Source organism: Ceratotherium simum, chromosome 33, assembly GCF_057802395.1.
Source record: "Ceratotherium simum simum isolate JZ-2026a chromosome 33, ASM5780239v1, whole genome shotgun sequence".
NCBI classification, from domain to species: Eukaryota; Metazoa; Chordata; class Mammalia; order Perissodactyla; family Rhinocerotidae; genus Ceratotherium; species Ceratotherium simum.
This window is the reverse complement of record NC_141932.1, coordinates 7,543,649-7,687,827: the sequence shown is the minus strand read 5'-3', so window position 1 is coordinate 7,687,827 and position 144,179 is coordinate 7,543,649. Positions and strand designations below refer to the sequence as shown.

The window sequence follows — 144,179 nt, the reverse complement described above, 5'->3', positions numbered from 1 at the left end:
AGATACTAGGAAGATTTGGGAAAGCTATTTAAAAAGCTCACCTAACAAATTTTTATCCTATTTACATCCATTCAATTTACTTGTTCTTAACAATTATGTTTACACTATGCACAGAAGCTTCATGAGACGTCAGACAAAGTCAGCCATTGTCCCAATCTATTTTTCTTGCTGACAAATTTTGTAAGAGATAACATAAACTTATTTGACCTTTAGAAAGCTTAGGTAGAATAAAAGTATTATATTTAATGCTGTTAATTCTAGAGATATGCTTGTTTTAATTAAAATAACAATCTTTAGCTAGCTTTAATGCTGAATATTTTCCCAGATCATGTGAACCTGAAATTCATTTGGGTTAGTTTCTATTATATTTCTTAGAATTCAATTCATGTAAATGCTTGATTTTATCTATACCAATTAAATAGAACTCTTTTAAAAATTAAATTTGGCAATCCCATCTGGAGGTAGAAAAATACCATATCTATAATGAACCTACATAGACGTATATAGACATCCAGACAGACACACGCAGAGATCTCACAGCTTTCATTCCAAAACCTTAGCCATGAGTCAGTTATATTACAAAATTAATGAGATTATAAATAATTGTGCCTCTGGCAGACAGAACAAGTACAGTTCCTTGCTTAAAAGCTTTTTTACTAAATATTTGTGGAGAAGAATTTTAAGATTTTTAAGTCTCTCCGACAAGTTTATGGAGACTGTGGTCTAGAGTTGGGCAAGAGAGCCCTTTTAGTGGTTTGTATTTTAGAAAGACCTCTTTCCCCTCTTGTTTTTTCTTCAGTCTCAGGCAATTGTGGGCTGTGTTTACATTTCAAGGATATGATAAGATTGACTACTTCAAGAGTCAGAGAAAGAATGAAAGTTTTTTTCTTGGAGTTTTGGCATATATTTGTCTATTATCATAAGTCTAGGGTAATTTTCTTCTTCTTCTGAATAACAGGACAATTTTGTTTCTAATGTCCTGATCTTTTATAACATCTACAAGCATTTTGAGAGGAATCAGTGAGGGTTTGGAATTAGCAAAAAGGAGTAAGTGAACTTTGAATTGCCCCTTGAGCTGTATTTCTAGTTTTGCAAAGATTTGTAAGATGATGACAGTTGCTCTCAATTTCTCAAAGAATTGGGTTGCAGCCTAAATGACATCATAGGATGATACATCCATATAATTACATTATCATTTATAGTAGACACTTTTACATAGGCTGTAGAAGGTTTGTCTTTCCTTCTGGGTACATAGTATTATGTTAGCTTGGGGATAAGGCCCCCCCAGAAATTCATATCAGGCTCTGTACATCATCTTCCAGTTTGGCCAACTCTTGACTAATGAGCTACTAAAAAAAAACCTTTTAATTGTCATGTCTGTTTTCACTTGGGACAAACAGTAAATATTTCTGGTGGTATTGAATGACCCCTTGGACACAAAAGGCATCCCAAAATAGGGTGCAAAAGATATTTTGTTTTTTCTTTCTCCACCAGGAACTGTAGAGTAGACAGAGATCTTGGAAAACTGACTCTGGTAAGAATTCTGAGACTGCTGGCTTTTGCCAGTTTCTTCAGGCTCTCATCTGCAGGTTCTGAGTGAGGTTAAAAGAGAAGATTGTAACTCCAATATTTTCCAGAATTTGGCAAGATTTATTATTAATTTTAATTTTCCATTGGCTGTTTAAGGAAATAATGTAGCAGTTTACTAGAAAATCCATCAAAATCTCATCAACTTTTGAAGTGGCCCCCACAGGGACCCTCATTATGGGTAGATAGGAGAGCATCTGTACTGCCAGTATCTTGTTGGACTTTGTTTATTGTCTTTCTTCAAACTCTTTTCAAAGTGCTTGGCTAAAATCAAAAGTTCAACCATATTGATGACTTCCCATGCTATTTTCTGCTTTTTTATCAATCCACTAATCTCAGGAAGTAATTCGTTTAGAAAACCTTTTGAGGACCCTCCCTGTGTTTAGGACATTCTTTAACTATGGTCCTTAGATTGGACTTTGGCCTAGCAGTAAAAGATATATGAAGAGAAACATCTGTAGCTTTAGGTAGTCTTATTTTAAGAGACAACTTTTAATAGACTCTTCAGAGTGAAAAGGCAATTCAGAGAGAGGATTACTAGAATGTGTACTAAAATATAGGAGGATAGAAGTGAGTAATAACAGGTACATCAGTCTTATAGTCTTTTGTTTTAGGTACCTCATAAATCTTTAATTTTTGTTCTAATCTAATTTCTATTCTTTTATTTAAGGGATTCCATAAGCTAGTCATTATATTTCTTTATATTCGCTTTTTAATTTTGTCTTTCCATAAACAATAAGACAATTGTTTAGGAGGAGACCTATCTCCAAAGAAAGAATTCTAATATAGAAGTTTCTACAATTCAAAGGACCCATTGCCTGGCCATGATATTATATTAACCTCAAGAGTGACTCAAACCAATAAGACTTTTTGACTAACCATGGTCAAGCAAGTAAGTCTCTTCAGTGTTATAAGCAGTAAGAATAGTGTAGTGAAAAAAGACTCAGTTTCCCACAAAAATATGAGACACCTCTCGTCATAGACCTGCTAATCTGTGACAACAGGCAGACACTACTGGAATAGGACTTTTCCAGCACTAACAAACAATGAAGGTTAAGATGACAAAAGTCTCTTGTGGACTGACTGGGACTCCTTAGGACAAATTTCTCTGAAAGCTGTTAATGTCAGACGAAGAGAGTACTGCTTGTGACTTCCTTTCTTGGAACTCCAGTCTATTTGACTGGCCATCAAGATGCACACTGATATGTTCACCAACTGGCTGGTGGAGATTCAAGAAAATATTCTCACTGTCACAAAGCCAAGCTTTCAAGATATAGAAAGAGACAAAAAGAAAACCTCATCTGATTTTTCTTATATGCACATTAACAGCATTAGCTAAGACTGGAGTCTCTCGGATCCAAACCAATACTGAAAAGGGATGTGCAACTGGGTTGGGAATTGTGTGGTGTTTCACAGAGTACATCGTTGCATGGAAATTTTCTGAAGGTTGGCAGATGACCTAGTGTCAATGTAACTTTTTTCATAAGCAACTTATCCTAACATGGGAGTCCCTGAGTTAGGTGGCAAGTGCTCTAATAACTTGTAAATATTCAACCCACGCCCACCAATTTTGCAACTTTGTCTTCCAAGAATGTCCCTTAATAATAGCCTTTACCTCGTGTGAACACTGACCCGCAGCAAAGTTTGTCCAAATAGATGTTGGTCTGGTGATATCTGTGAACTCACCAGGCTGTGAGGCCAGCTCAAACAGCAGGCTTATAGTATCAATGCCTGCATTTCACTCTATGGTTTTCCTCCTTATGACAAATAACACAACAGACAGAGATAAAAAAACAAAAAACACTGAGCATCTCTGGGTGGAAATGGATCAATAAGAACCAAAAATACTCAGAACAAATCTTTACCAGAGTTGCTATGCCAAAGAAATAAGTGCCATGAATATTTTCTCCTGCTAATGTAAGTTTAGAAAAGGGAACAAAAAGGGCTCTCGCCACTCTCAGTTCCACTGGACCCTGTAAAAAGAGATCCAGAAGACTGACATGGTAAGAATTCTTACCATCTGATGGTTTTTATCATGGTTTCCAGGATTGCTAAACTGCAGTATCCTCGGATTGACCAGTATCTAGCCAGTGAAGTTTCTCCTAGTTGGCTTGGAATATATTGGGGATATAAATTTTTCCTGACTCATCTAGATTCTTTCTGTCTGGTCTATTATTTAAATTGATATAATACAGATTAATGGGAGAAAAAAATCACGTGCTTATGAGAGCCTCACATAGACAGGAGAGGGTCAAAGACAGTTAGGAAATTGAGGATTATATGCCATCCTGAGCTAAGGAGAAGAGGGGAGGAATCTGGGGCTTTAAAAGGAAGGAAGACAATTCGCAGGAAGTTGGGAGGAGCAAATGTTTGGTAAACAACTGTTTGTCATGCCCTGCAGAGACAATGGGACACAGAGAGGACTTTGAACAAACAGGTCCTGCTGAGCTCCCCCAACTCACCACACCTATCCATGCTCTTTGTAGTTATCTCTGGTGACAGATCCTTTTTTGCAGCAGGCTTTCTATCTAAATTCTTTTAGATGGTTAAAGGGGAGGTAAAAAGCCCTTCCTGAGTCTTTGGACATTGATTATCTTCAGCACAAAATAATCCACATGCCAGAGAGACACATTTTGTGAGGTTCATTCTGAACCCCTTCAGTAGTGTAAATGTATAAGTCTCTCCACAGACCCTATTGCAAAGCAGCCCCTCACAAATGCCCCCATATTTCCTCGTGCTTCCGGCACAAGACAGTGGTCAGCCCAGAACTCATATTCCCTTGAATCTTCTGCCATACTTGGTCTGTCTGCCTGTCTGTGGTTTGCAGAACCTAACAGAAGGAAGAAGGGTCTTACATTTTATATTATCTGGTAGCAAAATAAATATTGTATCTAGGCCTGCAACAAAAGATTGAATTTTTCATGTCACAACTGGCAGGAAGAACTTTACACTTGAATTTATTTCCCTTGCACTTCTTAAATACAGTGGGGGGTTGCAAACAGGCCCAAGGTGGTTTTGTACACACTACAGATCTGCATCACAGCTCAGGATCAAAAAACTTCAGAAACACCAATATTTTAAAGTGAGTCATAAGACAACCTGCTCAACTTTTGCTTCAGATAAAAGGATTATCTTTATTATATTGGTCAAGTAATTAATCAGCCCTTAACCCTTGGTAAAGAAACAGCCATCTGCATTGAAGGCTATTTGTTACACAAAATGTTATCTCATCTTTGATAAGATAGTTTGGAACAGAAGCTGATAAAAAGATTTAAAATCAAGAGTTATGCATGGGGAAACTATGTTACAATAGACTCGACTTCTTCCTTTAAGTGTGAGAAAAATTGCTCCTCTGAAAAAAAAGCCCATGAAATATTCTGGATACCAGGACTTTGGTTTGTGATATCAAGGAATTGCTAAAGTGTCTAGGAGGCAGAATGAGATGGGCAGAATGGCCACAAGAATTCATTGAACAGTCTGTTCCAAGGATGATGTGATGTCATCTGTGAGGCTATAATTGAGGACAGAAAAGGAAAAAAAAAATCAGAAGACAACATTTTCTAAATCAATTGAAATTTATTAGCCTTATTGAACAACAATATCATTTGCTACTCACATCTCAAAAAAGTGATTATGATTATATTTCAAAGTAAAATATAATAAACAATGTAATTTATAAAAGAAAACAAAGGAGATAATCTTTGAATTCTTAGTATAGGAAAATATTTCTGACAGTGAACAAAAAACATTAAATATAATGGGGAAAATGACAAATTAGATCATAGTACAATTAAGATCTGATGTTCATCAAAAGATCAAGAGTTGGATAGCACACCATGAAAAGATGTTTATACAGCACATATAAAAACTTCTATAAGTCAACTAGAAAAAGAGACACAATAGAAAAATGGTGTAAATATACCAAGAAACACTTCAAAATAAAATGTTTCCCAAAGTCTATTTAATATGTGAAAGAACATTCAACTTACTTATTTGTCAGAAAAAGCAAATAAAACCCCTATCTGGAAAGATTATGCCAACAAAAATACTAAAATGAAAATGACAGAAAAGACAAGTGTTGACACAATGTGGATAAATCGGGAATCTCATGTTCTGCTGGTGGGTGTGGAAACCACTTTAAATAATTACCTTTTGGAAAATATTTCACAGTATGTATAAAAGCTGGATAGATGTAAGTCTACTGTCTTAAAATCCCACTACCATGTATACTCCTAAAACATCTACATTTCTCACAAAGAAAAAAGAATTTGCATATGAAAAGTAGTCCCAATTTTTCCACACTGAAAAGTGCTCACCTAAAGATCAGCAGAGGAATGAATAAATTAATTCTTTGATATTCAATGTTGACAAATTCATGAACACTGTATGGAATAAAACAACAACAATAACAAATAAGTGAATGCTGTGTTATTTCATTTGTGTAAAATTAAAAACAGCCTGAAAGAGTTTTTTACTCTTAGATGTCAGACTATCAGTTACTTAGTGGATATAGTGTGCTGTAGAGGACAAGATGTGGTTTCTGCAGAAGGTTGCCAAATCTTCTGTGGTTTTTGTTTGTTTGTTTGTTTTCATTTAGGTATTGAGTACAGAGGTATATTCAGTTTGTGAAATTTCACGGAGCTGTGCATTTATGACCTGTGCATATGACATTGACATTTTTTAAAAGTACAGATCGACAACCAAACATGTTGAGAGAGTTTAATGGATTATTGTTGGATTGCCATCAGACCATCTAGGTGGAGGTTAAATATATTAAATAATTACACTCTAATTAGGTTTTGAGAGTACACCATAATTTCTAATTTAAAAATTAAAATATACTGAATTTACAACCACCAATTTGAAAGGGGTAAAATGTATAATTATTTCTGAAAATTAATAAAAAAGGAAGTTATGAGAGAAAAACTAGAAATATATAACTGATGTAGTGAGGAACACACTATAAATTGGTTTCAATCCCAAATGTAACCATTACTGTATTAAATAAAACTATATAATTACTCTTGATGAGGTTAAAAATATTTTACTGTCTTCAGTTGATGTTTTCAAAGAGATATACCTAAAATATAAGAATTCATATGGAAAAATGAAAGTCATATTCTGTATAAATTTATACCATTAATCAACTAGCATACGGATATATATATCAGATAAAATAGAATTTAATGTTAAAGAAGTTTGCTGTTATTGTTATTGGCATTCTTTTTTATTTCTTAATGTACAATTTTCCAAGGTTATGGATAAAAAATAAGTATAATTTGATGATTTTAAAATTATACTCATGCGCATATGTAAACATGAGAATCACACACATGTATGTATATACATTCCAATACAAACACACAAATGTGTATATATATGTATACACTCACACATGTTTAGCGTATAATATGTTGTGAATATTTCTAAGTGTATCATGAGCCTAAAATATGTTTCTCTATTTTTTTGACAGAACGTTCAATGTAAATCCATCAGACAAAAAAAATGCTTTGTCTCTAATATTTGAAATTTTAATTCTTTGTATCAACTTTATAATGTTAATATAGAGAGACTAATATTAAAATCATTTGTAAAATTAAAGAAATATCCATTTTATTTCTTTGAATATCCAGAGGACAACAGCATCACGTAAACAAAGCCGATTCATGTCTTACCCTTCCAAATGAACATCCCCCACTGCTTCAGGGTTCATGGAAGGCTCCACCATAACTTAATTTTTTCATCTTTGAGACATTGAAATGAAAATTGGAACCTGTTTCTGCCAACATGTCCAATTGGCATCATCACATTATAGAAAAAAGTCTATCTTCTACAAACCCCAAAATCGTGTAATTTTATTGTAGATGAAATGTATTTTTAATAGGCAACACTTTACACAATACCTTTTAAAAATCTCTTAAAACGCCATACTTTTATGGTCTCATTTATCTGACTCTAATTTTAATGGTCATTTCTACATGAAAATGTTTTACATATACTATATCCCATCATAAAATCTTATTTCCAATGTCTGTGGTCTCTCTAAGTATGTCATGTACAAGATTCATAGCTTTCCCTCAATGACGTTACTCTCTGAAACTAAATTTAACCTCCAGTTTCACTTAATGGTCTTCATTCCTTGTGGGAAAATTTTCCCTCCTTCAGTTTCTCAATGATAGTCTCAAATGGTGATCCTGTTTTATGGAACCTTCGCTACAATCCCATAAGTAGTTAATGTCTGGAAAATGTATTATGGCAGATTGAATGCTGCATTCTTAATGAATTCTCTATAATCTCCAGGTTCCAGAATCACTGTTTTAACCACTACATAGAATCTCAAACCCTCGACTGCAAATATTAATACACTTCAATTACATAAATATTAACACAATAATATCTTATTTCATTTAGTTAGCATTCATGATACTGTTTATTTAGAAGCAGAAGCTCAGTCATTCTCTTTTGCCACTCTCTTGTCATGTGGCTATTATGTACATGTGCTTATAAATGAAGGTGATTAATGAATACACAAATAACCGTTGAAATAAACAAACATACTACATATTTATGATAAGTTTAAGTGATTGTATTCCTTTCCATGGAAAGCAGAGCCTAGATACTCTGGGGTCATGGCTCATGAGAATGTAGGGGCTTAGAGTAGGGAAACATGCATCAATTGGTGTAGAAGTATTCACCAGTAACAAACTGGGACTGTTAATAACCACCAAACAAATGTGGATGATAGAGGAGGGAGTCCACAAAGACAGAAAGGTACACACCAAGACAGGGATGCTTTGCATAGCTGTAGTCTCAAGGGAGGATCTGGGGGAGAGATTGCTCTTGTGAATATATTGGACCTACTGCCTGTGCCTGTGCAGGATGAAAACCATGGAGCCACTGGACCAGATCATGAGCCCCAAGCAGAAACCATCACAGAATAATACCAACACTACATAGATTGACTGTGTGATATTATACTGAGTTACAGAATAACAGGAGCCATAATCTTTTTTCCCTGTGATGTTTGTGTTGCTTCTTTACCAGTCACATACAAAAGGACCGTAATATTCAGCAAGATGTTCAGGATCCAGCAGAGGACATTGAAAGTTTCCCTGTACTTGGGAAAAGTACAGGGAAAACTTAAGATCTGCCTTCATGGAGTTTCTGGGGCTGATGGTGATGGCCTGGAAGACACTCAAGAGGCAGGTGGTGCCAGTGGACACATCGCTGTTCACTTTGTGAACATAGAAAACAAGATTGCATCCAAAATCATTAAGGAATGTTTCCACCCCAAATCTGCTAACATTTGGGGGACTCTTTTAGAAAAAATAACTAAGGAGAGAAGTCAAGAAGTCAAGAAGTCAAGAAGGCAGCGTAGGCAGACTCTGAACTCACCTCCTCCCACGGACACAGCCAATTTACAACTACTCGTGGAAAAATTACCCCTGAGAGAGAAATGAAAACTGGATAAGATGAACTCCTGCAACAAACGACAATCCTAATTGAGGTGGAAGAGGCAGAAACTCCCTTCTGGAGAGAAAAAACGCCGCCTTCACAAGCCGCCAGCTTCACGACCCCCCCGGAGCAGCCCAACAGTACGCAGCCCTCCCTGGAGGAGTGGGGCCCTGAGCCAGGGAGCGCCCCACTGTAGGCATTTTGTGGACCCAGTACAGTTGAGACAAGTGGCATAACATCTGACTTTGCCTGCTACTAAAACATTGGGGAGTACCCCCAGAAGTGCTGGCTCACAGAGAAATTAAAACCGGCTCTTAAGGGGCCCATGTGCAAACTCACCCATTTCAGAAAGCAACCTAAAATCACCAGAAAAAAAAGTGCATGGCCCTTCGGGGAAAAGCAACTCACCTGATAGGCTCTGAATGCATCGCAGTGAGAGGTGAGACCTCTCCAGGGACTGGACATTGGCGGTGGCCATTGTTGTGTCCTGCTGTGAGTGTGCTGACACAGACACCATTGGAGTTCTCACTGGGGCCTGCTAGCCCAGGGTCTGCCCCAACCACTAGAGGACCGATATAATCCAGCTCAGCCAAGGTGGGGAGCCCACCCTAGGGACTGGCTCCACCCAACAACAAGCCCTCAGGCAACTTGTGGGCCTGCATATATTGGTGACTGTATTCTCTGCAGCCTGGTAACTGGATCCACCTCTCTGTGGGGCAGGGAGTGCGCAAGGAGCGGGTGGAGAGTGTGGGGCGGTGGTGGAGTGTGTGGAGCTCCCGCCGTGGAGAGACTGGGTCCACATCAGGAGGTCGGGGAGTGCACACGGGGCCGGACTGTGTTGACTGTGTTTGTAGACTTGTGGGCGGCTGGGCTTGTCAGCTGCAGAAGACTTGTGCTTCTCAAAGACCCACATAGGGGGTTTGCCCCACCTTCCAAAGCCTGAAACAGTTAGGTGCTCCCGTGCCTGAGGCCAGCCCCACCCAGCTGCAATCCTCAGAGAGCTGACAAGAGACCTAAAGGCTGGAGGCTTATAGCAATTGTAAGCCCCTGAGCCTAACAACTTGCCACACTTGGGGCCTACTCACTTAAAAGAAATACTGCAACACAAATGTGGTATTAGAACTTGCAGCCAACTGTGCTGAGGCTTCCCACACCCGATAAAGAGACTGAAGGGCCCAGAACAACTGCAAACAGCTGAGCATTACAACAGCTGGCCAGGAGCATAACTCAGCCTCCTTGGGCGCCTACAGGGAGAGCCAACACGCCACAACAGAAGGACAAACGTAGCCCACATAGGAGTCAATCATAGAACATTGAGAACTGAGGGAAGCACACTGCAGGGCTCCAGAGGCATTAGTTATATAAGGTAACCTATCCAAGAGCAGGAGACGTAGCTGACCTACCTAATACACAGACACAAGCACAGGGAAAGAGGCAAAATGAGAAGGCAACGGAATACATTCGAAGTAAGGGAACAGGACAAAACCCCAGATAATGAACTAAGTGAAACAGAAATGAGCAACCTACCTGACAGAGAGTTCAAACAAAGAGTGTTAAGGATGCTCACTTATCTGGGGAGAAGAATAGGTGAACTTAGTGAGAATGTCAACAAAGAAATGTAAGATATAAAAAAGAACCAATCAGAAATGAATAATACAATTCTAGAAATGAAAAATTCACTAGAGGGACTCAAAAGCAGAGTAGAGGATACAGAAGAACGGATCTGTGAGCTAGACAGAAGACTAGAAGAACTTACCCAAGCTGAACAGGTAAAAGAGAAAAGAATTAAAAAGAGTGAGGACAGTCTAAGGGACCTCTGGGACAACATCAGTTGCACTAACTTCTGTGTTATAGGTGTCTCAGAAGGAGAAGAGCAAGACAAATGGGCAGAGAATCTATTTGATGAAATAATAGATGAAAACTTCCCTAACCTAAGGAAGGAAACAGACATCCAGGTACAGGAATCACAGAGAGCCCCAAACAAGACAATCCCAAAGAGGCCCACACCAAGACACATCATAATCAAAATGTCCAGAATTAAAGATAAAGAGAGAATCCTACAAGCCGCAAAAGAAAGACAAGTTACATACAAAGGAAACTCCATAAGTCTATCAGCTGACTTCTCAGCAGAAACCTTACAGGCTAGAAGAGAGTGGCACGATATATTTAAAGTCCTTAAAGGAAAAAACTTACAGCCAAGAATACTCTACCTGGCAAGGTTATCATTCAAAAGGAAGGAGAGATAAAAAGTTTCCCAGACAAGCAAAAATTAAAGGAGTTTGTCACCAAGAGAGCAGTGCTACAAGAAATGTTAAAGGGACTGATTTAAGGGGAAAAGAGAAGACCACAAATACAAAAAATTATCTATTTCCATGACAAGAGGATAATGGATACAATTGCACAAAAAAGAGGTTAGATATGATATCAAAAACATAAAATGAGGGAGGAAGGGAGTTAAAGAGTAGAGCTTTCAGACAGAAGTCAAACTAAAGAGACCATCAATTCTGTATAGAGGACTACTAAAACACTGAGAAAAAAAGTTAAAAAATGGCAGTAAGTATATACTTATCAATAGCTACTTTAAACGTCAATGGACTAAATCCTCCAATTAAAAGACATAGGGTGGCTGATTGGATAAAAAAACAAGACCCATAAATATGCTGCATACAAGAGACATGCTTCAGACCTAAAGACACTCACAAACTGAAAGTGAAGGGATGGAAAAAGATACTCCATGCAAATGGCAATGAAAAGAAAGCTGGGGTAGCAATACACATATCAGACAAAATAGACTTTAAAAGAAAAACTGTAAAAATAGACAAACAAGGGCACTACATAATCATCAAGGGAAGAATGCAACAAGAGGATATAACACTTGTAAATATCTACACACCTGCTAGAAGGATGTGCAACTATGACATACAACTATCTACTGGGGCTTTTGGGAAAATAAAAAAAGGAGGAAGATTGGCAATAGATATTAGATCAGAGCCGGTCTTCCTCAGCAAAAAGAGGAGGATTAGCATGGATGTTAGCTCAGGGCTGATCTTCCTCACACACACACACAAAAAAATATGTACACACCCAACATAGGAGCACCTAAATATATAAAGCAATTATTAACAGACATAAAAATAGAAATAGACAGTAACACAATAATAGTAGGGGACTTTAACACTCCACTTAAAACAATGGATAGATCATCCAAACAGAAGATAAATAAGGAAACATTGGCCTTAAATGACACACTAGAACAGATGGACCTAGTAGATATATACAGAGCATTCCATCCAAAAACCGAAGAATACACGTTCTTTTCAAATGCACATGGAACATTCTCAAGGATTGATCACGTATTAGGCCACAAAACAAGTCTACATAAATTTAAGAAGATTGAAATAATACCAAGTATCTTTTCTGACCACATTGATATAAAACTAGAAATCAACTATAGGAAGAAAATCAGAAAAGACACAAATATGTGGAAATTCCACAAAATGCTACTGAACAACGATTGGGTCAATGAAGAAATCAAAGGAGAAATCAAAAAATACCTGGAGACAAATGAAAATGAAAATACGACATTCCAGAATTTGTGGGATACAGCAAAAGCAGTTCAAAGAGGGAATTTTATAGCAATATAGGCCTAGCTCAACAAACAAGAAAAATCGCAAATAAACAATCTAACAGTGCACCTAAAGGAACTGGAAAAAGAAGAACAAAGAAAGCCCAAAATCAGTAGAAGAAGGGAAATAATAGAAATCAGAGCAGAAATAAATGAAATAGAGACTAAAAAAACAATTGAAAAAATTAATAAAACCAAGAGGTGGTTCTTTGAAAAGATCAACAAAATTGACAAACCTTTCGGTAGACTCACCAGAAAAAAAGAGAGAAGGCTCAAATAAGTAAAATCATAAATGAAAGAGGAGAAATTACAACAGACACCTCAGAAATACAAAAGATTATAAGAGAATAATATGAAAAGCCATATGCCAACAAATTCGACAGTCTGGAAAAAATGGATAAATTCTTAGAATCATACAACCTTCCAAAACTGGATCAAGAAGAAATAGAGACTTTGAATAGACAAATCACCAATAAGGAAATCGTAATGGTAATCAAAAACCTCCCCAAAAATAAAAGTCCAGGACCAGACGGCTTCCCTGCTGAATTCTACCAAACATTCAAAGAAAACTTAATACCTATCCTTCTCAAACTCTTGCAAAAAATTGAGGAGGGGGGGAAGCTCCCTAACTCATTCTATGAAGCCAACATTGCCCTGATACCAAAACCAGGCAAGGACAACACAAAAAAAGAAAATTACAGGCCAATATCACTGATGAACATCGATGCAAAAATCTTCAACAAAATACTAGCAAATCGCATACAACAATACATTGAAAAGATTATACACCATGATCAGGTGGGATTTATTCCAGCAACGCAGGGATGGTTCAACATTCGCAAATCAATCAACATAATACACCACATTAATGAAATGAAGAATAAAAATCACATGATCATCTCAATAGATGCAGAGAAAACATTTGACAAGGTACAGCATCTATTTGTGATAAAAACTCTGAACAAAATGGGTATAGAAGGAAAGTACATCAACATAATAAAGGCCATATATGACAAACCAACAGCTAATATCATCCTCAATGGTGAAAAACTGAAAGCTATCCCTCTAAGAACAGGAACCAGACAAGGATGCCAGCTCTCACCACTCCTACTTAACATAGTACTGGAAGTCCTAGCCAGAGCAATCAGGCAAGAAAAAGAAATAAAAGGGATCCAAACTGGAAAGGAATTAGTGAAACTCGCTCTATTTGCAGATGACATGATTTTATACAGAGAAAACCCTAAAGAATCCACCAAAAATCTTTTAGAAGTAATAAATGAATATGGTAAAGTTGCAGGATACAAAATCAACATACAAAAATCAGTTGCATTTCTATACACTAACAACGAAGTAGCAGAAAGAGAAATTAAGAATACAATCGCATTTACAATTGCAACAAAAAGAATAAAATACCTGGGAATAAACTTAACCAACGAGGTGAAAGATCTGTGCACTGAAAAGTATAAAACATTGCTGAAAGAAATTGAAGAAGACACACAGAAATGGAAAGATATTCCATGTTCTTGGATTGGAAGAATTAACATAGTTAAGATGTCCATACTTCCTAAAGCAATCTGTAGATTCAATGCAATTCCTATCATAGTTCCAACTACATTTTTCACAGAAATAGAACAAAGAATTCTAAAATTTATATGGAACAACAAAAGCCCCCGGATAGCTAAAGAAATCCTGAGAAAAAAGAACAAAGCTGGAGGTATCACACTCCCTGATTTCAAAATATACTACAAAGCTATAGTAACCAAAACAGCATGGTACTGGCACAAAAACCGACACACAGATCAATGGAATAGAATCGAAATCCCAGAAATAAACCCACACATCTACGGACAGCTAATCTTCAATAAAGGAGCCAAGAACATACAATGGAGAAAAGAAAGTCTCTTCAACAAATGGTGTTGGGAAAACTGGACAGCCACATGCAAAAAAATGAAAGTAGAGCCTTACTTTACACCATACACAAAATTAACTCAAAATGGATTAAAAACTTGAATGTAAGTCCTGAAACTATGAAACTTCTAGAAGAAAAAATAGGCAGTATGCTCTTCAACTTCAGTCTTAGCCACATATTTTCAAGCACCATGTCTGACTGGGCAAGAGAAACAATAGAAAAAATAAACAAATGGGACTACATCAAACTAAAAATCTTCTGCACAACAAGGGAAACCATTGACAAAATGAAAAGATAACCTAACTATTGGGAGAAGATATTTGCGAACCATACATCTGATAAGGGGTTAATCTCTAAAATATATAAAGAACTGATGCATCTCAACAACAAAAAAACTAACAACTCAATTAAAAATGGGCAAAAGACCTGAACAGACATTTCTCCAAAGAAGATATACAGATGGCCAACAGACACATGAAAAGATGTTCAATATCGTTAACTATCAGGGAAATGCAAATCAAAACTACAATGAGATATCACGTCACGCCTGTCAGAATGGCTATAATTAACCAGACAGGAAACAACAGGTGTGGGGGAGGATGTGGAGTGACGGGAACTCTCATACACTGCTGGTGGGAGTGCAAACTTGTGCAGCCACTATGGAAAACAGTATGGAGATTCCTCAAAAAATTAAGGATAAAACTACCATATGATCCAGCTATTCCACTGCTGGGTATTTATCCAAAGAACTTGAAAACTCCAATGCGTAAAGATACATGCACCCCTGTGTTCATTGCAGCATTATTTACAATAGCCAAGACTTGGAAGCAACCTAAGTGCCCATCAAGGGACAAATGGATAAGGAAGATGTGGTATATATACACAATGGAATACTACTCAGCCATAAGAAATGATGAAATCCAGCCATTTGTAACAACGTGGATGGACATTGAGGGTATTATGCAAAGTGAAATAAGTCAGAGGGAGAAGGTCAAATAAAGTATGATCTCACTCATTAAGTAGTAGATAATAACAACAACAAACAAACCCATAGAGACAGAGATTGGATTGGTGGTTACCAGAGGGGACGAGGGGAGGGAGGAGAGCGAAAGGAATAATTTGGCACATGTGTGTGGTGATGGGTTGTAATTAGTTTTTGGGTGGTGAGCATGATGTAATCTCTACAGAAATAGAAGTATAATGATGTACACCTGAAATTTATACAATGTTATAAACCAATGTTACTGCAATAAACAAAAAATTTAAAAAAAGAAAAGAAAAAATAACTAAATAGTTGGGTGCAGTCAGATGCTTGAGAATCAAATCTGTGGACCTAAATGTGTATCCTCTTAAGTAAAGGAAGAGATAGTGGTAAAGAACAGAAAAATTCCCCAGAATTCTGACTATAAACTGTAATAAAAGGATCATTCCTATGCCAAATCCCTGGAGGCCATTCTGTCAAATCCCAAGGAGTGATAGTCATCTTCTGAGTCAGAGATGCCTGCGTGGGAAGTCAGTCAACTGTCAACTGAAATTCAATATTCTACTTTTACCTCTGTTCCCACTTAGAAATATTTATAATTTTTACTTTCTAAAGGGTTTTCAAATATTGACTGCTTAATGTTTAAAGTGCTTTTTACGGAATATGATTCACTACTATACAGGCTGTATATGTACATCTTATATTCTTCATAACTTCCTGAGAGGGTCAGTCATAGTATTTTCACTGAAAAAAGAAGGAGCACTGAGCTAGAGAAAGATTAGCGATTTGTCAGATTCCAACCATTTTTATGGGAATAGTAGAGGTTTGAACTGGCTGGGCTCATATAATTTCAGTGAATTTAAACACAATGTCAATCTACAAAGCTAGTTAGATGCACCCTTCAAAGTGCAGGTGTATATTTAGATGTTTTCATACTTTGTTACATTATTTTACATTGGTGGTATTTTATTTTATATTTTTCCATTATGTGTAAATTTTTATTTTATAAGCCAACACCAATTATGAATAAAGTTTTAAATATCTTAGTAAAATCTAGATGCAGTGATTGTGGTATAACTCTATAGGGACCTGCTCCATAACAAGCTGTATTGACAGAATGCACTACTGGCTTTATACTGGATTGGCCACAGAAACACGAATTTGCTTTTATGGCAGGAATGAAATGCTACCTATCTCAAGAATCACTTAATGCTCTTCTGTACCCTGAACTATGGGAATTGAAATACCAATACATGACAGATTAGTGTCACGTAGAAACTCAATATTACTAATTTGAAATGATAAACTAATCTGTTTATTATCATCATTTAATAAAAAGTGTTAGTAATAGGGCCGGCCCCATGGCTTAGCGGTTAAGTGCACACGCTCTGCTGCTGGCGGCCTGGGTTCGGATCCCGGGCGTGCGCTGACTCACCGCTTCTCCGGCCATGCTGAGGCCGCGTCCCACATACAGAAACTAGAAGGATGTGCAGCTATGACATACAACTACCTACTGGGGCTTTGGGGGGAAAAATAAACAAATAAAATCTTTAAAAAAAAGAAAAAAAACTATAGTTTAAAAAAAAGTATTAGTAATAAATAGTAATTAGTAATGCAACGCCCATTACATTGACAGATATGTTCAGTCTATGAAATTTCATTAAGCTGTGCATTTATGATGTTGCATATGACATTAACATTTTTAGTACAAATACACAATTGAAAAAACAAGTAGGGAAGAGATTAATGGATTATTGTTGGATTGCCATCACGTTGTCCAGGTGGACGTTAAATGTATTAAATCAACGTTCTGATTAGTTTTAAACAATATCCTACAATTTCTAGGTTAAAACTAAGCATAATGAATATACCACCTCCAAGTAAAAGTGGTAAAATACAAGTTTATTTAAAAAGTAATACAGATGTATGGTTTGCAAATATTTCATGCAGAAATAAAAGTATAATGAGGTACACCTGAAATTTATACAATGTTATAAACCAATGTTACCACAATAAAAAAAAAGTAATACAGAAGAAGTTAAGATAGAAAAGCCAAGAACATAATACAAGTATAATGAAGAACACACGATATATTGGTAAATCTGGTCTGAAATATAATCATAATTGTATTGAATGTAAATAAACTTGCACCTGTTAATGTCAAACATATTTTAGTATATTCAGTTGGATATTTTTTCAAGATATATAACTAAAATATATCCATTAAATTAGAAAAAAATGCATTCCATGTAATTTTAACCAATTAACTAGTAGCATGGTGATACACATATCAGATAAATACACTTGGTAGTAGTCTGCTAGAGCCGCCATAACAAAACACAACAGGCTAGTGACTTAAACAATACGTATTTACTTTTTCACTGTTCTGGAGACTGGAAGTCCAAGATCAAGTGCTGACAGGGTTGATATCTCGGAGGCCTCTCTCATTGCCTAGCAGATGGCTATCTCCTTGCTGTGCCTGAAATGGCCACGTCTGTTCACGTGCACTTCTTCCTATATAGACACCAGCCCTACTGCAGTAGGGCTCCACCCTTATGGCCTGATTTACTCATAATTACCTCTTCCAAAGCCCTGTCATCAAATACAGTTATTTTAGGGATTAGGGATTCAACATACAAATTTTGAGGGTATGCAATTCAGTCCATCACACACTTTAACCTTAAAGCAGGTTGTTAGTATTTTAGTAAGTATTTTTATTTCATAATTTACTTTTCCCAAAATATTGGTTGATGGAAAACAGGCAAAATTTGACTGATTTTATACATATTCTCATATTCATATGTGTATATAGACATACACAACTAGAGAGAGAAAATATATACAAACACATACAAACACAAACACATACACATTTCTTGCTTTCTTTGTCGTGTAATACATGGTTAATACTTCTAACATTCTTCTGTGAACTAAAAAAAGTATGTGTTTCCCTATTTTGTGGCACAAGTTTCAGTATACATCCATTAGTTCTAACTAATTGTTTTGTTTTTCCATTTTGAATCTTTAATACATTGCATCAGCTTTATAGCATAAGTACAGAGAGAGCTATATTAAAGCTATATTAAATTTATTAAAATTAAAGAAATTTCCATTTTACTTATTTGAAAATGTGCCAAAAATGCCATGTAAAGAAAAGAATTCATGACTTATCCCTCCAAATGCTTATTCCTTCATTGCTTCAAGATTAATGGAAGGCTCCACTATAAATTTGTTACCTCACCTGAGCAATATTACAGTGAACCATGGAACCCATTTTTTCCTAACATACCCAATTTGCCTCTTCACATAATAGAAAAAACAAACTTCTACACTTCCCCAAATCCATGTCAATTATGCCAAAGGGCGTGCATTTTTAACGGACAACACTCACTTGAGGTTAACAGTCAGCAAACATATATTTTGTGCTCTCCTTTGTATAGTGTTGGTCAATCTGGTCCTTTCTACATTTTTGAATCTCCCTTCATAATATCATATTTTAAATGACTACCATCTCTCCAAAGATGTAACACACAAAACTCATGCTTGGCTCTCAATCCCTTTCTACCCTGAAACTGAATTTGCTCTCCAACTAAGCTCCATGCTAGTCAATATAGTGTGGAAGAATCCCTCATTTTTCAGTTTCTTAATGAAAATAACATACAGTTTTTCTATTTCACAAAATATAACCTACAATCACATAAATAGTTAAAGTCAGGGAAAATTAAAAATATCAGATCAAAATTTACACTCTGTAAGACTTCTGCATAATCTCCAGATTGTTTCAAGAACCACTGATTTAACATTGCATAGACTCTGAACCCTTCCACTGCAATCATTAAGAGAATTTCAATTATATAAGCATTAATATGATAATTACATAATATTTAATGTACAATTACTATTCATTTTATTGTTTATTTTGGAGCAGAAGAATGATATGTCTTATTACATTCTCTAAATGTGAATGTTTCATAAGTGTGCTTAATTCTCAGGAGAACTAATGAATAAAAAGGGAGCCATTGTAAATATACATGAAATTTACAAATTTATGACAAGTTCAAGTGAGCTTACATTCATTTCCCCAGCAACTCAGAGCCCTGATATTCTGGAGTCATGCCTCATGAGAATGTAGGGGCTTACAGATGGAAAACATGCAGCTAATAGTGTAGAAGTGTTCACTAGCCACAAACTGGGATTGTTAAATACTACCAAACAAATGTGGAAGACTGAGGAGAGAGTCCATGAACATACAAAGGTGCACACCAGGACAAGAATGCTTTGGGTGGCTCTGATCTCAGGGGAGGATCTTGGGGAAAGATTCTTCCTATGCATGTGTTGGACTCGCTGGTTGTGCCTATACAGGATAAAAACCATGGAGCCACTGGAGCAGATCATGAGCCCCAAGCAGAAACCATCATAGAATAAAAACAATACTATATACAGTGACTCCGTATTGTCACCATCAGTTATGGAAGAACAGTAGCCATAATCTCTTTTCCTTGTGATATTTATGTTGCTCTCTTTCTCAGTCATATAAAAAAGAACCAGAATATTTAGCATCACATTCAGAACCCAGCAGAAAATGTTAGAGGTGCCCATGTACTTGGGAGCTTCTGCTTTAAGCTCTGCCCACATGGAGTTCAAGGGGCTGATGGTCATGGCCTGGAAAACACTCAAGAGGCAGGTGATGCCAATGGACACATTCCTGCTCGTTCTGTGAACATAGAAGACAAGTTTACACCCAATGTCATTGAGGAAATCTTTTAACCCCAAAGCTAACATTGTTTGGAAGACCCCTTTAGAGAGAATGACTGAGAGGTTGGCTACAGTCAAGTGTTTGAGAATCAAATCTGTGGCCCTCAACCTGGATCCTGTCAAGTAAAAGAATAGATAATGGTAAAGAAGACAGAAATTCCCCAGAATTCCAACTATAGTCTGTATGAAAAAGATTATTCCTATCACCAGATCCCTGGTGGCCATTCTTTCAGTTGTCCATGACTGATATTCCTCCTCTGAGCCAGAGATTCCTGCATGGGAACATAAGGCATGAGTTACATGAATCATATTAACTGAAATCCAATATTCTCAGCTTATATTATTTCCCAATTAGGTAAATGATTTAAACTTTTTCTTTTATTAACAGGTTTCCAATAGTTTGAATGTAGAACTTTTAAATGGTGCTTACAAAATATGATTCACTGCTATGAAGGCCGTGTGTGTAATAAATATTGTGTTGTTAATAAGTCCAAGAGACTAGCAGTGCTATTATATTCATTGGGAAGATAAGGAACACTCAGTCTGATAAAGGTTAACAATTTGTCTAAATTCACTTCTTTTATAAGAGCAAGGTAGGGATTTGAATGTGGCTGGGCTGGTAAAAAGACAGTGTATTTAAACACTATGTTTGTCTAACATGACTGGTTAGCTGTGTTCTTTATATAAAACAGATGTATTTGTTATTTGTTGTTATTTTATTGTAGTTTGTGGTATTTCATTTTTTAGTTTTGTTGGTAACAAGTTTCCCTATATGTGTAAAGGTTAGTTGTATAGGACAATACCAATTATAAGTAATCATTTAGATATTTTATAAAATGTAGTTGCACTGATTATAGTCTAATTCTATATGAATCTGCACAAAGACAAATTTTATATAATGAGTTCACAATTGGCTCTATATTGGGGCAGCGATAGAAACATTTATTTGCTTTAATGCTGGCAACACCATTGCACCTATCATGAAAACTGTAAACACTAGGTTACGCTCCAAAGTACGGGCCCTGAAAAAATAGCATATGATAAAATAGTGTAGGGTAGAAATTAAATATTACTAATTTCAAATCATAAACTATGTTTATTAATATCAGACAGAGACACTAGGATTAAGGGAAGATTTGTGAAATATATTAAAATATAAGACACATGTACAATATAGAATATCTAGGATGAGAATTATGATCATTCATGAGAATGATTTGAGAATATTTTGAAACCAGATAATATAACACAAGATCCATTTGTACCTGACCTCTAGTACATGAAACATTCTTTTACATTACTGTTTCCTCAAATGCTGCTTCCCTAACTTAAAGATGGAAAACAATCCCGCCAAAATCAAGAAACCATAGATGTTTTCAGAAGGAGACAATTACTGTCTCTATTAAGCAATTCCTATGCCCAGAATTAGAGAAAATATTTCAGTTGCAGCACCTGCCACTCAGAGACACAGTTTTTGCACAGGATTAAATGATTAACGTAGTTTCATCCTACTCTCTATTATAAGCATGGGGGTGGTAGTTATATCTATAGTAATCCTGAAAATGTAGGCTATGGCTCCTGGAAGGTAGGTTGAACAGCAGTTTGATTTTGGAAGCGCAGGCCTTAAACATTTAAAAAGTAGGGGTTTTTTTTACCACGTGGTTTAGATACCAACAGTCACTATCAGTGAGGATTAATCTCAATTACATTAGGAGCCATCCAGGAGCCACAGCGCACTGGTGTAAGATATGGAATCCTCATCTCTCTTTTCTAACTCAGCTGAAACCTCAGAAATTATTCCTTCTTCCTGTGTGTCTTTGGCACTGGAATCAGATTTCCAATATGATCACTTACCCAGTCTCCTGATACCCCTCCTTCCTTGCAGACTCTACCTCTCATTCTGAAATGAATAATATTCAGCTGAGTCCCTCTGGCTGCTAGGATGAGGGTAGAGTGACACTCAGGCAGCCAGTACCGTGTTGTAGGGAGGCAGCCTGACCACTCCGTATGGGCTTGTGATTCTGTGACCTCCTCCCCCCAGAGAACTGCAATTGTCTTTTCACCTGTAGCTTCAGTGAGAAAATGTTCTTGAGGAACTGAGAATATGTGTGAAAAACTTTCCTCCCCGTTCCTAATTACCAAATAACAAAGACAAGTTTGTAGTTATCATATCCAAAGATACACTTGCAGTGTTTCGGGAAAAAAACCTCTGTTCCCTGACTATTGGAGGCAGAAAGGGCTCATATGGAGGTAGCAGGAAATACTGAGGTCTGACACATGACAATCAACAGTGGAATAAGGAAATTAATTGTTTGATATTCACATAATGGAATGTTATACAGCAATGTTAATGAATAATCCAAAGTAACGTGCAATAATGCTGAAAATTCACAAACATACAGAATGAAAAAGAACGAAAATAATTAAGTGCGTGCTCTACTATTTCATTGATATAAAATTTTAAAAAACAGCTAAAAGATATCGGTGCTCTAACTTGTCATAATATTGCTTACTGTTGGAGGTACTGACTGGAAGGAGGCAAAAAAGATGGCTTCCGAGGGTGCTGACAAAATCCTGTTTATTGATCTAGGTGTTGTGTACAAAATGTGTTCAGTTTGTGACATTTCATTGAGCTCTGTATGACCTGTGCATGTGACATTAATTTTTTTCTTTATATACAGATCAACAATAAAAAAAGTTGGGATAACATCTACTAATGTTGTATGTTGTGATATTGTGCAGGTGGAGTTAAATGTATTAAACTACTACACCATTATTAGCTTTTAAAAATATGCTGTAATTTAACAACTATGAAATATGGTGTATACAACTTCCAAGGTAAAAGAAGTCCAATGTGGAATATTTAAAAGTTAGTACAGAAGAATTTAAAATAGAAAATCTAAGAACACACAACAGATTTAATGAAGAACACAGTATAAATCAGTAATTCTAACCCAAAATATATTCATTATTATATTAAACATGAAAAGACTATTATTTTAAAGTGAAACATATTTTGCTGAATGCAACTGGATACTTTTTCTAGAAATATATCTAAACAATAGGAATTTAACTAGAAAAAAGAAAAATATATTCTACATAATTTTTCCAATAATTATGTAGCCTCTAAAGTAAAGGGGCAAAATATAGAGTTACTTAAAAATATTGAAACAGAAGAGTTTAAGGCAGAATGGATGAAAAAATAGAAAAGGTGTAATGAAGAGCATATAAGAAGTTGATGGATCCAATGTCAAATATATCCACTTTCATATTAACCATAAAAGCCTAATTACAACTAATATAGTCAAACCTTTTAAATTACACTCTGTTGACTTTATTTTCCAGACATATAGGTAAAATATAAGGGTTGAAATAGAAAAATAAAAACTACATTCCAAGTGAGATTAACCAATTACACAAGAAGCATGGTTAAATTAGATAAAATAGAATTTTAAACCTAAAGCATACTTTTACTTTTGTAATGAGTATTATAATTTTGTTTCTTAATTTATAGATTTCCAATATTGATGGATGGAAACAAACATAATTTGACTTATTTTATATAAATATATATGTGCATATATACAAACATATACAGCGACATGCATACATATATATACAAATGTATACATATATAAGTGTACATTTATATGTACACATCTTGCTTGACAGTCTAATATGTAGCAAATATGTCTATAAGTCTCGTGAGCTAAAAATATGTTTCACTATTTTTGCAGCTTATGGTTCGTTATATATCCATCAAAATAATTCTTTTGTCTTTCAAATTTTAAATCGAAATACTTTATTTTAGCTTTACAATGTAAACACAGAGAAAGCAATATTAAAATATTTCCTAAAATTAAGGAAATATCCATTTTCCTTCTTTAAACCTTACTCCCAAAACTCCAAATAAACAATGTGGATTCACAACTTACCCTTTCAAACGGCTACTCCCTCACTGCTCAAGTTTAATGGAAGCCTCCACCCTAAACTGATTTCCTCACCTGAGAGACATGAGAGCCTCTTTCTAATCATTATGCCCAATTGGCATCTTCACATAAATCTTCCTTCTACAGATCTCCAAATCCATGCATTTTTATCTAATACAGTTTGTATTTTTTCATAGACAATACTCACTTGATATTTTTTAAAAATCAACAAAAACTACTTTTATGCTCTCCTTTGTCCCATGTGAAGTCAATCTGGCCCTTTCTACGTAAAAACATTTTGAATAAATCTCCCTTCAAAACATCCAATTTCAAATGAGTAGTGTCTCTCTAAAGACGCAACTTATAAAACTCACACTTGGCCTTTGTTGCCTCTACTCTCTGAACATGAAGTTGCTCTCCAGCTTAACTCCAGGCTATTCATTATTCTGCGGGAGCTGGTGTTGTCTTCAGTATTTTGAATGACCGCCTCAAATGCGTTCCTGTTTTATAGAACTTTTCCTGCAATCCCATAAGTAGTTAATGTCTGGGAAAATTCATTATGTCAGATTGACGGTTGCTTGCTCACTGTCTTCTCCTTAATATCTAGATGTTTCACGATCTGCTGTTTTAAGTTACATAGACTCTGAACTCCTTCACTACAAATGTTATTAAATTCCTTTACATAAGTATTAATATGACAATTATATAATATTTCAATTATAACTGCACTCAATTTATTGTTTATTTTTCAGCAGCTCAGTGTGTCTTCTTTACCACTCTCTTATAATATGGCTGTTTCAGAAATGTGCTTACACTTTGAGGGGATTAAAGAATAATCAACTAACTATTGTGAATATACGTAACATTTATATTTATGATTTTAATTTAAATTTTAAATATTAAAGAATTTTTGTATTCCTTATTCAAGCAAAGCAACGCCTGAAAACTCTGGAGTCATGACTCATGAGAACATAGGGGCTTATAGTTGCAAAATGTGCAGCAATTAATATACAGAGCTTCACCAGCCACAAAGGGTGATTAAGTAAAACAGCCAAACAAATGTGAAAGACAAAGGAGAGAGTGCATAAAGATAGAAAGGTGCTCACCAGGACAAGGATGCTTTGGGTGGCTCTGGTCTCAGGCAACGATCTATGGGAGAGATTGCTTGAAGTATATATTTTACCTGCTCCTTAAGCCTGTGCAGGGTGAAAACCATGGAGCTACTGACCAGATCATGAACCCCAAATAGAAAACATCATGGAATAATAACAATGCTACATACAGTGACTGTGTGACGTGGTACTGAGCTATGGAATAACAGTAGACGTAATATTTTTTTCCCTGTGAAGTTTGTGTTGCTTTTTTTGCCAGTCGCATACAAAAGAGCAAGAATAGATTTAGCATCATTTTCAGGACCCAGAAGAGGATGTTAGCAGTGCCCAGGTACTTGGGGGCTTTCACTTTAAGCTCTGCCCACCTGGAGTTCCTGGAACTAATTGTGATCACCTGGAAGACACTCACGAGGTAGGTGGTGTCAGTGGGTACATCCCTGCTCAATCTATGAATATAGAAAACCAATTTACATCCAATATCATTGAGGAAATCTTTTAACCCCAGAGCTGCCATTGTCTGGGGGACTCAGAGAGAATGACTGAGGAATTAGCTACACTCAGGCGGGTGAGAATCAAATCTGTGGACTCCAACCTGTATCCTGTGTAATAAAGTAAGAGATAATGGTGAAGAAGACAGAAATTCCCCAGAATTCCAACTATCTTCTGTAATCTGTAATAAAATGATCATTCCTATTGCCAAATCCCCAGAGGCCATTCTGTCCATTCCCAGAGATGATCTTCTTCTGAGCCAGAGGTTCCTGCATGGGTACATGAGGCTAGGTTGCATGTATCAAGTCAACTGAAATCCAGTATTGTCCACCTACATAAGTTCCCACTTTTAAATAATTATTTATTATTTCTCTTTTATCTATATGTTTTCAAGATTTGAATGTATCACTTCTGAAGACCTCTCACAAATTATAAATCATTGCTATGGAGGCCACACACGTAATAAATTCTGGATTCCTCGTAACTTCATAAGACAGGCAGGACTAATATTTTCATTCCAAAAATAAGGAGCACTTAGGCAGGTAACTTTTAATGATTTGTCTAAATTCAAATTTGTTTTATGGGCAAAATGTGGACTTGACCCGGATTAACTCACGAAAATGCAGTGCACTTATACACTATGCATTCTAACATGACTAGCCATGTTCCTCAAATAATATCAATGTGTATTTATTATTTATGATTATTTTACCTTGTCATTGTATTTTAGATTGGTGATATTTTATTTTATAATTTTGTTTATAAAAAGTTTCCATTTATAATGTATTATGCAGGCCAATAAAATTATGCATACAGATTTAGATTTTTAGTAAAACATAGATGCACCGATTGTAGTATAATTCTATAGGGACTTGCATTATGACACATTATATTTCAATAATGTACAATTGGCTCTGTATTGAGATGGAAACAGAAACACAGATTTTCTTTTATGCCAAGAACCAAATGACACCTTTCACAGGAATCACTGAGCACTGTCCTGCTCTAAACTATGGGTCATGAAACACCAATACGTGATAAAGGATCATAGGGGAGAAACTCACTGTTATTAATTTCAGAGGATAAACTAATTTGTTCGTTAATATGTGATGAGTAAAATTGTTAGCAATAAGATAAGCTTTGTGAAAGATATTAAAATATACACACATATACAAAATGGAATGTCTAGGGTATGGTATATGTATGTTTTATTAATGGAAATTGTTGAGCTTGGATTCATATCATATTAATATTAAATCATAGAATACATCAAAAGATACATTTTTTGCCTGAAGCTGCATTCTTAAACCAAGTATTATTATGTTACCTTTCCTTTTACTGCTGCTTCCCAAAATTGAAGATGAAACAATCTCACCAAAATCAACAGACCATGGATGTTTTCAGCAGGAAGCATTTATTATCTCCCTGAAGCACTTCATTCACCCAGAGTTAGAGAAAATATTTCCATTCTAGCAATTGCTATTCACATACACCATTTCTGCACAGAATTATAAAATTCATGAAGATGTATCCCAGTCTTTATTGTAATCATGGAAGTAATATAGTAATCCTGAAAATATAGTATGTGATTCCCGTAAGGTAGGCCGAACAGTTCGTATATTTCAAAACTACTGTCCTTACGCACGTTAAAAATCAGGTTTCATTATCGTTTAGATAAAACACAAACATCACTTTCAATGAGGATTACCTAAATCACATTAGGAGCCCTCAGAGATAGGTCTAGGGCATTATGCCTCTTTACTAGCACAACTCATACCTCAGGTATTATTCTTTCTTCTTGTGTGGCATTGACATTGCACCAGTTTCAAACACAGAAGAATCTCTTTTACCAATATAATCACTTACTTACTTAGACTCAGATACCCCTCTTTGCTTGCAGACTTTGCCTCTCTGATTGAAATAGAAAATACTCATCTGACTTCTTCTGGCTTCCAGGATGGTGGGCTCAGTGTGGTGGTCGGGACAGTATTGTGTGAGAGGGAGGGAGGAAGCCAGATCACTAGATATGAGTTTGTGATTCTGTGACCTCATCTCCTCTCAGAATTGCAGTTGTCATTTCACCTGTAACTGCAATGAGATCACAGGCTTGGGTAATTGAGAATGTTTGTGAGAAGTCTGTCCCCAGTTGTTAGTTACTGAAAAACAATTAAAAGTTTGTAGTTAACATCTCCAAAGAGACTATTGCAGTTTGGGGGGGAAGGCTTTTTATTTTCTTTGATCCATAGAGGTAGATAGGAATTCATACAGAGGCAGCAGGAAATACTGAAGTCTGACACATGAGGGATGGCAGCAAAGCTCATGGGTTTCACTGGTTTCCTTGCTCACCATCAAATGGGCATTGCTAGGTTCCTCCCTGTCTACCACACCTAGTTCATATTATACTATAGTTATCTATGTTATTAACTCCTTCCTAAAACAGGCTTTCTCTCTTAAATTCTTTTATAGTGAGGAGAAGGTCAAAGTTTCTTCCTGAGTCTTTTGTTCTTAAAAATAATTAAGACAAAGAGACATATTTTGGGGTAGTAAATTCTGCTCCCCTACATCCCCACCCACGAGACTTCTTTACGAAGTTTCACAGCCCAGAAGTTGAGTTTGTAGATTGTTTCATCTCACTGAACCAGTCTCTTGGTCCTGACAATAAGTCAGTTCAGTTAAATTTATTTCAGGAGGTGTTGATGCAGGTGGGCTCCCAAAGTTATGCCTGTATTGTGTAAGTATGCAATCAGGTATTTAGCAAAAGGCATGGAAACAAAAAGAAAAACAAAGGTTAATGGTTGGAGCAAATCTTAAACCAGTTTCTCAGGCCAAGGGCAAACCAGTAAAGATTTCTAGATGTCATAGTCAAAGCATCTTTTGTAGTTTGAAATTTCTTTGATGATATCATCGAGTGTTCAGGTATCTCTCTGAGTGGGTTACACAGAAACAGGCACAAAGATTGTCTCAACATGGGCTATTGTGGTGATTTCTCTTAAGTTTATATATAGTTGTTTAGGTTAAATTTACAGGGCTTCAGGAAAAAGGGCATTCCCAGTCAAAAGTGGGGGGAAATTAGAAGCATTAGTTTGGAGAGTTGTATTCAGATATTTGAGGGAACTAGAAGATTTTAGCATCTAGTCCAGTTCATAGGTAGAAAACAAAACCTCAAAGTCAGTTAACCGAACTAGAATCTAATATCCACAAATGTGTACTATAGTTTCTAGTGAAACATAGTTTTTCTTTCTAAAAACCTCCTAATTTTTTTTACCAAAGATAGCCAAATTGAGACTAATTGTCTTAAAAAATAAGCCTAGTTTCAATAGACTTGTCCCAATTATTTACTTAAATACAGCAAGAATAGCAATTGATCACATAGGCTCCTTTAATTCTTATTTGCTGAAACTTTTCATAAGGAATCTCAGATTGAACTTTTACAGGCCTCTCAAAGCCAAGAAACCAAGGAACGACTTTTCCTCAGACTCCACCTGCAACACGTGAATTCCTCTCTTTATGAGGTCCCCAAAATATCTTGAGGTTTTTGTACCTGCCAAGAAATGACCTCCCTCACTCACCTCGTAAGTTTGCTGGGAACCCTGTAAGCAAGGTACCAGGCTGATATTTCCAAAGGGTTTTATTTGTTTCATGAAGTCAACCTTTGTCGACTTTGTCCTTAAAGCTGTCTGGTCATAGCTGAGTCTATTCATGTGTCTCTTAAATATGACATTCCAGTCAAGGACTTGGGGATATAATCAATGTTTCTAATTATTTCCTGTTATGAAGAGAACAGATTCTCACCGACCTTATGGAAACAACCATATTGCTATGAAATTAAGAATACTCACTTATCAAGAGTTTCCAAATCATTAGTCAAATTTAAATTAGAAAGAAAAAGAACACGCAAGAGTTATAATGAAGAGCATACAAGGAGTTGGTAAATCCATTCCCAAATATATCCATTTTTATATTAACAGTAAAGACTACTCCTAAAATATCAAACATTTTTTAGTATATTGAGTTGTACATTTTTCAAGTGATATACCTTATATATGTGTTCAACTATAAAAACAAAAAATATATATATTCCATGTAAATTTAATGAATTAAACAACCAGCATAATGATACATGTATCAGATAAAATAGACAAAGATTAAAGCAGTGTGTTATTATTTTAATTAGTATTATTTTTAGAATTCTTAATTTACAATATTTCAACACATTGATGAAAAAGAAGCATAATTTGACTGCATTTATCTTTATTTATATGTGTACATATAAACACGCAGATGAACAAACACACATATATATGTATACATACATGCAAATACACACATACAAAAAATATATATACACATGTACATATATGTTATATATACTATATATATAAAAAACAAGCATACTCCTTTGGTGTAAAATATGCCTTCAATATCAAAGTGTATGATGTAAGCTTAAAATATGTGTTTATTTTTTTGGCAAAAGTTTCAGTAACTATCTACTAGGTGAAACCAATTTGTTGTTTTAATATTTGAAAACTTAATTGTTTGTATCAGCTTTATAATGTAAATATAGAGAAAGCTATGTTAAAGTCATTTATAAAATTTAGGAAATTTCCATTTTATTCCTTTGAATACCCACAGGCTAAAAGGGACACAGAAACAATGGATTCATGACTTACTCTTCCAAATACCAATTACCGCACTGCTTCAAGATTCACGCAAGGCTCAACCATAATCTTATTTCCTCACTTTTAAGGCATGGAGGTGCACCTGGAGCCTGTTTCTGCCAATATGCTGTATTGGAATCTTCACATTACAGAAAATATATACCTTCTACAGATCCCTAAATCCATATAATTTTATCCCAGAGAGAATTCATTTTTCATAGACAACACTTACTTTACATCTTTCAATATGTGCAAAAATATAGTTTATGTCCATTTGTCTGACTCCACTTCAATCTATCCATTTCCACAAGAAATTGTGTTAAGTGTAATAATCTCCCTTCATAACACCTTATTTGAGATGAATATGGTCCTCTAAGAATAAAATGTACAAAATCCATAATTAGCCCTCAATGCCTTGACGCTCTGAAATTTAATTCACTCTCCAGGTTAACTCCATGGTCTTCATCTATCTGTGGGAGAATTTTCCTTCCTACAGTTTCTAGAAAGCTGACCTCAGTAAGTGTTCCCGTTTTATGGAACTTTTCCTGCAATCCTACAAGTACTTAATGTCTGGAAAATTTATTATAATATTAATTATATTATTAATTATAATATTATAATATTTCACTTATAGTTGATATAGATTTTATTGCTTATTTAGGAGCAGAAGCTGAGTCTGTCTTGTTGAGCATGCCCTTGTAATGTGAGTGTTTCAAAACTGTGCTTGTATGCTGAAGGAGCCTAATGAAAAACAATTCACCTTTGTGAATATGCATAAAATGGAAACATTTATGAAAAGTTTAGGGGATTTTGTATTCCACTCCAAGTAAAGCAGACCCAAGATATTCTGGGGTCATGGCTCATGAGAATGTAGGGGCTGACAGTAGGGAAACATGTAGCACATAGCATAGAAGTGTTTCTCACCAGAAACTGAGATGGTTAAAAATTGCCAAACAAATGAGGAAGATAGAGAGAATCCACAAAGATAAAAAAGGTGCACACCAAGACAAGGATACTTTGTGTAGCTGTGTATTCAGGGGAGGATGTGGGGGACAGAGTGTTTGTATGTATGTATCAGACCTGCTGCTTGTGCCTGTGCAGGATGGAAAACATAAAACCAGTGGCCCAGACCATCAACACCAAAAAGAAACCATCACGACATAATAACAATGCTACATGCAGTTTCTGTGTGATGTTTCAATGAAGTATTACATAACAGTAGCCGTAATCTCTTTTCTGTATGAAGTTTCCTTTTTTCCTTTTATCAGTCATATGCAGAGGGAATATAATATTTAGCATCCTGTTCAAGATCCAGCAGAAGATCTTGGAGGTTCCTATGTACTTGGGGGCTTTCACTTTAAGCTCTGCCCACTTGGAGTTCAACGGGCTGATAGCGATGGCCTGGAAGACACTCAAGAGGCAGGTGGTGCCAATGGACACATCCCTGCTCACTCTGTGAACAGAGAAAACAAGTTTGCATCCAAAATCATTGATGAAATCTTTAAACCCAAAACTTGCCATCGTTTGGGGGATTCATTTAGAAAAAATAACTAAGAGGTTGCCTACAATCAGACTCTTGAGAATCAAATCCTTGGACCCAAACTTGCATTCTGTCAATGAAAGGATGAGATAAAATAACAGAGATATTCCCCAAAATTCCAACCATAGTTTGTAAAGAAAAGATCATTCCTATCACCAAATCTGTGGTGGCCATTCTGTGAAATCCCAGGAAGTGATAGCCATCTTCTCAGCCAGGAATTCCTGGATGGAAATATGAGGCATGAACTAAATGCATCATGTCAACTGTAATTCAATATTATCCACTTAAATTTGTTCCCATGTAGAAATAGTTGTTTATACTTTTTAAAATCGTGTTTCCAAGAGTTGAATGTATAATATTTAAAGAGTTTTCACAACATGTGTCCTATACGTTGTTGGCTATACTGCTGCATTGGTTAAAGTATGTAGCTATGTAGCCTGGTCAAATATTTATTTAGTATTAACCTTTACATCCTCTGACTTTTCTGTTCTGTGAGGAAGGGCTTCAACCCATCCAGCAAAGGTGTCTACAAAAACTAAGGCATACCTAAACCTACCTGGTGCAGTTTGCATAACCGCAGAGTACACCTGCCAATCCTCCCCTGGCAGGGTTCATCTAGACTGCATGGCTTTTGCCAGGAGTAGATTGGTGGTCTGGTTTTTACATTATTTTGTCAGCAATGTACAAATTGCTCTGTTAACTTGTCTATTGTTTCCTTTAAACCTGGGGTTCTCACTATGCCCCCAAGCCAGTTGTACAAGATTTCTTTTCCATAGTGAGTGGAATTGTGAGCAAACTTGATCATTGTCCAGGATGTATTTTTAGGCAACCAGACCTTTCCTTTGCAGTCCATCATCCACCCCCCTGAGATAGGAGATGTGTGGAAACGGCTTTCTTAGCTAACTCTATTTCTTCTGGGCTGTATGTGGGGGTGAATTCATAGAGGAGCAGAGAGGGAATGACGGCCAGTTGGAGAACCTCTTCTGTTAAGGTTGCTTGTTTGACTGTTGCATCAGCCAACTGATTTCCCTTGATCCTTCTGATTCCTCCTGCTGATGTCCTTTGCAGTGTACAACTGCAACCTCTTTTGGTTCATTGACTGCTGAAAGCAGCCTGAGTAGTTCCCTTCTGTACTTAATTTCATTACTGTCGGCTGACGAAGGACCCCTTTCTTTTAAAATGGTCCCGTGAGCATGAATAACAGAGAAGGCATATTTGGAATCAGCATAGATAGTAAAAATTTTTCCTTTTCCTAATTCTGATGCTCTTCTTGGGGAAATGAGTTCTGCCTTTTGTGCCGGTGTTCCTGAGGAGAGCGCCTTTGCTTCTGTGGTGGTGTGGAGGCTACACTGTGGTCTAACAACAGAACTGCTTCCATCCACAAACCATGCTTACACGGCTTTCTGTAGAGGGTCCCTTTGGAGGTCTTTCCTGATTGAACATACCTGATCCACTAGCTCAGAAACGTCATGTATCAAAGGCTTCTGTGATTCAGGAAGCAAGGTGTCTGCATTTAGGACCCGGCAAGGTTGTAAGAGTAGCTGAGGAGTATCCAGCAGTGTTGCTCGATACTGCAACATTCTGCCATTTGTGAAACAGTGGTGTCCTTTTGTTTCCAAGATACTTGAAACCTGATGTGGGGTCCACACATTTAGGAGCTGTCCCACAGTGAGTTTTTATGCTTCTTTAATTAACAGGCAGATGGCTGCCATGGCCCACAGGCAAGGTGGCCAGCTTCGGACATGCTATCCAAATGTTTTGAAAAATAGGGAACCATTCTACCAAGAGGTCCAAGCATTTGAGTTAATACTCCTATGGCTACTCCTTGTTTTTTATTTACATAGAGATCAAAGGGTTTGGTTAAGTCAGGAAAACCCAAAGCAGGAACATTTATCAGGAGTTCTTTTAGCTTTTTGAAATCCTGTTCACATCATTTGCCCCAATTGAAGGGATCAGTTTATTGCCCCTGTAGCTTGTCATATACAGGTTTTGCTATTAGTCCAAACTTTGGGATCCAAATGCAGCAGAAACTTGCCATTCCCAGGAACACTCGTAATTGTTTCCTGGTAGTTGGAGAGGCCAATTGATAAATGGCTAAGTTTCTTTCTTGGGGAAGGCTGCTTTGTCCTTGTGAAATTATGAACCCCAAATATTTAACAGTTTCCTTAGATATTTGTGCCTTTTCTATAGAGACTTTATAACCCCTTTCAGCTAAGAAATTTAGAACCATAACTTTATTCCTGTCAGAGTCCTCCTTTACACAGCTTGCAATAATGTTGTCATCCACATATTGCAATAAAGTCCCAGAGTTTAACTTCAGGCCTCTCAAGTTTCTACTCGAGATTTCTCTAAAAGTGGTTGGGGAATTTTTAAATTCTTGTGCAACACAGTCCAGCAATATTGTTGTTTTTGATGAGTCTCAGGGTCCTCCCATTTAAAAGCAAATAATTTCCTGATACTCAGGGTTTTTTCCCAAAGGGATGCAGAAGAAAGCATCTTTTAGGTCTGGAATAGTGTAATATTTACTATCTCCAGGAAAGTTTGCTAAGAGGGGGTATGGGTTTGGGACCACTGGGTGAAAGTCCCTCACATCCTCATTTAGAGCTCTGAGATCTTGTATAATCTGATATTCTCCTGTCCCGGGTTCTTCACAGGTAGGGTGGGAGTGTTGAGGGAGATCTGCAAGGTTTTTTAACCCTTGCCTCAAAAGCCTGTTCAACACGGGCCAGATCCCAGCTAAAGCCTCAGGTTTTAGAGGGTATTGTTTTACCTGAGGTGAATGGTCACTCTACTTCAAGTTTACCTTAAGGTGCTGGTCATTAATAGCCAATACCACCTGTCCTTGTGCCCAAATGGTGCAATCAACTTGATTTAAAGTATTTTCTGTAATGAACTCAGCCAATTTGGTTGGCTCATAAAGGAATGCCACAAATTCTGCTCCTCAGTTCCAAGGAACATTAACTTCTATTTTATCCTGCTGAAGACTTATGATGGCCCCCTAACTTTGCCTACAGATCTTTCCCTAGCAAAGGAATGGGACACTGTGGAACATACAAAAAGAGTGTTTTAAAACTTTGGAACCTATTTCACACGACAGAGGCTCTAGGAAATGCTTGGTTTCTCCTTTTCCTGATACCCCTTTTATATTATACTCCCTTTAAGACAGAGTGCCCTTTTTAGTAGTCAAAACGGAGTATATGGCTCATATGAAGCAGGAACTTGATTTCCTCTCCAGCAATATCTAAAGTAATCCAGGGCTCATCAGAGGAGATTTTGACAGCCACATGGGGAACTCTTGTCACCATCATTCTTCCTCTCTGGTCAGGGGTAGCTGGAAGGAATTAAGCTTGTCCAGCCCCTTCCCTCTCTGAGGGTGGTGTGGATTCCCTCTTCCAGTGTTCTTCCTACCTACAATAAGCACATTGATTAGGACCGAGTTTTACAGGCACCTTTTTGGTTCCAAATTGGAGGCTGGGAGCACTCACATGTGGTGATTTTTTCCTTCCTCCCAGGTTACCTGGGACAGACTGCAGTGCTACTGCGAACAAGGTTGCTTATTTTTTAATTTTCTTTTCCTTTTCTTCTTCTGCCACATCTCACTTGTAGAAAACCTTAAAGGCAATCTGCACCAACTAGAGGCAGTTGGTCTCAGGACCAATAGCCAACTTTTAGAGTTTCCTCCAGGTATCAGGGGCACTCTGAGATGTGAAATAGGGTCCTAACAGTATTTGACTGCCTTCACAATCACCGTTCCAGGGGGTGTATTTTTGAAGGCATTCCATCAATCTTTGCATAAATGTTAATGGATTCTCCTCTGCTCTTTGTTAAGTTTCCCTTAATTTGTTTCAATTAACAGGGTGGTTTCCTGTGGCCTGCGTCTCTTTCAAGAGCACGGTTCTATAGTGCTCTAAGGCTGCCTTGTCCCCTGTTCTATTGGGATGCCAGCCCAGATGTGTGGTGGGTACTGACTCTTCAGTTGGTTGCTGAATAGGGTGATCAGGCTTATTGGTATTCTGTTTATCTCCCTCTTTCTGGACTTCAGTTAGAACTGCTGCCTTTTATTCTCTGGTCAGGAAAGTTGACAGGAAAGTCTGTATATCAGCCCAACTGGGGTTGTGAGTGGAAAATACACACCTCATCAAATTAAGGTCGGAGGTGGTGAAAGGCACATGCACATTTATAAGGTTTCCATCCCCATCAGGGAATTGATGTAAGGGAAAAATTGCACCTTTTCCTGGATTGTAGCAAGTCCTGTGTCCAGTAGTGTTGTCAAGTAAGGGAGAGTGGATAGGTTTAGGAGCAGCAGTGGATGGAAGCAGCTCTTTGGGGACAGAGGACAGATTGGGAGGATAAGGGGGGGACTGCTCTATGTATCTCATGGGAGAGGGGCAATGCGAGCAGACAGCGTGGGTTCCCCATCCCATCTCCTAGCAGAATAGAGCAGGTCCTCATCGTCTGGAGAGCTTTTGAGCACTGGGAAGGTATTCCTTTTTGGAGTTTGGTCTTTAATTTGGTCAATTTGTATTTTTGCTAAATTCCCTCATTCAGATATAAAGCCATAAAACATTGTACATAGGGAATTTCTTCCTATTTTCTTCTCTTTTACAAAAGAGGTCCAATTGTAGCATGGTATTATATTTCAGTGACCCATTTTATGGCCACCTTTCTTGATTTCCTAAGCTATATTGGGGCCAAGCTGTGCTACCGAAGAATATCATTCTCTCCTTAGTCATGGGAGTATAGCCAAATAATTGCCAATGACAGAGAGGCACTCTAATAGGCTCTCCTTTGGTATGGACATTGTATTGCCCTTACTGGAGGGTTTTTGTTACAGATTTGTTTCTAGCTCCCAAGGGATTGTTAGTAATGGTTAATAGACACACAAATTCCAGAATTTTAACCCGTATGTAATTAAAATACTTTCCCCACCGCCACTGGAGTTCTCTCTGGTGATGTCTTAGAATCACACACTCAGGGGTCTCAGGGATGTCATACAGCCAAGCCTCTCTTCCAAGATCTTGGAGCTACCTATGGAGATCTCGCTCCTAAGACACAGAGGCTTTCCTTGGTCAGACATCCCTGACCAGGCTTCCATTCAACCAGGACAGAAATGTCTCACAATCATCCAAACCTTAGCTGTTTTCAGACAGAAGATAAACTGTACCTGGGAACCGGAAATCTGTGCAGTTTACAACCAGAACCATTCTTCACCCAATCTGAAAGACCATTATAGCCGACTTGTGGGTGGGAACTATTCATTGCTCCAGGAGAACTTCTAAACAACGTGGTCCAATGCAGCCACTATGTTCCTCTGAGGTGGCAGTGGTGCAGGGCTGGCAAGTCAGGTGCCAAGAGGATCCTCTCCCTTCACCCTTCACCAAGTCACCAGCAGTGTAGGGGAGTTAGCCTGGGTGAGCTGCCACTTCCCACTGTTTCCCTTGCAGGTAGCTGAGTGACAAGATCTCAAGGATCATAAGAGCAGTCCTTTATGGATCACCAAATTTGTAACTGAAATAAATGAGTTCTTGGTGAGTACAGAGCTGAAAAGCACAGCCAAGGCAGAAGTAGGTGAAGAAGAGGTTTATTGCTTCCACAAGCAATGGAGAAGACTGGGGATAGCTCCCAATGCAGTGTCTGCCTGAAATCAGTGCTGGTAGAGACTTTCTACACAGGAGAGATGAGGATAACACATTCATTTCTAACAACTGTGTTCATTTGGGCCCACGTGTAACAGGCAAACATGCTATTACATACATTGCATGATCTGAAAGTGGCTGCTTGGACCCTCCTAGAGGAGGATAATTTAAGATGCTAATGAGTTTATGGTAACTTTAGGAGGATTGGTGCTGGAACATTTTACAGGGGTCTTGCTGCAAATGTGTGAGTTTCTCTGCAAGATAGAAACATCTGCAAAATGGGAAAATCAATTTCTGCAAAACAGAACACATATTTTCTTCTTGTCTGAGAAACATTTGACAGACCATTTTAGTTGTTGATCAGATTCTCAGTAACACTTTCCTTGTTCCCTGGTCACACTTACAGCTCAAACAAATCAAGTTAGAATGTTTTCTATTCACCCGAACTCTATATCAATTTAGAGAACGCTTGACTCTTTCTCATTCTGCCAGGAAGAGAATGAATAATAAGCCAAACTCTTTCAGGTTGCTTGTTTCAATCTAAATTCTCACATATCAGCCTCATTAACATGTGGGAGAGTGGAGGTCCCTTCCTCCCACCTTGACCAACACTTGGTGAGAAAATTTACTACATGTCCCAAGGAGTCTTCTCTCATCCCCTAACAAGGGACAGGAGAAATCTTTATCATTTTCCCTTCCAGAAAGTCCTGTCTTTCTCAGCATTCCATTATTAAGGAAACTGTCAAGAAATGAGAAGGGTCTTACATTTTACACTATTTGGTAACTAACTAGGTTATCACTTCATGGATGGTGGAAAAACACATGAGACTCCTGGCTCTGCAACAAAAGACTTAATTTCTTATGGTACTACTGACAACAAGCACTTCATATTTGCATTTGTGTCCCTTCCTCTTTCCAAATACAGTGGGGGTGATGCAAACAGGCCCAGGAGGATGTTGTACACACTATAAATTTGTATGACACCTAAGGATCCAAACTCAAGAAATTCAATAACTTAAAGTGTGTCGTGAGCAAACTTGCCCAACTTTGGCTTAGCAAAAGACATTATCTTTATTATATCAGTCAAGTAATTAATCAATCCTTTACCCCCAGTAAAGGAACTACCTCCATTTTGGAAGGCTATTTGTTATATACATTGTTACCTTTTCATTGATAAAATAGTTTGGAACTGAAGCTGATAAAAGACATAAAAAACTTAAGAGATGCATGCAGAAAATATGTCACAATGGGGTTGACTTATGCCTTTAAATATGAGAACAATTCATCCTCTGAACAAATGGGCCCATTAAAGATTATAGAAATCAAGACTTTTACTAGTGATACCATGGGATTTCTAAGGTCTTAAAGACTTAAGATGTTATGGGGAGAATGGCTACAAGAATTCACAGAAAAGTCAGCTCCAAGGATGATGTGCTGTTACTTGGTAAGGCAATAATATGAGAGAAAAGAAAATATATTGTAATATATTTTCTAAATCAATTGAAATTTATTAACCTCATTGGAAAACAATATCATTTTCTACAAACATCACAACAAATACAGTTCTAAATACAGTCTGAATACAGTTCTAACCCAATTTTAAGGAAAGATCATGGTATTTATAGAAGAAAACAAAGGAGATTATATCTGTGCTCCTAGAATAGGAACACATATCTGACACTGAGCAAAAACTTTAAATATAATGGGGGAAACAAAAATTAAATTATATTAAAATTAAGAGCTGATCTTCACCAAAAAACAGAGAGATAGATAGTGCTCCAAAAAAGGACTTGTATCATATATATGTGTAAAGAGTTCCTACAAATCAATAAGAAAAAGAAAGATGACACAATAGAACAATGGGAAAAAAACCAGAAAAGCAAATACTGTAGGATGCCACTTACATGTGGAATATAATAAAGCCAAACTCATGGAAACAGAGATCAAATTTGTGGTTGGCAGAGGTGGGAGGTGAGGGGTAAGGGAATTGGGTGAAGTGGTCAAAAGATACAAACTTCCAGTTTATGTAGATAAATATGTTTTGGGGATGTAATGTACAACATGACGACTATAGTTAACAATGCTGTGTTGTAAATTTTAAAGTTGCTAAGAGAGTAGATCTTAAAAGTTCTCAACATAAGGAAAAGAAGTCGTAATCGTGTAAGGTGATGGATGTTAACTAAATTTACTCTGGTGATCATTTTGCAATATATACATATATCAAATCATTGTGTTGTATACCTTAAGCTTACAGAATGTTGTATGTCAATTATATCTCAATAAAACTGAAATACTGAGAAAAAATAAACCAACATGTACTTTAAAATATCATCACCCAAAGTCCATTTAACACATGAAATTGTATTCAACTTCCTTAGTAATCAAAGAAATGGAAAGAAAACCACCCCTTTTGGAACAATCACACACCAACAAGACTCTAAAAATGAAAATGACAGAAAATATTGAATATTGCCACGATGTGGATGAACCAGGAATCTCATAGTCTGCTATTGGATGTTAAAATTAGTTAAAAAAATCATTTTGGAAAATATTACACAGTATGTAAGAGATCTGGATAGTTGTAAACATATAGTCAAAAAAGTCCACTACCATGTGTATACCCCAGAGATGAAAAAAAATTTCTCACAACTAGGAAAAGAATTTATGTATGAATAATAGTCCTAATAGCCCCCAACTGAAAATCACTCACATGAACAACCAAGTGGAATGATTAAATTAACTCCTTGATAGTTATAGAATGGAATTGTATACAGCAAGGTAAATAAATAATCCACCATAACATGAAACAATATTGATAAATTCATAGACAATATAAGAAATGAAAAAGTCAAAAACAAATAAGTCAATGCTGTATTATTTCATTTGCACAAAATTAAAAACAGGCTAAAAATTTTCTGTGCTTTTAAATGTCAGAGCATTGTTTACTAGATGGAAGTAGTTACTGGTGGATGGAAAAATGTGGTTTCTGCTAAGTGCTGACAAAATTCAATTTTTTAATCTAGGTATTGAGTAGAGAGATATGTTCAGTTAATAAGATTTCATTGAGTTATGCATTTATGACCTATGCATGTGCCATTGATTTTTTAAAAATATAGATCAACAGTAAAAATAAATAAATAAATAAAAGTTGAGAGAACTTAAATGATTAGTGTTGGAATGCTGTCTTATTGTCCAGATGGAGGTTAAATATATTAAAAAATGCACTCTGATTAGTTTTCAAAAGTATGCTTCAATTTCTAGGTTAAAAACTGAAAGATACTAAATGTAAAGCTTCTCAAGTGAAAGAGATCAAATGGAGAATGATTTTAAAAATTCTTACAGAATACAGACAGAAAACTCAAGAACATCCAACAGATATAATGAAGAGCACATGATATATTGGTAACTCCAATCCCAAATGTAACTATTATTGTATTAAACATAACTACACTAATACTCTGGTTAAGTTAAACATATTTTACTATATTCACTGGGTATTTTTAAGAGATATAAGTAAAATATAATAATTAAAGTAGAAAAAGAAAACTACATTCTATGTAATGTTAACCAATTTATGATCCAACTTCTAAAGAAAAGAAGCAAAAATAAAGATATTTTAAATCATTTATATGGTCAAATTTAAGTTAGAAAGAAAAAAATAACATAGAATAGTTACAATAAAAAATGTACTAATGTTGATAAATCCATTCCCAAATATATTATTTTTTATATTAACAGTAAAGACTACTTTTAATAAAATCAAACACTTTTTAGTATATTCAAATGTATACCCTTAAGAGACATACCTAATATATAAGGATACAAATACAAAAATGAAAAATATGTAACATGTAAATGTAACCAATTAAATAACCAACATAATGATATACATATCAGATAAAATGGACATAAAGGTTAAAGCAGTGTATTATTATTCTAATTAGTATTATTTTTGTTCCTTAATTTACGATGTTCTAATACACTGATGAAAAACGGGCATAATTTTACTGCATTTATATTTATACATATGTGCACATATAAACACAGAGATACACAAGCACACATATACATGAGTATATACATACAAATACAACAATTGTGTGTGTGTGTGTATATATGTGTATATATATACATACACAACAAGCATATTGCTTTCATGTATAATACGTTTTGAATAATTCAGTGTATCATATGAGCTTAAAATATGTGCTTATTTGGCAGAAGGTTCATATACATATCCATTAGGCAAAAGAAATTTGTTTGATCAAATATTTGAAACGTTAATTGTTTGTGTCAGCTTTATAATATAAATATAGATAGACATATTAAAATCATTTGTTAAATTGTTGAAATTTCCATTTTATTCCTTTGAATATCCACAGGTGAAAAGTGACACATAAAAAAAATGGATTCGTGAATGGAGTGGAATGATGTCAGCATCATAGCAGAGCAAGCTTTCCTGTAAACTCTTCCCCTGATAAAATACAACAAAAGAGACAGTCACAGACTAACAACAGACTCCTAGACAGCAAAAGGGAAGATTGGAAAGATCCACACTGCTGCACATCTGAGAGTGGACGTGCTGGGGCCTCCAGAGGAAGTGAGGAGAGGTAAGGAGAAATCCTCTCCCTCCCCATCAGATCAGCAATCCAGTCTGTGCAGCTCTTGGAGAGGGGGGAGGGGCGGCCCTCTGCAGGAGAAACCATAGCTCTTCGAGCTCTCTCAGCCAGTGGGAAACTCCCACAAAGAAGAGTCAGAACTGCTGCAGGGGTGCAATCAACATCTGAGCATCCCAGGAGAGCAGATAATGAGAGGAGAGCGAGAAGCCCCCCAAGCCAGGGACCCAAGGGGCAAAAGAAAGAGCCCCCCCTCCACCCTCCCCGCATGCCCGACACTGCAGTTCAGACAACCAGATGAGACAGAGCGGCCAGCCGATCGAAGTGAGCCATCAGAGCAGAGCACAGGGGGCTCAGATTACACAGCCCTTAACCCCCACATGGTGGCGGCAGGTGGAACTGCAACCAGATATTTCCAGGATGAGGAAAATCAAAGCGAATACAGGAACCACAATGCAAAGGTACGTGAAATCACCAGACCAGAAGGAAAATGACAAGTACCCAGAAACCAACCCTGAAGGCACAGAAATCCATAACCTAAACAACAGAGATTTCAAAATAGCCATCATAAAAAAAAACTCAATGAAATACAAGATAACACAAACAATTCAATGAGATAAGGAGTTTCTTCACAAAAGAGATTGAAATCATAAAGAAAAACCAATCAGTACTGATGGAGATGAAGAGCACAATGGAGGAGATAAAGGAGAATCTGGAACCTTTAAAGAACAGAGCTGACAATATGGAGGGAAGAATTAGGATTATAGAGGATAGGAATACAGATATGCTCCAGATGGAGGAGGAGAGAGAACTAAGACTAAAAAGAAGTGAAGAAAGTCTCCAAGAAATATCTGACTCTGTTAGGAAATGTAGCACAAGAATTATAGGTATTCCTGAGGGAGAAGAGAAGGAAAGAGGAACAGAGAGCCTATTCAAGGAAATACTAGCTGAGAACTTCCCAAATCTGCAGAAGGAGCAGGAAATATCAGTAAGTGAAGCCAATAGGTCGCCTAAATATGTCAACAGGCAAAGTCCCACTCCATGGCATATAGTGATAAGGCTGGCTAAAGTCAATGACAAAGAAACAATATTAAGGGCAGCTAGACAAAAACAAAAAATAACATACAAAGGAACTCCCATCAGGCTCTCAGCGGATTTCTCAACAGAGATTTTACAGGTTAGGAGAGACTGGAATGATATATTCAAAATATTGAAAGATAAAAACTTTCAGCCAAGAATACTCTATCCAGCAAAAATATTCTTCAAGGGCCGGCCGTGGCTTGGCGGTTAAGTGCACGCACTCCGCTGCTGGCGGCCCGGGTTTGGATCCCAGGCGCGCACAGATGCACTGCTTCTCTGGCCTCGGCCGCGTCCCACGTACAGCAGCTGGAGGGATGTGCAGCTATGACATACAACTATCTACTGGGGCTTTGGGGGGAAGAAATAAATAAATAAAAATCTTTAAAAAAAAATATCCTTCAAATATGTTGGAGAAATAGTAACTTTCCCAGATAAACAAAAGCTAAGGGAGTTCATAGCCACGAGACTCCCACTATGAGAAATACTCAAGAAGGGCCTCAGGCCTGAAAAAAAGAAGAGAAAGGGAATACAAAGCTTGCAGCAAGGAGAAAAATAGGTAGACAAAATCAGAAAAATAGTAGATCTTTACCAGAATAGGTTAGCAACCACTTAAATACCAAAATCAAAGATCAAAGGAAGGAAAACACCTAAGATAAATATAACCTCATCACTGTAAACACACACCCACAACACAAGATAGAATAAGTTGTAAAACGAATGACTTAGAAGGGGAAGAGGAAAGAAATTGAACTGACTTAGTATAAGGAAATAAGAGGCCATCAGATAATGGACTATCCCATACATAAGATTTTTTATACAAATCTCAAGGTAACCACTAAACAAATAATCAAAACAAAATCACATAAGATAAACAAAGAGAAAACTAGAAGAGTCATAAGACAGAACAACCAAACTGAATTGGCAGTCCGAAACAAATGGGACAAGAAACAAAGGAAATGCAAAAGAACCAGAAAATAAGTGACAAAACAGCAACATTAAGCCCTCATATATCAATAATTACCCTAAATGTAAATGGATTGAACTCTCCAATCAAAAGATAGAGAGTGGCAGGACGGATTAAAAAGCAAGAGCCAACAATATGCTGCCTCCAGGAAACACATCTCAGCTCTAAAGACAAGCAGAGGCTCAGAGTGAAAGGACGGAAGACAATACTCCAAACTAATGGGAAACAAAAGAAATCAGGTGTTGCCATACTCATATCAGACAAAGTAGACTTCAAGATAAAACAGGTTAAGAGAGACAAAGAAGGGCAATATATAATGATAAAAGGGACACTCCACCAAGAAGACATATCAATTATAAATATATATGCACCCAACATAGGAGCACCAAAGTACATAAAGCAACTATTAACAAACCTAAAAGGAGATATTAACAACAACACAGTAATAGTAGGGGATCTTAATACCCCACTTACACCAATGGATAGATCATCCAGACAACAAGTCAATAAAGAAACAGTGGACTTAAATGAAAAACTGGACGAGATGGACCTGGTAGACATATACAGAGCACTCCATCCAAAAACAGCTGACTACACATTCTTCTCAAGCACACATGGAACATTCTCAATGATAGGTCATATGTTGCAAAACAAAGGAAGCCTCGATAAGTTTAAGAAGATTGAAATCATAACAAGCATCTTTTCAGACCATAATGCTATGAAACTGGAAATCAACTATGAGAAAAAAACTGGGAAAGTGACAAAGATGTGGAGATTAAACAACACGCTACTGAGCAACCAATGGGTCATTGATGAAATTAAAGGAGAAATCAAAAAATATCTGGAAACAAATGAAAATGAAAACGTGCCATACCAAATCATATGGGATGCAGCAAAAACATTCCTGAGAGGGAAACTCATAGCGATACAAGCCCACCTTAACAAACAAGAAAAAGCCCAAATAAGCAACCTTAAATTACACCTCACAGAACTAGAAAAAGAAGAACAAAGAAAGCCCAAAGTCAGCAGAAGGAGAGAAATAATAAAAATTAGAGCAGAAATAAATGAAATTGAGACCAAAAAAACAGTAGAAAGGATTAATGAAACAAAGAGTTGGTTCTTTGAGAAGATAAACAAAGTCGACAAACCCTTAGCCAGACTTACTAAGAAAAAAAGGGAAAAGGCTCTAGTAAATAAAATTAGAAACGAAAGAGGAGAAATTACAACAGATACCACAGAAATACAAAGGATTATAAGAGAATACTATGAGAAATTATATGCCAACAAACTGGACAATCTAGAGGAAATGGATAAATTCTTAGACTCATACAACCTCCCAAAACTGAACCAAGAAGAAATGGAGATTCTGAATAGACCAATCACAAGTAAAGAGATTGAAATAGTAATCAAAAACTTTCCAAAAAATAAAAGTCTAGGACCAGACGGCTTCTCCAGTGAATGTTACCAAACATTCAAAGAAGATTTAATACCCATCCTTCTCAAACTATTCCAAAAAATAGAGGAAGATGGATCACTTCCTAACTCATTCTATAAAGCCAACATCACCCTGACACCAAAATCAGACAAAGACAAAACAAAGAAGGAAAATTACAGGCCAATATCGCTGATGAACAGATGCAAAAATCGTCAACAAAATACTGGCAAATTGAATACAACAATACATTAAAAAGATCATACACCATGACCAAGTGGAATTTGTACCAGGAATGCAGGGATGGTTCAACATCTGCAAATCAATCAACGTGATACATCCCATCAAGAAAACAAAGAATAAAAACCACATGGTCATCTCAATAGATGCAGAGAAGGCATTTGACAAGATACAGCATCCATTTATGATAAAAACTCTCAACAAAGTGGGTAGAGAAGGAAAGAACCTCAACATAATAAAGGCTATTTATGACAAACCCACAGCCAACATCATACTCATTGGGGAAAGACTGAAAGCCATTCCTCTGAGAACAGGAATGAGGCAGGGCTGCCCACTCTCACCACTCTTATTCAACATAGTACTGGAGGTTTTGGCCAGAGCAATTAGGCAAGAAAAAGGAATAAAAGGAATCCAAATAGGCAACGAGGAAGTGAAACTCTCACTATTTTCAGATGACATGATTTTATATATAGAAACCCTAAAGAATCCATTGGAAAACTATTAGAAACAATCAACAACTACAGCAAAGTCACAGGGTACAAAAGCAATCTACAAAAATCAATTGCATTTCTGTATGCTAATAACGAACTAACAGAAAGAGAGCTCGAAAAGATAATACCATTTACAATTGCATCAAATAGAATAAAATATCTAGGAATAAATCTTACCAAGGAGGTGAAAGACCTATACAATGAAAACTACAAGACATTATTGAAAAAATCAACGATGACGTAAAGAAATGGAAAGACATCCCATGCGCATGGATTTGAAGAATAAACATAGTTAAAATGTCTATATTACCTAAAGCAATCTACAAATTCAATGCAATCCCAATCAGAATCCCAATGACATTCTTCACAGAAATAGAAAAAAGAATACTAAAATTCATATGGGACAACAAAAGACCCCAAATAGCTAAAGCAATCCTAAGAAAAAAGAACAAAGCAGGAGGCATCACAATCTCTGACTTCAAAACATACTACAAAGCAATAGTAATCAAAACAGCATGGTACTGTTACAAAAACAGAAACACAGATCAATGGAACAGAATTGAAATCCCAGAAATAAAACCACACATATACGGACAGCTAATTTTCCACAAAGGAGCTAAGAACATACAGTGGAGAAAGGAAAGTCTCTTCAATAAATGGTGTTGGGAAAACTGGACAGCCACATGCAAAAGAATGAAAGTAGACCATCTGCTATCGCCATTCACAAAAATTAACTCAAAATGGATCAAAGACCTGAAGGTGAGACCTGAAACTATAAAACTCATAGAAGATAATATAGGCAACACACTATTTGACATCGGTCATAAAGGAATCTTTTCGGATGCCATGCCTACCCAGACTAGGGAAACTAAAGAAAAAATAAACAAGTGGGACTTTATCAGATTAAAGAGCTTCTACAAGACAAATGAAACCAGAATCAAGATGAACAGACAACCCACCAGCTGAGAGAGAATATTTGCAAACCCTATGTCTGACAAGGGGTTGATCTCCATAATATATAAAGAACTCACACAACTGAACAGCAAAAAAAAAAAACAAAAAAAACCAAAAAACCCTGTCAAAAGATGGGCAGAGGAAATGAACAGACACTTCTCCAAAGAAGATATACAGATGGTCAATAGGCACATGAAAAGATCTTCAACATCACTAATCATCAGGGAAATGCAAATCAAAACAACACTAAGATATCACCTCATGCCCATTAGAATGGCTATAATCACCAAAACAAAAAACAACAAATGTTGGAGAGGACGTGGAGAAACAGGAACCCTCATACACAGCTGGTGGAATGCAAACTGCTGCAGCCTCTATGGAAAATGGTATGAAGATTTCTCACAAAATTAAAAATAGAAATACCCTATGATCCAGCTATCCCACTACTGGGAATCTATCCAATGAACTTGAAATCAACAATCCAAAGAGGCTTATGCACCCCTATGTTCATTACAGCATTATTCACTATAGCCAAGAAGTGGAAGCAACCCAAGTGTCCCTTGACTGATGATTGGATCAAGAAAATGTGGTGTGGTTTATATATATACATACAATGGAATACTACTCAGCCACAAAAAAGACAGAATCGTCCCATTTGCAACAACATGGATGGGCCTGGAGGGTATTATGTTAAGTGAAATAAGCCAGAAAGAGAAAGACAAACACTGTATGATCTCACTCATATGTGGAATATACACCCACACATGGACAGAGAAAACTGTGGTGTGGTTACCAGGGGCAATGGGGGTAGAGGGTGGGCACAAGGGGTGAAGGGAGATATGTATATGGTGATGGACAAACAAAAATTTTACAGCCAAAATTTCACAATGTTATAAACTATTAAAACATCAATAAAAAAAATGGACTCGTGACTTACCCTTCCAAATAGCCACTCCCCCACTGCATCAAAATTCATGCAAGGCTCCACCATAACCTTGTTTCCTCACCTTTGAGACATGGAAGTGCACCTGAGAACTATTTCTGCTAACATGCTCAGTTGGATTCTTTACATTATATAAAAAAAATCTACTTTCTACAGATCCCTAAATCCATATAATTTTATTGCAGACTGAATGCATTTTTCATAGGTGATACTTACTTCACGTCTTTCAGTATGTGCGAACATATACTTTTGTGCTCATTTGTCTGACTTCAGTTCAGTCAAGCCATTTCTTTTTTTTTTTTTAATATAGTCATTTATTTATTTTTTTTTTTAATTTTTTGTTTATTGCAGTAACATTGGTTTATAACATTGTAAAAATTTCAGGTGTACATCATTGTACTTCTATTTCTGCATGGACTACATCATGTTCACCACCAAAATACTAATTACAACCCATCACCACACACATGTACCGAATTATCCCTTTCACCCTCCTCCCTCCCCCCCTCCCCTCTGGTAATCACCAATCCCATCTCTGTCCCTATGTGTTTGTTTATTGTTGTTATTATCTACTACTTAATGAAGGAAATCATACGGTATTTGACCTTCTCCCTCTGACTTATTTCACTTTGCATTATACCCTCAATGTCCATCCATGTTGTCACAAATGGCTGGATTTCATCGTTTCTTATGGCTCAGTAGTATTCCATTGTGTATATATACCACAGCTTCTTTATCCATTCGTCCCTTGATGGGCACTTAGGTTGCTTCCAAGTCTTGGCTATCGTGAATAAGAGTTTTGTAGCTTGCATCCTTAGAGAGACTGAAATCCTTTGAAATAAGATGTCTGAAGGGAAATTAGCACATTGAATATATCTTCTTGTAGAAATGGCTTGACATGCACCCCTGTGTTCAGTCAAGCCATTTCTACAAGAAGATATATTCAATGTGCTAATTTCCCTGCAGACATCTTATTTCAAAGGATTTCAGTCTCTCTAAGGATGCAAGCTACAAAACTCATATTAACCCTCAATGCCTCCACTCTTTGAAACTGAATTCATTCTCCAGCTTAAAGTCCATGGTCTTCATGTATCTTTGGGAGAATTTTCCTTCCTTCAGATTCTTAAAATCTGATCTCAATGGGTTTTCCTGTTTTATGGAACTTTTCCTACAATCTCATAAGTAGTTAATGTCTGGAAAATGTATTATATCAGATTGAAAGTTATCTTCTTCAAGATTTCTCCATAATCTCCAGATTTTTTCAGGAACTATGTTTTAACACCACATAGATACTGAACCCCTCCACTGCAAACATTAATAAAATTTTAATTACATATATATTAACATGATAATGACATCATATTTCATTTAGAGTTGTTATTGACTTTATTGTTTGTTTAGGAGCAGAGGCTCAGTCTGTCCTGTTTACCACTTCCTTGTAATGTGAGTGTATCAAAAATGTGCTTATATGCTGAAGGAGAGTACAGAAAAACAATTCACCATTGTGAATATGCATAAAATGGACAAATTTATGAAAAGTTTAGGGATTTTGCATTCTATTCCAAGCAAAGCAGACCCGAGATATTCTGGAGTCAGAGTTTATAAGAATGTAGGGGCTGATAGTTGGGAAACATGCATTGATTAGAGTAGAAGTGTTCCTCAGCCACCAGCTGGGATTGTTGGAGGCTACCAAAAACGTATGGAAGATAGAGGACAGAGTCCACAAAGATACAAAGGTGCACACCAGGACAAGAATACTTTGCATAGCTGTGGACTCAGGGGAGGATCTTGGGGACAGATTGTTCCTACGCATGTATCTAACCTGCTGCTGGTGTTTGTGTAGGATGAAAACCATGAAGGCACTGGCTGAGACAATCAGCACCAAACAGAAACCATCCCGACATAATATCAATGTTACATAGAGTTTTGGTGTGATGGTACCATCATATATCACATAACAGTAGCCATAATCTACTTTCTGTGTGAAGTTTGTGTTGTTCCTTTTATCAGTCATATACAGGGGGAGTATAATATTTAGCATCATGTTCAAGATCCAGCACAGGATACTGGAGGTTGCTAGGTACTTGTGGGCTTTTACTTTAAGCTCTGCCAACTTAGAGTTGAAGGGGCTGATAGTGATGGCATGGAAGACACTCAAGAGGCAGGTGGTGACAATGGACACATCCCTGCTCACTCTGTGAACATAGAAAACAAGTTTGCATCCAAAATCATTGAGGAAATCTTTCAACCCAAAACCTGCCATCATTTGGGGGACTCCTTTAGAAAAAATAATTAAGAGGTTGGCTACAGTCAGATTCTTGAGAATCAAATCTGTAGACCTAAACTTGCATCCTGTGTAGTGAAGGAAGAGATAAAAGTAAAGAACAGAGAAATTCCCGAAAATTCCAACTATAGTTTGTAATGAAAAGATGATTCCTATCACCAAATCCCAGGAGGCCATTCTGTTAAATCCCAGAGATTGATAGTTATCTTGTACCAGAGATTCCTGCATGGGAAGATGAGGTATGAACTTCAAGCATCATGTCAACTGAAATTCAATATTCTCCGCTGACATTGGTTACCATGTAAAAATACGGGTTTTTTAAAATACTTTTTACTTTTAACATGTTTCCAAGAGTTGAATGTATAACATTTAAAGAGCTTTCACAACATATATCACTCCAACAAAGGCCATATCTGTAGTGCTCCCTGTATTCTTCCTAACTTTATGGAATAATCAGCACTAGCATTTTTATTAAAAAGAGAAGAAGCACAGAGGTAGATAAAGTTTAGTGATTTGTCAAATTCAAACCGTTTTTATGGGAAAGGTGGATTTTGAACCTGGCTAGGCTGGTCTAACGGCTGTGCATTTAAACACAGTGCTGTTCTAACAAAGCTTGTTCACTGTGTTCTTGCAAGAAAAAGTATTTAGATTTCTCATATTGCATCATTTTATTTTAGATTGGTAGTATTTTATTTTATCTTTTTCTAACAAGTATCCATTTATGCTTAAATATTTCATGTAGACTAATAACAATTATTAATAAATATTTAAATATCTCAATAAAATATACATACACTAATTCTAGAGCCCTACTCCATAACACATTGTATTGGAAGTATGCACTCTCGGCTTTATTTGCAATTCAAACAGAAACACTAATTTGCTTTTATGCCAGGAATGGAAAGACACCTATCACTGGCAATACTGAACACTACGGCATGGCCTAAAATGTGAGACCTAAAACACGAATATGTGATAAGTTAGTGTACAGTCAAAACTAAAGATTACTACTTTCAAATCATAACAAATTTGTTTAAGTGACTTAAAAAGTATTATCAATAAATCAAGATTTGTGAGACATTAAAATACAAGCACATATAGAAAATGAAATCTCTAAGATGAGAAATCTTATTTCATAGATTGAAATTGTAGAAGTTGGAATTGATATGACAATATTTTTAAACCAGAGAAGAAATCACAAGATACTTTTGTGCCTGATAGCTGCTATCTTAAACCTATTTGTAACATTACCATTTCTTTCAATTCTCCCTCCTAATTTGAAGATGCAAAATGGTCTCACCGAAATCAACCAACCGTGGATGTTTTAGGTAGGAAACAATTACTGTCTCCATTAAGCACTTCATACATCCAGAGCTAGAGAAATCAATCCTATTCCAGGAATTGTCATTTAGATACACTGTTTTCACAAAAGATTAGATGATTTCTGTATATTTAGTCTAGTTTTTGTTCATCATGGAAGTGCTATTGGACACCTCTAGTATCCCAGAAAATGTATTCTATGATTCCTGTGAGTTACCTGACTACAGATGTATTTCCAAACTACAGTCATTCCTCATATTAAATGTCAGGTTTCATTACCACCTGGATTAAACACCAACAATCACTGTCAGTGAGGATTACACTAAATCACATTAGGAAGCATTGGGGATTGATGTTAAGTGTAGGACTCCATTCTCCTTACTACTTCAACTCATGTCTCAGAAGTATTCCTCCTTCCAGTATGGCTTTGGCGCTGGACCAGTTTCAGACCCATAAAAATCCTTTTTTCCAATATAATCACTTACCCAGACTCCTGATACCCCTGCTTGCCTGCAGATTCTTGCTTTCAGGCTGAAATAGAAAATACTCACTTGATTCCCTCTGGTTTCCAGGATGGTGGGTTCAGTGTGCTGGTCACGGCAACCCGCTAGTGTGAGAGGGAGGGAAGCAGCCAGATCACTAGATAAGGATTTGTGATTCTGTGACCTCACCTCCCCTCAGAACTGCAATCATCTTTTCACCTGCAGCTGCAGTGAGAGGACAGGCTTGGGGAACTGAGAATATTTGTGAACAACTTTTTTCCCAATTGCTACCTACCAATTAAAAGTTTGTAGTTATCATCTCCAAAGAGACTGTTGCAATGTTTGGGAAAGATTCTTTTTTTTTCCTGATCCCTGGAGGCAGAAAAGGACTCAAATAGAGGCAGCAAGTAATACTGCAGTCTGACACATAAGGGACCAGCAGGGAAATTCATGCATCTCATTATATTTTGTGCTCCCCTATGAAGTGTTTCTACTCAAAAGCAAGTTGTTTGCTACTCTTGAGACCACCGAGCTGCACCTTCATTTAACTTATGCACAGAAATGGAACCAGGCTGAGTAACTGAGAAGGATTTTCAAAGATAATCAATTAAAAAGAAGAACATGATGACAATAATTTATTCTGTACCACAGGACTTAGATAGAAATTTTGGACTTTCATGCACAACTCATTGCTTATTAATTTGGAAATCTGGTCATATGGAAGATTTCCAGAAAAATATATATTATGAGTAAGGTCTTTCCCTCCTATCCCACATCAGGAATGGGATGTCTAAACAGAACAATACCCACAGAAAGGCAGAAATTTGTCGATGTTTCTCACCCATAAAAGCATCTGAGATCAGATGGTTAAATAGGCCAATTTTTCAATTTCTTACCTATCAGATAAGTCAGTGTTACTTCCTCAATTCAAGATTAATGAATGTTTGCCAGTGACTTAGGGTGGAAGGAGGGCCCTCCATTAGGAGTCAAACCTTTGTCAACTTAAAAAGCAAATTTGCCTGTTATTTTACCCTCAAAATGAGGTGACTCATGAATAGCCAAAAGAATTGCAATTTGGGATACCCATGCTATGGTGAGCCATAGGTAAATCCAGAAAACAAAGGAGGGGAGCTGGCTTTTATAGACAAAAAGGGGGAGTAGGGAGGGGATGTTCTAAAGAAAGTCCTTTGAGGGGAAGCAATAGTTCAGGTTGGCAATGGCTTCTCACTGGCTGAGCTTCAGTGTTTTTCATTGGCTGGGCTGCTGCCAAATGGAGAGAGAAATCTTCCTTCGGTAGAAAATTAGTGGTATTTCCTGTCGGAGATGTAAGCAATAAGTCTCTTCCTGTCTAGAGTAATTGATGATGTATGATAGGGAGTGAGAGCTCCCCCTACAGGCCTGCCCAAGTCCAATTTAGTTAAGGTGTCTTCTATTATTTTCCACACTTGATCCATGCCATGGAAAATCAGGAGGAAAGTTCTCAAGATTGGAAGGCCATAGTCTCACATTGCTGTCTTGCAAGTCCCAGTCCATATGCCCCTTTGGGCCATTTTGGGTGCTGGTGAAGGTGATGTCCACAGCTGAGTGCATAATAGGCATTGGCATTTTTTCAGCATGCAGTACTGAACAACATCTCTGCCTTAGGGGTATGTGCCCCGACAAAGATGTAACCGTTGTAGTGGGAATTGTATTTGAGCATGAGGGCACTTGATAATCAACTACAGGATTTTAAGATTTGGGGGTGCAGGGAAGTTGCTCCTGGAAACCCTGAGAAGGAAATCCAGTTGGCCTGCAACCTGATTTATCCTGGAAGCATCTTCTACCAGATCCTTGAAACAGAGCACAGGCCAGCTGATAGCATTTTTCCTCCTTGTGCAGTTTAAGCAGAGAACTCGGCCAAGCCAACAGATTCCTGACCACCAAACTGTGGGAAAATAAAAGGGTGCTCTGTCAAGCTGCTTAGTTTGTGGTAATGTGCAACAATAACAAGAAATTAGTACATATAGAAATAAATTTAATGATAAATATTTAAACAATAAAATGAAATAGAAGTCCCCATTAATTACTCCCAGACCAATCCTAGATTAATCTCCAGATCCAACAATTTTCATCAGTTTGGGGTGTAAATCCCTTCTTTTTTAAAAAAAATTATTTTATGGAGGTCATATTATCTTATAACATTGCATAAATTTCAGGAGTACATTATTATATATCAGTTTCTGTATAGACTGCATCACATTCACTCCCAGTAGTCTAGTTTTTATCTGTCAAGATACATTTGTGCTCCTTTACCCCTTTTGCCCTCCCTTCACCACCTTCCCCTCTTGTAACCACGAATTTGTTCTCCATATCCATGTGTTCATTTATCTTCCACATATGAATGAAATTATATGATATTTGTCTTTCTTTGTCTAGCTTATTTTGCTTAGCATAATACCCTCAAGTTCCATCTATGTTGTCGCAAATGGTACAATTTTGTCTTTTTTTTAATGGCTGAACAGTATTCAATTGTTTATGTATATATACCACATCTTCTTTATCCATTCATCCACTGATGAGCACTTGTGTTGCTTCCATGACTTGTCTATTCTGAATAAAGCTGTGATGAACATAGGGGTGCATATATCTTTCTGAATTGTTGATTTCACGTTCTTTGGATAAATTCCCAGTAGCAGGATAGCTGTATCATGTGGTATTTCTATTTTTAATTTTTTGAAGTGATACCCTGTTGTAGTTTTGATTTGCATTTCCCTAATAATTAGTGATGGTGAATATCTTTTCATGTGCCTGTTGGCCACATGTATATCTTCTTTGGAAAAATGTCTGTTCATATCCTCTGTCCATTTTTTGATCAGGTTATTTGCTTACTTGTTGTTGAGTTGTATGAGTTCTTTATATATTTTGGAAATTAACCCCTCATCAGATATATGACTTGCAAATATTTTCTCCCAGTTGGGAGGCTGTCCTTTTAGTTTGTTCGTGGTTTCCTTTGCCTTGCATAAGGTTTTTAGTTTGATGTAGTCCCACTTGTTTATTTTTTCTTTTATTTTCCTTGCCTGAGGAGACATGGTATTCAAAAAGATACTGCTGAGACTTATGTCAAAGAGTGTGCAGCCTATATTTTCTTCGATGTGTTTTATGGTTTCAGGTCTTATGCGGAAGTCTTTAATCCATTTTGAGTTAATTTTTGTGTATGGTGCATTAATGGCCTACTTTCATTCTTTTGCACATAGCTGTCCAGTTTTCCCAACACCATTTATTGAAGAGACTTTCCTTTCTCCATTGTATGTTCTTGGCTCCTTTGTTGAAGATTAGCTGTCCTTAGATGTGTGGGTTTATTTCTGGGCTTTCAGTTCTGTTCCATTGATCTCTGTGGCTATTTGCCTACCAGTACCATGCTGTTTTGTTTACTATAGTTTTCTAGTATATTTTGAAGTCTGGCATTGTGATACCTCCAGCTTTGTTCCTTTTTCTCAGGTTTGCTTTGGCTATTTGGGGTCTTTTATTGTTCCATATAAATTTTGGGATTCATTGTTCTATTTCTATGAAGAATGTCATTGGGACTTTGAGTGGGATCGCATTGGATCTGTAGATTAATTTTCAGTAACATGGACATTTTAACTATGTTTATTCTTCCAATCCACGAGCATGGAATACCTTTCCATTTCTTTATGTCTTCTTTGATTTCTTTCAATAATGTCGTATAGATTTCAGTGTATAGATCTTTCACCTCCTTGGCTAAATTTATTCCTAGATATTTTATTCTTATTTTTGCAATTGTAAATGGGATTGTACTCTTGACTTCTCTTCCTGCTGGTTCATTTTTAGTGTATAGAAATGCAACTGATTTTTGTATGTTGATTTTTGTACCCTGAAACCTTGCTGTAGTTCTTGATTATTTCTAACAGTTTTCTGGTGAATTCTTCAGGGTTTTCTATATATAGAATCATGTCATCTGCAAGCAGTGGGAGTTTTCCTTCTTCCTTTCCAATTTGGATCAATTTTATTTCCTTTCCTTGCCTAATTGCTCTGCACATAACTTCCAGTATTATGTTGAATAGGAGTGGTGAGAGTGGGCACCCTTGTCTTTTTCCTGTTCTCAGAGGAATAGCTTTCAGTTTTTCACCATTAGGTATGATATTGGCTGTGGGTTAGTCATATATAGCCTTTATTATGTTGAAGTACTTTCCTTCTATACCCATTTTATTAAGAGTTTTTATTATAAATGGATGTTGGATCTTGTCAAATGCTTTTTCTGCATCTCTTAAGATGATCATGTGATTTTTATTCCTCATTTTATTAATGTGGCATATCACAATGATTATTTGCGGATGTTGAAACATCACTGCATCCATGGAATAAATCTCACTTGATCATGGTGTAGGATCCTTTTAATGTATTGTTGTATTTGATTTGCTACTATTTTGTTGAGGATTTTTGCATTTATGTTCAGCAGTGATAGTGGCGTATGATTCTCCTTTTTTTGTGTGTTGCCCTTGTCTTGTTTTGGTATTAGGGTTATATTGGCCTCATAGAATGAGTTAGGATGTGGCCCATCCTCTTCAATATTTTGGAAAAGTTTGAGAAGTATAGGTATTAAATTGTTTTTGAGTGTTTGGTAGAATTCACCAGAGAAACCATTTGGTCCTGGACTTTTGGTTTTTGGGTGGCTTTTGATTACTGTTTCAATCTCTTTACTTATGATTGCTCTATTCAGATTCTCTATTTCTTCTTCATTCAGTTTTGGGAAGTTGTATGGTTCTACAAATTTGTCCATGTCTTCAAGGTTATGCAATTTGTTGGCATAGAGTTTTCATAGTATTCTCTTATAATACTTTGTATTGTGTGGTATTCATTGTAATTTCTCTTCTTTAATTTTAATTTTATTTATTTGAGCCTTCTCTCCTTTTTTCTTAGTGAGTCTGGCTAAGGGTTTGTAAATTTTGTTTATCTTCTCAAAGGACCAGCTCTTAGTTTTACCAACCCTTCCTACTTTTTTAAATCTCTATTTCATTGATTTCTGTTCTAATATTTATTACTTCTCTCCTTCTACTGACTTTGGGCTTTGTTCTTTTTCTACTTCTTTTGGGTGTAGTTTAAGATTACTTACTTGAGACTTTTCTTGTTTGTTGAGGTAGGCCTGTACTGCTATAAATTTATGTCGTAGTACCACTTTTGCTGCATCCCATAAGAGTTGGTGTATTGTGTTTTAATTTTCATTTTTCTCCGAGTATTTTTTAATTTCTCCTTTGATTTCTTCTTTGATCCAATGGTTATTCAGTAGCATGTTGTTTAGTCTCCACATATTTGTGACTTTCCCTACTTTTTTCTTGTAGTTGATTTCTAGCTTCATAGCATTGCAGTCAGAAAAGTTGCTTGATATGATTTCAATCTTCTTAAATTTATTGAGGCTTGCCTTGTTTCCCAACGTATGATCTACCTTTGAGAATGTTCCCTGTGCACTTGAGAAATATGTGTGTTTTCTGTTTTTTTAATGGAATGTTCTATATGTATCTATTAAGTCCATCTGGTCTAGTGTTTCATTTAAGGCCATTGTTTCCTTGTCGACTTTCTGTCTGGATAATGTATCCTTTCAGGTAAGTTAGCTGTTGACGTCCCCTAATATCGTTGTGGCCCTGTCAATTTCTCATTTTAGGTCTGGTAGTTGTTGCTTTATTTATTTTGGTGCTCCTGTGTTAGGTGCATATATAATAATTGTTATGTCCTCTTGGTGGAATATCCCTTTTATCATTATATACTGCCCCTCTTTGTCTTTCTCTCTCTTTTTTTTTAATCTTGAAGTCTGCTTTGTCCAATATAAGTATGACTACATCTGCTTTCTTTTTCTTGCCATTTTCTTGGAGTATGATCTTCCATACCTTCATTTTGAGCCTATGTTTGTCTTTAGAGCTGAGATGTGTTTCCTGGAGGCAGTATATTGTTAGGTCTTGTTTTTGAATCCATTCAGCTACAGTGTGTATTTTGATGGGTGAAATAAATCCATTTACATTAAGAGAGATTATTGATATATGAGGGCTTATTACTGCCATATTATCTCTTGTTTTCCAGTTCATCTATGTTTCCATTTTTTCTTTTCCCTTGTATTTCTGACTGCCATTTCAGTTTGGTGGTTTTTTGTGATGGTTTTCTGTTCTGTCTTTATTTTTGTTTTGTGATTACCATGAGCTTTGTATGAAGGATCTCATAGATGAGGTCATCCATTTTATGATAGCTTCTTATCTCCATTAGCTTAAGCAGATTCCATCCCTTTCGTCTTCCTCTTCTATGTTTTTGTTGTCACAAATTATTCTTTTTTTGTGTGTTTTGAGTTTGTGACTAAATTGTTTATGGTTATTTTTGATGTTTTCTTTCCCTTTATCATCTATGTTACAATTGTTTGTAAATCTATTCTGATAAAGTGGTGCAATTTTCTGATTTTGTCTGTCTATTTATCACCTTGCTGAAAGCTTTGTAAACTTTTGCCTTTTGTTTCAGGTAGGGGGGCTCCCTTCATCATTTCTTGTAAGATGGGTGCAGTGGCGATGAACTCCCTCAGCTTTTGTTTATCTAGAAAAGCTTTTATTTCTCATTCATATCTGAAGGATAATTTTGCTGGATAGAGTATTCTTGGCTAATAGTTTTTGTCTTTCAGTAATGTGAGTATATCATTAATTTCTCTCCTAGACTGTAAGGTTTCTGCTGAGAAATCTGCTGAAAGCCTGATGGGAGATCCTTTTTAGGTTATTTTCTTCTCTCTTGCTGCCATTAATATTATTTCTTGTGATTGACTTTTGACAGTTTTAATATTATATATCTTGGAGAAGGTCTTTTTGCATTGATGTCATTTGGAGTTCAATTTTCTTCATGTACCTGTATGTCCAGTCCCTTCAGCAGGTTTGAGAAGTTCTCAGCTGTCATTTGTTTGAACAAGCTCTCTGTTCCTTTCTCCCACTCTTCTCCCTCTAAGGTACTTATAATCCTTATGTTACTTTTCCTAATTGAATCAGACATTTCTCAAAGAATTTCTTTATTTTTTAAAATCTTAGTTCTCTCTCCTCCACCACCTGAAGTATTTCTTGATTTCTATCTTTGAAGTCACTAATTCTTTCTTCTATAAGGTTTGCTCTATTTTTTAATGCTTTCTACATTATTTTTTATCTCTTTAATTGTGTTCTTCTTATCCAGAACTTCTGGTTTTTTTTGGTTTTTTTTTTTTTTAGGGCTTCTATCTCTTTGGTGAAGTATTCTTTCTGTTCGTTAATTTTACCCCTGAGATCCTTGAACTCTCTTTCTGAATTTTCTTGTAACTCATTGAGTTTTTTTTATGACTGCTATTTTGAAATCTTTATCATTCAGATTGTAATTTTCTGTAACTTTAGGTTTGGTTTCTGTAGATATGTCATTTTCCTCCTGTTCTGCAGTGTGGCTGTGGTTCTTCATGGTGTTTGATCCTCTGCTGTGCATTTGTGGTAGTAATCACCTTTTCTTACTTGGGTATGGCTTTTTTTACTTCGGTTCTGTTCATCTTGGTCTCATGTTCCTCCAATGGGTCTCCACAGGCTCAGGTGCTCTTGTCCTGTGCACCACTTGGGCTGCTGTTCCTGGGTTTTCTTGGGGTGCTTGTTGCATTGCTGCCAGGGGTGCTGGGTTCACAGGTGTCACTATTGCAGGTAGGGTCCTGTGGATCCAGGGACTTGTATACAGCCCATGCTGCCGGTGGAGCTGGTGTCGGCGTTGCCACCACTGGGGGCTGGGTCACCAGTTCTGTTGTGGTTCTTGTTCCTTCTGGTTGCAGATTCCACCTGCCACCACTGGAAGGTGGTAGGGGCTCTTTTTTCTATTCCAGCCTTGTCTTCACATAGTTGTATTGCTTGGCCACTCTGCATTTGCATAGGCCAGGCCACAGCCACTCAGTGGGGTGCCTTTGCAGTGGCCAGTCAGCTGCCTCTTGGTAAGTTGTGTTCCTGAAGTTGAGGCCACTGCCACTGGGGGAAACCTTCATGTGAGCTGAGGGGCTGAGCCACCACCATTCAGTGAGGAGTATTCACATGAGAGGCATGGTAGGTGCTCCCACAGGCCAGGCTACCACTTTGCAAGTGTTCGTGTGTGGGCTGGACTCCCCCAATCTTGACTCAGAGTCCTCTGGCCACTGCCTGAGGATCTGCCACCTGGATCTCTGCCACTGGGGAGAGGAAAGGGGTTTCTTCCTCTAGTTCCACTGCTTCACTGGGGTCCAGTCCACCCAACTTCAGATATATAGCTGCATGGATCTCTCAGGCATCCTTTTGTGCTCTATAGGCAATCACCTGTGGCTTAATGATGTCCCATTAGTTGTCACTTAGAGGGGAGAGACAAAGGGAACAACTCATCCTGCCATGATGCTGATGTCACTCTGTATACACTTTCTTATGCAATTTTAGGGTATATCTGAAATTGTATTTTAAATTGCACCCAACACACACACACAGCATTAACATATTCTGGTCTCAGTTTAATATTTACATATTCTGTTCTTGTTCCATATTTACATAATCATTTCACAATATTATTACAATATATTTACACAATTATTTTCATAATGGGTAATTGTCCACCAAATTCTTTTCCTCAATCAGTCATCTATGAAGGAGGTATTTTCCTACTTTATTGCCTGAAATGCTACATCATATTTCATAGTGTTTGACACAGAAGTGTCTTGATGCAAACACTGTGTTTCTGTTTACACAGTGAGAATTTAATGTCTGCTTCCTCCTACCACAGGCATCATGGAACATGGATACTTCATCATGTGGACGTGTGCAAAGGTGGATTATTGAGAAGGTCTGAGACCATCATGAATCACCGTCATGACTGCACATTTTCACTGTGGGTGGGTCATTGCCAGTGGTCTTGCAAATGGCTATAAAACATACTATTCCAACACTGTGTCCCCACAGTACCCCACACTTTCTTTTTTAACCAATCTAGTCTTGGAAGTCTTCAAGTCTCCAACAGTGCTGTGGGGTGAAGAATCTGGAAGGCTTCCTGGAGATATCGGTCCTGAGTGGTAAATCCTGAACTAGAAACGCTGCCCCCACCCCCAGTACCAATCTACTCAAGCATACAGAACACCTTCTTGGCTCCTTCCTTCCTGGGTCCTGGCTAGGTTTTGGGAATCCCTGCCCACAGAGCGTGTACTTCTACAGTTTCCTCCTCAAAGGCTTCACATATACGCAAACTCCTCATGAAACATAACCCGCCCCCTGCAGACCAGGACTCCAACCTGCAGCAACAAGCTGGTCTCTCCAACAACTTGGGCCTTAAACATCTGCCTAGAATCCAGGCTGCTCCAAGACTACAAGTGGGAGTTGAAAGCTTAGGCCCTCCTAAGACATGAATCTGTAGCACAAAGCATTCCTCTCACTAACCCTAATGTGTCCCCTCCACGGTCCTTGATAACCCCCCTTACCTGTCTCTTCATTCCAGCCCAATTTATCATACTGGTGCACACAGGGAGAAAAATGCACCTTCCCAGTGACCTGAATCAGGCACTTCCTTCATCCACTTGTTCCCAAGTGCAGCACTGAAGCCCTGGAATTAATACTGAGAATAACTGCGCGATATAAATGCATAGGGGGCCAAACAGGCCCAATCCAAAATACAGTTCTAAGATGCTCCACAGATTTGCACCTTGTGCTTCTGACCTAAAAATTTGTACTCCCTGATTTTATCAACCCCAAGAATGTGCACTCAGGATGTGGTCTTCTCTAGGGTCTGAGGGCAGTAACAGAGCTCCCTGGAGCCTCAGTTTCAGGCCTTCGGGCAGTGTGATTACATAGGCACACAGTCCTGCATGACTCAGCACAGTTACCAAAACTCCAGACATTCAGAAGGAAAGTAGATGTTCACCATAACTCACACTGTTTGCACAAACTATCTACAAAAATGGTTCTGCACAGCTCCAGACTTCAAGCATGCAAAAAGCTCTTATTAGTTATAACATTCCAACAACTCAATTCCCTGGAGCCAGCTAAGGGCCAGTCATAATTCCTTGCCCTCCTGGCTATGTGCTTGTGCGTGTTTTATGACACCGAGGCCTCCTGAGTAAACTGTTTCCTGGGATACCATACTTGGCCTTTGGCATAAGCTGACATAGAGAAAATGGTCATAGTTTTCTCACACTTACATACAGCGTAGCATTTACGTAACAGCTATACTAATGATATTGACATGATGATGCCCAGCATTTAGAGGAGCTAGCGCACCAGGTGAGGCTCATGTATCCCTATGAAGCCACTGTATATTTCTTCTTCTTTTTGTATTAACTTCATTAGGTGTTTCTGCCTTAGTCTACAGCTATTTGTACTTTATCATAAATTTGTGCAGAAACAGTTTCTCCTTGACTGATGGAAGGATTGAATGTTGTAAATCTCTCTATAGAGTTCCAATAAACTTTATTTGGAAAAGAGCATGCTGAATTCTTTGAGGGTTTATCAGCCACTCTCACTGGCAGAGATCAGACAACACCTTAGACAGGGATCTTGAGACTAGGCTACAAACACAACATCATGAATATGATGAAAACTTGGGACATCAGAGGACAGAGACACACTTTCTAAATCCTGACACACTCATTATTGGAAAATGGCAAGGGAGCATGTGTCCTTAACGTTTCTTTATGTGCACTTAACCCTGATTTGTACAATCCCCTCTGGCAGTTACGGGGCAGGGAAATACAAGCATGGATCACATCTGTTCCTGCTATACACTCTGACGTAGAAACCACAAGAGGACACTGAATCCACCCAAAGGGCCCTCCTTTCAGAATTATGGAAGCATCTTTCCCCTACTGTGACCTCTACTCAAACCATATCAGTTTAATTTGAGCATTTTTCTTTTTCTTTCTCTTTCTATAGAAAAAGATTTGAACACATCTGGGATTCAAAGGCTACCACAGGATGACAATACTGTCTGTGCAGGTATATGGAGAACGCAAGGGACCAGATGGGACTAGCATGTAGGACTGATGAGCATGGAGGGGAGGTTTGTCCTTTTGACCCTTCACTGAGGTCTCTGTGCTTTTTCTCCTCATTGTACCTCCTTGCACTCAGAGAGTGTTACATCCTGGGTCTTCTTTCTTTCTGCGTATGCATGCACTTATACTAACCTCAGAGTCCTTTGCATTTTCAGCCTCTCCTGCACCTTGCTTCCCCTCCTCCAACTTCATGGCAGAAAGTAGGTTGATGACATATACATTTACATCCAAAACAGCTATGAAAGTTTGAGTTCCCACTTTCTAAACAATTCCAAGAATGTTCAGCTTCTTTTTTATATATCCAGTGTTAGCATGTAGACAGAGAGAGGACACAGAGGACACAGGGGGAGAACAGCTCAGTACTGGTAAGCAGGGCACAAGCAAGACACATTTTCTTTCATTGTTTAGCAGACTTTTGGCTGCTTGCAGCTCAAACAAATGAAGTTATAATGTTTTCTATTCACCCAAAGCTCTATATTATTTTTGGAGACCCCTTGACTCTTTTCTCCTTTTGCCAGGAAGAGACTGAATAACAAACAAAACCCTTTTAGAGTGCTTGTTTCAATCCAAATTCTCACATATCAGCATCACAGAAAGTTGGGAGTGTGGAGGACGCTTCCTTCCATCTTGACAAACACTTGGTGAGAAAATTTAATATGTGTCCAAGGGAGTCTTCTCTGAAAAGTGCCCCTAACCAGGGACAGGAAGTATCTTTATCATTTTTCCTTCCAGAAAGTCCTGTCTCTCTCAGCATTCCACCATCAATGAAACTGTCAAGAAGTGAGAAGGGTCTTAAATTTTACTCTATTTGGTAGCAAAGAAATTAGGTTGTCATTTCATGGATAATGTAAGAACACATGAGATTCCAGGGTCTGCAAGAAAAGATAATTTTTCACGGTGCTACTCGCAGGAAGATCTTCATGTTTGCATTTGTTTCTCTTTCCCTTCCCAAATACATTGGTGATGTAACCAGGCCCAGAAGATTGTTGTACACACTGCAGATTTGCATCACACCTGAGGATCCAGATACTTTAGAAACCCAATAATTTAAAGTAGGTCATAAGCCAGCCTTCCAAATTTTGCCTCAGAAAAAGGCATTATCTTTATTAATTTAATCAAATAATTAACATGTTATGGAACCACCACTATCTTTGAAAGCTATTTTTATACAAAAAAAAATCCTTTATTGGATAGTTTTGAAACAGGAGCTGATAAAAGATATAGAAAATAAAGGAGATTCATGGTGAAAATATGTAGTAACAGGGTTGAGTTCTCCCTTTAAATATGAGAAAAACTGATCCTCTGAACAAAAAGGCCCATTAAAGTTTCTGGACACCAGGATTTTGGTTTATGATGCTATGGGAATGGCAGTCTTTAGGAAGCAGGAAGAGATGGGCAGAATGACCAAAAGAATTCACTGAAATGTAGGCTGCAAAGATGATGTGATGTTACCTGATGAGGCAAATAGTAGGTGAGATAAAAGAAAGCAGAAGACATTTTCTATATCAATTGAAATTTATTAACCTTATGGGAAAACAATATCATTTGCTCTCCACATCACAACAAAATGATTCTGAGTGATCTAAAGTTTAAAGATGAATAATGTAATTTATAGACGAAAACAAAGGAAATGATCTCTGCATTCTTAATATGGGAAAATATTTCTGACACTGAACAAAAAATATTAACTATAATAGGAGAAATTACAAATTAGATTATAGTAAAATTAAGAGCTGATCTTCATAAAAAGACAGAGAGCACTCAAGAAAGGACTTTTATCTAGCATGTAAAAAAAACTCCTACAAATCAACAAGAAAAAGAGAAAGAATGGAAAAGTGGCAAGAATACACTAAAGGACACTTAAAAAATTAGTCAAACTGTATTTACATGTACTCAACAAAGAGATAGTCAACTTCCTTAGTAATAAAGAAAATGCAAATAAAACCCCTACCTGGAAACATTTCACACCAACAAGAATACTAAAATGAAAATGACAGAAAATGCCAAGTGTTGGCATAATGTAGATGACCCAAGAATTTCCTGTGCTGCTGATGGGTGTAAAAAAAGAGGCTTTTGGAAAATATTTACCATTTGTAATAAAGCTGGAAATATGCAAATGTCCGGTCAAAAAATTCCACTGCCATATATATATACATACCCAAGAGATACAGATAAACAACTCACAAAGTGAAAAAAATACCAGTTCTAGTAGCTTAAAACTGAAAACCACTCATGTGAACATCAGAAGAGAAATGATTACATTAATTCTTTGACATCCAATTATGATAAATTCATAAAAAACATAAAGAATGAAAAAAAAAAAACAGAGTAAAGGCTCTATTGCTTCATTTGTATACAATTAAAAATATGCTGAGGGGCAGGCCCAGTGGTGTAGTGGTTAAGTTTGCATGCTCTGCTTCCATGGCCCAGTGTTCATGGGTTTGGATCCCAGGTATGGACCTACACCCTGCTCATCAAGCCATGCTGTGGTGGCATCCCACATACAAAATAGAGGAAAAGTGGCACAGATGTTAGCTCAGGGCCAATATTCCTCACCAAAAAAAATAGGCTGAAATTTTTCTATGTTCTTAGATGTCAGAATCTTGGTTACTTTGTGGATGTATTGACCGGTAGGGAGAAAAATGTGGTCTCCAGTGAATGCTGTCATATTCTATTTTTTTTTTTAAATAATCTAGGTGTTGAGTACAGAAGTATGTTCAGTTTCTAATATTTTATTAAACTCTTTTTTATGACCTGTGCATGTGACATTAATTTTTTTAATGTAGATCAACAATAAAAAAATTGTAAGAACTTAATAGATTATTGTTGGATTCCCATCACATTGTCTAGGAGGTTAAACATATTGTATAAATACATTCTGACTAGTTTCTCAACATATGCTTTAATTCCTCAGTTAAAAGTGAAAAGATAATGAGGGCCAGACCTGATAGTCTAGCAGTTAAAGTTCAGTGCACTCTGCTTTGGTGGCCCAGGTTAGGTTTCGGGGCACAGAACCACGCCACTTATCTGTCAGTAGCCATGCTGTGGCAGTGGCTCATATAGAAAAGAACCAGAACCTACAGCTATACACAACTATGTCCTGGGGCTTCAGTGGGGAGAGGAAGAAAAAAGGGGGAAGATTGGAAACAGATGTTAGCTTAGGGTGAACCTTCCACTGCCAAAAAGAAGAAAAGATATTGAATGTAGAATTTCAAATGAATGAGGTAAAATGTGGAATTATTTAAAAAATTAATACAGAAAAGTTTAAGATAGAAAAACCAAGAACATACAACAGGTATAAAGAAGACCACACAGTAGGTTGGTAAAATCCAACCCCCAATATAACTATTATTGTATTAAAAATAACTATACTAATTACTCTTGTTAAAGTCAAACATATTTGGTTATACTCATTTAGTTATTTTTTTCAAGTGATATGGCTAAAATATAAGCATTAAATTTACAAAAAAAGAAAAATACATTCCATATAATTTTACTAATTGATTATCCAACCTCTAAAGAAAAGGGGCAAAATATAGTTATTATTTTTTTGTGTGTGTGAGGAAGATCAGAACTGAGCTAACATCCATGCTAATCTTCCTCTTTTTGCTGAGGAAGACCGGCTCTGAGCTAACGTCTATTGCCAATCCTCCTCCTTTTTTTCCCCCAAAGCCCCAGTAGATAGTTGTACGTCATAGTTGCACATCCTTCTAGTTGCTGTATGTGGGACGTGGCCTCAGCATGGCCAGACAAGCGGCGCATTGGTGCATGCCCGGGATCTGAACCCGGGCTTCCAGTAGCGGAGCACGCACACTTAACCACTAAACCACGGGGCCGGCCCAAAAATATAGTTATTTTAATTTATTGATACAGATGAAGTTAAATGAGAAACATAGGAAAATAGAACAAGTGCAATAAGGAGCATCCAAAAATTTGCAGAATTCATCCCCAAATATACCCATTTTTACATTCACCTTAAAGACTATGCCTAATAAAGTCAAATATTTTAGTCGAATATTTTTACAAGATATACACCTAAAATATAAGGATTTATATAGAAAAAATGAAAAATATATTCTATATAAATGTAACCAACTGAACAACCAGCACTTGCAGGTGGATATATATACATATATATGGCAGATAGATTAGACTTAAAGGTTGAAGAAGCTTGCAATTATGGTAATCAGTATTTTTTTATTTCTTAATTTATAATTTTCCAGTTAATTATGAAAAATAAAAATATGACTCATAAATTTATATATGTGCATATATAAACACATAGTTACACAAATATATATGTATATATACATGCAAACACACTCACAAATATATATATGTATATACACACACAAGTGTACTGTTTGGTGTCTAATACGTTATAAATATTTCTTAGTGAATCATGTCACCTTAAAATATATGTTTCTCCATTTTTTGGCAGAAGGTTCAACATATATGCATTAGGTCAAACTAATCCCTTGTTCTTCAAATATGTGAAACCCTATGTCTTTGTATCTGCTGTATAATGTAAATATGGAGAAAGTAACATTAAATTCATTTCCAGAATTGAGGAAATATATATTTTGTTTCCTTGAAAATCCACAGGCTAAACGTTACACATGTACAATATGGACTCATGTCTTACCCCTCCAAGTGGCTATTCCCCCACTGCTTTGTGATTACTGGAAGGCTCCACCATAACCATATTTCTTCACCTTAAAGACATAGGGGTGCACCTTGGAAAATGTTTCTGCCAACATGTCCAATTGGAATCTTTACATAACAGAAAAATCTACCTTGTATTGATCCAAATATCCACAGAGTTTTTTTCCCAGACAGATGCTTTTTAAAATATAACACTTGATGTCTTTTAAAAATCAGCAAAAACATACTTTCGTGCTCTCATTTGTCTGATTCAGTTCAATAAGGCCAATTCCACATGAAAATGTTTCAAATATCATAATCCTCCCTTGTAACATCTTATCTCAAATGACTGTGGTCTCTCTAAGGATGGAATATATAAAACTCATAGTTGGCCCTCAACGCATCTATTCTCTGAAACTGAATTTACCCTCCACCTTAATTCCATGTATTTCATTTTAATGTGGGAGAATTTTCTTTCCTTCAGTTTCTTGAATGACAATCTCATTGGTGTTCCTGTTTTATGAAACTTTTCCTACAATCTTATGGGTAGTAAGTCCTGAAAATTTATTACATCAGATTGAAACTTACATTCTTAAAAGCTTCACCACAATCTCCAGATTGTTTGCAGAAACACTATTTTAACACTGTGTAGATTCTGGACTCCTCCACCGAAAACATTAACAAAGTTGCAGTAACAGATGTGTTAACTTGATAAATACATCACATTTCATTTATACTTACTATTAGTGGCATTGTTTATTTAGGAACAGAAAATCCGTCTGTCTTGGTTACCACTCTCTTGTAATGTGAATATTTCATAAATGCACTGAATGCACTGAAAGGAATTAACCATTGTGAACATGCATATAATTTACATATTTATTATAAGTTTAAGGGATTTTGTATTCCATTCAAGCAAAGCAGAACCTGGATACTCTGGGGTCATGGCTCATGAGAATGTAGGGGCTGACAGTTGGGAAACATGCAGCAATTAATGTAGAAACGTTCTTCAGCCACAAACTAGGCTTGTTGAAGAATGCCAAACAAATGAGAAAGATAGAGGAGAGAGTCCACAAAGATACAAAGGTGCACACCAAGACAAGGATGCTTTGGGTGGCTCTGATCTCAAGGGAGGATCTGGGGGTCAGATTGTTCCTGTGAATATACTGGACCCTCTGCTGGTGCCTGTGCAGGAGGAAAATCATGGAACCACTGGCCCAGACCATCAACACCAAACAGAAACCATGACTAAATAATACCAACAGTATATAGAGTGACTGTGTGATGATGTTGCCACTAAATACTGCATAACAGTAGCCATGATCTATTTTCTTTCTGATGTTTGTGTTGTTCCTTTTGTCAGTCATATGAAAAGGGACCAAAATATTTAGCATCATGTTCAGGATCCAGCAGAGGATGTTGGAGGCGCCCGTGTAGTTGGGAGCTTTTACTTTAAGCTCTGCCCACCTGGAGTTGCTGGGACTGATCATGATCACCTGGAAGACACTCAAGAGGCAAGTGGTACCAATGGACACATCCCTGCCTACTCTGTGAACATAGAAAACAAGTTTGCATCCAATATCTTTTAGGAAAAGTTTCAACCCAAAAGCTGCCATTGTTTCAGGGACTCCTTTGGAAAGAATAACTAAGAGGTTGGCTACAGTCAGGTGCTTGAGAATCAAATCTGTGGACCTAAACTTGCATCCTGTGAAGTAAAGGAAGAGAAAATGGTAAACAAGAGAGAAATTCCCCAGAATTCCAATTATGGTCTGTAATAAAAACATCATTCCTATTGACAAATCCCTGGTGGCCATTCTGTCAAATCCCAGGGAGTTATAGTCATCTTCTGAGCCAGAGATTCCTGGACAGGAAAATGAGGCATGAGCTCTACGTATCATGTCAACTGGAATTTCAATATTCTTCACTTACATTAGTTCCCACTGAAAAATAATTATATTTTTTCAGTTTTGAATAAGTGTCTGAGAGTTGAATGTCTAACACTGAAAGACCTTTCATAGAATATGGAACACTATATAAAAGCCATTATGTAGTTATCTTGTATTCTGCATAAATTCCTCAGAGAGTCAGTACTATTATTTTCACTGAAAAGATATGGAGCAATGAAGAAGATAAAGGTTAATTATTTGTCCAAATTTAAACCCTTTATTTGATAAAGGTGAACATTAGAACCTTGCTAGGCTGGTAAAATGGCAGTGCATTTAAACAGCGCTACTTTAATAAAGCTACAGTAGTTAGATATTTTCTTAAATAAAATATAGATGTATATTTAGATGTTTTCATACCTTGTCATTTTATTTTAGATTTGGTGGTATTTTGTTGTATATTTTTGCAACAAGTTTCCATTTATTTCAAAATATCTATTGTATAACCCAACACAAATTATGAATACAGGTTTAAATTTCTTAGTAAAATGATATTGCTGTTAGTGCCCTTGAGCTGATTCTGACTCCTAATGACCCTGCAGTGTACAGCAGAGAACAACTCTGCCTGGTCCTTTTGGAACCATCCTTTTGCCTTCTGGTGCTATATCAGACCATGCTCTACTGCTATTCACAGGGTTTTCATGGCTAATTTTTTCAGAAGTGGGTGGGCAGGTCTGTCTTCATAGTTTGTCTTAGTCTGAAAGCTCTGCTGAAACCTGTCCACCTTGGGTGACACTGCTGGTATTTGAAATACCGGTGACATAGCTTTCAGCATTACAGCCACACATAGCTGCCACAGTATGACAAAAGAGAGACAGGTGATGTGGTTCCCTGAGCAGGGAACAAACCTGGGCCGTGGCAGGGTTTGCTGCATCTTAACCACTAGACCACCAGGGTTGGCTCTTAATAAAATATACATATACTGATTTTAGTATAATTCTATAGGGACCTGCTCCATGAAAAATTGTATTGAAAGAATGTACTATAGGTTTTATATTGGATTAGCCACAGAAACAACATTTTGCTTCTATGACAGGAATGGAATGACATCTGTCACAGGAATCACTGAACACCATGACACACCCTGAACTATGAGACTTGAAACACTAATATGTGATAAACTAGTGTAGCACGGAAAATAAATATTATTAATTTCAAATCATAAATGAATTTGTTAATTTACCTGAATTAAAAAGTAATAAGAAGTCAAGATTTGTAAAACATTAAAATATAAGACAAATATGAAAAATAAAATTTTTAATATATGAAATCATTTTATTTTATAAATTGTAACTGCAGAGCTTGGAACTGATATGAGAATTTTTTTAAACCAGGAAATAGATCACAAGATACTTTTCTGCCTCATAGCTGTTATCTGAAACCAATTCGTAACACTACCATTTCTTTAAATGCTCCTTCCCCAATTTGAAGATGGAAAATGGTCTCAACAAAATCAACAGATCATTGATATTTTCAATAGAAAAAAAAATTGATGTCTCCATTAATCATTTCACAAACTCAGAGTTAGAGAAAACATTTCTCTTCCAGCAATTGTCATTCCTATATACTGCTTCTGCAAAGGATTTGATAATTCTGTGGATTTATTCTAGCTTTTATAAATTAGGGAGATGTTATAGGTACATCTCTAGAAATCCTGAAAATATAGTTTATGCTCCCTGTAAGGTAGCCTGAGTGCAGATACATTTTAGAACTACAGCCATGGTCCACCTTAAAAATGAGATTTCATTATCACTTGGATTAAACACCAACAATCACTGTCTGTGAGGATTACACTAAATTGCATCAGGAGGCATCAAGGATTGGTGTGCAGTCTAACACCCCCACTGCTCTTTACTAGCTCAGCTCAAGGCTCAGAATCATTCCTTCTTTCTGCATGGCTTTGTGACTGGACCAGGCTCAAACACAGAAGAATCTCCTTTTCTGCTATCACTTACCCAGATTCTCATACCCCTCCTGGCTTGCAGACTCTGCCTGCCAGACTGAAATAGAAAATATTCACCTGATTCCTTCTGGCTGTCAGGAAGATGGCCTCAGTGTGATGATCACAAGAATTAGTGCTTGTGGGAGGGAGCAGCCAGACCACTATATATGGGTCTGTGATTCTGTGACCTCACCTCTCCTCCAAACCAAAATTATCTTTTCGTCTGTAGCTGCAGTGAGACCACAGGCTTGGGAAGCTGAGAATATTTGTGAAAAACTTTTTCCCAGTTGCTAATTACCAAAAAACAATTAAAAGTTTGTAGTTATCATCTCCAAAGAGAGTATTGCAGTTTTTTAGATAAACAATTTATTTTCTTGATGCCTAGAGGCAGACACGCACTCATATGTAGGCAGGAGGGAATACTGAGGTCTGACACATGAGGGACTGGCGGTAAAGCTCATGTGTCTCACTGGATTTTCTGCTTCCTTCCGAGAAGTTTTCTAACCAAAAGTGACTTCTTAACAAATTTTAAGACTACTGATCTGTTCTGTCATTTAATTTGTGGGTTGAGAAATTAAACCAAAGTACCTATAAGGATTAGAAGGATTTTAAAAGCAATAAAAATAAAAGTAAGAACATGATTACGATAATTTGCTTTAGAAAACATTAGGCTTTTTGTACAAATAAATTTTAATTAATTTGGTATCTAGGTGATATGAAATTTTCTAGTAAAATACAATTTATGCATACTGACCTTTCTTTCCGCCCCCAGTAGGCATAGGATGTCTAAAGAGAGCAATGTCCATGGAAAAAAGGCAATTTCTAGGTGTCTTTCACAAATGGAAGTGCTGATGAGGTCAGATAGTTAATCGGGCAGATTCTAAAATTCCTTTAACTGTCAGATAAATTGTTGTTGCTTCCTCAAAGACAAGAAAAAAAAAATCTGTAAGAATGTATGGTGACAGATGTTAAGTAGAGTTATTGTGGTGACCATTTTGTAATATTTTCAAGTATCAAATCATTATGTTGTACATCTGAAATTAATGTTGTATGCCAATTATTCAATTAAAAAAAGCATCAAATGCTTACCAGGAAACTCTATACATATTTTAATTAATCCTTGGGTTTCTCTAATTAATAAATCCAACATCTGACCCAATATCTGTCCACTATCTAATTCATCCCATTTTTCAAGTCATGGATTAGAGCCATAATGGTCGACAAGCCCTCCAACACACACACACAGATATAAACTGTAAATTTGCACACACAAGTGCAAACATAGTTGCATGCCAACACAAACATACACTCACATCCTTCAATACATTCATACTCACATATACTTTCCATAAAAACTCACAATATCCTCACTGATACTCATACACACTATGATACACACTCATACAAACACACTGTCCAAATAAGCCCCAATAAATCTTAATGAGGGGCTCACATGTTGAAAAATAGTAGTATCTCCAGACCTCTAGATACCTGAAAAGAGGGGAACACTTCATCTATTTCACATCCTTCCATGCCTGCCATAACCCACAAAAATGTTATCTAAAAAATGCAATATTCAAAAGATGCTGTGATAATGGCCACTTCAGGTCAACGCACATAGTGGTAATGTTGGAGTTTTGAGGATGTGACTGTGTATGTGAGTGTGTGAGATTGAGAGAGAGAATATGTGTGACAGAGCGAGTTACAATGAGGACACAGGCTGGGGGTATAAACATGGTGCAGAGAGCATGGGGTATGGTGATATAGAGAACGAGAGGGACAAAGCAGAAAGAAGGTTTAAAGACATAAGAATGTTAAAGATTCAGGGGTTAAAGTGTGGGTTTTAAGAAAATTATGGGGAACATGTGCAAGGAAGCTAAGTGTAGGAAAATGTGTGTTGAATGCATATGTGGTTGGGGGTCATAGGAGTAAAGGGGTTAATGGGGATGGGAAGAAAATGGGAGAAGGGGGTTCAGGAATAGGAGTGGGTAAAAGGCACATGAGCTGTCATGTCTCTGAGAGGTTAAAGAATGTAATGGTTGAAGGAGTATAACAAGAGAGCATACAGGTCCTGGGGGTGGTTAGTGGCCCTAAGCAGAGGTGGAGGGTAGAAGGGGAGATGGAAGTTACGGTAGAGGACTGTATGTGGGATTTGGGGTGTACAACATGCTGCAGCCATTTTGCTTCTGTTTTGGGATACGAGACAAATGATGTGACCATGGCAGGTCTGACAGGAGTGATTTTTACTGGAACTGGTGCTCAGTGATGAAAAGGTGGGTCAAAATGTCCCTTATCTGGCTCTATCTATGTCTTGAAGACCTTTAGTACCTCAAATTTAATGATGAAAATCTCTTTTTTGATATTGCTAAAATACAATATATGCTTTATTAAAATATGAAACAGAGCAAGGCAGAATTTAAATTTCTAAGTACTTTTTTCCTTTGATTTTCGCTTATTAGAAACCACCTCAAGAAATAAAGTTGTAATATTTTTGTAGACAATATTGAAATTTATTTTTTAAAAGTATGTTTTCATTCAAAATAATCAGTGGTCTTCTAATGTCTCAGGTATATCTCCACCCATTGTTAGTACTCTGAGATTAATGTCATGTTGTATTGTAAAAGGGCCTTTTCAGATGTAATTAAGGTTACATTAGCAGGTAATAAAGTGACCTAAAAATAGGGACAATATCTTGGACTATCTGAATGAACCCGGTGTAACCACCTGAGGTATTAAATGAAGGAGGAAGTCAGAGATTAGAAGCCTGAGGATTTCTTCCCATGAGGTTGTTGTCTTTGAAAACAGGTGATAGGGGCATATGGAAACCTGAGGATGAAATGACTCCTACCAATAATTGAAAGATCTAGTGTTGGAGAGAACTCATGCCACCACCATCTGGATTTTTTATTTGCAAGAACCTAAGCAGAGTAGCCAGCCAAGCCTGCCAAACTTCTCACTTATGAACTCTGAGAATACAAATGGGTGCTATATTAACAGTGAAGTGTGTGGACATTTTTATGTCAGAAATATAAAACAAATACATATAAAAATAAATGTAATTATAAAGTATTTAAAGGACAATAAAAGAAAGGAAACCATTAATTACTCCAAGTCCAGTTTTAGCTGTTTGTGTTGTATCTTCCTTCTTAAGAAATTTTAGAGTGCATCTGAAATTGTATAAAATACACACACACACACACACACACACAATTACACCATTAACATTCTATTCTTGGTTCAATTTTTCCCTAAATATTATTATTCAATAATTTTATTAGACTTATCCAATAATTATTCTTCTCTCAGTCAGTGACCTATGAAAGAGATATTTTCATACCAAGTTCTCTGAAAGGTTTTGTCATATTCCATGTTGATTATCAGTAAATCACCTTTATTGAAACACTTCCTGTTTACACATTTCCAGAGTTGAATATGTTTGCTTATCTCCCGCTGTCAAACACCTTATAACAAATAGATCCTTAATCAGATTGATGTGTGCACATGTGGAAAATTCACATAGTTCTGAGACATGAGATTCCTTCACCATTTTGAGTACATACTTTCCCTATTGGTGAGGAATGGCTAATAGGCCCTCACATGTTATATTCTACCAACCCCACATGCCACACCTCATATTCTTTGGTTACTTTTCTAATTTGGTTCTTCTTTCACATCTCCTCCAGTGTAGTGGGCCTCAGAAAGAATGGAGGCTTCCCAAGAAGAGAGGTCCAGTGAGAGGAATCCTTACCTTGAAATGTGTGTATCCTGTATCCTATAGATTAAGGCAGGTCCCGAGAGCAATGTCATGATTCTACCTCTCTGTGTCCCCACTCAGTCGTAGAAAATCAGTCCTCACAGTGCTGAGCACTCCTAGTAGTCCCCACACAAATGCCACACATTAGATTATGTGTCCAAAAGACTCCTGGCACATCCCACTCCCTGACCAAGACCCAAAAAACAGAAGGAAGCGGGATCCTCCAAAAACCTCCACCCCTGAGCCACTTACTTAGAATCCAATTGGCCTCAAGACCACACATCTCAGAGTCCTAGCCCTTCTAACACCAGAATTTGTAGCACAAACTATTTCTTCCAACAACCCCACATTGTCCCTTCCATGGGTCCTTGATTGTTCTTCCCTTGTTTTAATGTCTTTCCTTCCCATGGATGGATGGATGGATGGATAAGACCAATCCATAAGCATGTGCACACAGGGTACCCAGGGCAGCTGCACAGTTACCTGACTCCAGCTCTTGCTTTAAGCCACCTGCACAGAATCCAGCATCAATGGCCTGGAAATGGATGCCTAGAACCACCCTGCAGGGCGTTGGGGTTAAAAATTTTTTCTCTAACCTCCTAGGTTCTTTTGCTTGGTCTATGAGTTAAATTAGCATAAAACAGATTACAGGAGAAAAACAAATTGAATTATGTACAACAAGGACCTCACATAGATACGAGTGGGTCAAAGACAGTTAAGCCATGAAGCATTATATGCCATCCTGAGCTAAGGAGAAGGAGGTAGGGCACTGGGGCTTCAAAGGGAAAGAAAACATTTCACAGGAAAATGGGAAGAGCAAAAGTTTAGTAAGCAAGTATTTGTCATGCCATGCAGAGACAATGTGACACAAACAGGACTTTGAACAAACAGGCCCTGCTGAGCTCCCCCAGCTCACCAAAACTAACCCTGTGCTTTGTAGATATCTCTGGTGACAGCTCTCTTCCTTGACCAGTCTCTCTATGTAAATCTTTTTAGGCAGTTAAAGGGGAGGAAAAGGCTCTTCCTTATTCACTGGTCCTTTATTGCCTTCAGCTCAAAATAATCCACATGCCAAAGTGGCATATTTTTGGAAGCTCATTCTGAATCCCTTCAGTCCCACCTTTGAAACTTCCCCAAGAAGTTTCACAGTCCAGAAGTTGAGTTGGTAGATTGTTCCATCTCACTGAACCAGTCTATTAGTCTTTGGTTAAACAGTTGTGTCTGTCTCATTTCAGGAGGTGGTGAAGCAGGTGAGCTCTCAAAGTTAGGTCTACAGTGAAAGCAATCAGATATCAAATAAGAGACATTTCTACAGAAACAAAAACAAAGTTTAATGATTAGAGCACACTATAATCTCATTTTCTGAGTTCTGAAGGCAGCCAGTCAAGAAATTTCTAGATGTGAAGCTCAAAGCAACTTCAGATGGAGTGAGGGCAGGCAGTAGCAATCTGATAGATTTTCCTGGCTTGTAGTTTGAAAATTTCTGGTAATCTTTATGTGTAGCCATGAAGCAACAGGCACAAATCTTGTCCATACATGAGCTGTGGTGGTGATTTCTCCGAATTTTATATCAAGTTGTCCAACTTCAACTTGCATCGCTTCAGGTAAAGGGTAGTTTTAGTTCTCAATGATTCCAATCAGAAAGATGGGAGAAAAATGGAAATATTAGTTTGGAGTGTTGCAGCCAAATATTGGAGGAAACTAGAAGAATTCAGAATCAAGTCCAGCATATAGGTAGAACACAAAACCTCAAAGACAAAGAATAAGACTAGAATCTAATTTCCACAACTATGTACTATAATTTCTACAGAAACATAATTTTCCACTCTACATTCACCCCCATTTTCACCAAAGATAACCATAGTAAGACAAATTTTTGGCAACTTGTCTAGTTTCAATAAACTTGGCTTGATTATTTATATAAGTACAGCAAGAATAGTGATTGACCATATAGAAGTGTTTAATCTGCTTTTCTGGAACTTTGCATAAGGAATCTCAGATTGGACCTTTAAAAGCCTATAAAGGTGAAGAAGCCAAGCCAAGGATTCACCATCAGACTTTGCTGGCAATACCTACAGATTTGGGTGAATTATTCTGTTCTCGAAGTCTCTAAAATATCTAGGGGTTATTGCACCTGCCTGGAAGTGACCTTCTTTACTCCCCTGGTAAGGGTGCTGGGAATCCTGTAAGCAAGCAACAGAGCCAATATTTCCAAAGGGCTTTATTGGTTTTGTGAGGTCAACCTTAGTTCCTTATGGTTGTCTAGTTATATCTGAATCTATGTATGCCTCTCTCAAATATGACATTCCAGTGAAAGCAGTGGCAAAATAACCGTATTTCCAATTGTGTCATGTTACAAGGGGAACATATTCTTATTGAACTTATGCAAATAACTATATTTCTATGAAAATAAGAATACTCACTGAGAGTTTCTGAATTCTGGAGGGATCAGGCAGGGATAAAAAGATAAATGTTTCATCGTTTTTCACAAACATATATCTTACCAAATTGCTGATAGCTTAAGAGAAAAGAGATAAAACTTTTCTTAATCTGTAAAAACAAAACACTATAGAACCAGCAACATTTTAAACAAGTCATAAAAATTATAATCATCCTCCTCAGTTCATTCAATTCAATGTAATTAATATTTGTGCTACTTGAATCTGGTTTTTCCATTAATTTTGGGAATTCTTACTCAATTCAGTTTTATGATTTTAAAGTTATTGAACACCTGTGCAGGCATACCTCATTTTATTGTTCTTAACTTTTTTGCACTTTGCAGGTATCGCATTTATTACAAGGCCCTCCACCAGCAAAAATATTATGACTTGCTGAAGGCTCAGATGATGGTTAGCATTTTTTAGCAGTAAAGTGTTTTTTAATGAAGGTATGAACATTGTTTTTTTTTATTTTTTTTCTTTGTGAGGAAGATCAGCCCTGAGCTAACATCCATGCCAATCCTCCTCTTTTTGCTGAGGAAGACCGGCCCTGAGCTAACATCTATTGCCAATCCTCCTCCTTTTTTTTTCCCTTTTTCTCCCCAAATCCCCAGTAGATAGTTGTATGTCACAGTTGCACATCTTTCTAGTTGCTCTATGTGGGACGCTGCCTCAGCATGGCCAGACAAGTGGTACGTCGGTGCTGCCCGGGATCCGAACCCGGGCTGCCAGTAGCAGAGCACGCGTACCTAACCACTTAGCCACGGGGCCGGCCCATGAACATTGTTTTTTTTAGACATAATGCTATTGCACACTTAGACTACAGTATAGTGTAAACAAAATTTTTATATGCACTGGAAAACCAAAAATTTGTGTGACTCACTTTATTGCATTATTTATTCACTTTATTGCAGTGATCTGGAACTGAACCACAATATCTCCAAGTTATATCTGTATTTGTCAGAAGTTTTTCCCATGCATCTCCTTGTACATGAAGTACTTTTGCAATAACACTTTTGCAAAGCATCAGAGTAAAACAATAACTGTAGATGACAAGACTTAAAAATGGTCATGGTTTGGGCTGGCCCAGTGGCATAGCAGTTAAGTTCATGCATTCCACTTCAGCAGCCCCAGGTTCACGGGTTCGGATCCCAGGTGTGGACCAATGCATCACTTGTCAAGCCATGCTGAGGCTGCCTCCCACATAGAAGAGCTACAGCTCTACAACTATGATACACAACTATGTACTGGGGCTTTGGGGAGGAAAAAAAAGGAAAAAGAGAAAGATTGGCAACAGATGTTAGTGCAGGGCCAATCTTCCTCAAAAAAATAAAAAAAGGACATAGTTCAAGATCTGATAAGAGTTTATTAAATGCAATTGACAAGGAAATTTGCTTCTTTCTGTGGCATATATTTTAAGATAGTAAGTAGAATTATGACTGATAGCATTATACCAGGACATATCAGATTTCTAGGAATACCATATAATTTCTAGAACATACATAACACACTGGTTTTAGGTACTTTCACCACAGGCATGTTTGCCATAGAAATCTTTGCCATAACTATTTTTGCTGCAAATATTTTTGCCACATAACTAACTGGCTGTAAGGAAATTTTGCCATAAAAGATAAAATCATGAAAAATAAAAGGAAGACATTAATTTAAAAGAACATAATAAAACATTAAAAAATGAATAACAAAATTAAAAAGACTATTGTGAAATACAAAATATTTGAATACATTTAAAATGTGTGTATGTAGATTCACGGCATTGCTGCACAAAAACTGAATGGATTTTTCTGTGTATGGATTAAACCTTGATAGGCATTGTCTTCATTCTATTGCAAATGTGGGTTCAACTCAGCTACCTCAAAGAAGAGGCTTTCAGCCACCATTTTATCCTCTAATGTAGTGTGTTTCAAAATCAGAAACCAACTCTCAGGCCAAATCATCATCATCTGTCAGCTCAACAAAGACATCAATAAAACATCACTAACTGGAAGAAATGCTAGTGATTTTAAGACCACCACCACCACTATATTTACTAGTTACTGCATAGACCATTATGAAAGCCAGCTAAGCTTCATGTGATATAAAAATGGGAATATCTGAAAAAACTTCATCAATTGAGAAATAAAACAAAACTGGCAGGAAAAAAAAACTGTCAAATAGTTTTTTATTGTTTTTATTTTTTATGGTGGTTGATTCACCAATGGAGAAATGAAACCAAAAAAACGCCTAAAAAACCAAACTGTCAGTCAGTAGTTTTTTTATCTTTTATGGCAAAATTGCCTTACAGATAATTAGTTATGCAGCAAAGATGCATACAGCAAAGATGTTTATGGTGAAAACATTGGACATAACATATTCCTACACAAATACATCATAAAGAAGGCTTAGCATTTACTTCTTATTTGACAATGCTTCCCATACAATTAAATATATCAAATAGGCTGAATTAGTTTAACATCTCCCTTTTTATAAGGAGAGAGAACAAATCTTTTGAGATGTTCCAGGGGCCCTGTGAAAAATCCCAAGGTTAGTTCAAGGTAAAAAAGACTGTATTTAGAATCTGATTTTTGGAAGTTTGTCAAAAATATCAAAAAAATTTTAAAACACTTGATCAAATAGGATCATAGGTCATTGTGAAAGAATACTTAGTTATCCATTTCACCACAGTGACAATTAAAGATTTCACAGGCAAATATAGAAGGTTACATAGTTCTGAGCAAAACATAGCTCTTTTAATTTCAAGAGTACTAAATTTTTTTTAAATTTTTTGTTTATTGCAGTAACATTGGTTTATAACATTGTAAAAATTTCAGGTGTACATCATTGTACTTCTATTTCTGCATAGATTACATCATGTTCACCACCAAAATACTAGTATCAAGAATACTAAATTTAAGTGATTAAAGACCTGACGAAGATAACATGGAACATAGGTGATTATTTTGACAAGACACAAGATCTTTGTTTTTTCTAGGCAGATTACTTAAAAGGTAAATAAACACCTTTTATCATGTCTTATCAAGAACAGAGCAGTAGTCCAAGAAAACTTTGTCCTTTTATCAGATGAAAAAAAAATAAGTTTAATTTTACAAAAATGTTATTGGTATTAAAGCTTAATTTTAAAACCCTTGTAACAACTTAATTTTTACCCAATCTGACCACACAAGTTTCTCTCTTTCTTTCTTTCTTTTCAACTTTCTATATCTATGGTTTGTCTTTCATTTTTCCCCTTCCTATTCTAAAATAACCAGCTGTATTTTAGGACAAAAGTATTTTTATTTCCTTCAAAAAAATGCATCTCCATACTGCATAACTTTTTTCTTTGTACCAAAAACTCACATCTTACTTTCCTTGCATATAGATATATTGCCCTTATTATTTCTAGTAGCTTTAATTTAACCCTTAGAAATTTAATTTCCAGTAACTCTTAGAAACCTTAATTTCTAGTAAGCAATTGTGAACTGTGGTATACAAGCGTTCTTTAGATTCACAAATTTATGTGTACATTTCATAATTTCTAGAAACATACAATCTTTCAATGAGACACAAGACATGTTTACTAACAGACTCCAGAGCCGCCTTATACTCTGTGAATAATCTCTCTGTGAACTAATGATGTGGAACTACTGGAAAGTTGGACCAAGGATGCCTTGGTAAGGACCAGCACCCATGATTCCCAAAAATAGAGGGAAGTCCTAGAAGTATAAGTGAGGAGGGCAGCATGTTGGGCATAAATATTCGGACGCTCTAGCAGCTCTATGTTGACCAGAATTGGAGAAACTGCAATTTTAAACACCATGCTATAAATGAGCCAGAATACTCTGAAAGTTCTGAAAAAGTTACTGAAAACAACATTCAAGAATTATATGGAATAAAATAAGTAATTCTATAATGTGAGATCGGATAATACATTTGGCTTATTAGTAATTTATTAAAAATGTTTTTTAACCTAGTTATCTAAAAACAGGTGTTCCATGAAATAATTCATACCCTAATCATCCAACCCAATGACAGTCCACATTGGGGAACTGTTCTGTAGCATTTGTTACAATAAAACAATTTTCGCAGTATAACAGAGAATTTAGCAGAAATTTGGTTTACCCCACTTACATGAGGTGAGTTAATCTTGGTAATATCCTGGGGTTAGATATTACAACATGTCCTATCTTTCACAGGATGATATAGATGCTTGGTCTCGCCTTCCTGAGTGGTAGGATCATAGCTAAATATAAAGGGAAGAGATGGAAGTAGAAAGAATGATGGAGCAGTTTTTTGAAGGATTTTTCATGGTTTATTCTTTCATATTCATGTATACTGCTTGTTTTTAACAAGTGGAGCTATCTGTAGACCCCCAGATGTAGAAGAGTAGGTGCTGTGAGGTACTCTGGAAGCACCAGTTTCAGCCACAAAGACAGAAATTGACTCATCAAATTTTAGTTCCTTTGTTCTCCTTTATCTGCACCTGGGTGTCAGAAAATTGTGATGCCCCAGCTTAGGACAGGCAGGAGGAGGAGTGGCTCAGCTCTGTTCTCATCTGAGCTGTTTTGAAAACGGAGGACCAGGGACTGGGGGTGATTCAGAGCAGAAAAACTGCTAAGAGGTTATTTTCCAGGGATTCCGGATTAACAATGTTCTGTTAGGGACGACAGGCCACAGACAGGCAGAGGGATCGTATCTTGGCTGAAGATTCTTGGGGCAACTGATCTCTGGGCTTGTAACTGTTTTAGACAGAAGCACAAGGCGGAAACTTGTGCTGCATCTTCAAGGGGCCCCTTTTAAATAGGACCTGGGAGGCACTATATGCCTTTGCCCCACACAGGGTGATTTGGGGTGACGAGTTCCTGGTTGTAGGTGCTGCTATTTGTGGCAGGTGGTTGAAGGAGGTGCTGTATTCAGGCCCCTGAGGAGCTGCACTGTGTCTCCTGTGTGAGCAGGTGCAATGGACTGGACAGCGGGAAGATGTGACAAGGTGTAGGAAGGGAGATGAAGGAGCCATGGATAGGGCCTACCTGCATTTCAAGGCAAAGATTCTTCTCCTTAGACTCTTCTCCCCTGCAAGCATCCAATATTCCTGAGGACCCAACACAAGGAAGGCGAGGACGTGATGGAAGCACTCAAAGAGAAAAGTAACCCAAAAATGAGACACGCAGCATGTGGGAACAAAGTTGGTGAGATATTATGTTTTATACCCATGTGCAAGGGCCTTTTAGCAATTACACACCAATAGTGAAAATGTACAATCATAATGGTGACACAATCCCATGTCTCAGAATCATCTGGATAATCTACACCTGCACAAATAAACATGACCAACGGACTAGGTGCTATGATGTGTGTGACAGTAGGAGACAGACAGACACAGTTACCTCTGTAAATGTGTGAACAGAGAGTATCTCCATAAAGGTGACCCACTGATAATCACCTTGGAATATGATGTAGCATTGCAAGGATTGCTGTATGAAAATATCTCATTCATAGATCACTGACTGAGGAAAGCACTTTGGATAAGCACAACATGAAAATAACTATGTAAATATTGAACAAAGAAAAGAATATGTTAATGGTGTGTATGTGTTGTGTGCATTCTCTATGTAATTCAGAGATACTCATACTGCATAAGAAGGAGGATATACTTCAAACTATTAAAAACTCATCTTGGGGTTATTAATGGCTATTTTACCATATTTTATTAAATATTTTATAATGAAATATGTTACTGCATGTATTAGTTTTATATTTGTGACATAATAAAGTATAACAAACTGAGCATCTTAATACAATACCAATTATTTACTCACACACCATAGGTCAGAAGTTGAGTAGGTCTGGCTGAGTCTCTGCTTAGGGTCTCACATGTCACAAATCAAAATGGCAAACAGCCTGGGCCCTTGTCTCCAATTTCTAGGGGAGAATCCCATTCCAAGACAACTCAGCTAGTTGTTTTTGCAGAATTCACTTCCTTCTCGTGGTTTTCACATGCCCCCATCTGGTGTCTTCAAGGGCTACAACAGTATGTGAAATCTCCCTCTTCTAATTTCTAACCTCCTCTATGGCCACATTTCTCTGACTTCTTTTCCTACGTTAAGATTCATGTGGTTACATTGGGCCCACTCAAATAACCCAGGTTAATATTCTCATTTTAAGGTCATCTTATTAAACCAGATATAACTTTAATTACATCAGAAAAGTCCATTTTTTTCATCTAACATAACATTAACCATGGAGTAACACCAGGGGTTGGAGATATGCTTGTGACTTTATGAGACCAGTGAATTTTTACAATGAAAAAACATATATTTTTAAAAATTCAATCTACAAAAATTATTGCCAATTTTACCTCTTAGGATGGTTTCTGATAAGGAAAAAACAAAAAGAGTATTTAAAATTTAAATTGTGACGTTATGTTAAATTTTCTCAATAAAGCATTAATATATTTTAGAAATATCACAATAAACAAAGGGATTTTGTACTTCTCCACCTGGGCTGTCATAACAAAATACTACAGACTTGGTGGATAAAACAACAGAAATTTTTTTCTCATAGTTCTGGAGGCCAGAATTCCAAGATCAAGGTGCCATTCGTGTTGGTTTCCGGTGAGGCCTCTCTCACTGGCTAGTACGTAGTTGCCTTCTCTGTGTGTCCTCACATGGCCTGTTCTCTGTGCATGCATGCACAGAAAGATATCTTTGGTGTCTCTCCCTCTTCTTATAGGGATAGCAGTCCTTTTAGATTAAGCCTCAACTTCATGACCTCACTTAACATTTATTACCTTCCTATAGGCCCTATCTCCAAATACAGTCACGTGGGGTTAGGGCTTCAATATATGAACTGGGAGGGGAACAAAATTCAGTCTACAAGATTCTGCCCTCTGGTCCCCAAAATTCATGTCCTTCTTGCATGCAAAATACATTCAATCTATCACAACAGCCCCAAAATTCTTCACCCATTCTGATGTCATCTAAACTGCGTATGGGTGATACTCAAGGTATGATTCATCCTGACAAAAAATCCCTCTCCAGCTGTGAACTTGTGAAACCCAAGAAGTTATGTATGTACTTCCAAAACACAATAGTAGGACAGGCAGAGCATAGGCATTCCCATTCCAAAAGGGAGAAATTGGAAAAAAGAAAGGGGATGGTATGTACTGGGCAAGTCCAAAACCTAGCATGACAAATTCCAACAGATGTTAAGGCTCAAGAAGAATCCTCTTTGGCTGGATGCTTTGCCTTCTGGACCCAATGGGATGGCAGCATAACTCCTTTCAAAAGTACTTTATGACATAGTCAGAGCTTGGCAGATGATTACCTGGCACCTCTTTCTGTCACTCAGCACTGGGTACCAGTTAACAGCCTCTCCTGCCAGACCCGCCATGGTCACATCCTATATGTGGTATCCCAAAAGAATAACAAAATGGCATGTTATAAATCCCAAATCCTACCTGTAGTCCTCTACTATATGTTAAACTTAAGGTGTTTATAGGAGCATTTCATATAAGCACATTTTTTGCCTCAAGAGCTGAAATTAAACTCTATCCATAATTACGTTGTGAATCAACTGTAAATGAGGAAATTAATGAATGGAGGACTGAATTAGTGACTCCCAATCTGGCCCTGCGACCTCCATTACTACAGCCTCCATACTGTATCTCCTTCTTCCTATACCCATTCACCCTCTCACCTTTGGCCACCCCCTACAACTCCACATGATCATCCCACCATCTGACCCATCTAGACTATAAATTGGTCTCCTACCTCCACAAGGTGCCCATTTTGATGTCCAAATCTCTGTTGCCCCATCTTCCTCATTCCAGAGACCTCCGCCAAATCCCCTTCAACTTCCATCCCCCTTGAATGCTGCATCCTCCATTCTCTCTGTCTCCCTAGACCTAATTCCAGTCCCCTCTCCCCGTCTCAACATACATGCCAGTGATCTCAGCTCATTTTGAATGTTCTCTGCACCTCTAGATTTCAAATTCCCCAGCCCTCAACTGTCAGACTTCCTCATCTGCCCCCTGACCCACATGCAATCTCCCAGCCCTATAATCCCTAACTTTTTCTCCTCCACTTTAGCCCATCATGCCTACTACCCTCTCCAGCTCCCTTCATCACTCTGTTCCCATTTTGCCCTGTGGGCAGGGCACTCTTCTGTGCCCACTATACCCCCCACCTCAGGCTCTATATCCCCTTCTACCCTCCCTATCTGCCTTTAGCCACTAAATACAAACAGGACCTCATGCCCCACTTTATTATTCCTTTTTTTCCCTCATATTCTTTTACTTCTCACAGACATTGTCTCAGCTGCCTTTTACCCACTCTTGGTCTTTAACCACCTTTTCTCATGATCTTCCCATTCCTATTAACCCATTTATTCTCTCACATTTGTGCCACTTACCTACTCAGCACACATATCTCCAGTACTCTTAACTTCCTTGCACACTTTGCCCCTTGTACCCTTAAGCCCTGCACTTCCACCACTCTGTGACTTTAACCTTCTTGTGCCTTTTAACCTCTTTCCTCTCTCTCCCGTGCACTCTCTCTCCCTCCATGCCCCCACGCTCTCTGCACCCTCCCAATACACCCCCTCCCTGTGTCCTCACTTTACCTCACTCTATCCCACACCCACAGACTGTCGCTCCCCCAACACAATCTGCAGCCATGTGCCTTGACCTGAAGTGGTAATGCTCACGACACATTTTAAATGCTGCACTTTGTTACTATCATCTTTACAGGTTGTTGTAGAGATGGAAGGAGCAACAAGGGTGACAAGTGACTCTTTTTGGGGCATCTAGAGGTGCAATGAAACCACTGTTCTTCCATATATGAACACCTTATCTAGATATGCAAGCATAATCCTGGTGTGAGTGTGACTTTATGAATGTGAGTGGGGCTGTTTTACTTTGTGTGAGTGTATATGTATTGTATAATGTGAATGTGTGCTTATATGTGGAGAGCTGCAGATGAGTGTGAGTTTATTAAAGAAAGTGTATGTGAGTGTGTACGTGGTGAAGTATGTAAGTGTGTGTGACTGTGTGTTTGTGTGAGTATGCATGCACACATGTGTTTGCGTCTGTGTGTAAGGGTGTAAATTAGTGTCTGTGTGTGTGTGTGTGGACTAGGGGTTGTCCAACACAATGGTTTTAATCCCTCACTTTGAAATTTAGGGGGCGGGGCATTAAATACTAGACCTTGATCAAAATGTGCATTTGTTTGTAGGAAAAAGCAAAGGATTAATTGGAACTCATATTTTATATTTCTTAATTAATTACAAAGGAAAACAAGGTTCTGTACTGAAAGTAAATAAATAAACAAACAAACAAATAAATTTTCAGCCAAAAAAAAAAGGGTAGGATACCGTGGTATTCATTCAATGTTCTAGAATTGAGGAAGTGACATTAGCTTATCTCATAGTTAGAGGAATTGAAAAAACTGTCTGTAAAAATCATCTGATCCTGCCTGTAAAGCCATGTTTTATTAGTGAGGAGGTCATATACATCTATCTTTCTATGGATATTGTTCTATTTATAATTCATATCCCTACTCGGATGGTGGGGAAGGGTGAATATGGGAATAGTACATTTTAGTATACTACAAAACTTCCACATTACCTAGACTTCCAAATCAAATTGCCATTGAGTTGTGGGTTTCTAGTGTAAATTTTGTCAACATATTCTTCCTCTGACATCTCTCTCTTTTAAAACCTTCTCAGGTATGTTGTCTGTTTCCATTGCTCTGCCGTTAATTAAATGATGGTACAGCACAGTGGTCTGAAGATTAGAAAAGAACTCACTTTTGGGTAAAAAAAAAAAAGAAAAAAATTTCTGGAGAGCAGAGAATCCAGTGAGATACATGAGCTTCCCTGCCAGTCCCTCACATGTCAGACCTCAGTATTTCCTGCTCCTTCCACGTGAGACTCTGCCTCCAGAGATTAAAGAAAGAGCCTCTCCCAAACTCTGCGATGGTCTCTTTGGAGATGATAACTACAAACTTGTAATTGTTCTTTGGTAACTAGCAAATGAGAAAAAAGTTTTTCACAAATATTCTCAGTTCCCCAAGCCTGTCCTCTCACAGGCTTGAAGTCCACAGATGAAGTCCACAATGACCACTCTGTGTCTCACAGCCCTTCAGCCTCATCACCTCTCCACATTTCTCCACCATGTTCGAGTTAGAAACAGACTGGGTTTTACTGAATTCCGAACCAACAAATCCCACCCCACCATCCACACTCTTAACCTCCTTTCTCCACAGGAAGATGACCTGTAATTGTTGCTGCCCCTCAGTGCCACCACCTTTCCTTCCGTGTGTTTGCTTCCTGGAGAGCTGGGTTTCCCACACACGTAGGGATAAAATTTAGCATCTAAATAAGCATAGCTTTGGCTTTTGTCTAATGGATGAGATTTCTGATGGCCACATACATGTTGCAACCTGGCCTCAAAGCCCATAGTACATTCCTTCAAGAATTTCTATTAGTGGAGACTGCTGCAGTCAGCACTTGTACTCTGTTTGGGGACCTCGAGGAAACACCTTACATTATTTCATTAATTCCATCAGTTGATGAGTTGCCTGGTAATGGAATAACTGACCACCCATCCCATACCCACCTGACTGGGGGCACTAGGATGGCCCCCAATCAGGTGATATCACCCCATGACAGGTGATAAGGGCCTGTCTACTCTCACCTGGTTTGTCTTTGTTTTCTCTGCTGGAAGAGCTCTTGAGGACTTTGTTTCTCATATTCAGCTTTTATTTCCTGCCATGCCACCTGACAAGCTTCACATACTTGAGCGTGACACACTCTCTCCATTCCTTGTTGGCCAAAGTTCTCACCGGGACCCAGTCCAGGAATGTGCTTTCCATCTTCTGTCTTCACACCTGGAAGTGAAGAAACAGGAAGAAAAGAGAAGAAAACGGAGAGAGGAGAAAACAGAATGTGTGGAGGTGGGAGAATAGAAAAGGAGAGAAAGAAGAGGCGAAGTGGGAAGAATAAGAGAAAGAAAGCAAAGGTGGTGGAGTTAAGGAAAGGAGGAGAGGAGAAAAAACAGAAGGGGAGGTGGGGGGGTGAAGAGGAGGAGGATGAGGGAAGGACAGAAAGCAGACTGGGTGGAGGAGAATGGTCTGGAAGATGAGTGGCACAGCAGCTAGTGTGATTAACTTGCCCAGTTTGCCCAGGACTTCCCCAATTTTATCATGAAAAGTCCTGCTTCTCGGTCCTGAGAAAAGCAGGACAATTGATTTCCTGAGCAGCAGCAGCAGCAAGAGGAGCAGAAATTACCAGAGATCCTTTGTGTAACCAACAGAACCTGGCAGAAGGAACAATATGTCATTTCTGAAGCTAGGTTATAAAAGACACTGTGGATTCCACCTTGGTCTGGCTCTCTTTCTTTCTTGAATCACTTGCTCTGGGGGAGGCCAGCTGTCCCATTGTAACCAGGCCCATGGAGAGAGCAATCACTGAGGCTTCCTCCCAAAGGATGACCTGAGGGGTCACATCCCAGTTTCCATCACTTCCAAGACACCCAACTCCACCCACTCGCACCAAAAGCTTTGAATCTAGCCACTTTCAACTTGTTGAGGAAAACATCTCAGTTGCCAATATAAGTGGCCCTCATAACTCTACTCTTTTACCTTAGATTGATTTAAAACATTAACTTAAGAACACGCTGAAGCACCTCTGCTTCACAAGAAACCAAAGAGATTTAAAGGAATCAAAAAGCAGAGAAACAAGCACAGTCGGGCAGAAGCATCAACAGACTCTGAAGCAGCCATGGACAAAGCCAAGGAGGCCAGGCCCCGCCCCCACGTTGACCCCGCCCCCACCCCACAGCGCTTCCTGTCCCGTCCCAGCCACCGTCCACGTCCCGCCTCTCGCCGGCCGCGCCCCGCCCTCTGCACCGCCTCTCCGTCCGCGCGTGCGCAGTTTCCTGCAGACCCGGAAGTGAATCGAGTTGAGCGACAGATACGCTCCGGTGAGTGAGTGTCGGATTTTCTGTTTCAAATTGGCGCTTTGCGGCCCCACAGCCCTCTGTCCTCCCCACCCAGGGTTGGGGGGGGGTCTCTGGGTATTAAAATCACCATCCCCGCCTTCCCGCCCACGCTGAGTGCCGGCGTCACCGTGAGACGTGCCGAGGCCCCGTAACTCTGCTGCCGGTTCCCGGGGTCCCTGTCCGCTTCGCGCGAAAATCGCTCCAAAGTCCCTACCCTCGGCTAGTTCTGCTTTCGATCCGGTAGAGGCCGCCGCGTCGTTTTCTTGTTAAAATGCTTCACTGACCTCCCACTCCCCTGCCCCTGGTCCAGGAAGAGGTGAGGGGGGCTCTCTCCGTGGGGTTTGGTCAGGGCGGGGTCTGTGCCTTGAAGGCGAGAGTGAGTCCAGCCCAGATCCCGCTGTGGCCCCGGAACGTGTGGGCGTCACAAGGAGGGCAGCGAGTTCTGAAGAAAAGGAGAACAAGGAAACAAAAAACGCTCACTTGTTTGTCTCTGTGTACTCGACTCCCTCCTGTTGCAGTGTGCAGGAGAGAATTGTCTTTTGTACATGTTGAGGGCCCTCCTCTGTGTGTGCTTGTGTCACAGGAAGAGGGTATGTTGATTTTAAGCACTAAACAGCGTATTTTCAACATTCAGGATTCACTTCTCAAAACTGATTTTATTTGAGAAAGAAGCCCAAAGGAAGAGGAAAGAAAGAGCAGTCAAAAATGACTCTTTCCCAGGTAAAAGTCATATTTGGTTTCATTTATTCCTAGTATTTTATGGTTCAAAGTTATGTTTGTTTGTCTTTAATTGCGATTCACTGGATATCTTGTACCTATTTTATTCAGCTTAAAGTTTCAGATAGTATATGCAGTAATAGCTTCATTTGTAATTTGATAAGCCCCTCTATTTAGTTTTTCTCTTCAAAATCATGTTGGCTGTCCTAGATGCAGCAGAGGTTTTTGTTTGAAATCCCCATATTTATTTTGAGTTTGGGTTGCTCTGAATTTCTGCAGTCATTGAAGTCTTTATATCACCACATCTTCCAAGTAAGACTTGTGATGTTCGGACTGTATGTCTGTGTTATGTCCTTCAGTAAAGTTTTATAATTTCTTCATATAGGTCTAGAAATGTGTTGTAAATAGATGTCATGGTATATTTGCTAGTGGAAATGCAGACTGTTTCTCATCTGGCTTGTGTTGTTTTAAATTACTATTACTAAAGAAGAAAAATTGTTCTCAGTATATTGTTGTTAGCTCTTATAGTTAAAAACTTTCTTTTTCTAGGTTGCTCTCATGTCATCTGAGTAATAATATTTCCAACTCTTAGACTTTATTTTCGCGTTACCTCATTTTCCCTCTTTTGCTGGCCCAGCTCAGGCATTATTTGCAGTAGTGGGTGGCAGGAGCCCTCACCATTATATCCCTTGTGTCAGCCTCCTCTTGAGTGGAAATGCTTTCATTGTTTACTGCCAGTCATGATGTTTGCTGAAATTTTCTTGCTTAATAACCCTTCTTTTAATTTTCTATTTGGCATGATTTTTCGTTATCCAAGAATTTTCTCAAAGATCTGCTTTCATAAATTATTTTTTTTCTTTTTTAATCTGTTAAATTAATGTATAACATTAATAAATTTTATAATCTTCAGTCGTTTTATTATTGGATAAACTCCATTTGGCTTATGTTAATGGCTAAATATCAAATTTTATTTTTATTTTTTTTATTTTTTATTTTTTTTCATAGATAAACACAATTGTGTTTATTATGGCATGCATTCCGTGGCAAAACTACAAACTGGAAGTGGAAAGCTGGCTTTCACTGTCTCCTACCTGAGTCATTGGAAGTGTGGAAAAAAATCAAGTAGTATGCGTCAATATAAGATTAAATTCTATAAAATTTTTTTTTTTTTAATTTTTTGTTTATTGCAGTAACATTGGTTTATAACATTGTAAAAATTTCAGGTGTACATCATTGTACTTCTATTTCTGCATGGACTACATCATGTTCACCACCATAAATATCAAATTTTAAATGAATAAAATTTTATTGATATTTACGTATATGTATTTAGTGGAGATTGAAAGTAAAATTTTCTTTCTTGTAGTTTTTTTAAAGTAGGCTAATATGGAGTAATGTTGACAACAACCTAACTAAAATTCAGTACAATGTATAAATGTTCGTTTTACCAAAAATGCTGAAATACACATGAGTAAAAAGTTAATACATAAAAAAGTCATTCCAAAACATCTGTCATTCAGAGACAACTACTTTTACTGAAAGTGTGTGTGTGTGTGTATGCAAGCAGAAACCTAGGGTATATATAAAAGATACATCATCATTTCATAAGTAACTTTTATATTCGTTTTAGCCTTTGAAAATTGTTCTTCCATATTTTCCACGGCCTTAGATTTTTTTCTACACTATCACGTTGCTGATTTAATAGTAGTAAGAATGTTAACGTATCATGTGCATGCATGTGTGTGAGTGTATTAAGACCTTTTATGCAGTTGCATGTTGTTCACTTTGAACTTGTTTCAAGTTTTCCCATTTGGGAAACCCACTATCAATGTACTTTTAATGCGACATCTGTTACTTAACTGTGTGATTCTTGAAGTTCAATTCTAAACTCCAACCACCCGGGTTAGGTGCTGGTTCTGCTATTTCTTAGCTGTTTGACCTGAGGCGAGTTTCTTAGAATCTTTGTGACACAGTTGCCTCCTCTAGAAGGTGGGAACAGATATTTCTTTAATGTTATTATAGGAAATTATGCACATTCATAGTAATACTTAGCACATGGTAAGTGTTCAAAAACTGTTTGTCTTTGCCATTATAATCATCACCACAATTCTTAGATTCTAAACTTTCGTTAAAGCCAATGTAGACTTCATAATCCCTAAAGACACCACTCATCCTCTAGCTCATCAGAGAAATTAAATATCATTGGTATGTAGAACATAGTGTCTAACACTTCTATACAGACTACCTTGTGATGAATTTTTTTATTTGTATATTTCTTTGTCCACAAAAATGTGAAATGCACAAGTGATTTTGTGAATTTATGTCCTCTGGTTGAAAAGTATAATAACACAAAATCAGCGAAATATGACTTGCTCAAAATTATCTTACACTGATCTATCAAAACACTCACTACAACCAAATCAGTCCCTATACCTCTCTCCTCTCCTTTTGTGTGAAAGTAAAAACTCTCCCCCTGTCCACTTGGTGAATTGTGTTTTTCATTACAGGTGCTGTTAACTTTCAGGGATGTGGCCATAGAATTCTCTCAGGAGGAGTGGGAATGCCTGGACCCTGCTCAGAGGGCCTTGTACAGGGACGTGATGTTGGAGAACTACAGGAACCTGCTCTTCCTAGGTGAGGATAACTTCCCTCCAAAAGTCAGGATCTGCCCTGTATATCTTTGCATTTTCCCTTGGGAGTCTCTGGGGAGCACTGCTTTGCTGGCTGGGTTTCAGATTCTTGTTTTTCAGAGAGAGTTTGAAGCCATGTTGATTCAGAAATAAAAAGCTTCATGATGCGGCATCTGGACTTTGACCTTCCCCTCTCTTCAGATTATCTGCCCACTTCACGCTAGATTAGTGATGCTTCCGCAACCCGAGTAATCACAAAACCTTGTAGCAAAATTTTAAAATATCTGATTGCCTGGTTTTACCCTTGTGTTTTTGATTCAGTAATTCTTGGAAGAGAGCTAGATATCTGTATATTTAAAATATTCCTTAGGCATTCAGAAGAAGGCAGTCAGTGGACAAATTTGTGAAATATTTTTCTAGAGCTATCTGCAATGTCCTCTCTTCTCAGCTGAACAAAGGGCTGGGATTAAATTCTGGAAAACCCCAGCATATCATGTTTCTTTTTTCTTACAAGCAGGAATCTCTCTTTCTGATCTGAATATTATTTCCATTTTGGAGCAAAGGAAATGGCCCTGGGCTGTGGAGGGTGAGGTGAAAATAGTTGAAAAGCCAGGTAGGTGAGAGTGTACCAGAGGTGTGAACACAGGTAAGAGCTCAGAAAGGGAGAGAGGAACCAACTCCATCCAATATTGTTTGAGAAACTCTCCTCAAATAGGAGAAGTCTGTGGGAAAAGAAAAGTACTTGTGAGCTGTCAAAGGAAATCTCTTCCCCCACTTACTCTGTTCTTCAGACAGGCAAAATTTATCCTGCACCCATCCAGTCGTGTTCCAGCTGATGCAGAGACAAAGGCAAAGTCTTTATCATGACCTACAATACTCTGTTGTCTGGCTCCTGTGACCTTTTTGATCCTTTGGCCTTGAGAGTGATGAGAAGGGCTGTTTCAAAGGGGTCCACTTTCCCTTATGGTCTCTCCTTCTGTCCTTGATTCTATCTGATTCCAACTGTTCCTCTCTAGACCTGACTCCAGGACCTGTCCAGGTTCTATCCTCATTTCCCATATTTAGGAGACCTTAGGAGATGGGAAAACATTGGCTGCCCTTCCATTGCATCTGGGGCCCCAGGCAAGTGCATGGGACTGCCTCATGTGCCCTCTGCCTCATTAAGCTTCACTGTCATTGCTTCAGTCCTGCTTTTGCCACATGTCAGGAGTGTTTAAGGGGGCAGTGGGGTGGATCTTCTGAGATTGTTACTCAGCAGTAACAATCCCACATGGGGAGCATCTCTCAGTCTTTTTGGCACTCATCTTGAGATTTGTGGACAGAGCACACAGCTCCTTCTCAAGGACCCTACAAGATCTGCTTGCTTTGCTTCCATATGTTACCTTTTTCTCTTTCTTCCAACACTCTGCCTATGCTGAGAATGTAGATGAACCTTGGCTCTTGCAGATTTTTTATTCTCAACATTTTGCTTCCGAAACTTATGCTTTCTTAGGGTCTGAAATATCAGCCTCTTTTTCTGCTGTGATAACCCACTTTCACATGATGGACAGTTTCTAGTGGACTCTCCCACGGAGGGGGTTTACTGGGTAACAGCAAATTTTTGAAGGAGAACACTTGGATTAATATGTTACAGTGTCGTCCTGCTACTTAAAGAAGTGCCCATTTAAGCCACTGAATGGAATGGTCAGCAAATCCTAAAATGCTGAGATAGAAGGTATAAGCTGACTAATAAGTGGTTGTAGTTGTCTTTTTGAGGAGTGTTGCAGTGTCTCTCAAGGGCAGTTTGGCAGTGTTGATCAAACATCCTAATGAACATTCCCTTTGAGCTGGCAATCACAGGTGTATGGATTTATCCTAGAGAGAACATTGTCACAACCTTGTATCTGTGAGGCTGTGACCAAATTATTCATCCCATGTGTATACCATTGTTCATTCTCTTTTGAACAAATCTAATTTTGATACATCATATTGAGGGAATTTATGAAGTTAAATGATGCCTCCGTTTTCTAACGCTACCTTAGTTTGTTAGGTTTAAGGCACTACTGTTTTTATCATGTGCATTTCCCTGTATTATAAATGAACTTTAAAAAAAATTAATCATTTATTACATATTTTTGATAACACTCAGAATTCTGTTTTATAGCTGCCATTTGTGCGGCTATTGGTTTGAGTAATAAATATTTCTTTATATATTTTACAAGGAGGTTTCCTTCTTGAGTGTTGAGAGTTATGACTCAGCAACAGTTTCCCCAAAACCTTCTCAAACCTCTGAATTTTATGAAAAAATTATCTTGGTCCCTTTATTCTCTTTCCCTGATTTATTTAGTACCTACTAATAAAGTGCCTTTTTCTCAAATTGATTGTATTTTTTACGTTGGGGATGTTGGATCTTAAGAATATATTTTGTATTAAGTTACTGTGTTCATCCTAGAAATACCATTAAATTGATTTGTTATAATTTGTTATATAAGATACCCCACGTTTTGTATAGTATATTTTAAGTTTTCTAAATACAACTTGTTGGGTTTTATTTGAATTTTACTGGCTTTTTAGATTTTGGTACAAATGCTTTATTCTATAATTAATCTCCCTGTCTAGATTCATCATGTACGTCTTGGTGTACTAAACTAATATTTAAATATCTCATTGTATTTTATTGGAAACTTAGCCAATCTCTTCCACTGCATGTATGTCCTCAACACTCTTGCTTATAACACTTGTGTTTTCCATAAAGTTTCTAATGTTCTAGAAATTATATTCTTCAATTAACACTCGAAGGCTGTTTTGATCCTCATCTTTTAAACTGAATTCCATAAAAAGTTCACCTGGTCCTTGTTGACCCACAGACCAGTGCTCTCCTGTTTTCTGGAGTGGTCAGCTGCTTATGTTGCTCACCACCTCTCTGCACATTGACCTCCTCCATGGCACTGCCAAAAGTTGTTTCTGCAGTCCCCTGCTGCTAACACTGCCCTTCAGTAGAATTCAGTCCCTGCTGTGGATCATTGTTATTTTCCCCTTGAAGTTGCCTACGTTCTGATGATGATTATGAAGTCAGAATTTATTAATTTTGGATAAGTGCACATTAGTTTTCATTGATTCATAATGACAATTGTAATCTACTACTGTATATAGTAAGATCATCCCTCACCTCATGTCTCTTTATGCCAGAGATTGTGTTAAGAGATCCACATATATGATTTCAGATAGTTAGAGAAGGCCAGCAAAAGAAACATTATTTTTATATAATAAACAAGGACACTTAGACTCAAAAAGGTTAAGATGCCAAAATTGGTAAATTTCTATTTATAAAATATATTATGTAATTAATAATTTGGTTAGTATGTTATTTCTTTTTAGCTAATGTAATCGGTAATCACATTTCCCCCAAAGTTCAGACCTTGACAAGAGCCTTCTGCTAACTTTGTTTCCTTCCAATAAACTCTTTGTCCTCCCCACCAGGAATTCATCATCTTGCACTCATGGTCATCCTCCATTGCTGTATTCTTGAGTTTCTTTGCATCTGCACGTGTATGTACAGAGTGAATTCATTCGTTCTTCTCTTGATGGCCGTTTCTACAATTTTGCTTTTGATACCTGTTAGGAACATTTTTGTACATGTCTCATGGAATGTATATGTAGGACTCTCTTGAGTATATGCCTATAAATAGAAATCCAAGGATACTCAGTTTGATAAATTTCAGGGCAAATATTAGAATAGAAGTATACCTGTATTCCTCCCACTGTATCACATTCCCTCCCTTTTAGTCTCTTCCATGTTCTCCCCTCCCATAGTGTATTTCCCACAGAATGGGTCAGTATCGTGCCACTTGCTAGATCAGTTCATTTCTTCTTCTAAGATAAGGATTTATACTGTCCTAGCACAGGCATGTTTCCATAAATTGGCAAGTACAAGCTCTGTTCTTATCAGCTTCTTCATTGACCTGGATGGAGCTCACTGTTACTTCCTTAGCATATTAATTTTGAGCCCTGGATGTTCAAGTTTCCTCAGAATCCCCTACTGCTACCACTTCCCCCACAATGTATGAAGATCCCTATTCTTTCAGAAGACAGCTTGCTCAGGACAGCACTGTAATCTAGTTACTGTCTAAATCAGCACATTCAGGGAGTAATGACTCAGATGCGGTTATCCTGGAGGGATAACTGAGCTCAGTAGCACTGTTAGTAACACGGCTCCATTCCTGTAATTTTCTTGAAGGATTTCTGTCTATGATGCTGGGATTTGCTATGACTGTTGTGCCTACTTCCTGGGTGGGCAGTGGTGTTTAGCGCTTTTAAAAACATGTGGTCTGAGCCTGCAAGCCCAGGTTCAAATCTTGGTTCTCACATTTACTTTCTGTGTGAATTAGTGTTGGGTATATAAACCCCATGGGCCCATTGTTTTTATATGAAAAATTATGATAATTTACCTCAAGAATATTTAAATAAGTCAATGCTTATTAGAGGCTTAGAGAGCTTAGAACGTTGCATGGCATGTAGTAAGGACTGAAAATTTACCTTTATTTACTAAGATTTCTTAACTGTCTCTTATGTTTAATATGAGGTTGACCTTTGCTTGCATTATATCTTCTCTGTATTTTGCAGTTTGTTTCATATCAACATTGTCTCTGACCTTAGTTAATAAGTTTTCAAAGCACACACTCTGTATTACTTATATTTTGTGACTGCAGACTTGCCTACATAATTAAAGGTTGCTCTGTAGTTAGGAAATTGCTCCATTTGTTGGCTGCTACTTAAATGCAGGCATAAAGTCATAATTCTTATTTCTGATTGCCTTCCACTATTCTTAGTCTTTTAAATACTATGTATTTAACTGAACTGAATAGTTCAAAAGTCAGTGGTTCTTAAGATATTTTCTAGTTCTCATATTGTGTACTCCTTCTAGAATAGAAATCCTTTCCTTTGTTCTGAAGGAAAAAGATTTTAGAATTCCACAGATTATAAATTTTGTAATTGTGTTTACTTATTATTCAGCTTCTGGATTTGTCATGGGTTTCTAAAATGTTTGATTCATTTTTATTATGAATTACAGATAATGGTTTTTCGTTATCTATTATGTATTATGACTGTCATGCACCAATGGTTAATGTTGCAAAATGCCTTTTCTGCATAAGTATAGAGAATTTTATTACAGGAATTCAGAACTATATTTTGTTATTCTTACAATGGTATTTTATCAAGTTCTTCCTTATTTTCCTAGTGCTATTTTTATTTTGTAATTGTGAATTACCATTTATTTATCTTATTAGATATGTTTGGTAGAGATTATTTCCATTATAGCATATAGTGCTCTGTTTTAGCCTTTATTTGGGTGCAATAATTAGGCAGTAGATATGCGTTAATATAATATTCCTTTTCTTCAAATAGGAGACACCCAAATGTCTCCTGCCAATTGGTGTGTACTTTGGGGTGGCAACAGAAAGATAGCACTTGTTTCAGGGCCTGTGTAAATACTGTGAGTGGTTTCATCATAGAATATTGCAACTAGGCTTTCCTGAAAATAATTTTATCTACATGTATTCACCCCTTTTTTTTTTTATTGAGGAATCCTATTCCCTTTGTATTCCTAGATATTTGCATACTATGGTTGAGAAGTTTCATAATTATAAGTATTATTTTTGGTCTAATATTATGTTTTCAGTGCAAAAGATTCATTTTACAGTTCTAGTTAATTGAAACCTATGGTTCTTTATGTCTTTCAGATATCTCTGCTAGATGTGTGATCAAGGAATTATCACCAAAAGAAGATATTAACAAAGGAGAATTATTCCAAGTGTTGATGATGGAAAGACACAAAAGAAATGACATCAAGGATTTTAATTTCAGGGAAGTTAAGCAAAATATGCATGAGTTCGAGAATCAGTGTGGATATTGTGGAACAAATTACAAAGGAGTGACTACAGCCCACAACAAAAAGCTCAGTGGTAGAGGAAATCAACAGCATAACAAATCCTGGAATAATTTCCCTCTAAAGCAGAGTGTTTCTATAAGAAAAAGTACTTATCAATATAACGGACATGAGAAGACATATTTAAGATATTTGTTAAAACTAAAAAATAACATAACCTATGCGGGAAACAAGTATATGAAATGTTTTGAAAATAGGGTTGGATTAAGAACTCAGTCACATTTGGAACTTCAGGAGTTCCAAACTGATGAGAAAATTCATGAATGTAATCAAGTTGAGAAGTTTATTGACAATAGTTATTCTGCATCAAAACTTCAACGAATTCCTCCTGGTGTCAACATCAACATTTGTAATTATTCTGGGAAATGTTTTATGTATCCATCATTACTTACACAATGCCAAAAAACACATATTGGTGAAAAGCCTTACAAATGTAATGCTTGTGGGAAGGCTTTTAGAGAAAGCTCAAACCTCACTAGTCACCAGAGAATTCATTCTGGGCAGAGACCTTACAAATGTAATGTGTGTGGCAAAGCCTTTACCCAATTTGCAAACCTTACTAGACATGAGAGAATCCATACCAGAGAGAAACCATATAAATGTAATATATGTGGCAAGGTCTGTAGTCAAAATTCAAATCTTGCAAGTCATCAGAAAATTCATACTGGAGAGAGACCTTACAAATGTAATGAGTGTGACAAAGCCTTCTCCGAGCGTTCAAGCCTTACTCTACATAAGAGAATCCATACTGGAGAGAAACCTTATAAATGTAATGAATGTGGAAAGACTTTTAGAGTAAGCTCGAATCTCACTAATCATCAGAGAATTCATTCTGGGCAGAGGCCTTACAAATGTAATGAGTGTGACAAATCCTTTAACCGCACCTCACACCTCACTAGACACCAGAGAATCCATACCGGGGAGAAACCATATAAATGTAATGTATGTGGCAAGGTCTGTAGTCAACATTCAAATCTTGTAATTCATCAGAGAATTCATACAGGAGAGAAACCTTACAAATGTAATGAATGTGGCAAAGCCTTTATGGAGCGTTCAAGCCTTACTCAACATAAGAGAATCCATAGTGGAGAAAAGCCTTACAAATGTAAGGAATGTGGCAAAGCCTTTAACCAGTCCTCTAACCTTGTCATACATCAGATAATTCATACTGGAGAGAAGCCATACAAATGTGATGCGTGTGGCAAAGCCTTTAATGTGTGTTCAAGCCTTACCCGACATCAGAGAATCCATACTGGGGAGAAGCCTTACAAATGTAATGAGTGTGACAAGGCCTTTACCCAATTCGCAAACCTTACTAGACATCAGAAAATGCATACTGAAAAGAAACGTTGTAAACCTAATATATGTAGCAAGGCTTTTATCCAGAGATGAAGCGTTGGGGATCATCAGAGAATTTGTAGTGGAGAGAAACCTCACAAATGTGTGTGGCAAAACCTTTAATGTGTGTTCAAACCTTACTGGACGTCAAGGAATCCATACTGAAGAAACCATGAAAGTCACATATTTGGCAAAGCCTGTAACCAAGTCTCACGTTTTAACTAGACATAGGAATATATGTCTTTGAAAGAAACCATATAAACGTAATACGTATGGCAGGGCTTTTTTCTGAAGATCAAGCTTTATGTAATATTAGAATTCCTACTGGAGAGAAACCTTATAAATGAATGTGTTAAGCTTTTATGAAATGTTCATACCTTTGGGGTCATGAGAGGATTCATATTGGAGAGAAAACCGTAAAATGTATTGAATGTGGCAAAGTCTTTAGACAATGGTCTGACCTCAGGATTCACCAAAGAATTTATATTGTAGAGAAATCTTAAAAATGTAATGAATGTGATAAATTGTTTAACAGGTTCTCACAACAGGCTACACATCAGATAATTCATACTAGAGAAAACTAAGTTTACAAATTCTTCTCAAAGATTATTGATTTTTTTAATCAAAATCATAAAACCTATCATGGCAAAGTTACAAGGATACCTGTGGAAAGGTCCTGTTACCTCCATTTTATTAAATATTTAATCATTTGAGTTGTCTTAAAAAGGCTACATTACTATTGATGGTTTTCAACCTGAGGTTTGAAATTTGTTCATGTTATGCCTTCATCACAATCCTTTTATATATCACCATGAAAGTCTCCAGGAAGGGTTTAATAAGATGAAAGGGCATGCTTCATTAGCTGAGGTTCATTCATGTCCAAAGTTTCCTGGAAGAACAAAAAGACAGAATTTATGACACAGTGTGCTGTAAATTTGAATGAGAGCACAACGAGTGATATATAATAGGTGTAAAACTATGATGTAAGTCATCATGCCGAATGTATTAAGGGCCCTTTTCTCCATATTTGTTGGTATGGGGTTTTCATGGTTGTTGGGGGGTGAGGGCTGCTGAGGAGAGGGTACCTGAATGTGGTTTAAACTTTGCACCACTGCCAAAGAAGGGAGCACACGGGCTTTCTAATCAGCTTGCCTGGCTGTCCGCTAGAATGGAAAGAGGAATGGAAGACTTGAAAGCTGTTAGTAGTCAAATAATAAAAAATGAAGTTAGACTTTAATTCAACACTAAATGTTTACTCTTACTCTTGAAGTTTTTCATTCCTTGGTTGGGAAAGACTACAGTTTTCTTCATGGTAATAACCATACACGTCCTTTTCTGCTGCACGTATAGGATCCTTTATACAATATGATTGTTGAAAGTGTGTGTGAAATACTGTTTAGATAAATTGTGAGATTTGTACAGTAGTTTCATGAAAATGTGTAGAGATGTTTATTAGACAATAAATATGATTTAGTAGTTTTACTAGGAAAGTAATTTTTCAAAGGCTATAAAACATCTCGATTTGAGATTATGGTAGTAAGCCTTATGGTTCATGGTTCCTTTCCAACTGTGTTAAAATTCATTTTTATTTTGTTATAAAATTTTTGCTTACCACTTTTTTCCCTACACCTTTTAAGTCAATTTATATATTTAATTTATCCTTCTTCTCTATAGTTGTTTAAAAAATTTGGAGGATACATAGACAAAGGAGTTGTTTTGAAATTTTTATGACGTAAAAATGTTCATAGAACAATGATAGGTACAAAGTAGGCGCTCTATGAGTGTGAAGAAAATGGGTCCTTTGTATCTACTTCAGTGAAAGAACTGGATTGATACAAGATGATGAACTGAAATATTGGAATGGGGAGGCAGGAGACCTATTGCTGCCCTAAAAGTAACTGGCGTTCTGGTTAAAAATATAATCATTTCCCCTTAAAAGTATCTCTCAAATTCTTTCCCTTCTTGCCATTATCATTGCCAGCATCATCTCATCTTCATTGTTGCAGTGGATACTGGGCACCCTGTCTCCAAAGTCTTGCAGGCCAGAGCCACTAGGTTGGAATGTTTTCCTGAATTCAATGTAAATATATTAGAATTTTGTTTTACTTATGTATAATTCACGTGCCATAAAATTGACCCTTAACACTGTTCAATTGAGTGGATTTTTATGTTCACAATTTTGTAAAACCATCACCAGTAACTCCAGAACATTTTCATCACCCCAAAAAGAAACCCTATACACTTCAGCACTCATCAGTCCCCTTGTAACCACTAATGTAATTTCTGTCTGTATGTGTGTGGACATTTCATATAATGAAATAATACAATATGTGGGCTCTTGTGTTTACCTTCTTTCAGGGAAAATGTTTTCAAGGCTCATCCATGTTGTAACATATCAATACTTGATTCCTTTTTATGGCTGAATAATACTTCACTGTATGAAATTCTTTGGGCTCCTACTTTTTAGCTATTATAAATAATACTTTTATGAATGCTCAGTAACAAGGTTTTTTGTTTTTTTTTCTTTTGGTGGACATAATGTTTTCAATTCTCTTAGGTATATGTATAGGGATGGAATTGTGTCATGAAGATCAGATAATTTAATATTTTTTGAGGAACTGCCAAACTTTTGTAAAGCAGCTGCACCATGTATATTCCCACCAGCAATGCACAAGGCTTTCAATTTCTCCACTTCCTCATTGGCAGTTGTTATTTTCCATCTTTTTTATTATGGCTATCTAAACAGGTGTGAAGTGGCACCTCATGGTTTTGATTTGCATTCTCTAATGACTAATGATATTGATCCTCTTTTTCTGTGTTTGTTGGCCATTGGTATATCTTGTTTGGAGAAATGCTTATTCATTTGCCATGCATGTTTTTAAATTGTTTTAATAATTCTTTGTATATGCTAGATATAATACCTTTATCAGGTATATGGTTTGCAAATATTTTCTCCTATTTTGTGGATTATCTTTCTCTTTCTTGATAGTGTCATTTGACCCACAAGTTTTAAATTTTGATGAAACTTTATTTTGGGGAGGGGTTGCTTTTGCTTTCATTGTTATATCTAAGAAACCATTGCCTAACCCAGTGTCAGGAATATTTATACCCATATTTTCTTCTAAGCATTTTATAGTTAGAGTTCTAGCATTAAGTTCTTTGATTTGTTTTGAATTAACTTTTGTATATAGTATGAAGTTGGGGTCCAACTTCATTCTTTTCCATGTAGATATCCAGTTGTCCCATCTGTTTGATATTTTTAAGCATCAGAGTTCCTTTACTAAAATATTTTAAAATATAATCAAAATCACTCTTTCACTGAGACGAAATGATAGGACCAATGAACCATGGAACCAATACAGTCATGTTGATTGAGATTTTTAGACTTTGAAAACATAGTATTATTCTGAGGGATTGTAACAATCTATTTGGTCAGGAAAACATAATTATTTGAGAGTAAGAATTATTTAAATTAAGGCAAGAATTTGGAAGCAGTCTGAGCAGTGAAATGTATGAAAGACTGGTGGATCATAGAGGGAGTCACTGGCAATACATCCTGAAGCCCCAGGGTGGGTGGAGAGGCCAAAGATCATGAATGTCTGAGAAGTTACTGCTTCTGGCTGCCTTAAATGTGGTAGAGCTAGTGGGGAGGTTTGCAAAGTGTTTATGTGGTTGGTGGCTTCTCCTGAGATAACATATTTGGCTTCACTTCTGCCTTTCAAATTCTACACAGGTGTTTCTCATTGGAAAACTTCAGTGAGAATCATACAGCATTTAAAAGCAGAAGTATTAGCCACAGCAAACTAGGGCAAGGGGTAATAGTATAAGCAATAGAAAGACCGAAAGCATGGAGAGAGGCTGAGGAAAAAGATGTGTGTGGAAGAGGGGCTTTTCAAATAGCCTACATATACTGAGGAGTAAAATATCTGAGAAAACATTGAGCTATCTCTTCTGGGTCTGCACAAATTGAAAGTGGTAAACGGCATGGCTAAGTGTTGAAGGAGTGTCGCAACTCTGAGCCAATATGCAAACACTGAGAGTAATTTATTTTTTCCTCTTTTATTTTTTTTTGGGGGGGGAGGTTGTCTGGCGTTTCATGAAATCTCTGTCAAACCACAATGTGACTACTAAGCTAATGGAAGCAATCTCTTACTTTGACCACACATGATAAGACAGTCTTTACAAAATTAGTTTGGAAAGGTCACTAAGCAAATTACAACCTATGAAAAACAATAACAACAAACCCTGAAAGAGGAAGAGAATCTGATTTCCGGAGTTCCACATTATAATATTTAAGATAGTTTTCAACAAAAATTTATGAGGAGTGCAAAGAAACAAAAGTATGGCTCAGATACAAGAAGAAAATTAGAGAAACTTTGAGAATGCTCAGACGTTGGACATCAAGCTGAAATGAAAGAATGCTAATTAGTAACATGAAATAGAAAACACACTGGTAAAGTTAAGTATATAGTCAAACTCAGAATACTCTAATACTGTAATATAGTGGTGTGGCTCAAGTATAAAAACTAGAGGACAAAAGTATTAAAAATAACTATACCTACAATATTTGTTAATGGATATACAATATAGAAAGTTAAATCGTGACGTCAAAAACATAAAATGTGAGGGGGAAATTAACTGTAAAGTTTCTGTATGCAATCACAGTGACATTATCACTGTGAAATAGACGGTGCTATCAGAGGGTTTATGTAAGGGTCATGGTAACCACAAAGCAAAAATCTACAGTAGATACACAAAAGAATAAAAGGGAATCAATGCATTCCACTCTAGAAAATCATTAATTCCTAAAGGAATGGAGAAGAGAGGAAGAAAGGGACAAGGGAACTACAAACCAGCCAGAAAACGATAAGATGGCATTAGTAAGTCCTTACCTATCAATTATTAGTCTGAATGTAAATGAATTGAATTCTCCAATCAAAAGACATAGAGTGGCTGAATGGATTAAACAAAAAAAAAAACAAGACCCAACTATATGCTGCTTATAAAAGACTTCAGATTTAAGGACACACAGAAGCTCAAAGTGAAGAGATGAGAAAAGATAACCCATGAATGTGGGAACCAAAACGGGGTAGCTATAATTATATGAGGCCAAATAGACTTTAAGTCAAAAGCTAACAAGATACAAAGTCATTACACAGTCATGTGTCACTTAATGACGCGTACATTTTGAAAAATGCATCATTAGGCAATTTTGTCATTGTGCAAACATCATAGAGTGTACTTACACAAACCTGTATGGTAGCGCCTACTACATCCCTAGACTATATGGTAGAGCCTATTGCTCCTAGGCTGCAAACCTGTACGACGTATTACTGTGCTGAATACTGTAGGCAATTGTAACACAATGGTAAGTATTTGTCTATCTAAACATAGAAAAGGTACAGTAAAAATATGGTATAAAAGATAAAATATGGTACACCTGAAGAGAGCATTTACCATGAATGGACTTACAAGACTGGAAGTTGCTCTGGGTGAGTCAGGGAGTGATGAGTGAATGTAAAGGCCTAGGACATTACTGTATGCTACTGTAGACTATATACACATACACTGCACTAAATTTCTTTAAAAAAATATTTTTCTTCAATAATTAACCTTAGCCTACTGTAACATTTTTTACTTTATAATTTTTTTAATTTTTTTAATTTTTTGACTCTTGTAATAACACAGCTTAAAACAAACACATTGAACAGCTGTACAAAAATATGTTTCTACCCTTTAAGGTTTTTTCTATTTTTAATTTTTTAAATTTTTTTGTTTTACTTTTTAAACTTTTTTATTAAAAAATAGAACACAAACACACATTAGCCTAGGCCTACACAGGGTCAAAATCATCAATATCATTATCTTCCAGATCTTGCCACACTGGAATGTCGTCAGAGGCAATAACATGCATAGAGCTGTCATCTCCTGTGATAACAAAGCCTTCTGGAATACCTCCTGATGGACCTGTCTGAGGCTGTTCTTGAGGGGGTGTCGCTCTTTTCAGAAATATGTTCATAATGGTTTGCTTGAGTTGTTTCTTTTTTTCCGTCATAGATTTGCTTGTGAGCAGATAATGCACCAAAAACATTCCTCTCTCTTAATGAAAACCTTTTGGTGTTGGGGTCCATGTTTTCAAACTTTTTAAGGAGCTTGTTGAAGTCTGCAAAAGCTCCTGCTAAACCCTTCACTGTGAATTTTCTTGGGCGTTCTTTTTCTTCTGCAGTTTCCTTGTCTCTTGCCTCTTCTTCAGCTATGTGTTCCTGTTCCAGTTCCAACAACTCCTCATTAGTCAATTCCTCAGGAACTACCTCTAGGAGCTTCTCAATGTCATCCTCATCCACAGGCAAGTTGAAGTTGTTTGCCATCTCAACCACAGCCTTGTTGATTTTTACAACCTCCTCATCCTAGGCAAATCCTTTGAAGTCATGGACAAATTTCTTCTTGCAGATGCCATTCATACACTCCTTGGTGACATCACCCCAAGTCCAAGCAAGGTTCTTAATGCAGTCGAATTGTAACCCTTCCAGAATTGCATCAGTGTCTTCCTCACTTGCAGCAATAGCCTGGGCAAAGGCTATTGTAGGCTTTAAAAGCTGCTAGAACTTCTTTATCCATTAAAGAGGTGTGGTGTTTGGAGGGAGAAATAGTGCTTTGATATTAGGATGGAGATCACCGAAAAAAAAGATGTCCAGGAGAATAATCAACAATAAGCAAATTCTTGAAAGGTATATTATTCTCCAAACAATAATTCTCCATTTTGCATGCATAGCAATTCAGGAGGGCATCTTGGAGGAGGAACTGGGTCATCTATGACTTCTTATTGCTTCTATGTACACTGGTAGTGTGTACTTATTGATATGCTTGAAGGCCCTGGGTTTCTCACTGTGCCAGTTCAGAAAAGGTTTCAATCTGTAGCCTGCAACATTGCCTTCAAGCAAGACTGTTATCTTGTCCTTAAAACCTTTAAACCTGGCATTGACTTGGCCTCCTTATGGATGAAAGTCCTTTCAGTCATCTCTTTCCAGAATAGGGAGGCTTCATCCATACTGAATATTTGCTTTGTCAAGTAATTTTCCTCTACAATCAGCTTATCTAGAGTTTCTAAAAACTCTTTAGCTGCCTTCACGTCAGCACTTGCAGACTCACCACTCACTTTCACATTATGATTATGTAATGATTAACAATTATCGAATTGTTTAAACCACCCAGAGCTAGCAGTAAGTTAACTTCAGAGTCAGGTCCAGCCTTTTTCTTTCAACACAACACCATGATGGCTGTGATCGTCATGGTGCTGAAAGGGTTGTGCTTCTGTGTCTGTTCTTCAATCCAGGTTATTAGAAGTTTCTCCATGTCTAATATAGGCCCTTCTCGAATTTTTGTTACTCTTGTTGCCTTCAGTGAAACAGATCCTTTAACAGCTTCCATCACTTTTTTCTTATTCTTCAAGATTATAGCTATGGTGGAATGGGACATGCCTGGCTGGCAAGCAGTTACCATCACTGATTTTCCACCTTGGTAGTCCTTAATCACTTTTAATTTTGTTTCCAGATCAGTCACTCGATGTGGCCTCATACTGGCAAGATTTGCTGTGGATTTTGTATGCTTAGGGTCCATGATGAACAAGACAACACAAAACTAAATCAAGCACAAGAGAAAATGCTACAATCAAGAGACGTGGTAAACAGGAGATGTATGAGGCTGCTGCCAGCATAACATGGCATACTATTTTACAGTAATCTTTTTTTATAAATATAAAGAGTACACTCTAAAATAATGATAAAAAATATAGTATAGTAAATATATAAACCAGTAACATAGTCATTAATTATCATTGTCAAGTATTAGGTGCTATACATAATTGTGTGTGGTATAGTTTTACACAACTGGCAGTGCAGTAGGCTTGTTTACACCAGCATAACCACAAACACGTGAGAAATGCATTGTGCTATGACATTACACCACTTATGATGTCACTAGGTGATAGGAATTTTTCAGCTTCCTTATAATCTATGAGACCACCATTATATATGTGGTCTGTCATTGAAATATCACTATGCGGTGCATGACTATTTTTGTGCCACAAGTTTCAGTATATCTATATCCATTATGTAAAACTAATTCTTTCGCTTTTCAAATTATCAAAACCTTAATACTTTACATCACCTTCATAATATAAATACAGAGATAGCTATATTAAAAATTTTCCTACACCTGAGAAATAACTATTTTGCTCCCATGGAAATTCATCTGCCACAATCTCCACATAAACACAAAGGATTTATGACTTTCTTCCTCTAAGTGACAATTTCTCTGCTGCTCTGAGTTTAGTGAAAAGCTCCACTTAATTCCTCATGTATTGACATGAGAGTGCTCCCCCAAATATCTTTCTTTACAACAAGACCATTGGCTTCTTCACATTATTCAGAAAAATTTATTTTCTGCAGATGCCAAAACCCATACTATTGTATCCCAGACATCATGTTTCTCTGAATTGTCAAAACTCACCTTTTTTTTTAAAATTACCCAAAACATCTTTGTACTCTCTTTTTCCCCACTCCAGTTTAATCTGACCATTTCTACATGAAAAAAAATTATACATTTATCTTCCTCTATATAATTATATTTCAACTGATTACCATCTCTATAAGGATGTAACATACAAATTTCGTAACTTGGACCCCAATACATCCACTATCCGAAACTGATTTCCATTCCAGCTTCACTCCATACTATTTCATTATTCCCTGAGAACATTTTTTCTTCAGTTTCTTGAATGACCATCTCACATCCTATTCCTTTTTCCTGGAACTTTACCAGAAAATCCATGCTCAGTTAATTTCTGGATAAATTTATTATGTCAAATTGAAACTTAAACACTCAAAGATATCCTCATAATATCCAGATTGTGTCAGGACCTACCGTTTTTTTATTTCATAGACACAGAACTACTCCACTCCAAACATTAATAAAATATAAATTACATAAGTATCTATATAATAATTACATAATATTACATTTACAATTGCTATTACTATTTATGGTTTATTAGTTGGCAGAAAGGTGGTCTAGTAGTGAAGAGTCAGTGTTCTCACTGCCACAACATAGGTTTGTTTCCTGGTCAGGGATCAACACTAGGCATCCGTCAGTTGTCATACTGTGGTGGCTGCATGTTGCTGTGATGCTGAAAACTATGCCAGCAGTATTTCAAATGCCAGCAGGGTCACTGTTAGTGGACAGGTTTCAGTGGAACTTAAAGATTAAGACAGATTAGGATGAAGGATCTGGCCACCTACTTTCAAAACAATTGGCTGTGAAAACCCTACAAATAACAATGGAAGTTTGTCTGATACAGTGCTGAAAGGTGAGAGGATGGCACCAAAAAATAAATAAATAAATATATATATATATATATATATCGAGCAGGATTCCACTCTGCTGTACACAGGGTTGCTAGGAGTCAGATTCGACTTGGCAGAACTAACAACAAATTGGGCAGAGGTGTAGTCTGTCTTGTTCACCATTATCTTGTAATATGACTTTCAAAATTGTGCTTGCCAATCTGTGATGATGAGTGAATAAAAACTGAACATTGTCCAAAAACATAACCTTATATATTTCTGATAAGATTAGGTGATTTTGTATTCCTTATCCAGACAAAGCAGAGGCTGTATACACTGAAGCCATGGGTCATGAGAACAAAAGGACTAACAATTGGGAAACATTCATTGATGAAGGCAGAAATGTTAACTAACAATGAACTGGGATTGTTATAAAGAGCAATATAGACTTGGAAGATGGTGGAGAAAGTGTAAAATGATACAAAGGTGCTCACCAAGACAAGGATGCTTTGAGTAGCTCTGGACTCAAGGGAGGATCTGGAGGAGGCATTGGTTCTATGAATGTGTTGAACCCTCTGCTTGTGTCTGTACCGGATGTAAATTGTGGAGCCACTGGCCCAGAGCATGAGCCCCAAACAGAAAACACCAGAGATTGATAGCAATGCTGCATGTAGTGATTGTGTGATTTTGTTAGGAAGTATCCCAGAACAGTATCCAAAATCCTTTTTCACTGTGGTGTTTGTGTTGTTCCATTTGCTAGTCACATACATAGGAAAAATTATATTTGCCAGTGTGTGCAAGATCCAGCACAAGCAAATAAAAGAGCCAATGTGCTTGGAAGATTTCAGTTTAAGCTCTGCCCATCTGGAATTCCTGAGACTGATGGTGATGGCCTGGAAGATACTAAAGAGGCAGGTGCTGCTGATGGACACACCCCTGGCCACTCTGTGAAGATAGAAAACAAGTTTGCATCCGGTATCATTGAGAAAATCTTTCAAACCAAAAGCTGCCATTGTCTGGGGGACTCCTTTAGAGAAGAGAACTAAAGATTTGGCTACAACCAGATGCTTGAGAATCAAATCGGTGGACCTTAACCCACGTCCAGTGGAGTAAAGGAAGAGATAATGGTGAAGAAGAGAGAAATTTCCAAGGATTCCGAATACAGTCTGTGATAAGAAGATCATTCCTAATGCCGCATCCCTGGAGGCCATTCTGCCAGCTGCCAGTGACTGATATTGTCTTCAGGACCAAAGGATCCTGTGTGGGAATATGATGCACTGGCTTCATTTGTCATGTCAACTGAAATCAAATATTCTCCACTTAGTTTCGCTGTAGAAATATGTATAGTTTTTTCTTTCCTTAATACGATTTCCACAGTGGAAGGGATAACCTTTAAGAGCATTTACTATGTATGGACAACTTCTATGAAGGCCATTCATGAGGTAACTTTTTTAAAAATTTTCCTCATAAATCTATGAGGCAGGCACTATGATTACTTTCATTGTAATGATGAGGAGAACATAGACACAGAGAGGTTAAGTGTTTGTTTAAATTCACACTTTGTTTAGGGGAAAATAGGGTATTAACCTGGCTGTGCTGATTGCAAAGACGGAGCGTTTAACCATCATGCTATACTAACATGGCTAGTTAAGTTAGCTGCATTCTTTGAATAATTTAGTTATATATTTAGTTTTGTTTTTGTTCTGTGTAATTTTACCTTACTTTGCTGGTGTATTATTTTTCAATTTTGGTTGTAACAAGTTTCAATTTACATGTAGTTTTATTCTATGAGACAATATCAATTATGAATAAAGATTTACAAATCTTAGGGTAATGTAGACACACTGATTGCAGTGTAATATTGCAGAATCCTGCCCCATAACCAAGTTGGACTTAATGAATTCAAGAATTGCTCAATCTTAGGATGGCAATGGAAAGATGTATTTGCCTTGAGGCCAGGAAGAGAAGTACCATAGCGCCTATTACAGGAATTATTGAACAAGCTCAAGTACTGCCCTAAACTATGGGATATGAAACACTAATAGAGGATAATATCATTTAGGGTTAGAAGATAAATTATTACTAATTTCAAATCATAGAGCATCTATCCATTCACATCTGACTTAAGTAAAACTATTAGCAATGAGGCAAAGTTTGTGCAAGATACTCATATGTAAGACACAGACAAAATAGATGTAACAAGTGGAAATTTGTGCATTTTATAAATTTAAATTTTACAATTTTGGATTTATATTAGAATATTTTTAAACCAGAGAATAAATCACAAGATACTTTTGGGTCTGACAGCTTCTGTCTGAATTGCAGAATTATAGCCACCTTTTCCTTAAATGTTGCTTCTTTAACTTTAAGAAGAAAGTTTCACAGACAATGGATGTTTTCTAGAGACACAATTACTGTCTCCATTAAGCACTTCATATTCCTAGAGAAAACATTTATATTCTAGCAATTTCCATTCAAATACACAGTTTCTTCATTGGATTAGATGATTCCTGTGGATTCACTCTATTCTTTATTGCAAGCATGGAAGTATTATAGGTGCACCTCTAGTAATTCTGGCAACTTTGTCTATGGTTCCTGTAAGGTAGGATGAAAGCAATTGATTTCAGAAATACAGTCTTTAAGCACCTTCTGAATCAGTTTTTATTATCGTTTGTATTAAACATCAACAATCACTTTTGGTGAGGATTACATTAATCACCTATGAATCAATTGGAGAGCGGTTTAGGACTGCTAGGCCCCCTATTTCTCTTTACTAGTTCAGCTCATGCCTCAGGAATGATTTCTCCTTCCTGTGGGGTTTTCACACTGGATCAGTTTCAATCCCAAAAGAATCTCAATTTCCAATATGATCACTAACTCAGACTTATGAAATGCCTACTTGTCTTACAGACTCTGCCTCTCAGACTGAAATAGAAAGTACTCACAGACTCCATCCTTCTGTCTGGACAGTGAGCTCAGTGTGAAGATCATGACACAGGTATGTGTGTGTGAGAGAGGGAGCCAGACCCTCAGATATGGGTTTGTGATTCTGTGACCTCACCTCCCCATGGAAGTTTAATTAGTATTTCACCTGTAATGGCATTGATAGGATAGGCTTGGGGAGCTGAGACCATTTCTGAAAAACTTTTTCCTAGTTGCTAATTACTAAAAGCAATTACAAGTTTATAATTAGCATTCCCAAAGAGACCATGTAAGTATTGTGAAAGGCTTTTAGATTTTCATGATTTGGGGAGCAGACAGGGCCTCACATGGAGGAGCAGAAAATGCTGAGTCTCACACATGAGGGACTGGCAGCCAAGCACACGCATCTCACTGGATGCTCTGCTTCCCTGAGTAATCTTTCTCCCCAAAAGTGATTCTTTCCGAATCTTCATACCACTAAGCCATGCCCTAATTTATGTTATGAGCAAAGAAATGGAAACAAAGTAACTGAGAAGGATTTTCAAAGATACAGTAAAAAGAAGAACATGAAGTCAAGCATTCACAGACAATTAATTTGGAAGTCTAAATCATATGGAAACTTTGTAGGAAAATATACTTTACTAGTATTGAGCACTCAGTACTGGTAGGAGGCCGAAGTAGAACAATGTCCAGAGAAAGGGAGAAGTTTCTGAGGCCTGCAGGAATAAAAGCACCAGGATCTGATCCTTTAAAATCTCATTCCTCTAAATATCAGATAAGCCAATGAATGCTACTCATCCAGTTCAAGATCATTGAATGGTTGCCACACTCCTATACACTTGTTTTTTCTAATGTTTTAGTAATGGGCACTGATTACTTTTGTAATTAATCAAGAAATATAAAACACGAATTCAAATCAAATCTTTGGTTTTCCTACAAATAAATCTACATTTGAACCAGGTCCATTATCAAATGTCTCTCAATGTCCAACTCAGGTATTAGAGCCATAATGGTGGACAGCCTCTAGTACATCCACCCAACCAACCACCCACCCACCCCAACATACACATAATGATGCAAACACACACATGCAAGTACATCAAACAATCAAATAAAGTCACATACACACACGCATTTACGCACGTATATCCTCACACATGCATTCTACCACAAACACTCATCCACAGACTTACTATACAGAAACACACACATTAATACACACTCTGTATGATGTGTACTCATTCAAACTCACACACTCATTTTCATTCAAAAAAACCCAACTTACATAGTCAGCATATGCATATGTTTCTTGATATTGTGTTCATAAATGAATGAAATAGTGGTATTTCTTGACTTCTTTTATTCATCCACCTTTTTTACTCTTTTCAACTCTGTACCAACTCATGAGCATGATATTACAATGTCCAAAATGTAGAAAGTGATGTAAGCATCACCACTTTAGGTTAAGACACTTAGCAAAACAGAGTATTGAGGGAGTGACAGGGCACAGGTGTGTGATAGAGCAGGGTAAGAATGAGAGCACAAGAAAGGGTGGCATAGGGAGAATATGGGGGTGCAGAAAGCCTGGAAATGTGGGAATGTGAAATGGGGGTGTCTACTCAAAAACAAATTTGCCTGTTATTTTACCTTCAAAATAAGTTTATTTGAGAATAGCCAAAAGAATTGCCATTTGCCATGTGTGCTATGGTGAACCATAGGCAAATCCATAAAACAAAGGAGGGGAGCTTGCTTTCATAGAGAAAAAGGGGGAGTAGGGAATGGCTGTTCTAAACCAGAGTCCATTGAGGGAAAGTAACTGTTCAGGGCAGCAATTGCTTCTCATTGGCTGAGCTGTAGCATTTCTCATTGGCTGGGCTGTTGCTAGGTGGGGAAAGAAATCTCCCTTCGGTAGTGAGGTAGTTGTAGTTCTTTGAAGGTGCAAGCTATCACTTCCTATCTGTGTAATTGATGATGTATGATAGGGCTTGAGAGCTCTCCTTATAGGCCTTTCCAACTCCAATTTTTTTAAGGTTTCTTTTATTAATTTCCACAGAGGAAAAAGGACAGATAGTTCAAAGGTGCAATTTGGTTAATGTCACAGAGGGATAAAGGTGCACTGGTAAGTTTAAGGGTACAAGATGATAGAGTGTGCAAGGAAGTTAAGGCTACAGGAGACATTGGATGCTTCGGGTGTTAGAGATATAGGGCTTCATGGAAACAAAGGGGATTATAGGTATGGTGAGATAATGGACAAAGGTGGAGAAAGAGCAGGAAAGGATGAAAGGCTCAGGAGTGTTAATGTCTATGAGGAGTTGAAGAAAAGGAGAGATGGAGCAGGATAATGGGTGGGGTATGTGGTGGTCCAAGGCATAGATTGAGGGTAGGAAGGGGAGCTGGAGGGATAATGGGCACCACGAGGCAAAGTGTGAGCAAAGCTATTTAGGGAGTAGGGAGGATAGTGAACATGAGTGGGCTGAAGGTCCCGGGAGCAAAGGGCAGGATTATAGGGTTGGGATAATCATGGTGGTCGTGGGAAGCTGAGGAAACCCGATGGTTGGGAATTCAGGTGCAAGTGAAGGATGACTCTGAGAAGGAGGGTGCTGGGGCAATGTAAGGCAAGGTTTGACAGACATCCTTGCAATGGGGATGTCAAATATAAACACAGCTGGACATTAAAGTAGTGAAAGCAGATTTTATTCAGTAACTGTTGACAGTAGGGGACAGAGCTGAACCCCATTCCAATTTATGCAGAGGTGATTGGGTTTTTTGAAGTCAAACGAGTTCCTGTGTTTTTCAAATTTTTGAAGTCTTTATTAATTTTAAAGTCTTCAATAATCTTTAATAATTTGCATCTGTTTTATAATGATATTATAGGGAGATATATATCAAAATCTTCCTGTGTTTGAGGAAATATTTTCTTTTTTTTTGATGAATATGTTCATTTCACTCTTGTAAATTTTACAAGCAAGAAAACTCCCCATAAACAAATGGATTCATAACTTTCATCTATAATCCGCTTCTCTCCAACTGTTCTAAGGTTGATGAAAATTTCCACCATCCACTTATTTATTTGCTTGTGAATGTGGCAGTCCATGCTGAAATCTCTTTGGTGCAGACATGGCTGGTTGAGAATATAACCTAATACAACATAATCTACATAATCTACCTTCCAAAGATCCCCAAATCTATCGCCAACACTGTAGTTTTTTTTAATGTGCAGGAAATAAATGCATGGAATCATTTGATAATAGGATTGGATTAGATTTCAGTTACATCTTGGTGAACTGTAGAGATTTAAAACTGAGGAGGCAGATTATAAATGTACTCAAGTTAAGAAATCTATCAAAATGGTTCCTTAGTTTTACAACTTGAAAGAATCCTTCCTAGTGTCATAATCAACATTTCCAATAAAGATGGCAAAGTTTCGACCCATTCTTCACTGTAACAAAATAACACAGTTATATATATTAGAAAAAAAACTTACTAAATGTATTTGGAAGTTGTTTATACAGGATGAAGCTTCACTAATCATCAGAAATTCATATTGGGGAAGATCTTAAAACTATAATTAATGGGGCATTGTATTTAACCAAGAGTCAAACATTACTAATCATCAAAAAATAAATACCTAAGAGAAGTCTTAAAAATACAATGTGTGTGGCCAAGTTCTTATCCAAAATTCCATCCTTGAGGGATCATCAGAATATTAATTTTGGAATGAAATCTTACAACTTTTCTGAGTAATAATGTTCGAGCCTCACTGAATATGAGGTAATTCAAATATAATGAATATCAAAAGGCTATAACCAATGTTTAAACTTATAAACATCAAATAATGTACACTGCAGTGAAACCTTATAAATTTAATATATATTAAAAACTTTATCCAAAATCCCTTTATCTCATCAAGAAATTCTAACTGGAGAGAAATCTTCCACAGGTAGGAATTTGAAAGTAACATATTTCATAATAGATATTAACTCTACAATATTGCCTTAAAGATTATTGAAGGTATAAATGAGACCTTGGAAATTTGATAATCTAGCTTTACTTTCTTGAGGGTTCATACAAAAGGGAACAGACATCCCTATCAAATGCCTCTGGAAATATTGCAAAAGTATTCTTTGGTTGAAAACAAATTCAATTGCCTTCAAAAAGAATATATACTCTACAGAGTATATTACCCACATCTGACAGATAATTCAGAAATAAAAACCAACAAAAAAGCTAAAATTTAAAACAATTTTTTTACTAAAAAATACTTTCTAGTTACTCTTGGGTAAATGTAAAGTGCATATGGAATTATATTTAGAAATTATTGACAAATGAATTCTGATGTCACAAAAGTTTATCTTAAAGGTGCTTGAGTTTTATCACTCACCTCGTGTGGAATAAATACAAGTATAAAGAATGCAATTTACATCTATTTTTAGTTATTGCTTTTTTTTAAAGGAATAGTTGGTGACCTAAATTATCACATGCCTGATCCCTCCATCTCCGACACCCCAGGTCTTGTCCCTATGAAATTTTCTGGAACTGAGCACAGGATAGAGCCAGGATGAATGGGGAATAGAAATGGAAATGATATTCTGATTGAAGTCCCTATGAAATGGCAAGTTTCACACAGGTAGTGTTTTGCATTGCAAAACATTTTGCATTGCATCCCCTGCCCTGCACAAGACAAGTGCATTCCTTGCTTAATTAAACTGTTTAAATTAAATTCTAATTGCAGGAGATATCTCCGGATCGAACCATCTATGCAACGAAGTCCCGGTTCCCAGCCCGCTCGCCTCTCTCCCAGGAGAAACTTCTCTTCTTCGCAAAACAGTTTTTCACTGAAACCGTTTTCGACTTCTTAAAACGTAGACATCGTAGCTCTGAACAAAGTGGTCCGTCAACTCTAAGCTTTTACGTTAAACTATTTGAAACATCAACTTTAAGTGGGCAGAGAGCAGCCCTGCTCCACACGACACAAACGAAACTCATATAGTTCCAAACGCCCCAAGACAGGTAGGCCCCGCCCCACCGCCGCCCCGTCCAGCCCTGTCAGCTATTCACGCCCCGCCCACTGCCGGAAGCGCTCCGCTCGGGTCCCGCCCAGCCACCCCTTGCGGCAGCGCGCATGCGCAGTGTTGTGCAGACCCGGAAGCGGCTGTCGCAAAGGTGACACTGGTGTCTGTGGTTTTCGTTGTTTCTGGTTTACACATGAGAGTCTCTGTCCACAGTCCCACACGTGGGGTCTCGGGGTCACTACGGACGTTAAAATCTCGGGACCCGCGCCTCATATCCGCGGTAAGTCCCGGCGCTGCGGTGAGACGGTCGGGGTCCGCGTTCGTTTCCGGTTAAAACCTTTGCCAGGCCGTCCCTGCCGGTGGTGTTTCGGCCCTCAGGCCACGTAGACACCGCCATGCGCGTTGTTTTCCTGCTTAAACCCCTCCACTGACCGCCCCTCCCACCCGCGCCTTTAAAGCTTGTGAGATGGTTTGAAACACTTGGCGCCTCGCGCCCCTCTCGGGCCCATAGATGCCGGATTGCCGCCCCGGCCCTGGGATTCTGCGGACTCAACTGCCCTCCTGAGGATCCCTCTCACGGAATAAGAGCCCCGATACCCTTGATGAGCACACTTCAGTGGGGTGCGATTTAGGACGGAAGATCACAGGGGTCACCAGAGCAGGTCACCTCCTCTGCTCGGGAATCAGGGGTCTTGTGGAAGCGGTGAGGGCGAAGGGGAGGTCAGGAAAGCGGCAGGACGAGGGGATGAGGGGCTCAGGAGAAAGAGACCCAGGGAGAATTAGGGAGAAGTAGAAAAGTGAGAGAGAAAAGATTAACGAGAGGGTCCATAAACAGACGGCAAGGTAGAGGATGTAGGGGGGACTTGGAAAGAGAGTGAGACAAGATAGAAAAGAAAATAGAGAAATGTAGAGGAAAGGGAGGAGCTCCAGAGAGATGAAGGGGAGCCACATTGGGAGGAGGGGCCCTTGGTTAGCAGAAGTGGGGACAACAAAGAGCAGGCATTTCAGACAGAGTGGTTAGAAGAAAAGAGTTGGGGCAGCCGAGTGCAGGGACAGAAAGGAAGGGTAGGGTGACGGAGCAGAGGGAGAAAGAGTACCCAGAGAGCTTAGCCAGCTGGGGGTGCCAGTGAGTTAGAGTAGAGGGGGTGTAACAGGAAAGACAATGTGACAGGGAGAGCAGAGGGGACACAGAGATGGAGGAGAAAGATGGAGAAATGTATGGAGATGGGGAACAATCGGAAAGATTGATGAGAAAGAAAAAGTGAAATAAGTTTCAGGGAACAAGTAGTATAGGGAAAGGAATAGAGAGAAGAGGAGAGAGAGCAGAGGAGGAGAGGGGAAACCAAATGAGCAGAAACTGAGAGGGAAAACACAGGGAGAAAAGCAGCAGAGAGCAACTGAAGGAAAAAGGCAGAAAAAGGTGGACAGACAGAAATACATAAGAGTGGAAAAAGAAGATGACAGATCAGGATGGGTAGTGAGGTGATGAGATATGGATGATCAAGTTGTGATATATTGACTTGTGGCCTTATAATCTTTTTACTTTAAAGTGTGCTTAATTGTTTCAGTTATACAGATGAGGATGAGGGTTGCCAAACTGCTCTTTATAAGGCTTGTGTATTTTATAACTGTTTGCATCACAAGGTAGCTTTCATTTGCAACCCTTATTCAGTCAGAGGAGAGAGGCTTGTCTCAGTCAGTTATGGGTCACCCTCTTCTCTTTTCCTGGGAGAGCATGAGGGAGGTGAACTGGGACAAAAATTACTAAGTCACTACATGATGCTTTTTAAAGGGATATTAAAAGTGTCGCTTTTTTTCTTTTAGGTGGATTTTCTTTTTTCTTTCTATGGCTCTTACATTTAATTCATTGTTTATTTTTTTAAGCCTGTTGAGATAAATCTTAGCATATTGAATTTTCGCTTTTCTGTAAATAATTACTAACTTCTGAAATAAGCTTTGGTGACATCTCCTAACTAGCTCTTACCACTCTTTTGTAACCATGAGGTAGTCTCAATTTTTTTTTAAAACTTTGACCTCAGAAGTTGTTAAATTTAAAAAAAAAAAATCCCAAATTGTTTTCCCTTTTAAATATATTGTGTCTAAATATATTCCTGTTTAACTATATTGTGTCTATATTGTGTCCCTTTTAAATATATTTAAATATATTCCCTTTTAAATATATTGTGAATCTAAATTCAGATTATAAGCTCTGTATTCTTTCTACTGTTTATCTTATGTTGGAACATTCTTTGGTACTTAGGAAATAATTTTAGACCATTTCAAGTGCACTTTGTAAGGATGTCTATGACCTTAACAGTCAGAACCTAGTTAAGTGAGTTAGACTGATATTCAACAGCTTCTTTTCTTCCCTTTCTGTGATTTGTTGAATTAGTGAGCTATGAGCTACAAAGTAGATGTTTCCCTCAAGTCCCTCTGACCATTCTCTGAAAATGTTGAAAGATGGGCTGGATTGACTTGAAACTTTGTCCTAGCAGAGCTCATCTGTTCATGGTGAAGAAATTTGCCCTGAGCTTATTTCCATAGCTAACTTGCTTTTGGAGTTTTCAGCACCAAAGTGTATGTGTCCATCATTTTATATGTTTTAAATATTTCACTGTAACTTCCTGGAAAAGAGAAAGTAAATACTTGGGATCAATGCGATTAAAACCACAGAAGTTTCTTTTGCTCAGGCATATTAAAGATGATCTTGAAATTTTTAAAAGGGGAAGGAGATGATAAGGACAAACTGCCCACTGCCTCATCTAGGCCACTTGGTGAAATGACTTTCCTTCTGGGAAAGGATAACTTGGTGAAATGACTTTCCTTCTGGGCCTCAGTGAACCCACCTGCAACGTGGAGGTAATGGACAAGACCAGGAATTCTGAGTGACAGTGATCCCTGAAATGATTGGCAATATTGCATGTGTGTCTATGTGACATTTTTCTACAGGAGGGTGACACTTGTAATTAGAAGCTTAAAGGAGTCCCATCCCAACAACAGTGATGAAAACTACTAGGAAAGAGGCAGAGCATAGGCTCAGAGATGGAGAGACTATCTCTCTGAGTTCTCTTTCTGCATTGGGAGTAAATCTGAAGTAGGTCACATCAACCCCTGTCATTAAATGCTCCACTGACTTCCTGTCACTCAGGACAAATCTAGGCTCCTGGATATAAGACCAGAAAGCACAGGTAATAAAGGAAAAAATAGATAAATGGGCTTCATGAAAAGCAAGAACTTTGTGCATAAAAGAACACTATGAACAGAGTGAAAAGGCAGCTCACGGCATAGGAGAAAATACTTGCAAATCATATATGTGATGAAGGATTATTATCTAGAATATATATAGAGAACTCCTGCAACTCAACAGCAGAAACAACCAACCGTTAAGAAATAGGCAAAAGACTTATATAGACATTTCTCCTAAGAAGATATATAGATGGACAATAAGGTCATGAACAGATGCTCAACATCACTAATTATTGTAGAAATGCAAATCAAAACTACAGTGAGCTTACACTTCACACCCATTGGGATGGCTAGTATAAAAAAAAACAAAAAACAAAATAACAAGTGTTGGAGAGAATGTGGAGAAATTGAAACAATTGCAAAATTGAAAAATTTGTATTGCTTGTAAGGATGTGAAATGATGTAGCAGCTGTGGAAAAACAGTATGGTGATCTCTTCAAAAAGGCAGACATAAAATTACCGTATGATCTAGCAATCCTGCTTCTGGGTATGTACCCAAAGAAATTGAAAGCAGGGACCCATACAGGTATTTGTACACCCATATTCATAGCAGCATCATTTACAATAGTCAGAAGATAAAAAAACAACCCAAATATCCATCGATGGATGAATGGATAAATACAATGTGGTATGTTCATCCAATGGAACATTATTCAGCTTTAAAATGGTTTTAAAACAATTCACAACATGGATGAACGTTGAAGATACCCTAAGTGAAATAAGCCAGACACAATAGGTGAAATATTGTATTGTTCTCCTTATGTGTGGTACCTAGAGTAGTCAGATTCATAGATACAGAAAGTAGAGTGGTAGTTGCCAGGAGCTAGGGGAGAGAGGGCAGTTGCTGTTTCATGGGTACAGAGTTTTGGGAAGATGAAAAAGTTCTGGAGATGGATGGTGGTGATGGTTGCACAGCAGTGTGAATGTACTTACTGTCACTAAACTGTACACTAAAAATGGTTAAAATGGTAGTTGTTATGATAGGTACATTTTACCACACACAAAAAAAAATCCAGGCTCCTCATTGAGGCCACACAGCTCTGTATCGCTAGGCCCCCTGCCAGTGTCTCTATCCTCATCCTGGGAGCTTCCCCTCTTCTCATGGCTCACTCTGACCCAGTCACATTAGCCTTTTCTCTGTTCCCAAACTCCAGAACCTTTTCTGTCTCAGGTCTTTGTTCCTGCTCTAACCCTTGTTCCTTAGTCATCACGTCTCTGGCCCTTTATCTTCCAGTCTGCAAGGGGATGGGTGCCTTGGTTCTGAGGGTGTGGATCCAGGAGGTGCACCACACCAGCCACTCCACACAGTGACTTTTCTAGGGTCATTTGTGGGTACAAGATTTATTATGCAACCCATAGTGGAACTATAGGAAAAATCTCAGAGATCGTTTGGGGGATACTTGTTGGTATTTTAGGAGAAATCTCACTGTTGGGTTGCAAGTCAACAAAGTTTTGTATGCATTTTGGAGAATGCAGATGACAATTTGGGGTGCTTCTGTGGAAGTTGTGGGGATCTCATTGGAGTATGTGCATCATTAGAGACATCTTCCATTTTATTTAATAGATTACCGAAGTGCTTGCATATGGGATGGGGTCATTGTGGGTGAAAATATGGTGTTGTGGGTCCTTGGGCATCTTGATGTGTATTGTTCCATCAAGCAAGCCTGAGTTATTGGGTTCCGGAATGAGATGTGAGATTTCATAGCAGAATAGAGGGGTCATTATGGGGTCTCTGGGGAGTGTGTTGGACCCCGTGGGAGCTTGTAAGAGTGTCCAGAGCAGAAGTACTGGTGCCAAAGGCTCAGGTGGCAGGTTGTTATTGTTAGGGAGGACTTACTGTGGGTAACTTTCTGGGCACAACTGGGGAGAGGCTGTACGGGCCCCTGACTCGACAGGCACGTTGTCCCAGGAATCAGAGGGCAGACACGGCCACAGTGATCTGCAGCTCAAAGGCTCATCCTTGGGACTATCCTTGAGGAAAAGATGCAGCTACTACTTCCTTGTGGCCAGGCCACTGCTGGTTTCTCTGTATCGGCCTCTCCCTGCCCTTCCTAACAGACAGACAGACAGTCACACACACACACACACAGTCACAAGGTAGCTGAGGAGCAGAGGAACAAGATGTTTTAAAATAAATATGAAACAAAGGTATTTCTCCAACAGGTGGGAGGTCAGGAGGTCCTGGGAGAGTTTGGAGAGAGGATCGCAAACACTGGGAGGCACTGGGAAAATACAACTAAAAACTCAAATAAAACTAAAGCTAAAAAAAATATTTCCCGCCACCCAGAAAACCTTTCCACAAGAGTTGAAGAGAAAGAAAAAGTTTTATTATTGAATAAGCATTAAACCTAAGAATGATACCCATCATGGGGGATCCACGAAAAGTTTGCAAAGGAAGAAAGAAATCTCGCCGTTGTTTATAGCCAAGCAGATAGAACCCATTATGTACATGTTCTCAAGATAAGTGATTATTAGTCCTCAAGTAAGAGGACTTGACAGCACTGTTTGTCAAACATAGTTCACCTTATATTATCCTGATAATTGCAGTGGCCATTTTGTGTTAAACTGTCTTCATTCAAAGGAAAAATAAACTTCTCATAGCAGCAAGTATGTGACAGCAGGTAGATTTACAACTTGGTGACAGGTACCTAAGTGAAACTTCTGCCTTTCTACCTGGACTGGGAAGTGGGGGCACAGTCTTTCTTGGTATTTACATTTCAAAGAGATGGCTCCCAGATCCTTGAGAAAAACATTCTTGGGCCATTAAACTGACTAGAAGCTTATAGAGCAGACAAAGAATTTGTAATTGCAAGAGTTTTTTGTTTGTTTTCAGTTAATGCTCCAATAAAAGAGAGGAGAGGAAAGTCTCATTCCTTTTTTGTACCAGAGATAATTTTATTGTTATTATTTTCATTATTATTTGATTATTATTTGCCCTTACAGGGCTTAAAGTCCCAGTAATGGGAGGGAGATTCCTGAACTTGAGGAAGGAGAAGCTATGCATGTTCTCACCAAGTGACCCTGTGCTCAGCAGTTACTAAAGAGTGGGTGATAAAATGGATCACATTTAGTGTAAGGATTCTTTCTACTGAAGACACACACGCACTCTACATACACAGTGCCGTGTTCGTCCTTTATCTTTTCTGGAATGGCAAAGTGGGGGCTTCCCCAGGTAGGTGACTTGATGAAGAAAGCTCCTTTTGTCTGTGCCTCTCCTTTGTCTCCTCTCAAGTCTTCCAACTTCCCCTTTGCTGTTGTGTTCACACACTTCCTGCTGTTTTATCAGTTTGTACAATCTTAGAGTGAATCAAGCCAGAATTTGGGGGCTGCAAATATTTCAGCCAAACGTCATTGCAAAATCAGAAATCTTAGACACCGGGAAAGTCTCCATCAATGGGTCTCAGCAGCCAAGAGGACTCTGCTCTTTCTGCAGAATTCAGGCTTCTTTATTGCCAGTGCAATAAAGAAGGGTGCACTCAGCCCAAGACAGCTACCCCACAAAATCAACTCACTAAGTTTCTTACATGTGCCCTTCCCACCTGCTGTGGGTGAGGAGAGTGGTCTCAGTGAGGGACTCTTGGCTCTGCCATCCTCTGCAGCCCCTGGCCAGCTCCGCCCTCACTTGTGAGAAGACCCTTCGAAGCAGAGCTAGGACCCCTGCATACATTAGCCTCCAGCATGAAGGCCATGCCAGAAGCCTTCAATCATTCATTCAGTGCATATGGAGCCTCTACTGCATGGCAGGCTTTGTTCCCTCTGCCTAGGGATTAAAATTGTAAATCAATGGAATATACTTGCCTGCGTCATCCAGGTTATTTTTAAAGATGGTGACAGCTAAAGCTTCCAGTTACTAATAGCCATGCAAGTTAATTGCCACCAGACAAAGGATTCATGTAATCATTTCCTCAGAACACTTGACTTCCTTGCTTCTGCACACCAGCTTCTCATCCAACTCTGCCTGCTTTGTGTCTGTCCCCCTCTCAGCTGGAGGAAGACATAAACCCAAGTTGCCTGGTCTTATTTCAGATTCCTGGCCCAGCTCCTCTGGAATTTCCCTATTGGCCTATTCCATGCTGTTTCCTCTGGAGCCTCTCAGAAGTCCAACTCCTCCTTTCCCATCTTCACTTTCAGCCAAAGACCTTTTTTCTGAGCACCTGGAAGCAATGGGAAGAGATCTTCTTGCTGGGCCACCTGGGTTTTCTGCTTCACTGCTGACTGGGAGTAGTCTGTCCCTGCACCTAGCTGTTCCCCACCCTGCGATTGTGTCCTTGTTCCCAGACCCCCTCACTGTCTCAGGATGACACTGCATCCTTCTGCCACCATGTCATTTTTTACCCCTAGGGAATTATTTTGGTCTTCATACTCAGATGGTGGTGTAGCCCAACTTTAACAAAACAAAACATAGCGTTTTTAGTCACTGCATTCTCTCATCTTTAAAGAGAAAAATCCTCTCAACTACATTGTCTCCTTTAATAAGAGCCCTTCTTCTATGCTCCATTTCAGAACAAAATACACTAGAAACTTGTTCATACTCTGTCTTCAATTCTTGCCTATGATTGTCCCTTGAACCCCATCCAGTCAAATTTTCCCATCTATCATTCCATTGATACTTGTCAGAGGCAGTACTGTCCTCCCATTTTTAAATCTACTGGTTAATTCACAGTTGGCATCTTATCTGGTCGACAACATATTGAACAGTTGATCACTCCCTCTTCCTTTAAACACTTTTTTTCTTGGCTTTTAGGACATTCTACTATTTAAAAATAAATCTTATCTATCATCTATCTGTCTTTCAACTTCCTTCTCCCGTCTCTGTTCACTTCTCAGTTTCCTCTGCTGGTTTTTCCTCAACTCCCTGGTCTCTAATTATGGGAGTACCCCATAGCTTAGTCTTGGACCTCCTCTCTTCTCTTTCTGCAGCCAGTGACTTTTTATATCATCCTGTCTCATGGCTTTAAACACCTTGACATCTCCCAATTTCACATGTCCAGTGCAGACCTCACCCTTGAACTCCAGACTCCTGTTGTCCAGCTGTATCCTTGACGTCTCTGCTGGGATGTTTCATAGGCATCTCCACCTGAAAATGTCCAGACATGACCCCCTGAACTCTCTAATTGTGTTCCCCATGCAGTCCTCCACATCTCAGTTAAGAGCAGGGTCTTACTCCCTGTGGCCTAGGTGACCATCTTGACATGTTTTCCAAATATACAGAATATTATATTATTTCTATGTGTTTTAAGTAAATTAATGAAAGAACTAGATATTAACTTAAGATGGTTGAAGGAATATGTGATTTCTAGAATTCACTTGGGATGGGGGAGAACAATGTTTGAAGACCCCGGGCCTCCCTGATCTGTTCTTCCAGGACCTCTGTGAGCTCATCTCCTGCTTGTCTCCTCCTCCCTCACTGGGATTGAGCCACAAAGATGTCTTTGCTTTTCCTGGGGCTGGGTCACCACTGCTTCAGGACTTTCCTAAGGGTGGTCCCTCTGCCTAGAACTCTGACTCCTCAAATGTACATGGTGAACTTCCTTCCCCTGGTTTTTGTTGTGCTATCCAACCCCCTTCTCAGTGGAACCTTCTCTGACACTCCCATTTAACATTCTAGCCACACCCTTACCCAAGCCCTGGCCTATAATGCCTGCTCTGCCTGTTTCTCTCTGCTCCTTCCCCTTCCACTGTCTGCATGCAGGGGCCAGGGCCCCATGAGAGAGCAGAACCACATGGTGGGATTTGTGCTGTGCTGGCCTCCTCTTGCTCCCTCTTGCCTTCACATTGCAATGTTGAGGCATATTGCAGATACATCTTGTGCCCGGTTCCCAGAGATTTCCATTCCTGTGGTCAGGGGGGATGAGGCCCGGCCTCAAGGATGTTTAAAGTACCCCAGGTGATTCTGATCTGTATCCAGCATGGAACAGCAGGGCTCTGGATCATCCATTTCTGAGGACCCAAAGCAGTCTCTAATCCAGAGATAGCTGAGGGGGCCTGTCTTCTGCATGGGGTTTGATCAGGGCTGGGCCTGTGTCTTGAAGGGGAGGGTCAGTCCAGCTCAGATCCCCACTGCTGCACCTTATGCATCAGCTTAACCAGGAGGGGAGTGACTTCTGAAGAAAGGGGTCAAAAAAGTCACATGTTGGTCTGTGTGTAGGGTTTTACTGTCCCTAAATCCCTCCCTCCTGTGGCTGTGGGCAGCAGAGGACTGTCATTTCTACATGGTGATGTCCTCCCTGTGTGTGTAAGTATGTTGACTCTGAGTGTTAATAAGTAGCATATTTCTGACACTCAGGATTGACGTCTCAAGACTCACCCTGCCTGAGGAAAGAAGCCCAGAGAAGAAAGAAGAGGAAAGAAGGAGGAGTCAGGAATGACTCTTTCTCAGGTAAAGTCATATTCTCAGTTCGTTGTCCTGTCCTCTTCATCCTGAAAGGCCATTTGGACTTGATAGTCTCTCTCTCTGAAGTGTCCTGCCTGACACGTTTGCTGGCACTCCCCCCAGGACCTTCCCTCAGTCTCCTCTCATCTCCATGCAGATTGTATCTCATATTTTTACATACCTGTGTTTAATGGAGATCAAAATTAAATGTTTTTTATACATTTTTTTCAATTTTTGCAGTGTTTTTTTTGTAAGTAGGCTAATATAGAATAATGTTGACAATCTTATTTAAATTTAGTACAATTTATACATATTCATTGTATCAAAAATGCTGAAAAGATGATGGATAATGCAGATTTACCCAGAATTTGTCATTTAGAGGGTATTAGTTTTATTTCAGTTAATTTCAGTCTGTATGTTTGTGCACACATGTGTATGTGAGCAGGAGCCCATGATGTGTATAAAAGACGTCACTTCAAAAATAAATTTTTTGGGGGCCGGCCCTGTGGCTTAGCGGTTAAGTGGGTGCGCTCCGCTACTGGCAGCCCGGCTTCGGATCCCGGGCACGCACCGACACACCGCTTCTCCGGCCATGCTGAGGCCACGTCCCACATACAGCAACTAGAAGGATGTGCAACTATGACATACAACTATCTACTGGGGCTTTGGGGAAAAAAGGGGACGAGGATTGGCAATAGATGTTAGCTCAGAGCAGGTATTCCTCAGCAAAAAGAGGAGGATTAGCATGGATGTTAGCTCAGGGCTGATCTTCCTCACAAAAAAAATAAATAAATAAATAAATTTTTTAAAAACAATCTTTGCAAGTATGTCTTATGTTTTCCATTAGACTTAAGTTTTTTTCCTGCACTACCATGTTAATGAGTTAAATAGCAGTAAGAATAGTAACTCATTGTGTATAAGCATGTGTGTATATATTGACCTCTTTTCTAGGTGTATGTTTTTAGCCTTGAACTTTTTTCAGATTTTCTCAGGAAACGCTCTGTGGATGCATCTTTAATGTTGTATGTGTTACTTACTGGTGTGATGGTGTAGGTTCCAGTCTAAAGTGCTGCCACCTGGTTCAGGCGCTGGCTCTGCCATTCATTATTTGGCCTGTGATGAGTCTTAGAGTGTCTGTGACAGAGTTGTGTTCTCTGTAAGGTGGGCACAAATCTTTCTCTAATTAGATGCTATGTTGTTATATACGTTACTACTTAAAAAACGTTTAGAGTAATGCTTATCATGTGAGAAGTGTTCAAAAGTTTTAGTTATTATCATCATCATTCTAGCTTTTCAGTTCTCACCTTTCATTGAAGCTGCTGTGGACTTTGTCATCCTGGAAGACAATTACGCATGCTGTAGCTCATCTGGAAATTAGTTAGCAGTTGGTATATAGAACGTAATATCTAGAACTTGTATTTAGATGACGCTTTGTTGAATTTTTTTCATTTGTATACTTCTTTTTTTATTTTTCCCTTCCTTTCGAATGAGAACTTTATTTATGTCTCTTGGTTCAGGTACATAATGGAGATGATACAAATGTCTTACCCCTTTTCTCCCTGGGCCCACTATTGTCCCTTAGGACCCCATTTAGTAATTTGGTGACTAGAAAATCATTCTAGTGAGTGGTGGTATTCCTAACTCCAATGCTGGTGCTTGTGTATTTGTTCTTCTGTATTACATGAATATATCAGTGGAAGGTAAGCCACCAGGGCTCAGGCATCATTAATTTCTCTTTGTCCAAATCTAGAAGGTCATATTTTCTTCTGCACCATGATTTCTTTGTGATGTTATAGGATAATTCATGAAATTCTCTTCTTGTATTCACCTGAGAGTGAAAAACACATTCCTAAAATATTCTTTGGTTCCCAGTATATCGGTTACAAAAATATGTTCATCTTCTGAATATCAGTTTCCTTTTCCCTTATTTTTAGGTTTTTTTTTTGGGGGTTTTGTCTTTTTGTTTACTCAGATATTGCATTGAAATTCCAGACTCTGCATTCTTCCTGTGACTACTTTTCTACCCCAGATGGAGAGCTTCAGTTAACATGATTGTTGGATAAGAAGGTATCATCATAGTACACCAGAGAAATCCATATGTCTGGAATCTGGAGGAGTACTTAGGTTCCTACCAAAGACTCATTTTTTCATCTGGGGCAAATTGCATAACTTCTTTTTTTTAAATTATTATTTTTTATTGAGGTATAATAGACATACAACATTATATTAAGTTCAGGTGTACAACGCAGTGATTCAATGTTTGTATATATTGCAAAATGATCACCGCAATAAGTCTAGTTAACATCTGTCACCATACATAGTTAGAAAATTTTTTTTCTTGTGATGAGAACTTTTAAGATCTGCTCTTTTAGAAACTTTCAGATATGCAGTACAGTGTATATATGTCTTTTATCTTGCACAAAATTTTAGAATCCAGTGATTTTAAATCCAGTAAAATTCAGTGGTTTAATGGATTTCATATCTTCTGATGGAAAAGTGTAATAAAGCAAAATTAAGGATATATGACTTGCTCAGACTTCTTGGTGGCTCTGTCAGAACACTCATTTCTATCTAACTGATTCTTGTACCTTTCTCCTCCTCTCATTTTTGTGAAGATAAGAACTCTCCTGATGTCCTGTTGGTGAAATGTGTTTTCATTTCAGGAACTGTTGACGTTCAGGGACGTTGCCATAGAATTCTCTCAGGAGGAGTGGGAATGCCTGGACCCTGCTCAGAGGGCCTTGTACAGGGATGTGATGTTGGAGAACTACAGGAACCTGCTCTCCCTGGGTGAGGATTTTTTCCCTCCAGAAGTTGGAATCTGCCATTGTGTATCTTTGCATTTTTCTCTTGAGTCTCTTGGGAACCCCTGCCTTGCTTGACTGAGATGGAATCCCTGTTGATTCAGAAATGAAAAGCTGTACAATGCAATTTCTGGATTTTAAGCTTCCACTTTCTTTAGGTCATCTGCCTACTTCATGTTAGGTTAGTGGTAGTTATACAAGTTGAGTAAGTACAAAACCTTATAGCAAAACTTGAAAACATCTGATTGCCTGGTTTTACTCTCATACTTTTGATTTAGTAGTTCTTGGAAAAGAGCTGCATATCTTTATATTTAAAATATTCTTTAAGCATTTGGAAGAAGACAGTCACTGAACAAATTTGTGAAATGCTATTCTGGACCCATCTGTAATGTCCTTGCTTCTCAGCTGAACAAAGGGCTGGGATTATATTATGGAAAAACCGCAGCACATGGTCTGCCTCTTTCCATGTAAGCAGGGATCTCTCTTTCTGAGCTTCATATTATCTCCATTTTGGAGGAGGAAGAGCCCTGGACTATGAAGAGTGAGGTGAAAATAGCAAAAAAAACAAAAAACAAAAAAACCCGGTTACTGGGAATGTATCAAAGATATGAACAAAATAGCTTAGATGGCAGAGAGGAAGTGACTTTATCAAATATTGTTTGGGAAATTGTTCTCAAATGTGAGAGGTCTGTTGGAAAATAAAAGTTTATTTCTTGTGAGCTCTCAAAGGAAATTGTTCTTCCCCTCCTCTTACCACTCTCTCCTTCCCATGTGTAAAAGTTTCTTCCCATCGTCCAGTGGTACTCCAGCTCATTGCAAAGACGACGGCAAAGTCTTCATCATAACATTCTGTTATCTACCCACTATGACCTCTTTCCTATCTCGACTTTGGGGAGCACAGAGAGGGCTCTTTATAAGGTGCCTTCTTCCTTCTTGGGCCTCTCCTGAACTCAGTTCTCAGTTGACACAGGTCAGAGCTGAGGCCTCCCTAGTCCTGGCTTGTGGCCTTCTCAGCTTCCATCCTCATTTCACATACTTGAGAGACCCTCTTTGGGAATGGGAAACATTAGCTGCTGTTCCATTGCATCTGGGTCCCAGAGGCTCTCTCAGGAGCCAAAGCCATTTCTTCATTTCTGCTTATGCCCTTCAGGAGCATGTGTGATGGGAATAGCGTGGCTCTTTTGAGATTGTTACTCAGCAGTACTGTAGAGACAGTGGGCAGAGAGAACCTTTCTCTGATGGGGGACCTTCTTGGGGACCATATCTTAGGCTTTCAGGAACTCATCTTGGAGTCTGTAGGCAGCTGCAGGTCCTGTTTCAATATCCCATCTGACCCCTTTGATTGACTTTCCTACCTTTTCTTTTTCTCAAAATCTGACCCCCTTGATTGACTTTCCTACCTTTTCTTTTTCTCCCTCTTGCAGCTCCTACTTAGTCTGGGAATGTGGAAGAACTTGGCTCTGGCTGATTTCATATTTTCCTAAGTTTGTGTGATTTTTTCTCTCTGAAACTTGCTTGGTTTTGAAATATACCCACCTAGTGTCCAAATTTTTTTGGCAGTTCTTTTTGGAAGTGAGTGGCCAGGTGGTTCTTCCTAGTCTGTCTCAGTCAGGAAACTCCTCTGAAACCTGTCCCCCATGGGTGACCCTGCTGGTATTTGAAATACTGGTGCCATAGCTTTCAGCATCACAGCGACATGCAGCCGCCACAGTATGCCAGCTGACAGATGGTGGTGTAGTTGAATTGGCCAAAATTTGTTACATAGGATACTTTGGTTTTTCTATAGTATATTTTAAGTTTTCTAAACATAGCTCATGTTTTATATAAATTTCATAAATATTTTATATTTTGGTTTAAATTCTTTATTGTAATAAATCATCTCTTTGTCTAGATTCATGATGTAACTCTTGGTATACTAAACTAATATTTAAATATCTAATTTTATTTTATAGGACACATAGCTAGTTTCTTGTGTTGCATGTACTTTTTCATCACTGTTACTTATGATACTGTTTTCCACAAAATTTCTAAATTTCTGGAAATTGTAGTTTTCAATTAACCCGTGAACACTGTTTTGTTCCTCATCTTCCATTTAACCTGAATTTTACCTAAAGTTCACCTGTCTTTGTTGACTCTTAGCCCAGTTGTCTCCTGTTGTTCTGTGGCTAGTCTTGGCTTCTTATGTTGCTGATCACCTCTGGACAGCCACCTCGCCCATGGATCTTCTGGAACTGCCAAAAGGTGTTTCAACACATAACTGCTGCTGCTAATACTGCCTTCTTTAGAAGTCATTCCTTACTCTTGATCATATGCCTGTTAAGGCTATTAATGTTCTCCTGATGATCTTTATGAAGACAGAGTTTATTAATTTGGGACAAGTGCACATTAATTTTTGTTTATTCATGGTAACTGTGTGTATACGAATGCATATAGTAAGAGCACCCTTCACTTCACGTGTGTTTCATGTGAGGATTATATTAAGAGATCCAATGATAGAATTTCAGATAATTAGAGGAGGCTAGTGTAAGAGACCCTGTTATTCTTATATAATATAAAGAAACTTAGCCTCAAAATTTTAACATGTCAAAATTGGTAAATATCTATTTTTAAAATATATTGTGAAATTCATCTCTTAGATTGCTAGTGTTATTAAACATTTTTATTCATGTGGAATTCACATAACATAAAATTAACCATTTCAAAGTGAGCCACTCAAGGCATTTAGTATATGTACCAGTTGTGCAACCACCTCTGTCTAGTTCCACAACATTTCCATCACTCCATGTTAGCATCCATTACCCGTTAAGCAGTTTGTCCACGTTGTTTTCTCTCCTCAGTCCCTGGAAACTTCCAGTCTGCATTCTCTCTCCATGGATTTATCTATTTTGTAACATTTCATAATTTTTTTCAATATTATCTTAACTATTTGGGGCCCTTTGCAGTTCCTTATAAATTTCATCACCTTTTGCATTTCTCCATGAAAGTGTCTTGGAATTTTGATAGTGTCTACATAGAATCTGTAGACCACTTTGGTGACTATTACCATCTTAAAAATGTAAAATCTTCTAATTCATAAATATGGAATTACTTTCCATTTATTTAGGTCTTCTTTAATTACTATCAGCAATGTTTTGTAGTTTTCAATCTCATGTCTTGCACCTCCTTGTTTAAATTTATTTTTGGGTATTGTATTCTTTGGATATTATCATAGAGGGAATTAGTTTTTCAGTTTCCTTTTGAGATTGTTCATTATTGGTGTATAGAAACACAACTGATTTTTGTATGTTGATACTCTATCCTACAACTTTACTGACATCATTTATAACACTAGTAGTTGTGTGTATGTATGTTTTTTATGGAATTTTCTATATGTAGGATTATGTCAGCTGCACATAGAGATAAGTTTTCTTTTTCTTCTCAAATTTGTATGCTTTCTATTTCTTTTTCTTGCCTAATTGCTCTGAGTAAAACTTCCAGTACAGTGTTGGGTAGCAGCAGTGACAGTGGGCATCCATGTCTTATTCCTTATCTTAGGGAGAAAGCTTTTTATTCTTTCTCCATTGACTATATTAGCTGTGGGTTTTCTATAAATGATCTTTATCAGGTTGAAGAAGTTCACTTCTCTTTTTAGTATGCTGAGCATTTTTGTCATGAAAGGTTCTGGGTTTTTTCAAATACATATTTTGCATACAATGAGATAATTATGTAGTGTTGATAGTGTTTTTTTTTTCTTCTTACTATTAATGTTGGTTATTACATTGAACCATCCACCTTTGGATTTTTGGAATAAGTCCCAGATGCTGGTTTATGGTATATAATCTTAATATGCTGTGTATTCAATTGGCTGATATTTTGCTGAGGATTTTTGCTTTTCTATACATAAGGGATATTGATCTGTAGTTTCTTATGATGTCTGTCTGGCTTTGGTATCAGAATTATGCTGGGCGCATAAAATGAATTAAAAAATGTTCCCTCTCTTATTTCTTATAGAGCAGGTCTGGTTGTAAGGAACTCCCTCACCTTTTGTTTATCTTGGAAGTCTTGATTTCTCCCTCATTTGTAACTGACAGTTTTGCTGGGGATAGAATTGGTTGAGTGTTTTTTTCTCTGTCAACAATTTAAGTATGTCAGCCCATTTTCTCTGGACTCCATGGTTTTGGCTGAGAAATCAGCTGTTAATCTTATTGTGGATCCTTTGTATATGATGAATACTTTCTCTCTTGCTGCTTTCAAGATTCTCTTTTTGCCTTTTTCTTTCAACAGTTTGTGATTTTTTGTGATGTGGATCCCTTCGAATTCATTTTCTTTTCTGTTCATTGACTTAGATTTGTAGATCCATGTCTTTATTCACATTTAAGAAATTTTTGACTGTGTTTCTTCTAATATTCTTTCTGCCTCCTTCTCTTTTTTTCCCCCCACTTTGGGACTCAACATTGTTCATATGTTGGTCTACTTGATGGTATCCTACGGGTCTCTTGGGCTACATTCATTTATCGTCAATCCTTTGTCTTTCTACTGCTCAGACTTGGTAATTTCAAGTGATCTGCTCTCAAGTTTGCTGATTCTTTCTTCTGTCTGACCAAATCTGATGTTGAACCTCTCTAGGAAATTTTTCATTCAGTTAGTTTACCATTCAGCTCCAGGATTTCTGTTTAGTTTGTTTTCTTAACCTCTATCTCCCTCTATTTGTTTAAACAGATATTCTCCTGATTTCCTTTAATTCTACGTCCATCATTCCCTTTAGGTTAAATAATTGATTAAAGTTTTTCTTTAGTATGTCCAAAGTTTGGGCTTCCCTAGGGACAATTTCTGTTATTTATTTATTTTTTGTATGTGTCATACTTTATTGTTATTTTGCCTGCTTTTAGCTTTTTGTTAAAAACAAGACGTTTTGAATATATTGAAACTTTGGAAATCATAATTTTCTCTCTCCCCAGGGTATGTTGTTGCTTCTTTGATTGCTGTTGTGTGTTTGTGTATTTCTAATTTTGTGTGGTGTGTTTTCTTTGCTGTGTGTGGCCACTGAAGTTTTTGGTTAGCTTGTTGGTCAGGTAGTGATTTGACAGATTTCCTTAATCACTTGGAATCACAAACAAAACAAAACAAAATCACCTTAGACTTTTTATACATGAGCTCTGTGTGTGTTTCTCTGTGGGATATATGTTAGGGTATGCCTTTAAATACTCAGGCAGGGAGTTTACAACTCTGCCTTAGCCTTTGCTTCCTGCATGTGCAAGTCTGATGGTAAATAGGTGGTCAAAGCTTAGGGGCTTCTCAGGTCTTTTCTCATGTGCCCTGTCCTGGGCATGCTTGGAACCATCTAGATTTCCTTGATTATAGAGGAGATTTTGAAAGTCCTTATTCCACAATACAACTCACTTTCCAATATTTTCTTAGCATTTTTAGTTTGTCCATTTTTTGCCCCAGTTGTTATCTCTTGCCCTAGGTAGCAGTGGCTAATATATTTAGCTTTAAATGTCTTTGACAAATGGCCCCCTTTTAGCACCTCTACCTAGGTACAGTTCTGAGGTAGGCCAAATAAAGGCAACCACTTTGAGCCAGTCCTTCAGGGGCCCAGCAGGCAGATCAAGAAAAACAGCCACAATCGTTATAAAGTCCCTTCTGTCCCCTCTGGTTCTGGAACACTGTACAAGCTTGAGAGCTGACATCTTCAAGGCCACTGCCTAGCAGAGGAATGGGATGGGGTCAGAGTAAATTAAAACAGCTCTCTTTTTCTTGGTTAGGAATGTGCTTGGTTTCTGGAATCTCGCCTGCTTTTGTAGAAGGAGGTACATTTGGAGTTCTCTGCTCTGCCATTTTTGATGTCACATTTCCTCACTGTTAATCTCTATAATATCATATATTTACCTGAACCTCTTATTTCAAAATCAGTGGTTTTTAACGTATTTTCCAGTTCTCATATTATATGCTCTTTCTGAATTATAGGTTCTTTATTTTGTTCTTATGAATGAATTTCTTAGAATTCCACAAACTATATATGTATATGTAAATGTAAGTAATTATTATTTACTACTGCGTTTGTATTAGGTTATTAAAATGTTTATTACTTTTTATTATGATTAACAGATAATTACTTTTTAGCATATATTATGTAATATAAGCACAGTATACTAATTGTTAATGTTGCAGTATGCCTCTTATGCATGGATTTAATTTTATATCAGGTATTTACAAGAATATTTTCTTGTTCTAAAAGTGGTTTTTTAATGTTGTGTACAGTAAGTATTCAGTAATTAGCTTTAATATCTTATTTTTTTTTTTTAATGTGAGACACCTGTATTCCTCCTCTGAGTTGGTGTGGAAAAATTGCCCTTCTTTCAGGACTATAGTAACTTTTGATCAGAGAGCATTTGAAAGTAGGCTTCCCTAAAAGGAATTTGAATTACGTGTAATCACTCTTTCTTTATTGTGGAATCTTATATCCTTTGTGTTTTTAAACATTTGCAGACCTTGGTTGAGAAGCTTGACAACCCTGTTAATTATGAGTTTTACTTTTGGTGTAATATTATATTTTTTAATATAAAATATCCATCTTAACAACTCTAGTTAATAGGAAGCCTTTGATAATTTCTGTGTTACAGATATCTCTCCTGGATATGTGATCAAAGAATTATCATCAAAGGAGGACATTAATAATGGAGAATTATTCCAAACATTTATTTTGGAAAGACATGTAAGTCATGATTTTGATGATTTTGATTTCAGAGAGGTCCAGCAAAATATGCACAAGTTTGAGACTCAGTGGGTATGTGAAGAAAAAAATTTTGAAGGGGTGAGTACAACCCATTACAAAAATTTCGCTGGTAGAAGAGATCAACAACATCATAAATCCTGTAATAATTTCCCTGTGACACAGAATGTTTCTGTAAGAAGAAGTACGTCTCATTATTATAAACATGACAAGTCATATATAAGGAATAAGGAACTAAAAAAAGACATAAGCTATTCAGGAAAAAAGTATATGAAATCTTTTAAAAATAGGCTTGGATTAAGCTTTCATTCACATCTGGTTGAAGTGCACAGATTTCAAACTGAAGAGAAACTTTATGAATGTCATCAAGTTGAGAAGTCTATCAAAAATTGTTCTTCAGTTTCACTGCTTCAAAGAATTCCTCCTAGTGTCAAAACCAACATTCGTAATAAATATGGGAAGGTTTTTATGCATCCTTCATTGCTTACACAACACCAGAAAACACACATTAGAGAAAAACCTTACAAATGTAATGAGTGTGGGAAGGCTTTTAGCCATTGCTCAACCTTAGCTAATCATCAAAGAATTCATTCTGATGAGAGACCTTACAAATGTATTGATTGTGGCAGAGCTTTTAACAGGTTCTCAAACCTCACAAGGCATCAGAGAATTCATACTGGAGAGAAACCGTATAAATGTAATGTATGTGGTAAGGATTTTATGATACGTTCGCACCTTTGGAGTCATGAGCGAATTCATACTGGAGAGAAACCTTACAAATGTAATGAGTGTGGCAAAGCCTTTTCTGAGCGTTCAAATCTTGCTCAACATAAGAGAATCCATACGGGAGAGAAACCTTACAAATGTAATGAATGTGGTAAGAATTTTACCACACGTTCACACCTTTGGGGTCATGAGAGGATTCATACTGGAGAGAAACCTTACAAATGTAATGAGTGTGGCAAAGCCTTCACTGGGAGTTCAAATCTTACTCAACATAAGAAAATTCATACTGGAGAGAAACCATATAAATGTACTGTATGTGGCAAGGCCTTTAGTCAGAATTCAAGCCTTATAGTTCATCAGAGAATTCATACTGGGGAGAAACCTTACAAATGTCATGAATGTGGCAAAGCCTTTAAACAGTACTCGAGCCTCAGTAGGCACCAGAATATACATGGAGTGAAGATACAGATGTAAAGTGTGTGGTGAAGCTTTTGTTAAATTTTCACACCTTTGGAGTCATGAGGGAACTCACACTGGAAGGAAACCTTACAAAAGAATGGAGGAAAGCCTTGATGCCAGCGTGGCCTTGCCTCAGGATTCACCAAAGATTTCATACTGGAGAAAATTCTTAGAAATATAATGAGTGTGGTAAATTGTTTAAGCAGTTTTCACAATGTTCTATGCATCAGACGATTCCTACTAGGGAGAACTAAATCTGGTCCTTTTTGAAGATTAATCAAATCACATGGTACATTCTGCTGAGTCATTGAAAGCCAAAATCATTTAAAATTCATGAGATGACGGGTGTAGAAGGACCAAGGACCTTGGTGGAAAATCCCACTTACCTTCAGTTTATATGATATTTTTATTCTTTTAGATTTCTTGGTAAGGCTGCATTATTATTGACATTCAACCTGAGGTTCAAAATCTGTTATTGATGTTATATGTCTTCATCACTGATTTTCGTGTGTTGCCGGTATCTGTGAAGAAACGGTCTTTTTGGTCCTAATGTAAATGGCATATTTTTAATTTTCTTTTCCACTTGTTCATTGCTGGAAAAGAGGAAGGCAGTTAACTTTAGTAAATTAACCTTGTATCCTGAAGTCTTGCTTTGAGTGCATATGAATGTTTTATCTACCACACTTAAGGGCATCATATGAGATTTTTCAGTAATTCTGGGAATAGGCGTCACTCTGTTTTGTTCCTGGCATAAAAACAAATGAGTCTCTCTGTTTCTATACTAATATTGAGCCAATCTTGGCAGTCCTTAAGTCCATCTTGGTCATGGGGCAGGGTCTTGTGTACTATGTTACAATCAGAGCATCTGCATTTTTTTAAGATCTCAAATGCTCTATGCATATTTGGTATTGGCATGTAGAATAAATCTTTACACATAAATGGAAACTTGTCACAGCCAAAATTATAAAATAACATACTACTAATCTAAACTATGATGACAAGTTATGAAAACAACTAAATATAGATCTAGATTATTGGAAGAACGTACTAACTAGCTTTTTCAGTATATTGTGATGGTTAAATACTGTACTTTCTTACCATCTCCACTAAGTTTAAGTCCCCAATCTGCTGGTAACCAAGATGTGAATTTAGTAAAATCACTTCACTCTCTCTGCATAAGTTCTCCTCCTCTTTAGAATAAAGATAGTAATAGTTTCCACCTCCAAGATTTGTGAAGAATAGAGATGTTACCAGCCTTCATATCAGTGATTCTTATGTTGTAAGTGTTCTTTAAAAGTTATGCATTCAACTCTTGGAAGGCCCTTAAGGAAAGTAAGATTTAAGTAAATATTTCTCAGTGGGAACTAATGGTAAGTGGAGAATATTGGATTTCAGTTGAAATGGTAAATGTAGCCCATGCTTCAGGTTCCCATGCAGTCTTCTCCAGAAGAAAAATGTCAGTCATTGGAAACTATCAGATGGCCTCCAGGTTTTTGGCAATCAGATTGAATTGATTAGAATTCTGGGAAATTTCTCTCTTCTTTACCATTATATCTTCTTATCCTTCACTAGGTGAAGGTTACGGTCCACAGATTTGATTGTCAAGCACCGGCTTATAGCCAATTAGTCATCATCTGAGGCCGGCCCCGTGGCTTAGTGGTTAAGTGCGCGTGCTCCGCTACTGGCGGCCTGGGTTCGGATCCCAGGCGTGCACCGACGCACCGCTTCTCGGGCCATGCTGCGGCCGCGTCCCACATACAACAACTAGAAGGATGTGCAACTATGACATACAATTATCTACTGGGGCTTTGCGGGGGAAAAAAAAGGAGGAGGATTGGCAATAGATGTTAGCTCGGAGCCGGTCTTCCTCAGCAAAAAGAGGAGGATTAGCACAGATGTTAGCTCAGGGCTGATCTTCCTCACAAAAAAAAAAAAAATTAGTCATCATCTATCTAGGAATCTCCAGCACAGTGACAGCTTTTGGGTAGAAACATTTTTCTCAATGATTTTGGATGCAAATTTGTTAGCTGTGTTTACAGAGTAGTACTGTACTATATTTATGTAAGATGTCACTATTGGAGAAAACTTGTGACGGTTACAAGGGACTCTTCTACACTCTCTTAGCACCTTCCTGTGCATTTATAATTATTTCAAAATAAAAAGTTTAAAAAAAGGCAACAAGGTGTGCTGTGGGTTTTACAAAATTCAAATCCAGCTCTTTGTTCAAATGAGAATAAAAGATATTATAAATGAATCTAAAAATAATTCTTAAAACTGTCCACTCATTGCCTCCTTCTAAATGTTTAAAAGGTATGTAAATATAGATATGCCTGCATGCTACATAATATGGATCTACGCTATTTCCAAGGCATCCTGAATCAGACCACAGGGGTAGAACCAGAAAATTGGATGTTTAAAGTGTTTGCTATACTATGGATTGGTGGATATTTACTTCTGGAACATCCACCAATCCTTCATGAAGGGACCAGGTTATCTGAAGAAAGGGAAAGACTGACGTCCAGAAGGACCATTGAGATTCTTTTAATTTCTGAATCAACAAAGCTCCAATCTTCCCCTTAAGAACAGGGATCAGAACCTCAGTCATTCGAGGCAGGGCCTGTGAAGAGACTCACGGTGGAAAAAGCGATGATACACAAGGACAGATCCTGCCTTATGGAGGGAAGTTATCCTCACGCAAAAAGACCAGTTTTTTGTTATTCTCTAATATATCGTGTCTCTGCACATAGGCTCTGTGATCAGGGTCCAGGCATTCACAGTGCTTCTAAGAGAATTTTCTGGACATATTGGTGAATGTCACAGTCCCTGAAATGAAATACACAGACGTTTGTAGAAGCAGCAATGGGGAACTTCTATTTTAACACAATAGGAGACAAGAGGAGGGGTATGAGGATTGGTTCTGGTGTAGTATGAGGATTATTAGTTGGGCTTGGTGGTAGAACTTCTGGGTCCTGACTTTGGACAAGTTGTATAACCTTTGTGAGTCTCAGATTGCTCCTTTGAGATGGCACCTGCCCTGAAAATCTCAGTTGGCTATTGTGAGGCTCACAGGGGACCTTCCTGTGAAATCATAGTAAATAGAAGCACTGTACATGTGTGAGCCTTCTTGTTATAGTTGTAGACCATGTAACTTTGCATCCTAATTCAGGAGATTCTCAGTCTAATTGTGTATACTCTCCAAAAGCCATTCTGGGCCTCTGGTATCATCCCCATACTCCTACCTTCACCCCCTGTAACCTGGCCTCCTATTTTCCCGACTTGGAGGGTTCGCCTGAAAAAGAAAAAAAAAAGGTGGGGTAACATGACTCCTGCTATCTCTGAGGCAAAGCTGATTAATGTTGCTCCCTTCTTTCCTATATCCTTTTCCTAATATGGCTGGTGCAATCCCAGGACTGCAGTATAGCATGGGATTGACATGGTGGAGAGAATTTATAGGGAATGAAACGTGAAGGAAAGCTTTAGGGTGCAGGATAAAAAGACTAGTAAAGTTGGTGATAAACAGGTGAAGGACTCCCCAAAATGAGACAAACGATCAGCTTTAAAAGGACCCATGAGTAGAGCATTCAGTCATAGTCTTAAACAGGCTTGATCAGCAGCATGATTACAGTCAGTTACTTCAGTGAACATGCGCTTACCATGGCATGCTTCTAAATGAGTGACCCAGACAGTTATATCACAGGTAAGTTTGTTTCTTCAATTTACAGACCCAAAGATAGTTGCCTTTAATCTGCCAGTCTAGTTTTCCAAGTGTCAGGGCAGACAGCTTTCTCAGAGCCAATACCACAAGATCCTGTGTTCTAACACTGAGGAAAGCAACCACATCTGCTTTCATTTCTTCATGTTCTGCATTGAGGCTAAACATCCACCCAGCCCAGTGGATGCTGTCAGGTTTCAGTTTTGCCGAACCATCACTGAACCAAGGCCAGGCATCTAGGCGAGTCTTGGATAATTGAGGGCATCATATTGCAAAGGGCTTCACTTCAGGTCCCAGGTACAACTTATTCTTGTAAAGCTGAGATATTGCAGTCCAAGTTGACGCATATCAAAATGGGAATATCAGACCAGACTGTCACAAGGCGTCTGTGGGTCAGTCTTCAGTTTTGACAAAAGTTCAGTAGCAAGCTAACTGCTGCTTTTCAAAAGCAGTTTACCTGTTGTGTCAAACCTGAGTCCACACCCCAAGGGGGTCTTCTAGGTGGAGGTGCCTTGCTTTGCCAGAGACTCCAAATGGCAGAGTCAAGCACAGAGACTCATTTGTCTCCAGTGCTCTAGAAGTCTTTTAAGGGGCTGGGCCTCAATTTGGATGTGAGGGGTGAATGAGACAATAGTTAATATTTTTCTTTTCCACTGGAATGATTGAGCATTGTAATCTGCCCACACAATCCAATAAACTTTAATTGGAAGAGAAGACTGAATTTGTCATGTTTTATCAGCCTTCACTACCAACAGAGGGAACCTTCTAGACAGGGCTCTTGAGACTCAATGATCTCCAACTGTTGGAGATTTTCTAACTCTCCAACAAAGAGAACATCATCTATATAGTGAAAACTTGGACATCAGAGGGTAGAGGCTAATGGGCTATATCCTCACCCACCCACTGATGGCAAATGCCAGGGGAGTTTGTTTCATAAACACTGCTCTACCTTCATTTCACCCTGAAGAATGGATATATATGGAATCTCATGCAAATGGTAATGGTTGGGAAAATTGGTACATTTTGAAAAGTCTTTGGTAGTATTTACTAAAGCTGAGTAGAATTAAGCCTATGACCCCCCATGAAATCCACTACTACATATATAACAACAGAAATTTGTACATGTCACCAAAACACCAGTTCTAGAATTTACGTAGCAGTACTATTATTGATAATAGCCCCTAACTGGAAACAACCCACATATGCATCAAGAGTAGGATGATTAAATTAATTATCAGATATTCACATAATGGAATCCTGTTCAGTTGTTAGAATTCACACAATGGAACTGATGCTAATAAATCACCCACAACATGTAATAATAAAGAAAAATTTACAAACACCACATGAAATGAAAAAAAGCCAACTATGGAATATTTCATTCTGTATGAATTCATTTATATAAGATACCAAACAGATGAAAGAGGTCTCTGCTGTTAGGTGTCAGATTATTTACCCTTGGGGATAGTAACTGGGAGGGGCACAAGGAGGCATTTTTGGGCTGACAATGTTCTGTCTTTTGAACTAGAAGATGGATACAGAGGTGTGTTCAGTTTGTGATATTTCATTGTTCTGTGTACTGAAGACCTGTACATGTGTCTTTAATACTTATCACCAATTTTAAAAGTTCAGGAGAGGGGCCGGCCCCCTGGCGTAGCGGTTAAGAGCGCGCCCCGCCACTGGCGGCCCGGGTTTGGATCCCGGGTGCACACCGAGGCACTGCTTGTCAGGCCATGCTGTGGCGGTGTCCCATATAAAGTGGAGGAAGATAGGCACAGATGTTAGCCCAGGGCCAGTCTTCCTCAGCCAAAAAAAAAAAAAGAAGAAGGATTGGCATGGATGTTAGCTCAGGGCTGATCTTCCTCATAAAAAAAAAAAGTGTTCAGGAGAAGGTAAGTAGATTAACACTTTCCTTATGTTCTCAACATAGGTATTAAAGATATTAAATAGCACCATAATTTGTTTTTAAAAGTATGCTATAATTTCTAAGGTTAAAAACTAAGATATACTGAGTATAAAACCTAAGTAAAGGGGTAAATATAGAATTA

At 37.7% G+C, this 144,179-nt stretch overlaps 6 protein-coding genes and 1 pseudogene across 7 annotated transcripts; 2 read left to right on the top strand and 5 right to left on the bottom strand.

Annotated features, from left to right (window-relative positions):
• Positions 1-19,647: 19,647 nt before the first annotated feature.
• On the bottom strand, positions 19,648-20,538 carry LOC147912755 (vomeronasal type-1 receptor 4-like). Its single transcript, XM_087422334.1, has one exon. It carries the CDS (start codon positions 20,536-20,538, stop codon positions 19,648-19,650), a length of 891 nt encoding a protein of 296 aa, XP_087278460.1.
• A 10,752-nt stretch (positions 20,539-31,290) lies between these two features.
• On the bottom strand, positions 31,291-32,215 carry LOC147912754 (vomeronasal type-1 receptor 4-like; annotated as a pseudogene).
• A 17,722-nt stretch (positions 32,216-49,937) lies between these two features.
• LOC147912753 (vomeronasal type-1 receptor 4-like) lies at positions 49,938-50,858 on the bottom strand. The gene has a single exon (XM_087422333.1). It carries the CDS (start codon positions 50,856-50,858, stop codon positions 49,938-49,940), a length of 921 nt encoding a protein of 306 aa, XP_087278459.1.
• Positions 50,859-69,052: 18,194 nt separating this feature from the next.
• LOC101399851 (vomeronasal type-1 receptor 4-like) lies at positions 69,053-69,955 on the bottom strand. Its single transcript, XM_004439160.1, has one exon. It carries the CDS (start codon positions 69,953-69,955, stop codon positions 69,053-69,055), a length of 903 nt encoding a protein of 300 aa, XP_004439217.1.
• A 20,177-nt stretch (positions 69,956-90,132) lies between these two features.
• Positions 90,133-103,687, top strand: LOC106803263 (uncharacterized). The gene is made up of 4 exons (XM_087422060.1): positions 90,133-90,195; positions 90,848-90,933; positions 93,438-93,564; positions 99,281-103,687. The coding sequence occupies exons 2-4, from the start codon at positions 90,919-90,921 to the stop codon at positions 100,876-100,878; spliced, it is 1,740 nt and encodes a 579-aa protein (XP_087278186.1). The 5' UTR covers positions 90,133-90,195; positions 90,848-90,918; the 3' UTR covers positions 100,879-103,687.
• Positions 103,688-110,434: 6,747 nt separating this feature from the next.
• LOC101399329 (vomeronasal type-1 receptor 4-like) lies at positions 110,435-111,376 on the bottom strand. The gene has a single exon (XM_004439031.2). It carries the CDS (start codon positions 111,374-111,376, stop codon positions 110,435-110,437), a length of 942 nt encoding a protein of 313 aa, XP_004439088.2.
• Positions 111,377-118,235: 6,859 nt separating this feature from the next.
• On the top strand, positions 118,236-138,526 carry LOC101400115 (zinc finger protein 677). Of its 2 annotated transcripts, none has more exons than XM_087422068.1 (3): positions 118,236-118,379; positions 130,382-130,508; positions 137,125-138,526. In XM_087422068.1, the coding sequence occupies exons 1-3, from the start codon at positions 118,293-118,295 to the stop codon at positions 138,432-138,434; spliced, it is 1,524 nt and encodes a 507-aa protein (XP_087278194.1). In that variant the 5' UTR covers positions 118,236-118,292; the 3' UTR covers positions 138,435-138,526. The 2 variants fall into 2 exon arrangements, with proteins under 2 accessions (XP_087278194.1, XP_087278195.1); XM_087422069.1 differs by lacking the exon at positions 118,236-118,379 and adding an exon at positions 127,637-127,724.
• The last annotated feature ends 5,653 nt before the right edge of the window (positions 138,527-144,179 follow it).

What these genes read in the sequence shown, in the direction of transcription:
- LOC106803263 (XM_087422060.1), top strand. An exon ending in CAGGAACCTGCTCTTCCTAG is followed by an intron (nt 93,565 to 99,280) that starts GTGAGGATAACT and finishes TATGTCTTTCAG; the next exon opens with ATATCTCTGCTAGATGTGTG.
- LOC101399851 (XM_004439160.1), bottom strand. Translation starts at nt 69,955, where the DNA reads ATGGCCACCAGGGATTTGTCAATAGGAATGATGTTTTTATTACAGACC.
- LOC101400115 (XM_087422068.1), top strand. Translation starts at nt 118,293, where the DNA reads ATGAGAGTCTCTGTCCACAGTCCCACACGTGGGGTCTCGGGGTCACTA. An exon ending in ACCCGCGCCTCATATCCGCG is followed by an intron (nt 118,380 to 130,381) that starts GTAAGTCCCGGC and finishes TTTTCATTTCAG; the next exon opens with GAACTGTTGACGTTCAGGGA. An exon ending in CAGGAACCTGCTCTCCCTGG is followed by an intron (nt 130,509 to 137,124) that starts GTGAGGATTTTT and finishes TCTGTGTTACAG; the next exon opens with ATATCTCTCCTGGATATGTG.
- LOC147912755 (XM_087422334.1), bottom strand. Translation starts at nt 20,538, where the DNA reads ATGGCCACCAGGGATCTGGTGATAGGAATAATCTTTTTCATACAGACT.
- LOC101399329 (XM_004439031.2), bottom strand. Translation starts at nt 111,376, where the DNA reads ATGGCCTCCAGGGATGCGGCATTAGGAATGATCTTCTTATCACAGACT.
- LOC147912753 (XM_087422333.1), bottom strand. Translation starts at nt 50,858, where the DNA reads ATGGCCTCCTGGGATTTGGTGATAGGAATCATCTTTTCATTACAAACT.